At 38.0% G+C, this 133,243-nt stretch overlaps 2 protein-coding genes and 1 long non-coding RNA gene across 10 annotated transcripts; 1 reads left to right on the top strand and 2 right to left on the bottom strand.

The window, feature by feature from the left end:
* Nucleotides 1-14,829: 14,829 nt before the first annotated feature.
* On the bottom strand, nucleotides 14,830-47,127 carry LOC307180926 (hypoxanthine-guanine phosphoribosyltransferase). Its single transcript, XM_079911562.1, has 9 exons — nucleotides 46,726-47,127; nucleotides 37,338-37,444; nucleotides 35,754-35,937; nucleotides 25,344-25,409; nucleotides 22,013-22,030; nucleotides 19,855-19,937; nucleotides 16,263-16,309; nucleotides 16,040-16,116; nucleotides 14,830-15,523 (listed from the first exon to the last, which is right to left on the bottom strand). The coding sequence occupies exons 1-9, from the start codon at nucleotides 46,966-46,968 to the stop codon at nucleotides 15,476-15,478; spliced, it is 873 nt and encodes a 290-aa protein (XP_079767688.1). The 5' UTR covers nucleotides 46,969-47,127; the 3' UTR covers nucleotides 14,830-15,475.
* An 8,368-nt stretch (nucleotides 47,128-55,495) lies between these two features.
* On the top strand, nucleotides 55,496-116,412 carry LOC307179923. 7 transcript variants are annotated; one of them, XR_013825609.1, is made up of 6 exons: nucleotides 55,496-55,625; nucleotides 67,012-67,114; nucleotides 73,255-73,331; nucleotides 77,381-77,503; nucleotides 87,034-87,124; nucleotides 108,954-113,141. It is a non-coding gene; the product is annotated as an uncharacterized lncRNA (long non-coding RNA). The 7 variants fall into 7 exon arrangements; XR_013825610.1 differs by having other exon boundaries at nucleotides 77,260-77,503; XR_013825607.1 differs by lacking the exon at nucleotides 73,255-73,331.
* PHF6 (PHD finger protein 6) lies at nucleotides 67,028-117,266 on the bottom strand. Of its 2 annotated transcripts, XM_079909774.1 has the most exons (11): nucleotides 117,134-117,266; nucleotides 113,017-113,200; nucleotides 112,679-112,780; nucleotides 99,064-99,197; nucleotides 98,754-98,797; nucleotides 80,666-80,832; nucleotides 80,353-80,496; nucleotides 78,878-78,982; nucleotides 76,264-76,397; nucleotides 68,222-68,351; nucleotides 67,028-67,894 (listed from the first exon to the last, which is right to left on the bottom strand). In XM_079909774.1, the coding sequence occupies exons 2-10, from the start codon at nucleotides 113,152-113,154 to the stop codon at nucleotides 68,222-68,224; spliced, it is 1,098 nt and encodes a 365-aa protein (XP_079765900.1). In that variant the 5' UTR covers nucleotides 113,155-113,200; nucleotides 117,134-117,266; the 3' UTR covers nucleotides 67,028-67,894. The 2 variants fall into 2 exon arrangements, with proteins under 2 accessions (XP_079765900.1, XP_079765899.1); XM_079909773.1 differs by lacking the exon at nucleotides 117,134-117,266 and having other exon boundaries at nucleotides 113,017-115,423.
* Between the last annotated feature and the right edge of the window lie 15,977 nt (nucleotides 117,267-133,243).

Here is a 133,243-nt window from a genome sequence, read left to right as displayed (position 1 = left end):
CGGTGGTTAGGACTCGGCGCTTTCACTGCTGAGGGCACGGGTTCGATTCCTGGTCGGGGAACTAAGATCCCACCATACGGGCGGTGCAGCCAAAGATAAAAAAGTTATTGGAGAGTATGAAAACAGCCAAGGATTTGAAGAAAGTCAAGGAGAGAGGGAGAGGGTGAGGAAGAGGGAGAGAGAAAGAGAGAGAGGGAGGAGGCAGAGGCAGTCGATAGAAAATATTTAAAATGTTAAAATCAGGAAAGAGCAGTGTAACCACAGGATTTAATTTGTAAGTCTAATCTCACATAACTTCTTCTTTGATCTATGGGTTATTTAGAAGTGCGGGAATTTTTCTAATATTTGGGAACTTCCTGCCTTCTCTTGGGTTAGTATTTCTTTGTGCTGATGTTATTTCCTCTATTTTCTTCTTAGCTTTACCTCTTTCTGTTAATTTTTAGCAGTTGCTCTAGGGTTATCAATATGCATCCTTAACTTAAAAAGTCTATTGAGAGTCATTATTGTCTCTCTCAGCCTTCATGCCCAAAACATCAAACTTCCAACTTTCCCCTTCTCACCTTACGTGCCACACTTCACAAATCTAATAACCTTACAATGCAATAATTCCATATACCTGCCCTCGTGTTCTTTGTGCAATGGTCATATCTTTCACTTCTACAACTCTTATAAACCCCAGCTCACAGTTTCTACTATTTGTTTCTTTATAGAGTCATCTTTTAAGTAAATAAGAAGAAAGAATAGTCTTTATGCTTTACTCACTTACTTGCCATTTCCAGTGCTCTTCATACCTTCTTGTATATCCAGAAAACAATGATGCTATTTTGATTAATAAATTAATAACTGATTAATTTTTAAAATCCCACCATTGGGTATACGGTTCAAACAAAGACCATACTTTGGAAGTTTTAATCCATCTCAGTAGAACTGTGAAAGGACCTGCTTTAAGTCAGGGCCATCCAGAAACCACAGAGAAGGGAAAAAAAGCGATTTTGATTTTGAAACAGTTACTGTTTTAAAAATAAATAGCTGTTAAGATTACTAATAAAAGTCTGTGTAACAATTGTAATAAGAATTGCCATTTATTGACTACCTACCCCGTGTTGTTGGAAGTGGACCCTCAGTGGGAACTGAAGTTCAGAGAGGTTAAGAACGTTGCTCGGACTCCATGGGTATGGAGGAAGTGGAGGTGAGCACAGAAATCTAATTCTGACTGTAGACACATGTTGATTTTCATAAGCAATAGCCTGGAAATGTGTATGACACACAAAGCTAAGGAAAAAAATGTCATGGTCATTAGGATAAAAAAATACTATGCACTTACGACTGTGTTTGGATATGTCCTACTTTTCCCTAATTTCCACATTTTTTAAAATGAATTTTTATTGGTGTATAGTTGTTTTACAATGTTATTAGTTTCTGCTGTACAGCAAAGTGAATCAGTTATACGTATACATATATCCCCTCTTTTTGGATTTCCTTCCCATTTACATCACACAGCACATTAAGTAGAGTTAAGTAGAGTTCCCTGTGCTATACAGCAGGGGTCCCTAACTCTGGGGCCCGAGGACTGGCAGGAACGTGTCCTGTTAGAAACCAGGCTGCACAGCAGGAGGTGAGCGGCCCAGCAGGAGGTGGGCAGCGGGGGTGGGGGGGAGCGAGCGAAGTTTCATCTGTATTTGCAGCTGCTTCCCGTCGCTCACATTACCACCTGAGCTCCACCTCCCTTCAGCATTATGGTGAGTTGTATAATTATTTCATTATATATTGCAATGTAATAATAATAGAAATAAAGTGCACAATAAATGTAATGTGCTTGCAGGGAGATCAGCTCGGTGCTTTGTGACCACCTAGAGGGGTGGGATAGGGAAGGTGGGAGGGAGATGCAAGAGGGAGGGGATACAGGGATATATGTATATGTATAGCTGATTCACTTTGTTATAAAGCAGAAAGTAACACACCATTGTAAAGCAATTGTACTCCAATAAAGATGTTTAAAAAAATGTAATGTTCTTGAATCAGCCTGAAACCATTCCCCCCGCCCCCATCCCCCCCACCACCACCACCCCTGCCCCGGTCCATGGAAAAATTGTCTTCCACGAAACCGGTCCCTGGTGCCAAAAAGGTTGGGGACCACTGCTATACGGTATGTTCTCATTAGTTATCTATTTTATACATAGTATCAATAGTGTATATGTGTCAATCCCAATCTCCCAATTCCTCCCACCCCATCCCCCCTAATTTCCACATTTTAAAAAATCAGCATTAAAAACCATAGGAGCACAGATTGAGGTTTTCTTCTTGATGTAATCAGAATGATTGAAAAATAATTGAAAAGAGGAAAAAAGTCACAGAGCACTAGCTTCATTTAAAAATTATTTTCTTCTTCCTCTATTTTAGCTACAATAAAAAGTTTCATTTTTCCTGATTATATACATTTAGATATATACATAAAAGTTCAAAAACCAAACAAACAACCTGATTTAAAAATGGGCAAAGGACTTGAATAGACATTTCTCCAAAGAAGATATACAAATAGCTAATAAGCAGATGAAAAGATGCTCAACATCACTAATCATTAGGGAAATGCAAATCAAAACCACAATGTGATGCTACTTCATACCCATGAGGATGGCCATTATCAAGAAAACAGACAATAATAAGTGTTGACAAGGATGTGGAAAGATTGGAACCCTTGTGCATTGTTGGTGGGAATGTAAAATGTTGGAGTCACTGTGTAAAGCAGTATGGCAGTTCTTCAAAAAAGTTAACAGAATATCCAGTAAACAGCAATTCCACTTCTGAATATATACCCAAAAGAATTGAAAGCAGACACAAACAGATATTTGTATACCCATGTTCATAGAAGCCTTATTCACAATAGCCAAAATGTAAAAGCAAACCCAAGTGTACTAATTTGCTAGGGCTGCCATAACAAAATACTACAGACTGGGTAACTTAAATAACAGAAATTAATTTTCTCCGTTTTGGAGGCTGGAAGTCTAAGATCAAGCTGCCAACAGGGTTGGTTTCTCCTGAGACCTCTCTCCTTGGCTTATAGATGGCCGCCTTCTTGCTGTGTCCTCACATAGCCTTTTTGCATTCTTGGTATCTTGGACTAGGGCCCCATCCTTATGACTTTATTAACTTCATTACCACTTCCAAGCCCTATCTCAAATACGGTCACATTAGGGGTTATGGATTTTGGGGGGACACAATTCAGTCCATGGCACCAAATGTCCATCAATGGATAAATGGATAAACAAAAGGTTATATATACATGCAATGGAATATTATTCAGCCTTAAAAAGGAAATACTGACACATGCTACATGGATGAACCTTGCAGACATTATGCTAACAGAAATAAGCGAATCTCAAAAGGACAAATACTGTACGATTCCACTTATATGAACTATCTAGAGGAGTCAAATTCATAGAGACAGAAAGTAAAATGCTGGCTGCCAGGGGCTGGGGGGAGGAGAGACTGGGGAATTATTGTTTAATGGGTACAGAGTTTCAGTTTTGGAAGATGAAAAAGTCCTGGAGATGGATGGTGATGGTTGCACGACAATGTGAATGTGCTTCATGCCACTGAATTCTACACTTAAACATGGTTATCATGGTACATTTTAGGTTGTGTATATATTACCACAATAAAAAAAAGTGCAAGAACTTCCCTGAGGTAATAATCATTAAAACTTGGGGAACTCATCTTTTCATGCATCTTTCTCTACACTTATGTATATACATATTATGTGTTTTTTGTCCTTGTAGAAATCCTATTAAGTTCAAAATATTATCGTGAGAGATTTCAGATGTATAGAGAATCATAATGCAGCTGCCCATGTACCCACCACTCAGTTTTAATAAATTTTAGTATTTTCCCATTCTTGCTTGAGACCTTTTATAAAATTCTTTTATCATGTAATATTCGGTACCTACAATATTATGTGTGTAATGTGCATATAAAATTAAAATGCACACTTGAGAACCCACTACAATACCCAATCTCAGAACTAGGTCCTGTGGATACCTTTGAATCCACCTGTGTCCATCCCCATGTCATCCCCCCATCCCCCTACCTCTTCCTACCTGCATCTCCCCCCCCCCACCCACCCCCAAGAAACACTATCCTGACTTTTGTATTTGTTATTCCCTGCTTAAACAGCTTGTCACATATGTATACAGCTCTATTCTGGCCACCTCTTGCTGCCTGAAAAACTATCTCAGAATTCAGTGACTTAAAGCAGCAAGCATTTAATTGTATCTCATGATTCTATGGGTCAGGAATTCAGGCAGGGTTCAGCTAGGAGATTCTTTATTTCACAGAGCAGATGGGCTGGGCTGGAAGGTCCACATGGGCTCCGCATAAGTTTGGAGCCTTGGTGGGGATGGATGGGTAGAAGGCTGGGTTCAGCTGGGACTGTTTACTGGAGTCTAGCCTCCTGAATAACTGACTCTGGGTAGTCAGACTTCTCCTAGGGTAGCTCAGGACTTTCAGTGTTCCAAGCAAGCCAAACAAAGCTATAAGACTTCTTATGACTTTGTGTAGAAGTCTGGAATGTCACTTCTGCTGTAGTCTACTGCTCAAGCAAGTCTCCAAGGCCAGCCCAGATTCAAGGGGAGGGGAATTTTCTCTGCCTCTTAATAGAAGGATTAGAAAAGAATTTTTGGCCATCTTTATTTTATCACAACAGCCCCTAAACAGTATGTTTTTAGTATTTTTAATGCCAGGTGGTGGCAGGGGCCCTGTACATGTGGAGCATTCCACAGCAAATGTCACCTTCTCAATTAGGCTTATCCTGATACCTTGTTTTACCTCCTTTCTTTTTTTTTTGCCTTGATTTATTTTATTTTTTATACAGCAGGTTCTTATTAGTTATCTATTTTGTACATATGAGTGTATATATGTCAATCCCAATCTCCCTTTTATTATGGAAATTTTCAAACGTATAAAAAGGTACAGTAGGATCATGAACTCCACACAGACCGATCATCCAGCTTCAGTGATTATGCGCTCATGGCCAATCTTGCTGCCACACCCCACCTATTTCCCCCGACTCCAATCAAGCCATTTCCATCCATGAATAACTGAATATGTATTTCTAAAAGACAGGACTCTTTTTAAAACACATAACCACAATATATTATTCCATATTTTAAAAACCACAACAATTCCTTGATATCAATGTATATTCAAGTCTGTTCCAATTTCCAATTGTCTCATAAGTGTCATAAAATGTGTGTGTATTTTAAAGTTTGTTTACTTGAATTGGGATCCAAATAAGGTCCATACATCACTATTGATTGATATATATATATTTTTTTACCAGTCTTTTTCTTTTTTCTTGGCTGCGCTGCACAGCTTGCGGGATCTTAGTTCTCCGACCAGAGATTGAACCCAAGCCCTTGGCAGTGAAAGCGCCGAGTCCTAACCACTTGACCACCAGGGAATCCCTGGTTGATATTTCTTTTTTTTTTATAAATTTATTTATTTTATTTATTTTTGGCTGAATTGGGTCTTCGTTGCTGCGCGTGTGCTTTCTCTAGTTGTGGCGAGTGGGGGCTACTCTTTGCTGCAGTGTGTGGGCTTCTCACTGCAGTGGCTTCTCTTGTTGCAGAGCACGGGCTCTAGGCTCTCTAGTTGTGGTGTGCGGGCTCCGTAGTTGTGGCACACGGGCTTAGTTGCTCCGCGGCATGTGGGATCTTCCTGGACCAAGGATCGAACCCGTGTCCCCTGCGTTGGCAGGCAGATTCTTAACCACTGCGCCACCAGGGAAGTCTCCCTGATTAATATTTCTTTAAGTCTCTTTATCTATAGATTTCTCCTTCATGTCTTTTTTCCTTGCAACGTATTTGTTAAAGAAACCAGGTTGTTTATCCTGTAGACAAACAACTGATAGCATCTTAGACTGAATGAAATACAGGAATATTTTTGGCTTGTCAAACCTAGAAACTTTTCCACGTTCTCCAATTTTTCACTTAACAAGCACAATACTCCACTTTCTTGGCACTTGAGACCACAGAGGTTTTGGTTGCCTCCCCAGCACCAATTTCAGACTTCTTCCTGTTTCATTGAATCTTGATCTTGTTCAACATATTCCAAGGGAAATGAACTATAATCTTAGCTCTAAAAGTGGGCTTGATTGGGCAAAAGGCAATCCCACCCCCAATTTCCAGTTACCGGTTAAGAAATGGGACATTTGAGCCCATTCTGGCTAGTGAGACTTGAGAGATTTTTCACAGCTTTTAAGAGAGTTGCACAGAAAGCCTTTCTTGAGGAAGCCTGCACTCAGATGACTGTTGGCAGCCCCTCTCCTGACCACAAGAAGGCCCGGACTTAGGATGAAGCTGGCACTACGGACAGCAGAGTAGACCAGTGGAAACCCCATGGGTTCTTGGCATCCTAGTGGAGCAGTGGATCAAACTGGTCAGGCCTGAGCTACCTCTGGACTTCCCAGTTATGTAGCCAATAAACCTTATTGTTTAAGCCAGTTTGATCTAGGCAATATGACTGGAAGCCTAGAACACGCTAACTGATACAAAAGCCATTAAGATGACTCCAGTCTGGCTTCCTCTCTGCTGCAACCAAAATAGACTACTCACCATTTCCCACACTCCCCTGCAATTTTTTTCCCTACGCCTCTACCCAAGTAGACCTTTTGTCTGAAACCTTTTCCCCCAGCCTTCTTTCCTCTATATCTACCTGTCCAAAGCTTTCTCATTCTCCCAAGCCCCATTTCAAATATCGCTTCTCCCTGAAGCTTCCCCCAGAATGCCCTCCTGCCTCCCCCTCCCCGTTCTGAGTTTCCTCTTTGAATTTCCTCGCATCAGGTGTGCCCCCTCTTCTAGCACTGAACGAAGACTTGCCTTGCATTAGAATTGCTTGTATACTTGATCCCTCTCCCCTACTAGACTTTAAGCCCCTCAAGGCGGGGGGACAATTTGCATTCACCTCTATCCCCAAAGCACCTAGCACAGAGCCTGAGACACAGGAAGGCCCCATAATAATCTACACTAAGTCCCCTACATACGAACCTTCAAGTTGCAAACTTTCAAAGATGCGAACATGCATTCGCATGTCCAATCACGTAAGTTATTTCACGTGTCTGGTGTACACTGTCACGCGCATGCATCCTCTACAAGTGGTTGTGATTTTGCGTACTTTACTGTACAGTACTGTATAGAGTACAGTAGTACAGTGTCTTTATTTCAAGCCCAGGATGTCTGGAAGCAAGGATAAAAGCAGCGGTGATGTAGCTGGTACTGCTAAGAGGCGCCAGCTGCTGTACTGAACTACTGTACTTTTCAAGGTACTGTAAGATTTAAAATGTTTTTTAAATTTTTTGTTTGTTTTTTATGTATTATTTGCATGAAAAGCATTATAAACCTATTACAGTACAGTACCATATAGCCGATTGTGTTAGTTGGGTACCTAGGCTAACTCTGTTGGACTTGGGAACAAATTGGACTTACGAACGTGCTCTTGGAACAGAACTTATTTGTATGTAGGGGACTTATTGTACTGAGTTGAACAGCAACAATGCGGAATGTGGTTGCTCCTTTAACCTATGTGACCCCAGACAGTTGTTATCTATGAAGGCTTAGTGACCTTTTAAAGAAATTGTTGTGTCTCCAAATTTACAAGTAACGTATGTAAACACATTTTGAAAAAGGGGAGGGCAGATTCAACTGAAGGCAGCATCTTCCCCTAAGTTCCAACCGAAGGCCAGGTGGCCCCTTGTGGACCTTGTTTAACCACACCTGACCAACTAGAGCAAGGGTTGCAATCATTAACGGAATGTCTTCAGAAAGGCGACTTCGGAAGTGATGAGCTTCAGGAAGACCCACACTGAGGAGGGACCAGACAATTTTAAGAAAGGGGTGGTTTGGAGACCTCCCTGGTGGTCCAGTGATTAAGACTCCACACTTCCAATGCAGGGGGTGCAGGTTCGATCCCTGGTCAGGGAGGTAAGATCCCACAAGCTGTGTGGCAGGGAGGGAGGGAGGGAGGAAGGAAGGGAGGGAGGGAAGGAGGGAGGGAGGGAGGGAGGGAGGGAGGGAGGAAGGAAGGAAGGAAGGAAGGAAGGAAGGAAGGAAGGAAGGAAGGAAGGAAGGAAGGAAGGAAGGAAGGAAGGGGTGGTCTGGACACCAGCCCTGGTGTCAGACAGATCCCTGTTTCATACTGGTTATGTTCCAGATAAGTCACCTTGGACAAGTTCCTTCCACTCTCTGGGGGCTCAGCTCCCTCATCTAAGAAAATGGGGGGAATAAGAGTACCTACTACCTCAGGGGGAATGAAGCAATGCGTGAAAAGTGCCTACATGTAGTAAGCGCTCGGTAAACATGCAACTGCCATTAACAACAAGGAGGATGACCCTCACAGGGTGGGAGGGAAAAGCAGTGGAAAGTAGGGGTAACGGGGACAGGACAGCAGGAATGAGGAGGGAACAATCTCTCTCTGAGCAGACTTTTTTGTATAGCTCTGACTCTCATTATGTTTCGCCATAATAAGTAATTACAACTAGGATATGGGAGCCAGGGGCCTACATGAAATATAAACACTAACAAATGAATCAAATTGCTTTACAGGTGAATAACACAAAGTAATTTTGGAAAACAGCATTTTGATTGGCTACTATAAGGCTTACGACAAAGATCTGTCCACAAATACTGGACTCTAGTTAATAAATCTGTTACAGACATATGTAACTACTTTATGATACTAGGGTCAAACAAACTAGTGAATCAAGCCACATTCTCACTGTCAAAGAAAAAATGTTTAAGAATAAGGAAAAGGGGAAGGCTAGGGGATTCCTGTGGTGGGGATGAGAATGGAGACAATAGCCTTATGGAAATAAACATACGGATGTCTCCACTCTCATCCATACCACAGGATTCATTCTAGCCCAGATACAGAAGTAGATATAGATGTGTGTGTACACGGGTTAGTATGCATGCTTATATTTCCTAGCTCTGTCCACCGGGAGGACCTAGAAGCAAAGACACACCAACAGTCATAAGCACACCTAGCACTCAGATCTTTGTTTCTAACACCATTGTCCAATAAAGGAATCCTTGAAGTAATGGCTGATTCCAGAGCGGGGCAGGGCAAACCCAAGGTGAACCCGTAATGTCCTATGGTGCCAGGAAATAGGAAAGTGCTTGAAAAGGGGTGGGGCTAATGGGAAGATGCATGGCAAATGTTCTGGGGGAAACATGTGCAATATAAATGAACCTGAGATTTATGTTCAAAGCTCTCAAATACTGTCATAATGAAAGAAAAAAAAATGTTAGGAAAAGAAGTTCTACTGAAAAGCTACCAAGTTTGAAAGTCACTTCAGTCATGAATCATAACGGGGAAGCTCATTATGAAGCACACTCATGCTGTATAAAGAGAAAACTTGAAACTTAATTTGGCAGTTTTTATCGGTAATGCTTGAAGTTACAAATAATAATGAAAAAACAATTAAAAAATCATTACTCTTTCAAGTGAAGTATCTATAAAATTCACATTTAAAAATGGCAAAGAGCACACACAACCCTTCATGCCAGAAAGTTATTTTGTCTGAAGCTGCCCACAGGATCATAAAATAAGCCGGCAGAAAAACTTGAAGATCACATTAGAGGAACTCTGTAATCATCTTTGAAAATGCTTCCCAGTGCCAGAGGAAGTCAGTTTACATTCTTAAAGATCAGTTATGACCTCGAAAAAGCTCTTTAATGTACAAGTCATTTGGAATTATTACCTTCAATGAGCTTAATATTTTCCTCTATGCTACCGGTGTATTAGTTTCCACATAAGAGGTGGGCGCCAAGGTTAAGTGCCAAAGAACTATGAGCCAGGTTCTGGAATAAGATTGCCTGGGTTCGAATTCCTCATCTGCCACTTCTAGCTGTGTGATCCTGGGCAAATTATGCAACCTCTCCAGGCTTGCATTTCTTCATATGTAAAATTCGGATGATTAAAAAAATCCACTTCACCTCATAGGGGTTATCATAAGGATTCAGAAGTGCTTAGTATGGTTCCATTGCATATGGTGATAATTCAATTAATGATTAATAATAAATAGGGTTTTGGGGTTTTTTGTTTGTTTTGTTCAACCTGAAAATAGGTCTTGCTTCTCATTCTAGGTAATTCAGATACAATTTTTAAATATTTTATTTGCTTTTTAACATTCTGTCATTTATTCAACAAATACTTATCGAGCACTGTAATTTGCCAGGCATTCTCGTAGGTGTCTGGGATATAGCAGTGAACGAGACTGTCCCAGTCCTGCCCTCATGGAGCTGATGGTCTACTAAGGGGAGACAGCTGATAAGTAGAGAAATAAAGGAAAAGCTCCATTTGGCAGGTGCTTGTCAGGGAACAGCTCTGCCATGGACGTCCCCACATAGGCCATGAGGACAAGGTCAACTGCAGTCTGCCCCAAGTCTCAGACGAACGCCCTGTGACCCTCCCAGGAACATGGTAAACAGCCACGTGAGGAGCTGTTGGGAGGCCATTGGTCATCCACCTCCCGATCTTGCGGCGGCTGCCATGAGGCAGTTTCTGGTCCGCCTCCTTGGTTTTCAAAAGGCGTGGGACTTCCAACCTTGCCGCCCCACTGAGGGTACAGCTGCAGGCTATACAGTAACTTAGTTGGAGTATGGAGCCGACTCCTCCACGACAGGGCAATCCACCACTTGTGTCATCTGTCCTCCCTGTTTTGGTATCATCCTGCGGGACTGGGGATGCAACAAGTGGACATAATGCTGATCTTGCCTACGCTGCTAAGTAATAAACTCTGCATCAGCCTTGGGCTTTGTTTCCTCTGCACCTGAATTGATGGCAGAGTTGCAAGTCCAACCTAGCAGCTGTGGCAGTAGTTGCCATTTAGGGACTGCCTGACCACCTGACAGAGCTAAGGACCACAAGGAAACTAAAACAGAGGTAATGTAATGGAGAGTGACTTTGAGGCTGTTAGGGAGAGCAGGGAAGTGTTCACCAAGGTGACACGTGAGCCAGACAGGCTGATCTGGGGGAACTGAGTGATAGGCGGAAGGAACACCACGTGTGAAATGAACTGAGACAGGAGGCAGAGGATAAATGAAGTTAGACCAGCGGGCAGAGGCTAGTTTACACATGGGCTTGCAGGCCTGAGGACAGCTTGAGTTTTCAAGTGTTAAGGAGGCAAGTGATATACAGTTGACCCTTGAACAACACGGGGGTCAGGGGAGTAGTCCAAAATCTGTGTAGAACTTGTTAGTTCCAAGTGCGCAGATTCAACTCACGGCAGAGCATGTAGCGCTGTGGGTATTTATTGTAATATTCAATACATCTGTGTATAAGTGGCCCGCGCAGGTCAACATCATGTTATTCAAGGGTCAACTGTAATCCGATTTATATTTTTTTAAAGATCATCATGCAAAGAAAGAAAGTAAAAACAAAACACACACACAAGAATGAAAAAAAGATGACCCAAACTGCAGTGCAGGGGCTGACCAAGAGGGGCGAGCGCAGAAGTATGGGGCAGCGGTGTCCGAGCACTCTGGTGAAGGATACTTGTGATGCAGCCAGGTGCTTGGAGCAGCGAGGTGGGGAAGAGTAGATTATCCACCCCTGTAGGAGTTTGGATTTTACTCGGAAACTGGGAGCCACAAGAAGGATTTGAGCCCAAGAGTGAGTCAACCTAATATTTTAATTAGGATCACTTAGGCTGCTGCGTTGAGAGACTGTGTGTGTGTCGGTCAGGGGGAAGGGGGACAAGAATGGAAGCTGCTATTGCCATAATCCAAGGAAGAAATGATGACCAATTTGTCCACGGCAGCCTTCCCTCCACGAATTTGGCAACTGAACCTCTGAGATTGTCTCTTCTGTGAAATGTGCTTACAATAGATAAAAATAATGTATATAAAGCACTGTAGCACAGCATCGGACACATGTTAAACCTATTAAATAGTAGGTATTATACTGGCTTTGCCAGTTTTATTCCTGAATCCTCTGCACCCACTTTCAGAACAGGTCCTAGAGGTTCTTGTACCTTTAAAAATGCAAATAAAACCTTATCACTCTCTACTTAAAAACCCTGAAGTTCCTTCCGTCTGTGGAATGCAGAAAATCCACCCTCCTGGTCACCGCCTACCAGGTAGGTGGTCCAGGGTCTGGCCCAGGCCTTCCTCTCCAGTCTCAGGGCCTGCCCCTTTCCTTGCTGGCTGACACTCTGGCCTTCCTTCTCTCCCTCCAACATCTCAGATGGCTTGTCACCATCTCAGTGCCTTTTGCATTTGCTGTTCCTACCATGAGAACTTTCTACTCCAGTGCTTCATGCGGCTGGTTTCTCTCCCATTCAATCGCAGCTCAACCATGAGCTTCCCTGGCCGCCTTATCTAACATATGACACCTACCCCTCATCCTCCAGTCCCCAGCACATTGCTGTTTTAGGTCCTTTACAACCTGCCACTATTGGAAATTATTTTGTTTACTGTCCCTTTCCCCAACTAGAATGAAATCTTCACGAAATCAGGAACCTTGCCCATCTTCCCCAGCACCTAGCACAGAGCGGATGCTCAGTGTATTTCTAGGATCTCAAATGCAGGGAAGGACATTAATTGATTAACTTTCCAAGCTAAAGAATTAAGGCAGTAGCCCAGGTTATCTATAAATCTTTTATACATGGAATTAAAATGGGGACCTAACTATATTTACAGGTATAATACATACAATATTCTAAGCATTCACAAAATGGGAACATATGAAGGGTTTGACACATGAATGTTCCAGGTTGCTAAGGTGTGCTTCTTCTTTAAGCATCAACATTCCCCTGGGTGGTAATACTCCTAAAACAGGGTCCACGTTGTCCTAGCTCCTAAAATCAAGCAAATGAAATTTCATTTTCCTTTCTTATGAACATCCCTATTTTAAGGGGTTGTAATGAAAGAGCAGCCCTGAGGGATTACTGGAGTGTGACATTTATGACCATTTGCGCCAATCCTCAATGACTACACGGCCCCAGAAGGCTACAGCTTTTTTCTTTTGAATACTTTTCCTCCACCTTGACAGACTGCTACCCTACAAATTACTGCTATTCCTGTCAGTATCTCCCCTCCCCTACCTTATAAACGGACTATATCTGATCTGTTGAAAATTGGTTAAAGAAATAAAATTGTTAGAACTGTATGCCCCAAAAGCAGGTTAAGTCAAGTCTGTCTGCACAACATTCTTAAAAGTGTGTGAGCTTCAGCAGGCCTTTCCTTCCTGGCTGTTACCTGGGTTTCTTGCTGGGTTTGTCAACCAGCTAAAACAGAACCACAAACTAAAGAGTCTGCACAAGTCAGAAGGGGAAATAGTTCAGCTTCTTCATGATATTGTACCAACAATCAGACCGATCTTGGTTTAATCCCTGACACTTACTAGCCATGTACCTATCTTCTCGAAACATTCATTTTTCTCAGCAGCGACTTACGTTTATGGAGCACTTGCTAAGCCCCAGGCCGCTGTCGTGTTGCACCTGTACTCTCCCATATAATGAATCCTTACAGTAAGCCTGTGAAGGAGACAGCATTATCCCCATGAATCAGTTGAGAAAACAGGTTCCAAAGTTAAGTAACTCAGTGTCACATAGCTAATAAGCAATGGTCAGGACAGTCTAACCCAGAACTCTTAGCTATTCATTCATTCAACAACCATCATCTGAGCTGCTACCACCTTTGAGGCACTAGGTATACACCTCAGTGAACAAGACAGATAAAAATTCTTGCCCTCCTTTATTTTATACATAGTAGCTTGAACCTCTTAATCTCCTCCCCTTATCATGCCCCTCCTCCCTTCCCTCTATACTACAATGAAATGAAGCAAGTCTTGCCCTCCTTATATGCAGCGTACATTCTAGAGGACATGAAAAGAAGAGACAAACAGTGAGCAACAAATACAAATGTAAATTATACTGCATGTTATTAGATTATACCACTCAAAATTGCCAACTGCCAACTATTTTGACCTACAAAAATGGTAATTTCATACGGTTCGACCTAAGAGAAGGTGGTAAGTGCAACTGAGAAGAGGGTGAGGAGGGTCCGCAGTCGGAGGCGGGGTGCAGTGGTGAGTAGGGTGGCCCGGGAGAGCCCAGTGAGGTGGCGTGCTGAGGAGAGGAAGCGGAGTTACCCTGGATGCCACACTCACACGGGGTAACGCCCACCTCAGCCTCAGAGGGCACCAAGATCAAATGAGATAACAAAAGGGAAAACTTTTTGTAAACTAGGAAGTTCTAGGACTATAGCAAATTATTATTTAGTATCATTTAAAGTTCCCTGTTTTGCTGCTAGGAATTACAGCAGACTTTGTAAGGCATAAATATAGCTGGATGGCCTGCAAGGTTACTAGTTCATACCTTACCTGGAGCAGAGAAGCAATGAAGAGTTTTGGCTTAAAACTTTTCTGCCTGCTCCCAGAAAACAAAAGGTTTTGTTGTTGTTCTTTAGTCGATAGAGTATTCTCTACCCAAAGAAGGTAACCGTGTATGTCTGAAAAACTGTTGAACTGCAGGTGAGGTTGCAATGGAAGCAATTTAACAGAATTCCAAGAGAGAGCCATGTTATTTTAGCATCAGAAAATGTAATAAACTATATATCATGTGTCTAAAATCTGAGGTCTCTGAAGTAGGTAAGAATCTCACTAGCTCCACCAACCCATTCTACCAGATAATCATTATTTGCTCTGCTTGGTAAAGATTACAATTAAACTAGCTACTGAAATTTAACAGACAAGGAAAAGGCAACCAACAGAAAACTACACTAGGTTAATTTGTAGAGAAATAACAGGTATGCATAGTTTCTTTTAAAGAGACAGCCTTTATTTTAAGGATTTTTACATTGAAGACTTCAAAAAGTGGTAGGTTTTTAGAACGTATTGACCTGTATTTAAAAGGAACTGTTGACAAAGATTCTCCAGAAATAATCTGAACAAGCGGGAAAATACAGTTAATACTACTGAAACCTACTAAAATAACTCCAGGACATATGGTTTATCCGACATAACAATACCTCTAAATGCTGTCACTGATATGAAACTGACTGCTTCTTTTCTAAACACACAGTGGTATAATTAACAATATTCAATCACTTCTGTTCTTTCCTGAATATATAAAAATTAAAATACCAATTAAAAAACTAATATATTCTCCTCTTTCAATGTTTCTTACAGATACAATTTCAATATTTTCATTCATTAGTGGTGTGGTTTAAGAGATTTTTCATTCACAAATCAAACAACAATCCATCCAAAGGGAACTGATACTCTATAGGCTCATAGTGCAAATAAAGAGTTAGGGAATGCAGCAACTGACCTTTCTAAAATACAGAACGGATAAAATTCTTAGAAGATACATGCAATAAGCTCTACTAAGCAGCTGGCCACAGAACTAGAACATCTGATAATTTTCCTGGTGACTTCAAGGGGACTCCAGATGTTTCCAAACTCAACTTGAACTCTCATCTTAGGCTTTGTATTTTGCTTTTCCAGTTTCGCTAATGACACAAACATGCTATAAAATAAAAATCCAGAGATTCACATTAGAAAAGTATACTGTGAAGTGAAAGGCGAGAACAGTACTTGGCATGTCTTCTATGAACAGTATTCTGCTGCAGGGGTTTTTACAAAACAAACGGCCTTCCTCATCTTCCTCACCCGCGTTCACAAACGCGTTCTCGGCACTCCTGCTTCCAGAGGAGGTGGTGGGTATTTGAAGGAGAGTGAATTAAAAGACTTAAACTAGTTCATTTCTCGCTTACTTATGATCACATCTATCATCTGAAATAATAATGGGACAGTTACTGTATATTAAACCTGTTCAACTGTTTAGCCAGCAAGATGTGTTACCCTAGCCTGGCCAAGTTACAGCTTTAAGGACGTCTGTACTTGACTACAGCTTTATGTGACTAATGGGAACCATCAGTCTGTTCAAATTATGAGGTGCTGGAAAGAGAAAACAATTCTTCCCTCTTATAAATTTTTATATGGGTTCTGAAAAATGAGAATGAGGAAAAGAAGCATTACTTACATTCAAATCCCTGAAGTATTCATTATAGTCAAGGGCATATCCTACAACAAACTTGTCTGGAATTTCAAATCCAACAACTAAAAAGAATCACATCATTTAGATACAGAAAACATCACTTTCAAATCTAATACGTGCAAACATTCTCTAAAGTGACTCTAAACCATTTCATATAAAACTTGTTGGGTTAAAGCTGGTTAAATGATTGACAAAGTATTTCACTTACAGTCTGGTCTATATCCAACACTTCGCGGGGTCCTTTTCACCAGCAAGCTGTTAATTATAAAATGTGACATGTGACACACGGAGACACTGCAGGGCATTACAAAAGAGAATATTCATGGTTTGCAACACGGTTTCATCTGCAGTTTAGAATACTATGGTCAGTTTTAACAAACCCAAAGAAACACTCTGAAATGGAGAGAGCTAAATCACAGGGCTCCCTGGGCAGGGGCAGCAATGAGTTCACACTATAGATGAGGCCCTCGACTGATCTTCACCTGAAACACGATGGACTGTTCTGAGAGCTGCCCCCTGACTACCCACATGCCCATCAAAGGGCAGCTACTTGGGGAGGATGAACGGGTGGGGAATGCCAACGAGCAAAGATGACAAGTAAAGGCTTTCAGTCCAAAATCCCTGGAAAACAATCCCTAAGCCACAAATGGTGTGGGAGAGGTGAGCATCACCTTTCAAGACTTCTAGTAAATAGCTTACAAAGAGGAATGTTAGCTTAAAAAAGAAGTAGCATGCTAAAGGAGCTAGTATTTGTTTTTGAGAGCAGAAACTGCAGGTAGGATGTGTCAACTCTAACGAAAGCTAATTTCATAATCCAAGTGCTGCCTGCTGAAATTTTTCAGCCATTAAAAAACCTGTAATGGTGCTCTGAAAGCCTTTACATATGATAAGGGCAGTCCCAATAAAACAAGATTTCATAACTTCCTAGATAAGTATATTAAAAGGACTGGAAAGGACCTAAAGTGATTCTCAACCTTCGCTGCACATTGGAATCATGTGGGAACATTAAAAAACTATATAAAACTCAGATACCCAGGCCATACCCCTCACCAATTACATCAGAATCGCTGGGGATGGGACACAGATGTAGGTTATGTTTTGCTTTTTAAACTCTCAGATGATACCAATGTGCAGCCAAAGTTGAGAAGCACTGGCCTAAGCCTTATCCTCCAAGGGATCGTAGTCCAGGCAAGTCCCTTGAGATTCTCCTTCCAGTAATTAGAGGACAAACTTAGACTCGGGTTCCATTTAGAAAGAAAATAACAAACCAATCACAGCAAAACCCCTTCCATCTACCTGAACTCATTCAGGAACAATCCAAAAAAGGTATCATTAAACTCAGTGCAAGCTGTACTAAGAGTTCAGGGGAACTCGGCACCTCATATTCCTATAGATCTCAATGAATTATTTTGAAATAATTGCAGATTCATAGGAAGTAGCCAAGAAAAAAGCACAGGGAGCGCCTGTGTGCCCTCTCTCCAGTTTCCTCCAGTGAACATGTCACATAACTGTAGTAGATTACCACAACCAGGACATGGACATTGGTGGACTGACCTTATCCAAATTTCATCAGCTTTCTGTGCTCATATTTATATGTGTGTAATTCTACGCAATCGTATCACACGTGTGGATTCGTGTAACCACCACCACAATCAGGATACAGAACTTTCCATCACACATGGCTTTCTCTTGCTACCTCTTTATTTATAGTCACAGCCACCCACCACGCCCTAACCCCTGGCAACCACTAATCTGTTCTCCATTTCTATCATTCTGTCACTTTAAGAAGGTTGTATAGGGGCTTCCCTGGTGGCGCAGTGGTTGAGAGTCCCCTGCCGATGCGGGGGACACGGGTTCGTGCCCCGGTCCGGGAAGATCCCACATGCCGCGGAGCGGCTGGGCCCGTGAGCCATGGCCGCTGAGCCTGCGCATCTGGAGCCTGTGCTCTGCAACGGGAGAGGCCACAGCGGTGAGAGGCCCGTGCACCGCAAAAAAAAAAAAAAAAAAAAAAAAAAAGGTTGTATAAATGGGATCATACAGTATTTGCCCTTTTGAGATTGGCACAGTTCCGTTGAGTTCCTCCAGGTCGTGTGCATCAGCAGTTTGTTCCTTTTTAGTGCTGAGTAGGATTCCATGGTAGGGTGGACCACAGTTTGTTTAACCAGTCACCCACCAAAGGACATTTTGGCTCTTTCCAGTTTGGGGCTATTGCAAATGAAGCTGCCATGAACATTCACACATGGGTTTTTGAGCGGATGTAAGTTCTCATTTCTCTGGGAGAAATGCCCAGAGTGCAGCTGCTGGAGTTGTATGGCAGTTACAGGTTTAGTTTCTTAAGAAACTGCCAAACTGTTTTCCAAAGTGGCTGCAGCACTTGACATGCCTGTCAGTTAATGGTTTTTTAATTTTTAATTTAACTTTTAAGTTAAAAAGCTTTCTAGTCATTCTTAACCCTGCTTTGTACTTAATCTTTTTAGGTATAAAGCACAGATACACATACATTGCATAAATAGATACACAATATATCTGTGATATTAAATTTAATGGCAAGGAAGAGATTAGGAAAAGAAGGTTGAGAAACAACCCACTTGGGCCACAGCCCCATCACTAATGACCCTCACACCTCCAGCTACAGGAAGTATCTCTCTCATGAGGCAGTCTATCTCAGTTTCACAGCATACTCCAGGAAAGAGGCACACAAGAATACCTGGAGGAGTATATGCCACAGGGTTGACATTTAAAACCCTGAAAGCATGTAGAGAAATGAGCAAATGCACTGATTGGTCTGCAGGAAACTGCTTAGTGCCCTAGAATGCATCATTTCTACACTCTCATCATGCCTGTCCCAAATCCATTTAAAGTAAAAACTCACTGATGATACACTGGCACCAGCTATCAGAAAAGCCCCAAAGGACAAACTGCTGACACACGACTCAGTAGAAGGCTTACTCTGATTCAAAGATGTTCGACAAATACTTTGATCCTTTAAAAGGGGTTTATAAAAACCAGTTAATCGTTTAGGAAATAAAAGTTAGATCACTATCTGACCCCTACATAAAATTGCAGATTGGTCAAAAATTAAAAAAAAAAAAGGAAAAAAAACCCCAAAACATCCAGGGACGTCACCTGACAAAAAAAATAGTAAGTCATGAACTCTGAGCCAGGTTGCCTGGGTTCAAATTTTACCTCTATAGTGATCCAGCTCTGTGCCTCTGGATAATTCCCTATGCCTTGGTATCCCCATCTGTGAAGTGGGAATAATAGTCTACCTCTGAGTCGTTGGCGAGTGAAACTATAATTAGGGATAAACACAGGTAGAACTAATAAGCCAAACAGCACAGGTAGGACCAGGAAGTGAGGCTGGCTTAGAAGAAAGGAAGCAGATATTGTACATTTTCAACGTGGCTACAAAACAAGATGCATCACACAGGACCATTACATCACTCAATTCCAGGAGCTCAGGATCTCCAGGGCCCACTCCTTCCTACCACCTCCTAACCCGTCTTTGGGATCCTTGGTCTCAGTTTTGCAAAGAGGCCCCAAATCCTCTGCCATGCTACCCAGGACAACTTTGATATCATTATTAGATTGGGGAAAAACCAAAGAGTAATAACATTGGGCAATAAGGTGACTGCACTGAAAGGCTTTAACACACGACAAATTATTTACAAAGGACACTTACTGAGTCTTACTTGAGATTATATTACTTTTTGGAGATAAGAAAATTTACCCTTACAAAGAAGCAATTAATCTTTTTTCAAATGAAGAAAGTATCCTATGTCAAAATGTTATTTACATACCTTGCAACCTTGACCATCTTTGGATTATGCTGCTTGACCAAGGAAAGCAAGGTCTGCATTGTTTTGCCAGTGTCAATTATATCCTTTAAAAAAAGAAAAGACATTTAAATGGTAAATAAAACTATCGTACCTTTAAATTCAGTCATCATATAAACACAAAAAAACAAAATCCCATGTATAACTGGAATAATGCCATTTTTTTTTCGGTGCAGTGATTCTCACAATTCATACTGAGATATTCTGGAATCTGTAAGTCATCTGGCTCTCAGCAAGCAGTAGGAATGCCAGTCCTCAGGGCTGGATTTTATAGGCACCAAGAGATCAATGACAGCTAATTTAAGTATATATATGCAAGTATGTACACACATATTTTATTAGAGAGTTGTGGTGCTGCCCTTCATTATAAAAGATATTAGATTTTTTTTTATAAACTCAAGATCAGGATGCTCCAACTCTCGGATGCAGGTGGTTAAGAGACCACACCAAGAAACACTGCTTTATACCATCTTAGAAGTATCCAAAGTATTAAAGTTTTACCATATAGAATTACTTTACATGAAAGTGAATCTTAGCTATTTAGTCAAAAGTAAGACATTATTCAAAACAAACCTATCTCTAATTGGGAAAACATTTCTTAAACCATAACCCTAATGCTCTTCAATGAAAATATTCTCTACAGATGGTATAAAGCAGCGTTCACAAAGTGGGGCTGTAAGTCATCAGAAACATCAGGGCTGGGGATTTGTGAAAAATGCAGATTTCTGGGCTGTGGTAGACAGAATTCTGTTGGCCCCCAGGACTCCTGCCCCCTGGTGTACACACTCAGAATCATCCCCCACTCCCTGAGTGTGAGTGGGACTTGCGAAATGATGGGGTTGTCAGTAGGTTGTGTTACACAAGACAGCTGTAGCAGCCTGGAGAGAGATTCTGCTGGTTTTGAAGAAGTCAGCTGTCATATGAGAGGGCCATGTGCTAGGACATGAGGACAGCCTAGCAAGAAAATGGGGCCCTCGGTCCTGCAACCACAGGAACTCAGTTCTGCCAACAACCTGAATGAATTTGGAAGAGTACCATGAGTCACAGGTGAGATAGGAACCCCAGCCTTGATTCAGCTTGATGAGAGCTGGGGCAGAGGACCCGGCTACCCTGTATTCGAGTCCTGACACCTGAAAACTGAGATAATCAGTGTGTGTTGTTTTAAGCGGCTTAGTCTGTGGTAATTTGTTAGGCAGCATTACTGCAGACAAAATGAAGCAATCTGAAGTGGAATTAGTGAATCTGTATTTTAAAAAAAGCAACCAGTTCCCAGGGATACTCATGTACACAAACCCTGTGAAAAGAGTGTTATTTGTTTATTTTTTAATCTATGAGCTAAAGTTCCTAAAAACCTTGGTAACAACAAAAAATGAATCAGGGGTTACTGTTGCTCTTAAGCCTTACACCATTTTACATAAAAGAGTAAGAACTCATTCTACCGGTGGGAATATAAAGTACTTTGATGAGTAATTTGGCAACAATAGTAAAATTGAAAACGTACAAATTCGAAAACCCAGTCATTCCACTTCTAAGTGCCTGTATCCAGAGGGAACTCACACACATGCACACAGGACAACGCAAAAGGATGCTCTTAGCAGCCCTGTTGTAGTAAGAAAAATTGGAAGCAAACTCCCTATTTGTAGGGCAATAAATAGGTTGATTTGTACACTGAAATGCTATGAAGGATTTTAAGGTCAACTAACTCTATATGTTTCAACATGAATAACCTCAAAACCAATTTTAAGTGAGAATAACAAGCTGCAAGAGAGAATATATACAGTGTAGCACTATATAAATTATCAAAAAATATATTTTGTATATGGTTATATATATGCAATAGAAGCATAAAAAGCATGGATGGGAATGATATGTGTAACTTTAAAAGGAACAAAAAAATTTCAAGCCAAAAAGAGAGGGGTAAGAAATATGCCAAAATGTTTCCACTATCCGGTAAAAGTAAATTACTAAATATTTCTTAGAAAAAAAACAATCTCACTCCCTTATAACACAAGCCCACCATTAAAACTGATGAAAAGGAATTTCTTTCCCTGGGTTACCTTTAGGACTGTGCATACCAAGTTAGAAAATCATAAACACTATATTAAAAGTATGTAAAACTTACTTCAACAATCAAGACATTCTGGAAGAAAAAGAGAAATGAAAATCAGTACAATGAATCAGACAGTGTTTCCAATTATAATTCAAGTCACATCATAACAAACTCTAAGGATTTATCCAAATTCTTGCTTTAAGCTACTTTACTATATCGAACTCTGATTTAAACAAATGGGCCATCTGTTGGGATTTGGAACTCTTTAATATAAAATTTTCACTGCAATGGAATTTTTAAAAATAAAATTTGACCCATATGTTCATTTTTTAAGAGTTTTCATTACTTAAACGGAGGTCTAATCTTGGGCAAGTCACGAAATTTCTCTGGGCCTCAGTTTCCCATGTGGAAAATGAGGGACTTCAACTAATATGTGTATTCCAACTCTAACATTCAAAACTATAATTTGTACAATAACTCCAAAATCATGCATTTAACTTACCATATGGAATCCAATTCAAAATGCATTTTCTCAGTAGGTTGAAATTGATCTGCATTTTCTGGATGTGTTCATATTCTTGGACTAAACTAAAAGATACCAATGCTTCCTCCCACCATAAACCCTTACCCCAATTTCTACCTCTCAGAATTTTATAGCTGTTAGAACGCTTAGAGAAAATACCATCTAACAATTACCTCCGAGGTAGAGAAGAGTCCTATATCTATTCCTGGGAATGAGGCAGCATTTCACATACTGGTTATAATCATTGTCACAAGAAGATTCATGTTATATTGCTTATTTGTAGTTCTCATTTCTCTATCACATACCTACAAGCATCAGAATTTTAATGTTCTATATACTCTTCTAAGTCAGTGGTTATCAAGGTAGGGCACACAAGATCCACTGGGTTGAAAGAAAAGAACTTTTTTTAAACCTCACCTTATGTAATCTATAATTTTATAACTGCATGCATTTTATAATGTACATTATATTACTACCATAGTTCATATGCAATTTACTCCTTTCCTCATATCACAACTAATTTCTCTCTTTTCAAAAGATATTGTAACCTAAATCTTTAGGAAAATTGAATATACAGTTGATGCTTGAACAACAAGGGGACTAGGGACACTGACCCTCCACACAGTTGAAAATCCACATATAACTTTACAGTCAGCCCTCCATATCCACAGTTCCTCCGTATTCACAGATACAACCAGCCACAGATCGTGTAGTAAGGATTTACTGAAAAAAATTTGGATATAAGTGGACCCACATAGGTCAAACCCATGTTGTTCAAGGGCCAACTGTAATCAATTAATGGACCAAATAATTGTTTCACCACCTACCATGTGGTTCTTTCTCAGCATTTTCTCTAACCCAGCTAGCACATCTGAAGGACATTTTCCCATCAGTGACTTTGGCTCACTGATGCAGCAATTTGCACCATGGGATGGAATTATAGTTTGAAAAGAGCACTGAATTATGAGACAAAGAAACTGGATTCTAGTCTTGCCTATAATACTAAGTAGCTGCAAAACCTTGTCTAAATCATAATCAAAGACTTTTACTACTATGAGGCTGAGAGATTAAATATTTGCCACACAAAATTATAGTATCCAGAGTATGATGTCATTAATGTTTAAAAAATAAAAGAATGAGAATTGCTACCATTACCGAGAGCTTATTTTACATCAAATAGCTACATCCTTACTTAATAAATGAAAAATATGAGGTTCAGAGGTCAAATGACTTGCCTAAAGTCATAAAAATAGTCAAGTGGTAGAGAATAGATTTGAAGAGGGGTTTTCAGGGTCCAAAGCCCATATTCTCAACCATAACTGGAAAAAAGGGGAAAACTATTCATATATATATGTATCTGCACACACACAGTATCCGCCAGAGATAAACTGAAATAGAACGTCTAAATAATCCATAATCTCACCACCAAGAAACAACTTCACCCAACTTCTGCATCTTGTTTTTTTCCCACAATATATGTGCTTACTGTGACTATCATGAAAAGAAAGTTATTTTAGAAGCAGAGACCTTTTAAGATCACAGAGCTATGTAGTGGGACAGAGCCATTAGGTGGGAAAGGCAAGGTCAAATGGAATCACAGAGAGCTTTGAAGGCTAGGTCCCTTCCAGCACTAAAAACTGATTATAGGAGTAAGGGCTTCAAATGACTTCTAAATATGGGCAAAGCACGCTGAAAGGGAAGGAGGATAGGTCTGGCAGGAAGGGAAAAGAGTCAACAGATTATAATTTCTCCTTTGAAGTTTTCAAAAGATGTTGAGGAAGACAACATTAGTTTGGCACGACCCTGATATGGGACCATAGAATTTGACACAAGTGTTGCATGTTAAAGTCGCCTTACAGATACTCAGTGAAGTAAGCTATAAACATTAAAATCTAAAAACCAGAGGAAGAAAAGAGCTTTGGAGCCAGATAGACCTGCATTTAAATTCAAGCTCTACCACTTAACTGGCAGTGTGACTTTGGACAAGTCTTTCAACCTTGCTGAGTCTTAGTCTCCTGATCTGTAAAATGGGGATGATAATATCTACCTCAAGAGGATTCTTGTGAAGCTTTTATGAGATTATGCCTTTATATCTGGCACTGTGTCTATAAGCAAAAAAGTAACTGGCAGCTGCAAAAAAAAAGCATTCCATCATTTATCATTGGTTACTCAAAAATCATTTCAGTGTATCTGAAGAATAATATTGTAAATATTCAGGTATTTTAATAGCTCTATTATCTCAGCGAAATGTCTATGCTGGAAGAATTTTGATGTATTTTAAACTCTTTTTTGGGATTCCTTAAAATAACAGTATGTTATAACATACTAAGTGTTCTAACTACCAGAAACTGTTTTAAGAGCTCTACATGCATTATATCACTCAATCCTCTTAACTCACTGAGATGACTGCCAGTAGCATCATATGGGAGACGAGAGGTTAAATAACCTGCCCAAGATCACATAGCTACGAGGTACTGAGCCAGGCTTTGAATCAAAGCTCTCCAGCTCTAGAACCCACACTTTCAGTCACTACATTATACTGTTTCTCTATCTTTTAAGAAACTATGTGCTGTCTATTTTTAAAAAGAAGACTGTCTTTTCCCCCATATATTCCTTTGAAGGATCCCAAATTAGATTCCCAGAGAAGCATACCAGCAGTACTTGGCAACACAGACTTGACGTTTAATGTTGGATTTTGCTGCCTCTTTGCTATATGACCTAGAGAAAGATATCTAACTTAGGTTGTTTCCAAGGGTTAAATAACCCTTGTTTGAGTGCATAAATAACTATCTAAACTGCCTCTTGGTGATGGATTGAAAGCACAGTGTTACTAATTGACTTGGTATGGAATGTTTTTTTCTTCCCCTTCAAGATACATACCTTTCCAGTTAAAGTTGAGAGATCATCTCCACCAATTACTTTTATGTCACCTGTTGACTGGTCATTCTAGTTAAAAAAAAAAAAGATAAATATATATGTATATCTTTCCATGTATACACACACATTTCAAATTATCAAACGCGAACTAGAAGATTTAAGAAGTTAGCTATCTAATGTCATAGCATTATGATAGTCTAAATGATACAAACTGTAAGAATTATGTCTCTAGAAATGAATGACTAGGTAACTTTCAACTAGAGATTAGTAAAAATTAAGAAGTTCTAATTGGTCATTACTGATTTGATGCTTCTAAGAGTCCTAAAAATGGGGTACACCCATTTTTGAGTGGGCAGTATTACAGAGGCCACCCATCTTCAGTCTCAGTAATTTCTGAACCACGAAAGAAGTTATTAGCATGACAGGTGTCTGGTTCTGGCCCTGGACCATTCCCATGAGTCAATCAAGTTGTAGGGTCTCGTCTATATCACACTTGACTCCAAAGATATTTCCCTCAAAAGTCTAGCTCAGGCCCAGGTCATCTTCAGCACAGTCTGGGAAATCGGGTCTGATCAGTAGTCCTTTAAAGCATACCTCTTAGGCTCCCAGTTTTATGCTATCACAGAATCTAGTAGAAACCCTTAAAAGAGTTTCAAAAGGGAATGCTCCACACCCACTGTAGTTGGTGGTGATAATGATCATAATTTGCTGTGCTGGATTCAAGACAGAAAACTGGAGTGAAAGAGCAGGTGAATGAAACAGCTTAGACTTGCCCTACCAGAGAGCAAACCATACCAAAGCTGTGGCAATTACAATGGTGCTGTACCAGCACAGTAACAGACAAAGAGATCAAGGAACAGAATAGAGCCCAGAAACAGACCCAGAAATATATGAGGATTTAGTATATGATAAAGATGGTATTTCAAGTCAGTAGGAAAAAGATGAATTATTCAATAAATGGTGTTTCATCAACTAGTAATCCATTTGGGAAAAAAATAAAGTATGATCCCTACCTCACAGCATACACAAAAATAAATTCCAGATGGATTAAAATCTAAACGTAAAAAATAAAGCCATAAGCAAACCAGAAGAAAACGTAGAATATTTTCACATTCTCAGAAAGGTAAAAACTTAGGCATGACATGAACCTAAACTGAAAGAAAAGATCTGTAACGAGTATTTCTAGTATACATTGGGCTCCAACAATAAGAATCCAATAGAGAAATGGAGAATGAACACGAGTAGGTAATTCACAGAAAAGAATGTCATAACATATAAAATGATATCTGAGAAACAAATAAACAACATGATTCTACTGTTCACTCATTCACACTGGCAAAACTTAAGTCTGATGATATATATTTTGGCAAGAGTGACAGGAAACAAGCACCCTTGTTGGTGGTGAGAGTATAAATCAGTACACTGTCCTTTGAAAAATATATAGCCATACCTATTAAAATTGTAAACACGCATGCCATTTGCCCCAGCAATCCCACTTCCAGGAATCAAAGCTACAAAAACACAAGTGTGCAAAGGTACATACAAGGATGTTCACTGTATCAACTGTTATAAAAAACAAAAATTGGAGACAACCAGCATGTTTATTAACAGGGAGCTATTTAAATTAAGTTCATCCACACAATGTAATACTGTGGAGCTATTAAAAAGAATCTGATAGGGCTTCCCTGATGGCGCAGTGGTTGGGAGTCCGCCTGCCGATGCAGGGGACGTGGGTTCGTGCCCCACTCTGGGAGGATCCTGCGTGCGGTGGAGCGGCTGGGCCCGTGAGCCGTGGCCGCTAAGCCTGCGTGTCCGGAGCCTGTGCTCCGCGGCGGGAGGCGCCACGGCAATGAGAGGCCCGCGTATCGCAAAAAAAAAAAAAAAAAAAAAAAAAAAAAAAAAAAAGAATCTGATAATCTATACACACTGACATGAACAATGGTAACTAAAAACACCAAGTTACAGAGCGATGTGTTGCCTACGGAACCATTTCTGTTCAGCATTTTTAAAAAGTTTCTAACTGCAATTACCTCTGAGTAGTGAGAAGGGATAAGAAGACTTTCTACTTTTATATATAGGCATACCTCAGATATTTTGGGTTTGGTTGCAGATCATCACAATAAAGTGAGTGTCACAATACAGCAAGTCACAGGAATTTTTTGGTTTCCCAGTGGACATAAAAGTTATGTTTGCACTGTACTGTAGTCTATTAAGTGTGCAACAGCATTATGTCTAAAAAAACAATGTACAATACCTTAATTTAAAAATACTTTATTGCTAAAAAATGCTATTGTTTATATGTGTAATCTAAAAAAATGGTTCAAACAAACCTACTTACAAAACAGAAATAGAGTTACAGATGTAGAAAACAAACATGGTTACCAGGGGGAAAGGGGCGGGGATAAATTGGGAGATTGGGATTGACATACACACACTACTATATATAAAATAGATAACTAATAAGGACCTACTGTATGGCACAAAGAACTCTACTCAATATTCTGTAATAGCCTATATGGGAAAAGAATCTAAAAAAGAGTGGATATATGTATATGTAGGACTGATTCTCTTTGTTGTACAGCAAAAACTAACGCAACATTGTAAATCAACTATACTCCAATAAAAATTAATTTAAAAATAAAATAAAATAGTGACGTCAAATACTGTGGAGGATGCAGAGAAACTGGATCACTTATACTTTGTTTATGTGAATGTAGAATGGTACAGCCACTCTGGAAAACATTTCAGCAGTTTCTTTAAAAATAAAACATGAAACTATGGTAAAACCCCACCCCACCCCAAATAAATAAATAAATAGATAAAAAATAAAAATGCTAACCATCGGGCTTCCCTGGTGGCGCAGTGGTTGAGAGTCCGCCTGCCGATGCAGGGGACACGGGTTCGTGCCCCGGTCCGGGAAGATCCCACATGCCGCGGAGCTGTTGGGCCCGTAAGCCATGGCCGCTGAGCCTGTGCGCCCGGCGCCTGTGCTCCGCAACGGGAGAGGCCACAACAGTGAGAGGCCCGCGTACCGCAAAAACAAAAAAAAACAAAAAACAAAAAAAATGCTAACCATCATGTGAGCCTTCAGTGAGTCTTAATCTTTTTGTAATGGTAACATCAAAGATCACTAATCACAGATCACCATAACAAATATAATAATAATGAAAAAGTTTGACCTATTGCGAGAATTACCAAAATGTGACACAGAGACATAAAGAGAGCAAGTGCTGCTGGAAAAATGGCATCAATAGACTTGCTTGACCCAAAACTGCCACAAACCTTCAATTTATAAAAAATGCAGTATCTGCAAAGCACAATAAAGTGAAGTGCAATAGGGACTCCCCTGGTGGTCCAGTGGTTAAGAATCCATCTTGCCATGCAGAGGACACCTAGTTCGATCCCTGGTTGGGGAGCTAAGTTCCCACATGCCGCAGGGCAACTAAGCCCGTGTGCCACAACTACAGAGCCCATGCAGTGTGAAAGATCCTGCATGCCACAACTAAGACCTGACACAGCCAAAAAATAAATATTAAAAAAAATTACTTAAAAAAACGTGAAGCGCAATAAAACGTGGTGCGCCTGTACTTCTAATTTTGTCATACACTTCTATATATGTGTCCGTATTTTATGGAGTGTTATTTTTGAAAATCACAAATGGGCCAACAGTATACAGTGTTGCAAACTAAACGTAAGATACGTAAGTATGACTACCAGTATCAAAAAACTCTTGCATATTACTTCTCATCTTAAGGAAATTTCGGACACCTCTTATTCTAACTAACTTAAAACCTAGAGTTTCAAAGACAGAGAATTAATAGCAAAAAAAAACCAAAAAGAAACAACTGTATGAAACCTGAAGCTTTCAATGAGAGCGAATCACAGTAGTAAACGATTTACACAGTAAATCAAGTTAAATAGCGACATCTTCTGTATAAATTTGGTATTACAGTCGACTTCAATTGACCCTTTTTTACAGAGAAAAGGAGTAAAGATCTGAGAACTGAAAAGTATGGAAAAAACCCTGTGATCCAAAGGCGATGGTGATAGGGTAAGAGACAAGAGAACTCCAAGCACGCAAGACACTGCTGCTGCACTAGATCTAAAACTCCATATTTCCGTTCGCCCCAAGGGTTTTAGCTTCGAGGTTCCTTTTTCTGGAAACACAGCCACCTTTTAAATGAAGGGTAATACAGAAGATTCAGTTAAGAAAAATGTTACAGTCCACTGTGCTAGAATACAGGTATAAGTGCCCAAATTGCATACAAATGGCACCCATGAATCAATTACCCCACCAGAGGATTTTCCCTTGCTCCCTCCCTTCCTGTCTATGACAAGCTTCCCACTGTATCCCTGCTGCATTTCATTACTGAGTGACTCTTATGTGCTTCATCTTTAAGGAGATGATGGGACTGGCATGGGAGAGCCCGATATGTCCTTAACTCAGAATGTCACTGTCAACTACATAAAATCCCCAGAGAAGCTCTTTGGGTCTACCAAATACATACCCTCCGTGTCTGTGTTTCCATTTTATCTACCTTTTCTCGAGTCTACGTAAAAAAGAGAGAAAGGAAATAGGAAGGAACTTTCTTATTTGTCTATCCCTAAAAATTTTGCAAACCTCCAGGTAGCAACAGGAACTGAAGCTTGGTATAGGAAAAGAGGAGAGAAAGCTGTGTGAAAACACGTTAATGAGTGGGCTGCAAAAGAACGGCTTGGAACAAACAGGTTGAGACCATAAGAAGAGAATGCAGAGAGGTTAATCACCAAAACTGGGCTCCCAAGAGGGTGAGACTAGGAGTATTACTGACGTAGGAAGTCCAGCCTTAGCACTTAGTGGCTTAGCGATATGTGCCTTCCTTTTTGCAGTGAACTTCAGATCATTCTTTAGGACCCTAGAATGGAGTTATGGGGAAACAACTGTTCCTTCTACATCCAGCTAGGTCCCAAGTCCACCACACTCAATCATATTTTCTCTTCACGTCATAATTTCAACCATCCTCTGTGTCCTTTAACTGGTCTCCTGTACCCTGATCAAATATCAACAAAAGTGAGAATATTAGAATCATGAACTTTTAGAGGTAGACTGCACCTCAGATGAAAAACGGCAGATATCCAATTTTCTAAAAATATATGCAGAAAATAGTAAGTCTGGAAGGATATATGCCCAGGTAATAAGTCAATTTATTTACCTGTTATTTTAAACTTAAAATGTTGCTTTAAAGGAAAAAGAAGCTATTATCAGTTTTAAAAATGATGCTGATGAAGCAGGGCCCTTATAGATCATCTAATCCTGCACTATCCAATATAATAACCACTAACCACATTATTTAAAATTAAATAAAACTAAAAATTCAGGGACTTCCCTGGGGGTCCAGTGGTTACGAATCCGCTTCCACTGCAGAGGGCACGGGTTCAAGCCCTGGTCAGGAAACTAAGATTCAACATGCCGTGCAGTGTGACCCCCCAAAAAAAATCAGAGCCTCTGTTGCATGAGATATATTTCACAGCCTCACAGTCACATGTGGCTAGTGGCTCCGTACTAGACAACACAGACACAGAACATTTCCATCATCACAGAAAGTTCTGTTGGTCAGCATTGCTCTACACACATCAAAGATATCATTTAGTACAACAGGGTACCAGAAAAGATTGAAGTGTTAGTGCTGATATTTAATATCTAGTATTTTCAAGTACACTGTTTTCAAACCTTCAGAAGTTATTGCAACCTGTCTTCTTGTTTTTCATTCCATGTCTGGTTTGGGACTAGGATCTGATAAACATGTTCTATAGAACCACTCTTCATGGCCTAAAAGATAGTACCTTGCATACAACAGGTGGTAATATGTTTGCTGAGTGAATTAATCAATTTCCTTAATTTTAAAAAATTTGTTTATTTATTTATTTATTTATTTATGGCTGTGTTGGGTCTTCGTTGCTGTGCGCGGGCTTTCTCTAGTTGTGGTGAGCAGGGGCTACTCTTCGTTGTGGTGCACGGGCCTCTCATTGTGTGGCTTCTCTTGTTGCAGAGCACGGGCTCTAGGCACACGGGCTTCAGTAGTTGTGGCACGCAGGCTTAGTAGTTGTGGCTCGCGGGCTCTAGAGCACAGGCTCGGTAGTTGTGGCCCATGGGCTTAGTTGCTCCACGGCATGTGGGATCTTTCCAGACCAGGGCTCGAACCCATGTCTCCTGCATTGGCAGGTGGATCCTTAACCACTGCGCCACCAGGAAACTCCCTCCTTAATTTTTTTTAAAAATAGAAGGTGTGGTTTCATGGGGCCAAACCTGACCAGTACCTTCATGTTCTACTAATCAGGGTGCTTACATAAAACCTAAGTTGTCCGACAAGGACTACATCACAGTGAAAATCCACAGGCAAGAGTTAGAAAGTATACTTTTGACTCTAGTTCTGTTAGTGTTTCCTTATACCATGGACAGTACACATCCCCATTCCTGCCAATTTAAACTGAACAAATTCTTTTCTCCATGCACGTCTATGGTCTTAGTTCAATAAGCAGGAGAAAGGCATAAATCACTTCACTTTCTTTATATAAATAGATAGATTTACAGAAGATAAGCTTTAGACTATCTAGTGTCAACATCAAAGTGGTACGTTTACATTTAACTTCAACTGTTCTGGAGAAAAAAGCATACCTTAAAGCCATTAACTAAATACATACAGAGAAAAGTGTCAGACCAAAAGCTACTGACCTCTTCTTAGACGAGACACTTTAAGAAACTACTCCAATATTTTCTGCATTTTTCTTCAACAAGCTCACTCAAAAAGTCAGTTTCTTACAAATAACAAATTGCTATAAAGTAATTTGTACCTGTGACATACTAAACAGATAGCCTAATCAAGCTACTAATCAAGTGACTTCCAAGATTAAGACTGAAACTTATAGCTTTCTGAACCTTGACCCTAACTGAGGAAAAATCCCATAACTGGCAAAATGAATTGTTTGCATGCAAAACTTCTGAAGAAATAATAGGAAGCCCATATTAGAGGATCCAAGTCAGTTAAAAGTTTTCCCAAATAAGACTCTCAGTTCTGCACAGAATTAAAGGCCTGTGTTCAAATTGAAGACCTGTATGATCCTGGGCAAGTCACTTAATCCCTCTGCCCCTCATTGTTCTCAAATGTACATGGAGATAATAATTCATAACTCAAAAGTTTTCTGCAAGATTTAAAATCCTAAGAAGAGGGACTTGCCTGGTGGTGCAGTAGTTAAGACTCTACACTCCCAATGCAGGGGGCCTGGGTTCGATCCCTGGACCAGGAACTAGATCCCACATGCATGCTGCAACTAAGGAGCCCGCCTGCTGCAACTAAAACCCGACACAACCAAATAAATAAATAAATAAATATTTTTAAAATAATAATAATGAAAAATAAATAAAATAAAATTCTAAGAAGAATTTCATTTTAACGTAAGCCATTTAGTCTGGACACACCATAAATCAGGTTAATTTCTCCTTTGCTTAGGGCCCACAAAAAATATTCCCACAAAAAATTTACTTGTTGGACAACTTTCCCTCTCGAGACTTCCTCATTTTTTTTTTAAATTAAACTATTTTAGTAAAAAAAAAAATTCACTGCAAAATTGAACTCACAACAGAGAAAATACATTTGCACACTTATCAACTGTGTCTTTTTTTAATATCACAGAGCCTTAGGGATAGAAAAGTCATTGAATATATAGTACTACATTTTATTGTTCTAAGATGTACATTCACATTTTAATACCCCTGAAACTGACATATTACAATCAACAGCAACTTACAACAATAACTGACAGCGTCTTCTTTCTTAGCAGTACAAAAAATAGTGGTAAATCTTAAAATCAGTGCTAAGATTTAATGAAACATGGTATTTGGAATCCCCAGGCAATCTGTCAACTAGGCACTAAGCAAATAAAATTCTGCCTAGCTACTCTAAGTATGTAAACTATAATGTGAGTGTATATGCACAGAGAGAAAATTCTTCAAAATATTAGAAATAAAAGTGGTAGTGGAATTTAGGGTGACTTAATTCCTTTATAACTTTCCATGGTTGTATGTTCTTTATAATAAACATGTATTTTTTAATCGGAAAAATACAATTTTCATTCTGAAGAAAAACTAGATGGGGTGTGTTAATATTATTATGGCTCTTTATATATTCTGGGAACATTTAATAGTTCATGGAGCATTTCTTTAGGATAAGTACAGAACAGTTAATGTTTAATTCACTGTTTCAAACTGGTCAAGATCAACATGTAAAACTGCATTAACATCAATGTTACTGATGCTGCAATTTTAAATTCCCATTTTATGATTATATCAAATTAAATTGCCTGTTTTTTTATAGGCACATGTGAATATCTTCCACAACAAGCTGATGAATTATTAAATAGGGTAGAAATGTTACTTCAAATCAACAGAAAGTATATGGTTTTCCTAATTTCTATTGTTTAGTAGTAAATCTACACAGAATTTCACATAAAACAGAACAGATATTTTTTTCTCTATGTGAAAATTTACCTAAATGTTTGCTTTAATCATGTTGAATGTTCCAACGCTTTTTATCAGTTGAGGAGTTCAGCTTAACAATCCTCTAACATCTGAAACTAATAGGAAAAAAACTAGGACTTCCCTGGTGGTCCACTGATTAAGACTCCAAGCTTCCACTGCAGGGGGCACAGGTTCGATCCCTGGTTGGGGAACTAAGATCCTGCATGCCACGCAGCGTGGCCAAAAACAAACAAACAAAAAAATAAAAATAAAAAACAACAAACAGGAAAAAAACTAAAAGTAGAAAATGGAATTAAAATGTCAAAGTGTTTCTACCGCTTCAAAATTGCTCTATAACTATAAAATACTCTTAAAAATATTAAACTCCTCTCAGTTTTTTAATGAGCTTTCTTTTCAAAGAAAGAACATTCTGCACAAGTCCCCAGAGCAATGAAGTATAAGTCATAAAGTAACAAAATTGATTTTTATGTGCACATGTGGGGGGCGGGGGGGCGGTGCTTAAGAAGACCAAACAGAGAAATCAAGCCCTGGACTGTAAGCCCATGTTTTGCCTCTAAGCAACAACATATTAAAGCCTGGGCAGCTATACTGCCTAGAATTAAATCTTAGTGTAAATCAGCAAAATAAATAACTTCTGTTGAGTAAAAATCCAAATTTTGTATTTAAGCAAGTCTTTAATTCAAGTGAGACTCTGACACGTTAAAAGGAGCTTATGAGTATGAAGTAATGTCATGATATATGAGCACAAAGGGTTTTAACAGGATAGGGAAAATGTCTATGATAATGCTTAAATGGCTGTCCAATCACCCACAGGACTGATGAAAATGGAGAAAAGGTCAAAGACTTGGGTCAAATAGATGATTAACGAAGAGAATGGAGGCTGAAAGTTAAATGTAGATAAGTGGTCTTATGCTCAATGAAAATGTAAACATAAGCCAAGTTTCTACAAAGATGCACTACAATACTGACTCATGAAAGAGCAAAGATCAGACATTTATTCTAATCCTTGAAGAAGCTAGGAAAAATCCTATTTTTAAGGAAAGGAGTAACTCTCAGGAACTACAATGACAACATACAACCAGAAAAAAAGCAACAGTATGAAGTAATAAAAATCAAACATTCACACGATCAAAGAAATTGTGGATGATGAAATTCACGAGTAAAGATGACTTGGATTTTGATTCACCACAAAGTGTCAATATTCTGAAGCATTTGAGATTGTGTGACACAGACAAAGCGACTGTGACTCAAAAGTGGTCTTTTCAATGTGCTAATGCTCTCGCTCCATACGCACTTTCTAAGAGACAACTGTTGACCCACCTTATTACTCACACCTAACTCCAAATACGACTCCCCCTCAAGTCAATCTAGCTCCAGAGAGGACATCTGCCACCAGTAAGTACAGTCAAAAGAGTATATCCCCCAAGTCCCAAGAGCAATTCCGAAAACGGGTTTTTCAAAATCCAAAACAAAACAAAACAAAAGTAAACCAAAGAACCTTTAAAATAAGTATAGGCGACTAGTTTGAAAAAGACAATATTTACTTGGATATACAGTACTAGGGAATATATTAGAAAATCTCACTCTAACCAAGTAAAATGAACATGTAAGTATAGTTTGCAGAGCTTCAAAAACATACAGGAAAACCTACAGTTGCCATGGGTTTTTTTGTTTTGTTTTGTTTTTATTTCAGCAAAACATAGTCCTTCACATCAAATTAATGTTAATTTGAATTCATATGGTTTTGTTTTTATCTATTATGCAGATCAATTTTGGTTCTTTAGTTGTATAAGTTATAAGCTAATGGAATTTATATATAACCAGCTAAAGCTCATACATATAGGATACATATAATAAAAATGCCACGTTTATTTTAAACATGCATTAAATATACTTACACAGTAGCTCTTCAGTCTGATAAAATCTACAGTCATAGGTATAGATCTATCACTATTTCTGTTCAGTGCTTTGATGTAATCCAGCAGGTCAGCAAAGAATTTATAGCCCCCCTTGAGCACACAGAGGGCCACGATGTGATGGCCTCCCATCTCCTTCATCACATCTCGAGCCAGCCGTTCAGTCCTACAGAAATAAAATCAAGAATTTAATAGAAATTAAATTATATTATAAAAGGAACATTTAAACTTTACAACAAACATCCCTTAAAGATTAAACTTCGAATTCCCTGGCAGTCCAGTCGTTAGGACTCGGCACTTTCAGTGCCGTGGCCCTAGGTTCGATCCCTGGTCTGGGAAACTCAGATCCCCTCAGCCAAGCATTAAAAAAAAAAAAAAAGAAAAAGATTAAACTTCAACAAAACACATCCTTTGCCCCCATGAAGTATAATATCCTTGCTCATAAAGTGAAGATAAAAATTTCAAAAACCTTCCAAATCCAAGTGTACTGTTACATCTATCATAAATTTTAAAAACGCAAATTAAAATAAGATACAATTTTCACCTATCAAACCAGCAAATTCCAATAATACAATATTAGAAGAGATTGTAAGGAAAGAGCACTCTCATATACCATTGGGAGTATAAATTAATATAAACTTTTTGGAGGATAATTTGGCAGTATCAAAACATTCAATAAACACCTTCCCCTTGTCACAAAATTTCCCCGTGGATAAATTTGAGCAACTGCCCAAACATCTATAAAACGATGTTCCCTTCTAGTATGATCTGCAAAAGCAAAATAATGGAGACATCTTGCACCTAATCAATAAGGAACTGGTTATATCAATTATGGTACAGCCAGAAAATGGAATGCCATGCAACCTTTAAAATATATGAGATAGTTCTGGATGTATTAATATGAAAAAATGCCCAATAAATTTTAGACCTATATGATAGTAATACCCATGTGTTAAAATATATAGTATATGTACATGGCCAATGTATAGGGAGGAAATGTGTACAGCAGGCTGAGAGAACTTCACTCTTCTTGTTTAAGCCTCTATAGTTAGAATATTTTAGAATTCTAGAATATAGCTATATTAGAATAGAGTTATAATATTGATATTATAATTTTAAAATAAAAAACAACAGCCAGACACACAAGGCAAGCATTTAAATAACAAGTAAAGTTTTTCACTGCAATTCATTTAACAGGAAATTTTCAAGCTAGACGTGCATAATCATCAAAATCTGACCTTGTCTTCCCGTGATTCAGCCCCAGTCCATTACCCTGTTCAGGGTTGAGAAATCAGACTTTGTGCCTAGAGTTCATTCTTCCAATCTCCCTTCAATATTTACTTTATTCTACTCCCTACAGATTCCCAGTATACTATGACTTATACTGGGTAATTAGTAAGCTCTCCCTTCCTCCCTTTTTTGTCAAGAGGGCTTTTAAAACAGAAAGCATCTATTATGTGACAAGCTGGTCTAGTTCATGTTCAAACATCAACTACTTAAAACAGTTGCTGCCACTTGAAATTAATATAAGAAAAAAACAAAATTTCAATTTAAGATCGTACTAACCTGTCCATAATTAGTCCATGAGGAATAAACACCTTTTCCAAATCCTCAGCATAATGATTAGGTATACAAAATAAATCTAGGTCATAACCTGGTTCATCATCACTAATCTGAAAGAGAAATATGGCTGTTTTCAGTGAGAGCATTTCATGATACAAACACTTGATTGGATTTAGACGTTTAGAACCCTTAGCCTATCACAGAAATTTAGGTATGATATCAAGAACTTTCTGTAATTTTGTAGGTATGATAATGAATTACAGTTATATAAGAAATCAACCACATGTTTTAGAGATGAATAGTTAAGATTACAGAAGTAAAATGACATGAAATTTTCTTTAGTTCAGCAGAGTAAAAGAAAAACTTTAAAGAGCTAAGACAAATGTGGCAAAATCTTGACAATATTATAAACGCGTGATGAGTATATGGGGATCCATTATATTATTCTCCCGACTTTTGCAAATGTTTGAAAATTTAGTAAAAAATGCTTAATACAGTATAGTCTAGCAAGTTAAAATATTACAGTGAGCAAGAAAAACTGCTGTTCCCCACCTCAAACCCAAAGAGTCTCTCTCATCTCACAGTAGGAAAAAAAAATCACCAAAAAAGCTAAGTGATTCCTTAAAAATCCAAACTTCTAGAAGTCTGAGATTGTTATAATCAACTCATGAGGTGCCTTCATAATAGATACTCTAAGATTGTTTGAGTAGGACCACATATTGGTCGTCTTGATATGTCCAGTCCTTATAATGCAAAATGTTTAATAACACTGATGATGAGGGACCTGTGGTGGTAAAATGTACTATGATTACAGTTTTATAATTATATAATGGGCCTATAAACACAGAAAAATATAACAAAATCATAAAAAACTTTTGTCTTGCGGAGGGGAGTTACAGCGATTTTATTTAACTCTTTATACTATATATCCCAAATTTTCTTCAGTGAGTACATATTGCTTTTTAAAAATATCAAGTCTTTCTTATAAATTATTTGTGGTAGTATGTGTTTTTATATACATATGTGAAAAGTATGGGGAAATTTTATGATATATTAAAACCAAATCTACAAACAAAAAAATTTTAATACAAAAAGTTAAAAAAAGAGGAGAGAGAGGGAGAGAGGAAGAAAGAAAGGGTGGGTATGGAAGAATATACCAAACAATAGTCAACTGTAAGAAGTGGGGACCTGCCACTTTCTACACTTTGACTTCTTTTTTTTTCCCCACTGCCAATTTCACTTTTTAAAAAAATTATAGTTGATTTATAATTCCCACTCAGCATTATATTTAAAGCTTATTCAAAGACACAAACCACAATTATAATACTGTCTCACATGACATTCAAGACTAAGTATCTTCCAAATCACATTCAAGAAGCTGATGACATGAACTCTGGCAGTTTGCAAGAAATACTGGTCAAACCATAATTAAATCTCACTGCATCAGTTAATATCTATTGAGTACCTCCTCCTTCAGTCAGCACTGTATTAGGTGCTTAAGGACAAGTAGCTTGGTTTTCAATAAATTTCTAAAATATATACTTAAGATACATTTATTATTCACAGAATTGATAATTATATTCTAAGAAATTTGAGGTTCACATCATCTCTCTTTCAGTCTCAAGAGCTCTGAGTTTTCCAGACTTCGGTGGAATTTCAAGTACCGTCATGTCAGACTGGTAGTAGCTGTGCACCGCTTCTGCTTGGAGCACGTGGCCAGGAGCCTGGCAGTGACTCAGGCAGGTGGACTGGGACATGCCCACAGGTAAGCTCCAGCAGCACATAGTGCACAGGCACTCGCTCGGCACGAGGTGTGAAGTCAATATTGATTTGTTTTTTTAAAAACATGTATTACTTTCATATGCAGGAAAAAAATCCTATTTTGAGGGGCAAAAGATTATGCCAGGTCCTCTAAGGTGAAGTACTAATGTATCTGCTAAACATTGTCATCAGGCTTATTTCAGAAGACATTTACTATAAAAAGAATGGGAGTATGGAGGTTCCTTAAAAAAACTAAAATAGAGCTATCATACAACCCAGCAATCCCACTACTGGGCATATACCCTGAGAAAACCATAATTCAAAAAGAGTCATGTACCACAATGTTCACTGCAGCTCTATTTACAATAGCCAGGACATGGAAGCAACTTAAGTGTGCATCGACAGATGAACGGATAAAGAAGATGTGGCACATATATACAATGGAATATTACTCAGCCATAAAAGAAATGAAATTGAGTTATTTGTAGTGAGGTGGATGGACCTAGAGACTGTCATACAGAGTAAAGTAAGCCAGAAAGAGAAAGACAAATACCGTATACTAACACATATATATGGAATCTAAAAAAAAAAAATGGTTCTGAACCTAAGGGCAGGACAGGAATAAAGACACAAATGTAGAGAATGGACTTGAGGACACGGGTGGGGGAAGGGTAAGCTGGGACGAAGTGAGAGAGTGGCATGGACATATCTACACTACCAAATGTAAAATAGATAGCTAGTGGGAAGCAGCCGCATAGCACAGGGAGATCAGCTCGGTACTTTGCGACCACCTAGAGGGGTGGGATGGGGGGGTGGGAGGGAGGCGCAAGAGGGAGGAGATATGGGGATATATGTATACGTATAGCTGATTCACTTTGTTATAAAGCAGAAACTAACACACTACTGTAAAGCAATTATACTCCAATAAAGATGTTAAAAAAAAAGAATGGGACTAGGACATTTCTGTCATCTACAAGAGTATTTCAAGCAAGCATTACTTTTATAATGCTTCATAACAAGCAAGCATTACTTTTCTAAATTTTACAAACTGAAATTTAGTTAAAAGTTCTGGGAAAAGAAGAGCTAGACCTTGCTAGATGCTACAAGAGGACAAACATTGATATCAGGCTCATCAGAACAGATCTGCTATTACCTGACAAGAATGAAAACGTACCATTTCATAGTGCTTTTAAAGTCAAGATCCGGAGCACCAAAATGGCTTCCCTGAGACTTACTCACCCCTTCCTCCCAGTTACTCACTGCTTCTGCCGTAAGCATAAACCAGGACCCACCCAGGACTCTTTGAAACATGCAACACTTATAAAGCCTACTGGTTCTGTGAAAATGGCTCAGTGCCTGGCTATGGGTTTTGCAGGCAGCCTAAGAACTTCAAGAGTCTTGTTTGTCTCAATCAAAGCCAATGTGAATTCTGCCCAGAGTTCATCCCAAACATGCAGTTTAACACAGACAGACCAGCACAGATGTACCCCCCCCAAATAGGAATTCTCTCTCTGTCAACACGCCAAATTAATTTCCAATTCAGGGACTTCCCTGGCGGTCCAGTGGTTAGGACTCTGCGCTTTCACTGCTGAGGGCCCCGGTTGGGGAACTAAGATTCCACAAGCTGTGTAGCGTGGCAAAAAAATGTTTTTTAATTAAAAAAATTCTTTTTTCCAATTCAAAAGGTTTTATTTTCAATCAATACTATTAGATTTACATATCACATTCAGTGTAAAAGGGTTGATATGTTATTTCAAGATTAAAAAAACATGTCAATATAACTCTTCCCAAAAGGCAAAAATAAGAATTCATAAAACCTGTATCACTTGAGGTACTTTAGGCATAAGTTCACAACTTTGTTATAATTCACTATAAATACATGGGGTGTATTTATGGGGGTCCTAATTTAAGAAACATATGATTTGGCCATGCATAGATAATTGTCAGAACTGGGCAAGGACTACATGAGGGTTCATTATACTAATGTGTGTACCTGTGTATGTTTCAAATAAAGTTAAACAGGAAGCAATTTATTTAAATGATAACAAGGCACCAACATCACTTTTTCTCAATTTTACATTAATGAAAAATCCAAGTTTTAAAAATTCATATTTAATGTTCAAATATGTATTAGAATAGTAATTTTTAAATGGTGAGGACCTTATTCAGGACCTGTAATTCTTATCACCAACACTCACTCAAATATTTATTGAGTACCTACTATGTTGTACATACTAGAGAGGATTAGATAAATTTGACACAACTACCCTCAAAGAGCTTACAGTGTAGTAGAAGATATGACATATACATGAAAAACCATAAGACAGTGTGAAACTATTTTAAAAATACAGAAAAAGTATTATGGGAGTTTAGGAGGGTACTCAAACTCTCAGAAGCCTTGCTTGCACCTAGACCACTGACAATAAGAAATAACAGAAGATATAATTCAATAGACAGGAATTTGTTTTAATCATCCCAAGCACCAAAGCTTCATATTAAACAGGGCTAATAATCTCAATCTCTAGAAGAGCTAGAGAGAAATATACTTGGTGGCCTTTAATCTTATCAGCCCTTATTTGTTCCATCTGATATTGGTTAATATCTGGTATTAATTAACCCCATCTAACATGGATTAGTTAACAATCCAGTGGGTACTCTGATAGGAAGGGATTGCAATATGTTTAATTATATAAAAATGCATCCAGCACCCACCTTGATTAAGGTACTATGCAATAGATTTTGTAGGGGGATACAAAGATGATTATAAATTTAGAGCCTTCAAAGAGCATATAATCTAATGGAAAAGACATATACACATATAACTAACTATACAGCACATTAAAGCTTATAATCTGTACCAAATCTAACTTCAGAAGCCCACAAACGTGTGATTATCAAAAGCGGTTATACACACTAAAGATAAACATGGAACCCAAGGTCAGCCAGCACCAATGACTCCCTCCTAAAGCAATATCAAGCTTAAAGTAGTCAATATATTCTGTTGCCTAGGATATAAACTGAGTAAATTAGACTGGTATGTCTCTGATACTGAATTAGCACAGCCTTCTAAATCAACTAGGCAATAGCAATGCCCAACTTTGTATATGAGTATAAATCACATCTGTTTTATTATTTGTGACTTGGTGTTGCGTGTCTAAGCACGTGGTTATTACCAACACCTTCTAAAAGAACTGCATTAGTCTGCCACAACAAAATACTGTAGACCGGGTGGCTTAAGCAACAGTAATTTATTCCCCACAGTTCTTCAGGCTGGGAAGTCCAAGACCAAGGGGCCAGCAAAGTAGGTTTCATTCTGACGTCTCTTCTCTTGGCTTGTAGGCAGCCATCTTCTCCTAGCTATCTGTGTGCTGAGCGCTGGGGCTGGAAACTCTCCGGTGTCTTTCTTAAAAGACCAGGGCCCCACCCTCATGACCGTACCTAATCCTAATTACCTTCCAAAGGCCCCATCTCCAAATACCATCACATTGGGGGTTAGAGCTTCAACATATGAACTTAACATAAAATGGCTAAAGATCGCAAAGAAGGTCCTGGATGGCTTTGGGGAGGGCCCAACCCCAAAATATTTGGGGGAGAGCCCTGGAGGGGCTGGAAGTGGTAAACAAATGAAATGTGGTTTCTCTGCAGATCCACTCTGATTTCCAGTTCAGCCAGAAATGGCCAAAGGATAGGTTATTAATAGCTCTCAGTTACTTACCATTTACCCAGACAGTTCAGAAATCTGACTGCATCTCCTCAGAGCTTTAAAACATAGCTCTCAAATTCTAGCCTATCTGTAATATACTTGTTAATGGTAAAATCTACAAGGCACTTTTATTAATATGAAAGATTATTGAAAATGTAACATTACTATCTTTTGTCTATTTGCTATCATAAATTACCAAAATAATTTTATTTTTCAGTAAAACTGAAGCCACAAATTCTTAATAATTATGTGTCACATCGATAATAATGGTTTCCATACATGAAAAATTTTGTGGTTTACACATGTCTAATTACAGAGATATACTATCTAAAATTACAGTAAGCATGGAAATTAACTCGAGCTAAGACAACACATGCAACATCAATTCATCATCTGTGAGCAGGATTGCTTAAGCCTGTTTGTGGTCAAAAAATGACAATGTTCCTGGGTCCAAACAAGACTAAATGGAAGTGAGGAAGCGAGTCTTTAAAAATATGAATTAAAAGATGTACAGTAATAGATAAAATACATTTTATTTTATTCCTAGTAACCAACAATAATTCCAAGCTTCTAGAATAGGCAGAAATGGCTAGGTGGCATATTTTTACCTTTTATATTCAGACACTTTAAAATTCTCAGAAAAACCCAAAGCAGATGTGTCATCCCCTTGGGATAATTTGTAATAACTCAGGATATCATAAGACCAAAATTATGAACTACTGATGCATTTATCCCTAAATGTGAAAAGAATTAAAAGGTTTACAAGAATCTAAGGGTTACAAGAATTAAAATCAGCATTCTATTCAACTCAGGGATAAATTATTACCTGCTTCTACGTAAGCGGGCCCATAACTACTATCTAATACTATCATCTTTCCTTTCCAGTGTGCACAGTGGAATAACAGGCATGTTAATTCTGGGCAAAACATAAATGTCTATCAATTATCAGAAGCACAGTGCTGAAGATAGTAGTTTCATAGCAATCTGAAGTGTTTGTTTGAATTCTTATTAGTAGCAAGTTATTCTAAATGTTTGTTAGTAATTTGGTAGCCACTGGTGGAAAATAACAATCCAGTCTCAATATTAACGATGGTGGTTGACACTTTTATAGCATATAAATCTTATCAATGCACACAATATACAATTACAGATAGGAAGAAGAGCACACTAGCACATCTTTATCATCTCTTCACAGGGGAAAAGAATGACATGGCCCAGTTACTGCCTAGTGAACTACAGAAACCTAAAAGAGAACTTCAAGACCCCTCTTCTCTGCTGATCTGGTTGGTCCTTTTGTCTTTTTCCTACCTCCTGCCTATGGACTTTCTGTGACACCTAGATACAAAAAATGGACAGAAAACAATTAAGATGAATCTACAGTATGCATGTCACGTTAATCAATTTGTAGAATGAAACCCCCAAACTCAACTGCTCCATTTTTTGGTGGTCACCAAGAATAATTTTGGTCTACATTGTCAGTCTAAACCCTGATAACAATGACAGGGTTGTGGACCAAAAAAATGCACTATTTTATCAATTCTGTGAAAATTATTAGCCGGGTAAGATTTAAGTCCAGTTAATAAGGGTTACATTTCTAGCACTACCATCCTGAAATTTAGAAGATATTTTATCCACATAATGTGTATCTGATGTTTCACAATAACTTGCAAACATTCAGAAGCTTGTTCTTTGTTCAAGTGTGTCCAAGTTTACCCTGGAAGTTTAGAGAGATAGTTACAAGTAGCATGGGTCATATCAGGCAGATCTGCAGGTCAATTTCATCTAAGTGATACTGGGCAAGTTATCAATAGCTCACCAATCTGTGCCTCCAAGGTCATACTAGTGTTTATCTCTCTCCCTCCTATTATGTATCTTTAGGGCAGTTATATTAGATAATGTTGCAAAATATTTACTTCAATGCCTAAAGCATAGTAAGTACTAAATAAATATCTACTACTGTCACTATGAACCTAAAAGTGGAGAGGTTAAGAGCAGACTCTGGGGCCAGATAGCTTAGATTCAAATCCTAGTATTGCTGGGTAATCTTGGGAAAGTTACTTAACCTCTCTGAGCCACATAAATTTTTTAAATAAATATCAAACCAGTTAATATGTGTAAAGGGCTTAGTAACCAGCATACAGTAAGCACTATTTAAGTGTCCGTCACTGCTAACATGAAGACAATTTCTGGGAAGGAAATTAAAAAAGGAACAGGAATTTGCAAACCGAAAACACAATCAATATCTTGATGCTCAAACAAAACTAACAGCCAGGTCTAGCAAAAATAATTCACTATATGCTGGTGCAGCCATTGGACCCCAAAGCTTAAAAGCATCTAACTTCCTCAGCAACTGAATAAAAACAGTTGAGTACCTACTATTAGCATAACATTTAAGTGTATGGGCCCTCCTTGAGAGAGACCTAGGTTTGAGTCTGAGCTCCTCTTAATAACTGTGTGACACTGGGTATGTTACGTTAAGAGGTTAAGTTACTTAACCTCTCACTGAGGCTTCAAGGATTCCTCATCTGTAAAACGATAATCATACTTTTGTTAGAGGGTTGTTTTGAGGACTAAACAGGACTATGTAGGTAAACACATCGATAGATATTATTACTATTCCCAGTCAGGAACCACGCAAAGGTTGTTCATTCACAAAGACCGGCTATCCTTTCAATAACACCATGAGGTAGTTAGCACCTCAGTTATACATAAGACACTTAAATCCAGAAAGGTAGTTACCCAAGGCTACACTGCTAGTAAATAACCCACGCAAGCAGGATCCCAGGCCAGACTCCATTAAGAGCACTACTCTTTACCTTAAGTCACAATGCCTAATATGAACTAGAACCCTTCCCTTTTTAGGGCTCAAGTGGTTAATTATTTAATGTATTCATCCAACAGACCATCACTGAGAATTTCTTGCATGCCAGGCACTGTACTACGCGCTGGGGTTACAGCGGTGCTTCCTGCCCTTATAAAGTTTATGTTTTTGTGGGAGAGACAATCAACAGGTAATAAGGTAACTGCTAAAATAATAATAATAATAGTAATAATGCAGGCTAAGGCATTTAACTATTGAGAGAGGGTTGGCTATTTTAGCAAGCGTGATCAAAACGGGAGGGTAAGGGGAGGGAGCAGCTGGGCTTGTTCGAGAAACAAGGAAAAGAACCAATGAGGCTGGAGACAGGATACCAAAGACGGATTACGGTGCCAATGCCCTTGAAGGTAGGGACCAGATTCGCATTTTTTGTCCCCTGCAGCATCAAAGAGCATAGGATCCGGATTCAAGCAGATCTGATTACGAGGCCTGGCTACCTCTGGGCCGTGGGAAAGCTACCTAATATCGGCTAACTACTTTCTACGTGTGTAAAAAGGTAGGCATGGTTACCGCTGCCAAGGCTGCCGTGAGGATGCAATGAGGCAATGCGCATTCCCACAAATAATCATTACAATGTCTGCAAAACTAGATTAAAATACCAGTCCCCGCATGCCTCCCATGTGGTCGTTTCCGTGCTCCTGGTCCCTCTCATGGAGCTGCCCCGAGGACCTCACCCACACACCGCAAATCGACAGGGAAGAGCCCCTCCTAAGAAAGCTCCCACCCTCACCCCGCCAGATCATTCCCGAACTGGCCCACGGCCCCTCCCCATAGCACGCTCGCAAGCGGCACATGTCAACCAAAACGCCATTTCCACCCTCTCCTCCCACACGCAGCCCTCCTTCCCGGGGCTCTCCTGAGGCGGCCACCCCCACCTCACCGTTCCATCCCCCCAACCGCCCGGGTGTGACGCGCGGCCGAACCCAGGAGGCTGCGGCCGCCCCCGCCCCCCGGCCCCGGGCCACGCCGACCCGAGCCCGCACTGCGGCCCCGCGTCTCAGGGAACGGCCGCCGCCGCCGCCACGGGCCTGGCGGGCCAGGCTGCTCACCACGACGCTGGGGCTGCGAGTCGCCATAACGGAGCCGGCTGGTGCGCGGGCTGAGGGCAGTCTGAGGAGGAGGAAGCCGGTGGCGGGGCCGAGAAGAAGGCGGAGGCGCGGCAGGAGGCGGCGCCGCGCGGGAAAGCAGAGTAGTCCGCCCGAGCGCTCCTCGCCGCCGCCGCCGCCGCCGCCGCCGCTAAGGGCTGAGGCGCAGCAGGCCCCGCCCCCGCTCCGCCCCGAGGCCCCGCCCATAACGGCCGCGCGCTCCCCGCGCCCCTCCGTGGGAGCCTGCGGCTTTCCACGCTCCCGAGGTGGCCGTGGGAATTTTCTTCCCAAAGAAGCGGAGACTCCCGCGCAGCCTCTCTTCCTCTTTCCCTCAGTCTCCCATCCAGAAGGCTCCCAAATTCCCAGACCTGCCACCGCCCTCCTTTCTTCCCAGTGGCCCTAAACTGGGCGCCGGCTCTTCAGGTTCCTTGGACTGCATTGCGGCTTCCATTTTTCCTGACTCGTAGCCGGATTCTAACAAAAATCTTTAACTGGATATAAGAGTTGAGACCTAGAGCCCTAGAGTCAGCCCGATAAGGGTACAAATGTGAGGGGAACCCTTAACTGTTCTGTGACCTTGTGCGAATCAGGCTCACTGAGCCTCTCTTTTTCGTCTCAGTAAAATGGGGATATTATTAACAAGGATCGTTGAGGATTAAAGAAGATGATGTGTACGTATATGGTGTGTGCATATGTATATCTATCTATCTATCTATCTATATATGGTACAGCACTTAGGACAGTGCACAATCAGTAAATGGGAACTATCACCTTTGCTGATCTATATTCTTTGCCACCACAATTCCCGATACGGAAATGGGTGAAAAAATCTTCCCCGACTCTCCAATAGGTCGAGTAAGCAAATAAGAGTTGTTCCATTCCTAACGTGCTCATCTGTGTAGCTCCAGCACCCACCCACCACAGTGCCCAGCACAAAGTTGGTGGCCTCCATGAAGGCCACTGAGGGAAATGTGATGGTAGGTGACTTGTGAAACGGGGTAAGTCATTGAACTCGGAGCTTCAGTCTCTTTCTCTAAAAAATAGTGCTGCTATGAACTTTTTTGTTTTTTTACGTATCTTTTGGTGAACATGAGTGCATTTCCATTGGGTATATAGACTTTGAAGTTCGTATTAGCACATTTTTATTACTTATTCTTTTAACAATCATTGTTTCACTGGGAAATTAATTCAGAGAACTTTCGGTTATACATTTGGCCCCTGACACAAATGGACTCAGCCACCCACACTGGTTTCTAAATTAGATACCAACACTTCAGAACCCTTCCAGCTTGCTTCTGGCTTGCAGTTTCTTTCTCCAGCCCCTATGGTACCACATACTCCTGTATTTTAACAGAGATTTGAAATAAATGGTGAAAGCCCAGTTGACTTTAAAGACAAAGAAACAGTCATTATTTCAACCCTGTCATTCTAGGTGACAACTTGGAGCTTTTACTTGTGTTTAAAATTTAAAACAGCAAACAAAGTGCAGTCTACAAGACATAATCCTTTTGTTTGGTAAGTGAAAATCTGGTTAATGTATGAAATATTTTACTGAATTTGGACAATGTATTTAAAATTGAAATGTATTCTTTTAAATTTTTAATTGTTTCAAAACTAAAGATGAAATCAAGAAAATAATGGTTTTTACTATTACAGAAAATAATTTTGTCAGACAAAATAATTTTCTCGTATAATTTTGTCATTCTGGGTGTCAAATATGCTATGTATGCCACCGATCTTTACTAGAATATCTGCATGAAGGAAGAAATAAGGAAAGCATGGGTATAACCCAAGATTCCCCTGCCCCACTCCTGACTTTCCAGAACAGTTTTGTAATCCACTTATGTGGACATAATGAGGAATTATTTCTGTACCACAACCAATTCTGAGTATATTTCTGCTCCACACATTACCATGGTGCTGTGGTCCACCAAAACTTGTATTTCTATTAAAAAAAATTATCACTGCAACAATACTTATCCTAGGGCTTCCCTGGTGGTGCCGTGGTTAAGAATCCACCTGCCAATGCAGGGGACACAGGTTTGATCCCTGATCCGGGAAGATCCCACATGCCACAGAGCAGCTAAGCCCGTGCACCACAACTACTGAGCCTGCGCTCTAGAGCCCATGAGCCACAACTACTGAAGCCTGTGCACCTAGAGCCCGTGCTCCACAAGGAGAAGCCACTGCAATGAGAAGCCCGCACGCCGCAACAAAGAGTAGCCCCCACTCACTGCAACTAGAGAAGGCCCGTGTACAGCAGTGAAGACCCAATGCAGCCAAAAATAAAAATAAATAAATTTATTAAAAAATACTTATCCTAAATGTTGAATTTTCAAACTGAATTTACAATAGCTTTCTCAATGTCAGATGTTTCGCCTTCATCAGAATAAATTCCCATTAGCTTTACTTTGATTCCATGAATTGGATGACAAATTGAACCATTACTGGAATTAACCAATGTGATGGTTAATTTTTATGTTTCAACTTGGCTTGGCCATGGTGCCCAGATATTTGGTCAAACATTATTCTGGATGTTTCTGTGAAGGTGTTTTTTTGGATGAGATTAACATTTAAATCAGTGGACTCTGAGTAAAGCAGATTACGTTCCCTAATGTGGGTAGGCCTCATCCAATCATCTGAAGCCCTGAATAGAACAAAGGCTGACCTCCCCTGCAGGCAAGAAGGAATTCTGCTGCCTTTTTGGACTGGAACTGCACCTCTTCCCTGTGTCCAGCCTGTTGGCCTTCTCCATCAGATTTTGGACTCGCCAGGTCTCCACAACCGTGTGTGCCAATTCCTTAAAATCTCTCTCTCTCTCTCTCCCACACACACACACACACACATACCCTGTTAGTTCTGTTTCTCTGGAGAACCCTGACTAATATAATTGATTTTCAATTTGAATCATCTCACAATATCAATATAAAACTGACATCATTTAACTGTGAAGTTCTCCTGCAAATAGAGCTACTTATTAAAAGGTATTGTTTCACTTTTCATCATGTACAAGGAAACCTGAAATCAAAAATGAGTAAATGAATTTTGAAGAAGTTATTTGATCTAAAAAAAGTCATTCACGAGCAATATGAAGATACCCTCTCTGCAGCTGCATCTTGTTAAATCACCTTTGCTGCACGGCCTTCTTAAAATAACTACAAACCTTTGAGGTAGATGATGATGCTGTCTCTGTAGACATGTCTTCTGGTTTTCATGTAGTCAGTGATAATAACTATCAAAAATGTTTTGTTCATGTTACACATTCATGATCAATTTTCTGGAATAACAAATTTGGTATTTTTTTATCAGTTATGCACTTTAGTTTTTTGAACCCATGCTGAAAGGGTGGACTGCAAATTTAAAAAAAATGAGGGTTGTAGATTTGCAACATATAATAAATGACATAACCATTGTACCAAGAGCATTCAGATTACTCGCTGTATTACGTTCTATGGCAGGACATATTTCTGCCTCTATTTCCTGAATGTATTTTACATACACATAAATATGTAATTCCCTGTGTCCACTGGCCTACTGACTGGTGGCCTAGCAGCTTCTTGTAACTTGCAGGTTTTGGCACGGGCACACCCAGCTGGCACACCCAGTGTCCAGCAAGGGGCACAGTGGTGAATACTGCCCCCCCCAATCCCTACCCAGGACAAGAATGAGTCGGTTGTCTTTAACTCCTAGTGTCAGTGCACTTGCTTTGTTATCAGTGAACACCCAGCACACTGTCCTTGAGAGGGAGCTGTTAGTTACCTTGTATTTGGAAAAACTTAGGAAAAGGGAGAAGAGTTATCACTGGTTGTTGTTTAGGTTTAACTCTCTGTTAAAGTGAGAATTTGGTTCTCTGTACATGCATCTCACAAGCTAGTAGATGAGACCAAGGCAGAAGCTGGAATTAAAAAGTGGTGATGCAACAGACCCATCCTGGCTTATTTCAATTCAACTATTAATACACTTCGTGTGAAAATGAAAAATCTGGGACAAATGCTAAACTGGACAAGATGCCGGGATAACACATAAGCTGGGAATGTTTTGGGCAAACTGGAATGTATATACCTACAATGTATATACCTACAATGGTATAGGGCCAGCTGGGGGATGCTTTCCAATGCTGCTGATGGCAGCTCTTCAACTGAAGTCCTCCAATCTCTGAGAGTTTTCTCCCTCTCCAGTTCACTTTGGCCACCTGCCTAACGTTAAGCATGCTTCAGATCCACGGGAGACCTCCAATTCCACGGTCTATCACCCTGTTCTCGGCTTCCCTTACATCCCTGACTTCCCAGTTCAGTTTGCATCCCACATGAACCACTCTCTCACCACTGCCAGAAGTCCTTTGTGCCCTTCTAATTCTGCTCTGCCACAATGGCAAAGCCACATCCTGGATCAACCTACAGCCTGTTTTGTCTACCCGTTGGACTGTGGAGGGCTGTAGGAGAAAACCCCGCAACCATGCGGGTTGGTTCCTCTACAGATTCACGGTCTCAAACCTCAACTGGGCCCTAAACACCCCTCCACAATCCTTCACAAGTGCTTGGTCAGCTCCCGGCCTTGTTCCCCTCAGTAATGCTCTTAACATTCATCCCTATTCAACCCCATCAAATTCACTCTAGAATGAAGACTCAACCCATTAACTTATGAAGAGAGGGAAGGAATCAGGCCTGAATCACATCAGTTCCTTCCACCCGCATCTACACTGCTTCTTCCCCTTTATCCTCCAGGCCCAGAGGTGATGAGTCTCTCCATATTTGCTCTATCTACTTTCTCACTTCCCATCTCCCCTCAACAAACTTTCATTGTCTTCTGCATCCACCATTGGACTGAAACAGCTTTGACAAAGAACACCAGTGACTGCTATCTTGCCAAATCCGATGGACACTATCTTTGGCCTTGTATAACTGTCCTTCACATTGCATTTGATACTATTTATCACTTTGTTCTTGAATGTCTCTGCCATCTCTTTGGCTTCCGGAACACCACCTTCCTGATTCTCCTGCTGCCCTATTTCTTCTTGCTTTCTCTCTCAAAGTTTCCAATATACCCTTCCCCAGTGTTAACATCCAATACAACCACACCCAGTACAATGATCAAAATCAGGAAACTCACATTGCTACAACAGTGTTAACTAATCTAGAACCCTTATTTAAATTTCACCAATTGTCTCGTTACTGTCCCTTTCCTGGACCACGCTGAATCCAGGAATGCATGTTGCATATCCTTAAGTCTCCATCATTCTGGAACAGTTCCTCACTCTTTGTGATCTTGACTTTTTTTTTTAATTGGAGTATAGTTGCTTTACAATGTTGTGTTAGTTTCTACTGTACAGCAAAGTGAATCAACTATGCATATACATATATCCCCTCTTTTTTGGATTTCCTTCCCCTTTAGGTCACCGCAAACCATTGAGTAGAGTTCCCTGTGCTATACAGTAGATTCTCATTAGTTATCTATTTTATACATAGTATCAATAGTGTATATATGATCTTGACAATTTTGAAGGGCACTGGTGAGTTATTATTCTGTACAATTTCCCTCAATTTGGGTTTGTCCAATGGTACGGCCTCATTAAATTTCAGGCATTCCATTTTGGGTCAGAAATACAGCAGCTGTGATGGTGTGTCCTTCACAGTGCTTCGTATTTGGAGGCATATGCTACCAATCTGTCCCATTACTGATGTTCATTTGGATCACTCAGTTAAGGCAGTGTCTGCCAGGTTTCTTCACTATAAGATACTATTTTCCCCTTTGTAACTAATAAAGGTTATGAGGAATGATACTAAGACTATGTAAATATTGTTCCTCATCAAACTTTCACCAATTTTAGCATCCACTGATGATTCTTGCCTGAAGTAATTATTACTGGGGTGTATGTCAAATGTTGATTTTCCTATTAACATCATTCCTTCTTAGTTTATTAGCTGAAATGCTATTATAATGGAGAGCGTTCCCTTCTCCCCAGTCATTATTTATTAAATTATTTATATCGTCATGGACTCACGGGTTCCAATTTTATCTTATAGGTAATGATCCATTAATAGCATTACTTTGTTGCCCAAATTGCCCAAGATTTGGCTGTTGGGAGTCCCTCTATGTTGGCTCCTGTGTCTTGATATTTCCCCACCATTCTTTGAGCACTTTTTTTTTTTTTTTGCCGCGCCATGCAGCATGCGGGATCCTTAGTTCCCCCAACCAGGGGATCAAACCCGTGCCCCCTGCATTGGGAGCATGGAGTCTTAACCACTGGACTGCCAGGGAAGTCCTGGCCACTTTCTTAATTTCTGGCACCGCATGATATTCTAGGCTCATCTTGTACTTTCCCTGCCCTAGCCTTGGAATCAGCCATTTCCCCCAAAAGCCCTGGTTCCTTTCATTGGAGAGTGGCGTTAGAAACCAAGCTCTGGGCACTAGGTTATAATTTAAATCATGATGATAAAAACCAAGAGTCTTATAATAAGCTTTTAAAGAGTAATTTATATTTATTTATTTGTTTGTTTGTTTTGGCCATGCCACGCGGCTCGCAGGGTCTTAGTTCCCCGACCTGTGATTGAATCCAGGCCCTCGGCAGTGAAAGCGTGGAGTCCTAACCACTGGACCTCCAGGGAAGTCCCAAGAGTAATTATATTTTAACAACTAAGGTTTAAAATGTAATGCCATCTATCAGTATTTAGTATGTGTATGTATACTTAAATTTGTATATTGAAATACGTACATTTTGAGGTATGTTAAATTCTTTTTTGAAAAGGGAACCTTATATAAAATAGAATTAGTAGCTCACAAAAATAAAAAGGACTACACATTAAGTACACAGTTTGTTCTCAAGGTGAGGCAATAAAAGAATTACTTTAAAAAAATTTATTTATTTGGCTGCACCAGGTCTTTAGTTGTGGCATGTGGGATCTAGTTCCCTGACCAGGGATCAAACCCAGGCCCCCTGCATTGGGAGCATGGAGTCTTAACCACTGGACCACCAGGGAAGTCCCAAAAATTACTTTCTAAATGAAGGCAGGGTTGTTGCCTCACCCAACATAAATCTGTACTCTTAAAAGGCCGACCTTCATGCTTATGTGCTGCATTTGAGTGTTTCTGCTATAGACAATTGTAGAAAAATCAGCAAATAAGACAGAAAGAATAATAAAGGGTTCCTTACTTCTAGAGAAGTTAAAATCCGTAAGGTTATGTTACCTGCTATAGTGGTTTTCAGAAAGCACTGTTGCTCCGGTTATTAATACAGCTAAGGCTGTGGCTTCTTGGGGTTCTCAGGTTATGTGTATGCTGACATGACATCTCTTTCTAATGTTGCTCTTTTCCAGGACGGGGCCCAAAATTCAGAATACTAAAATGAACAGGGTATTTTACACCAAACCATCTTTAGCACCCTCCTAGGTGGCTGCTAGCACCAAAGGCTTACTCCCTCATCTGCTGACCCGTGGTATCAGGATGGAGGGGTGTGTGTTAGAAATAATTAGGTATAATAGATATGCTTCATATATTTTTAACGAGCTCAACAGTAAACTGTCTTATATAGTTCAGGCTTCCAACACAGGGAAAGTTTTAAGTCAAAGACAGAAGCTCAGGTTACTTTAGGTTAATTTTGTATAGGCCAAATACTACTATAGGAAATTGGGTACCTTTTCAAGCTGGGTAGTAACAAGGTGACAGATAAATTGACTTCTAAAGAAGATTTTATGGCTGAGTTTAAAATAGCTCTGTTGTTTGAAAGTGATTATATAGCACACACTGTACTGGGACAGATTTTAACACCCTGAAGGTTTATCAAGGCCTTCTCTGTTCATAATATGTTTTTGCCTCAGGGTTATCATACACTAAGTTAATAAAAAGTTACAAGTAGGTCCATTCACTTGCGTACAATTCTCTAATAAGGCATTCCATTTCCCCCCATTCTGATACTTTTGGTTACTCTAAAAAATGAAACAGAACCATTCCATCTTTCAGCACTTGGTTTCTGCTCTCCCTTCACACTTACTTAAAGGGCCCTGCTATAAATTCGATAGAGCTGTGCCATCTGATAGAGCAGCCACTAACCACACGTGGCTATTTAAATCTAAGTTTAAGTGAATTAAAATTAAATAAAGTAAAACACTTGGTTCCTCAGTCCTACTTAGCCACATTTCAAATGTTCAGCGGCCAGACACAGAACATTTCTACCACTGTAGAAAGTTCTGTAGGACAGCTCTGGGCTAGAGAGTCTTCTGGAAGGAATGGTAAAGAACAGTCTCAGAGCCTCGGGAGGAAGGAAGCAGGCTTTTCAGTGTAAGCTGATACTGCTACCAGGTGCATAAAACTGACAGACTGTTCCAGTGCACCTAAGACTCAGGATTCCCAGGACTATTTTGGTGCAGAGGCAGATGACTTCACAAAAGTAGACGACTACTCCAAGTGGAAATCGAAACAGGACTGAGTAAAACTGATGAGAAATCTAGTTGCGGTTGTCTTAGAATCTTATCAGAATTGCTTTTAATGCTCTATTTTCCGACAGGCATAGACAAAGGCCCCATTCTTTCTTTTCTGCTCCACTTCTAACCCTCAGTTTAGCAGGCTGTGTCAATGTCCTTGGAATGAATACATTTGCTTAAAAATTCACTATCAGTGGACTTGCAACTGAAACTTAAATTTCGAAAAGAAAAGCATAACTCTTTCCCTGACTGATACGTTATTTCAATTCTCTGATTTGTGGAGGGGGCGCTCTTAAAGAAAAACTCACAAGGGAGGAATCGAAGCAGGAGAGGGAGAGAGGTGAGCAAGGACACAGAGCCCTGGACTGACCCGCTGCAGCAGTCCTGCCTTCAGGCCCGGGGGACAAGGATTTTGTATCCTGGAATCATTGACTACCTTGGAAGAGGGTGAGTGTAGCCTCCCAGGCTCCCATCAGGCAAGGGCAAGAAACCAGAGGTCCCAGGTGTAAGGTGCACTCGAAGCTAATGTGGGATGGGGGCACAGCTGGTAAAGGGACCTGGCCAGGGCACCAACAGCAACTACCACATCTGGAGGAAAGAGTATAAACTGTATTTGGATCAGGTGGCCTAGAGAGGACCCCTCTCCTTTCCCATTCAGGAATCAGGGAATTGGGAATCAGGGTGATTCGCAACCTTTTCTACTGAAGTACACCCAAAATAGGGGAAATTGGTCTTTTGAGCTGTTTTCACCCTTTAGCTGGTCCACAGGCTATGCGAAATAACTACCAGTGGAAATGACGAATCATGGGATTTTCTTTGGAAACACCTTCCTAATACAGGAAACTAGTTTAAAGGAATAGTATCAGCATGGATAAAAAATAATGCTAATAATGACTTTGTTACTACATAATTAAGACTATGCCTAATTTCCACCATTTATTAGAAATTTAGAAAGCAATTGACTAGGCAACAAATTCATTGTTGCCTAATCAACTGCTTTTTAAATAACTCATTTTCACTGGCAGCTATTTCATAATAATTTGCTTAGCCGAATCCAGGTAAAATTCTGCAATTTACATGAATATATAAAACTGTTTCTACTCAACTTTGTGTGTGGACTTTTAAAGGCATGCTATCCGACAAATGTTTGTAATAATTATTTAGCAATTGTATTTTGTCCGTATTATTTTGATCGTATATCCTAATAAAGTGTGTTTGGAGAGTTTAAATTAGCATTAAACTAGATTAATAAGCATCTGATTTTATACAGTCTACCAGAATTGCCTGTAATATATACCTGTATAACATATAATATAGAGATAATTATATATAAAGTGAATTATGACCTTTAAGATGATTTCAAACAAAACCTCAAGAACTTCTGTTTGCTTCTCCCTCCTCAAATCTGTGGAAATTTAGATGAGAATAACAAACACTTAGCACTTACCACTGGAGAAACTTAAACACTGGAGGGGTTCAATAATAGTACTGTGATTGTTATTTCTTAAAAGTCTTTGTTTTTTAGAGAAATATATATATATTTCTGTGGGAGAGGAACAGGTAGGGGTATATATGAAACAAGATTGGAAGTTAGTTAATAATTGTTGAAACTGGCTAATGTGTTCACAGTAAAAACTTTCTGCAGGGCATTTAGTAATATGAATTAATGGACTTTAAAAAATGTGCACAGAACTTTGACTTGGGAATTTGTTTAGAAATTTATCTTAAGGAGATAATCAGACAAGGGCAGAAAGCTATATGTTTAAGAATGTTCATCTCAGCATTATTTTTAAATATTTGTTACTTTGTATCCTATAAGAAAAAAAGAAATGTTACTTCAACAAAATGAAAAAGGAATCTAAGATAGATGAAGAAATGAGATACAAAGCATAACAGTGGCAGCTGAAGGGTGAAAACAGCTCAAAAGACCAAGTTCCTCTATTTTGGGTGTACTTCAGTAGAAAAGGTTGGGAATCACCCTGATTCCCAATTCCCTGATTCCTGCATGGGAAAGGAGAGGGCTCCTCTCTAGGCCACCTGATCCGAATACAGTTTATACTCTTTCCTCCAGATGTGGTTCCCTAGTGAAATATCCTGATGGCTCACCAAGGCTTACTCCTATTTCCTTCTTCAGGCTCCCTTAACAAGAGCTGCTGTTTCTGCTGGTGTGTTTAACTTAACTTAGAAAAAAAATTCAAAATTACAGATAAGTTACAAGAATAATACAAAGAACTCCTGTATATCCTTCACCAAGATTTACCAACTTATGACATTTTACCCTATTTGCTTTATGTCTTTTTATACATACACATACATACACACACCCACATTAGTTTTTTGAACCAGTTAAAATGCAGACATGACACACCTTTACTCCTAAGCATTTCAGTATGTATTTTCTAAGAACAAGGATATTCTTATATAACAACAATGATCACAAACAGGAAATTAACATTGATACAGTATCATCTAATATTCAGTCCATATTTACATTTAGTTAAAAGTCCCCAAAATGTCCTTCATAGCACGAATTCTTTTTCTGAACCAGGATCCAACTCAGGATCGCACGTTACTTTTAGTTGTCATGTCTCTTTGGTCACATTTAACTTGGAACAGTTCCTCTGCCTTTGTTTTTCAAGACGTTGACTTTTTTGAAGAGTATGGGCCAGCTGTTCTGTAGAACATTCTTCAATCTGGAGTTCTCTGCTGTTTCTTCATGATTAGATCAGCACTGTTTGCACTAGCAAAATAATGGCCACAAAAAAACCTGCAAACAACTTAACTGTCTGATGATAGGGAAATGGTTAAATAAGCTGTGATACAGCCACAAAATGTACTATTATGCAACCAGTAAGAATGATAGAGTGTATTTACTGACCTGTGAAGAAATTTCCAAGTTTTAAATGAAAATAGCAGAATACAACTCAGTAGGTATAATATGAGCCCATTTTATATGATTACATATATGCATAGAAACATTGAAGATTTTACAAAAAATATAATGGTGACCTATGGTCCACAAGATTATGAGGGATTAAAAAAATTTTTTTCAGTTATCTGTATTTTCTAAATTAGGTACGATGAGCGTCAGGTCATCTGTGAATAGTGAAAATACTTTTTAAAAACTTTAAAAAGTAATGGGATAGCTTCACTTTTATATCTGAAGGATCACTGTGTGGAAAGGGAATAGCTATTACTTTTCTGTACTGTTATCTACCATGAATCGGCTGATTTCACTTAAAATAACTTTATCTTATTTGCTCTTTAAGACAACCCAGTGGTTTAAGGGATATATATATATATATATATATATATATAACAGGGATACTATTTTGACAGATGGGGTGCGGCTGAGGCTGAGAGAAGGGGAGGTTACCTTGCTCAGAGTTACCACTTACTAGTGGTAAAACTAGGACTCAAACCCAGGTCTTCAGACCATAAAGCTCTTAATTTATCCACCTCCCTCTGCTCCTGTGTGGCCCCTTTTCAGGTGTCTGCTGCCTGATTCTACCTGCATAACAGGCTTAGAATTTTTACAGTTCCCCAGCTTTTGTCTCACCATTGTACCTCTGGTGATTTTCATAGGTTTTATAAGTAGGCAAATACCTTAACTTTGATTTTTTCTACTAAACAAGAATTATATATGTGTATCTATGAACATAAATGCATTTTGCTTTCTGATGTGCTTCAAGCTTTGAGTTGCCTTTACCACGTGGCATTTTTCACAAGCAAGTTGGCTAATCAACTTCATTACCTCTTGATACCCATGGCCTCAACATCTTCCTTCTCTCAACTTTCCCTTCTACCCTTTTACCTCCCAGGTGCCTACAGTTCACCCCACTCTGTATGTGTAGGTCCTTTGCCAAGGAAAGACCAGATTGTGATTTTGCATAGCTACCTATTAAATCTCTGCTAGCGGGGAGGGGCTAGGTAGATAGTCCATGTACAGTCCCAACCACTGGAAGGCCCTTTCAATCTTGCTCCTGTCACCTTATGAGTTACTCTTATCTTTGGGTCATCTGCAAAAGCAGGCTGGCAGAGAACCATATGATGGTGCTTGGACTGTCAGGGACATTAAACAGAGTCAAGAAGTCAAGTAAGGTAAGAACTCAAAAGCGCCCGCTGGCTTTAGCAACAGTCACTGGTGAACTCTGCTCGAGTGGTTTTAATGTAGTTGAGAGAAATGGAGACGTATAGACAGAAGCGAGTACAGTGCGCTAAGGAATGGATAATAAAGATATGTAAGTGGAGACATCAAGTGGGGACTTGACTTTCAAGAAAATTATATGAGAAGAGGAAAGAAATAGGGTAAAACTAGAAGGGAGCACAGGAACAAGGGACGGTGGATTAGGGGACGGAGATCTTCAGTTTGGGTTCCCTCCTTTAATCCTCACAGGTCTATGCATGGAGTAGTATTTTCACCTGCATTTAAAAGATGAGATAATGGAGGTACAGAGAGAGTCAGCAACCTAGTCAAGGTTACATGGGATCTGAGCCAAGGCCACCAAAATCTAGAGTCCATACGTAAGTAAAAAGGATTGCAGACTGATATGGAGAATTTGAGACTAAACACCAAAATTTTGGTGGCATCGGTCTGCATTGTGATGTCCTCTAGCAGGTCATCTTCCCCAGATGTAAGACTGGGGTGAACTCTAGGCAGAGGGGAGACAAAAAGGTGGAAGAGAATTACAAGAAGTGGGAAGTTGAGGCCAGTGGTGTCAAAGGGTAATGGAGGTGATTAACCATCTTATCCAAACTGAGTAGTTAAGGAAGCAAGACCAAAAACTGCCCAATAAAGAAAACGAAGGAACTAAGAGTCTGGTGAACACGGGCACAGAGTGGAAGAAGTTAGGAATCTCGGCAAAAAGTTAAAAAGAAAAACATACAAACGAAACCCAGTAGAATCCAAACTAGTTAATCAGCAGTAAGAATAGAGAGGATGGATCCAAAAGACAGAATGACAGATTCTAAGGAAGTAGATGTGGAAATCAAAGTAGATGAACTGTAGCACTATCAGGACAACTTGGTTTGAGACTCATGCTTGAGTAGCCAGCAGATTGAGTAAAAATGTCCAGGAGAATAGCACAGAGTCTCATTTGAGACTCAGCATGGAGCTTCAGCGGGTGGAGCAGACTGTGGGTAGGGACTGGAACTCATCAGCAGAACACACAGGTGACAGCTGGAGCAGTACACTGTGGTGACAAGCGAGAACAGTACAAGAGGGCAAAGACCAGGACACCATGGAACACTTAGATCAGGGTAGGGAAAAGAGTCAGGAAAGGACTGGTCTCGAAGGGGTGGTATAGATCATGGAAATTAAGGTAAGAGAGTTTCCAGGAGGGCATCAAAGGAAAAAAAGAATAAAGATATGAATGTTCTAAATGTTTTGTGTCAATCTTTCTAGGAAGTGGCCTACAAATAGTTGGCTGCATTTCCAAGTTTCATGGAATGGAGTGACCTCAGTTATTAAATGCAGTAAACGCTACCTAAATCTCCTACCTTGCCTCTTTCCCAGGGAGAAAGAAAACCTGTCAAGTCTTTTCCCTAAGCGACATACATTTTCCTTAACCCCTCTTCCTGTACCCCCACCCCCAGCATACTGGATAGCTGCCCTAGGCTGTTTGGGCACATGGGATGAGCTGAAATGTTTAAGAACAACTCTTCTAAGGGAGGTCCGGAAAGACTGTTGTATTTGAGGATAATGCCAAAATTCCAGCTCTCTGATCTGCAAACTTTCAGACACTGCTTATCTTTTGTGCTTGCTCTCTAACCAAGAACATATGAGACCAGGGTCCAAAGAATTATTGCTTCCTGGTAATACTAAATCAATACTAAATATAGAACATAAGCCTATTGGGCTTAAGGGTCAGGAACATTTGAAAATAAGCCTTTGTGTTAAGTTGTATGGCTAACCTCTGAAGTGAAAGTAACACCAGTCTCCATGATTGCTGCAGTTCAAAGTTACAGAAAGAACTCTCTAGTGTAGTCATCCTGTTTTGTCACCCCTCCTTAAAGACTTAATTATTTTATAAGCATATAAAAAAAGGGGGGGAAGGAAACATGACCAAAGGTCAGGTTATTGGTAAAATACTTAAAAATTATTTTTGTAATATTATACATCTGACTTAAATCTTTTTAAGTAAAATAGTTGTTTGGCTAATGTCATAAATACCCAGTTAGCACAAAATGTGACTTTGAGAATTAGAAAAAAACTAACGGCATCATACGGCATCAATTCATCCTGACTACATTCAATTTATTCTTTATTTAGGAACTTTCTTGATAACCAAATATTCATGTTATTTTTACTCTTATTTCTTACTTTATTTTCAGACATGCAGGTAACTAACTGTTGCTTGAAATTCTTAAATGAAAAAAACAATTTTCTAGCAAATAAGTTAAAAGCATGATATAAATATCAAGTCAATTTTTCTAGTTAGTCTTAGATTTTATTCATACAAGGACAAAACAACTAGTTGAAAAGGTCAAGTGATTCTATCTTATTTTTACATAATTGACCAGTTGTTGGAGTCATGATTTGGGGAGTAGGAACCATCACGACAGATAAAGGTCATAGGAATTCTTCAACAAAACAGTACACAACCCCTTCAAGTACACTAAACTGAGCCATATTCGACCCTGGACACAAAGAGAAGCAGATCCATCTGGCAACAATGAACAGCTACGAGCAAGCTGTTACTGTTCAGAAAGCAGAAGGAAGGAAAATGATTCACCAATTACTACTGTTAATAATACATACAAAACAAAACCTTTTGACTTAATCTTTTCACAAATGAAATATAGTGTCCATTTTCCCGAAGATAATTCATATTCCACTTTGAGATACAGTCTATCTGGTCTTTACAACAAAATCAAAACCCCATAGAATTTTCTGTAGAGCATGTATGGTTTTATTTTTTTTTTAAAAAAGGTACCACACCTCTTTTCATTAAAAAGCACTTCTTTGGAGTAGCAGAGCAAGGAAGCTTAATCCCTACAGGTGGACTTTTAAATTGGTACCAATTTTCTGGAGGGCAATTTTTATCCAAACTCTAAATGTACATGCCCTTTACGTAGCAGTTCCACTTCTGGAAATTTAGCCTAAGAAATTACTTGCTTAAGGACATGAAGGTGCACGTGAGACTGGACAGAACCATACCCTACAATGCCATGGAGCCGCTAAACAGCATGTGAGAAATCTAGTTGTGCTGACACCTTGTGATGTTGTTCAAGCGAAAAAGACAAGGTGCAGAACTGTAGGTACAGCATGAGCCTATTTATGCTAAAAAAAAAAAGCGCGTCTAAGTTATATCTGTACACAGGCATTTGGCAGAATACACATCAAATACTGGGGAGTAGGCTTGTGGAAAAGGGGGGGATTCTCACATTTTGCTTGATATATCTTATATTTTAATTTTGTACAATGACTACATATTTTTTTAATTGAGGTAAAGTTCACCTAACATAAAATTCACCTTTTTGTTTTTGGCTGTGCCGTGTGGCATGCAGTGGAAGCGCGGAGCCTTAACCACTGGACCACCAGGCAATTCCCTAAAATTCACCCTTTTAAAGCATATAATTTGTGGTTTTTAGTATAGTCACAAAGTTATATAACCATCACCACTATCTAATTTTCATCACCCCCAAAAGAAATTCCATGCCAGTTACTCTCATCCTCCCCTCCCCCCAGCTCCTGGCACCCACTAAACTGCATTCTGTCTCTTATGAATCTGCCTCTTCTGGACATTTCATATAAATGGAATCCTACAATATGTGACACTTTGTGCTGCCTTCTTAGCCCCTTCTTAGCTAGCTTCATCCAGGCTGTAGCATGTATCAGTACTTCATTTCTTTTTATGGGTATATATATTACTTTTATAAATAAAAAAATCTGTTGGTGGGGTGGTGGTGGTGGGATGAATTGGGAAATTGGGATTGACATGTATACACTAATATGTATAAAATAGATAACTGATGAGAACCTGCTGTATAAAAAATAAAATAAAATTCAAAAGAAATCTGTAAATAGCTGTGATTTTAAAGCTACTCAAACAGAAAAACCTTACCCTTTTGTACAAATGACTTTGTAGAAACTCAACAGTCTAAATCCAATGTCCACATTAAAGTACAGTTTATTTCTATCTCCCTGCTCCTAACACTCCCTTGAATATCTACTCTCTCAGGTTCCATTTAAAAGGTTGCCCTTCATTCACACAGCAGATCTAGTTAGCTCTTTGCCCAGCTGTACCTTCCCTATCTCCCCACTGCTACCCTCACCCCCAACATAAAAACACATTTATAGCCTATAGAGGTATAGGCAAAGGTAGAATTTGGATGTTTATGGATCTGCTATCTTTTGACAAAGACCCAGGTCTGGTTGACTAACTTCAGTACACTGACCACATGGAGAACACGTCTGCTACAGTTAACAAGGTAAAATACTATCATTAACTTTCATCATAACTGGTATTTTATAGCTTTCATCTTCTGAAGAAAAATCAAGAATGCACCTTTGCCTTGTCCTTAATGTCCCAGTTACCTCATTATCTGAACACGGCAAAATTATGTAACACTGGTTGATACATAAAGCAGCACTGTCTCAGGGACTGGGTTTTCCCTTAAAAACATGGACTGGCCATTTGCTGGCCATAGAATTTTCGTAGGAAATTCTAGCACGTTTATGCTTTGGAATGATCATCAGCAATTGCTGATGACTGCAGCTGAGAAAAGAAAACAAACAAAAAACACCCCAACCCCAGCTGTCAACAGTTTCAATTAGGTAAAGAAAACCACATAATTCTCTTTATAATTTTATGGGGTAATTAAAATGAAACTAAGTAATGGATTTTCAACACACACACACACACACACACACACACACACACACACACACACTTGCCAAGCATGTGTGTAGCAGTTGCAATAAAGCACACTCTCCTATGGTTCCAGCATTAATCAGAACCTCTTACTTGATTTCTTTTTCCTTTTGAGTAGGAATGCAGGAACACAGGTTAGGAATTGTATGTATGGAATGAGCAAATTCTACCAATTAAAACTTTGATTTCTGCCCTGGATAGGACCATCTCAATACATGAGCACTACTGCTAGAAGTAAGCTGTCCAGAGTAAAGGGAGTACATTTAAATCTTTAAGGTGGAATCCCTTTATGACAAGGATATTATCCTGCACCCTTATTAGCAAGCAGATAAATTGTACTACGAGTTTTGGTTTATTTTTAAAATCACCTTCTAACTAGGTTCCAGAGGACCCGATTTAAGTTGTAGGTATCTTTATCATGGAATGATAAAAGAACCAAAATGTAATGCAGTTCTATCATACTTTTGAAAGAGTGCTGATTCTCTCCCTGATAAAGCCTTATGTGTGAAACTTTGAACTAAACTCAAATTCACATTTTTCTCTCTCATACTTGTTTAACGACAAATTTATTAAACAAACTAGGTATTTCACCTTGAAATAAAAGCAAGACTAAAAGGAACACAGTACTATTGCTGTTACAAATAAGCTTCATCATACCCTTGCACAAAAAAGACATAAATACGAACATGAAAGTCATAACTCATTTATTGAATGAATAGTATATGCAAGAATACCAATAAAAGGAAACTAATACTACAAACTACAATTCTGAAAATAAAGCCAATATAACAGGAACAAAATATACATAACATGAGAGGAATGTTTGATTTTGACCCATAATGCATTCCTTATCTTTACAATTAACCTAAATGTCTGTTAGAACAAAACTGTATACCTTGGTCTAACTTTAGTGCTTTTTAAAAAAGCAACAACATTCTAGAACACTTTTCTTTTGCTTTGAGATATTTGAGTCACACATTTGTTCAAGTACATAGATTCTGATTCAACAGTAGATCTACATATCTTGTTATTCTCTTAATATCTTGAGTAGCATGTACTCCTGAGCAAGTACTATCTGAAATTCTAAAATGGATGATCCTTGAAATAAAATGTATTTCATTTGTGGGTATTTAATAAACTGAGATGAAAGTAAAACTCACCCCTCCCATCCCCCCTCCCCCCAGGAACAAAGAGCTCTTATTAAAGTATAGAAACTCAAGTCTATCCTTCTACTCTAAAGAACATTTCTTACTAACATTTCTGGTAAGGCAATAAATGCTCCAGAATAATCTTCAATATACGCTTGCAAAGATTACACTGTTTAATATTGATAACGAAAACAAAACAAAAAAGGGAAAAAAAAGGAGAAAAGAAAAGACGCTTCAAAATTTCAAGCTAAAATACGCATAAAAGACAGTCATGGCAGTATTTTTTGAAATGATGTAAATGTTATATACTTATCAAATAATGTCATGCTTATTAAAACTACAGTTAAGGACTTAGGAGATGAACGGTAAATACACTGCTGAGGTCCATTTTTCTAAATAGTCATACCACGATGTAATTACTACCCAGAAGATGATGATGCTACTTGGGAACATAAGTACTGTACAATTTTTACATTGTAAGGCACTTTTACTCAGCATGTGACGAAAACATGGATAGAGAATCAAAATATTGGAGGTTTACAACCAAAGGTGATTTTTCATGTGACTTCAATTTACATTTCAATTTTTAATGAAAGACTATTTAGCCAATCACACCACAGTGAGAAAAATAGGTAGCCAGCCACTTATCTAGCCAACCAAATGGTAAAGTGCTATTCTGGTTGCTAGTGGCAGAGAAAGGGTTGAAGAAACCCATACAAAGTCATACAGTTTATTACATAACAAATCCATTAACTGACAGCTATTGTATTTGAAGTCCATTACATGATTATTGACTGGCCATTATTACCCCCGGCACCTTCCATTTTTCCTAAAAACATCATTACAGTAGTTGTCCAAAAATGAAGGTGCTCTATTATTCCATGGGTAAGTCTATGGCACACAATGTAAAAATGATCTAGACACAGTGATTCAAAGATTTAAAATAATGGGTTTCAAGCTGCTGTAGGGAAATAAAGTACAGATCCTTTGGGAAAAGTCACATAGCTTGGTAAACAAACATCTAGATCTGTCGTTGCACTTCAAGTCATGGTGAATTTTGAAAATTCATCACATACACACACAAAAAATCCAATGGTATATTTAGAGCAAAAGGAGAAAAACATATAGGGCAATCCACTACTAAAGCTAGTTTCCTTCTAAAAATAATAAAAGATGGTTAAAATAAAGCAGTCATCGAGTCCCTTGATTTAAGTAAATGTGTGAATACACACTTGACAAATGTGACTTTAAGGGACTAGCAGTTAAAAAAAATCAGTCGTTAAGCACAGTGTAATTTTCCACCTGTTACATTTTTAAAATGCTTTTCCATAAGCTGCAGAATATCTCAATGTACAGTCAAGTTAACATGTTATTTCTTGTTGGCTAATTTGCTTTAATGTGGTAGGTTAACTAATAATTCAGAAATCAGAATCCCTACCCTTGATATTGAGGTGCTATGGTAATATTCGGCAGAACACAACTAAAATTTTTTGGTTTTGCCATAAAGAAATATATAAATGTGCTTCAGCAGGTAAGTGGAAGAAAATATCACTAGCTAGAAATGCCAGTGTGAAAATCCTTTCTAAAAAGCTGGGTTCTTAGGCTTTGAGGAACAATTCAGATGATCAATAAAACACCACTGAACCCTACCAGAAGAAAAATAGGACACAGAATCCTATTTTATAGATAAGCAAAGCAATTAATGAAAACATTAAAAATATTAAATAAAGTTTCTAAAATAGTGGTCACAAAATTAAAAATAAATACTGCTTTATGCAAAGACTGTTTTTTTTTTTTTTACTTCTACAGCACATGAGATCTCCTTACATACTTTGGGCCAATATATGAAGTGTTCCACAACAACACGGCACTTGAGAGGAACGGGTTTCAGACACGGTGGCTAAAGTCCTTAGTAAGTGGTAACCCTTTAAAGGTTAAAGAGGCTTAATTTGCTGTTGCCAAATGTTAGTTTAAACTTGAAAGGATCCAATCATTTTGCTAGAAGCTCTTTGTATGACATGAAAAGAGAAGAGGGTTACTGTCAAGAGAATTTTGCCGTAAGCACTGGAGCTCAGAGCTTATAATCAATCACCAGTTGCCTGAGTCCATGCTGGTCAGTGAGAACAACTTTAACAGGAACCAAATGAAAAGCTTTAGCACACTTCTTGGAAGAGATTTTTAGCATGTGCTGTCGAAGCCAAGAGAAAAAGAAGGTTCTCTTCATTTCTCGCCTCCATTACTTGAGTGCGGAAAAAAAATTCATAAATTCCCATGTGCTGCCACCAGAGGCGTGTTTGCACTGTAAAGTGAAATTTGCTTATGCTTTCCCTTGAGTATGAATCCACTAAACAAACTTAGACACTCTAAACAGTAGAACTTTGTTCAGTCCAGAAATATAGCTTACTTCATTTCAATGTCTGCTTTAACTGTTGACACTATACACAGGGTTAATAGTGTTTCAATTGCTTCCCAGAAACTGCAAACTACAGCTACGTAATATCAACATGTCAAACTCTGCCATCTAGTGAAGGCTCATAAAACAAACAAGATGTTTTTAGGCAGTTCAATGAAGGATCTAAGAGTTGGGCAGTAAAAAGTTACAAACCCTTTTTGATTTTAGAAAACAGTGAAAAAAGAATAGTAGTTATGGATGTCTTATTCATTCCCAGTTTTCTAACTCTGTCCCATGAACCTGTTTAAAAGATGATAAAAAAATGTAAAATATGATGCTTGAGGGGAACACAATAATATAATGTTATTGAGGAGCAAGAATATCTTATTGGTTTGACATTACAACTACATTTATTGATAAAGTGGATAGCTTGTGTTTATTATTACAAAATCAGCTAGTTAAAAGAAAAAAACTATGCAAGCCTACACATCCTCAGCATTCTAGTAACATGCTTAACTAAACATAATAGCATTAAAAAAATCATACTGCACATTATTACCTCAATACGTATTTATCAGTGTGTATACTGTATCCTGACAACAGAGCCAATATAATTAACTTTCATACCTAGTTTCCATTAAGTTGCTGCTGAGTTAGTTGTTGCTGATCAATTTCTACTTTTCCCCGGCTTTTACTCTCTCGTTCCTCATCTTCTTCATCTCTCTCATCATTTCCACTATGATTTTTACAATATAGTCTACAATGATGAAAGATAAAAATCTCAAAATGTTTTGTCATTGTTGATGAGAATATATTTATGTCATTAGTGGATGAGGTCCATGCCCATTTAAAATCTGGGTTTCCTCATCCACACTAAAAAAACACCCCACAATTAGCTATAGGTCCATCTCTGTCTAAAAGATAGAAAGGAAAGCACTCTATTAATGAAATAATAAAAGTTCGTCTGAAATAAAACCACATATGTCCAAATATAAGGCAATTCCTCACTTTGCCCAATGAGATTAAAAAAAGTTCTTGGCCAACATGAAAATATCAACTTTTAGGTATATATATGAAATAATGATATTCTATAATGGTTCATATACATAATTTCAAAGCACATTTTAGGAAATAATATAAATAGTATACATGCTGCTGCTTTCTGCTCACATTTCATGAAACAATTTTACTCAAACTCCTCAAGTACCTTTTCATCATTAGTGTCCTGGCCTTTACTAGAACACCTTTATGAGTCACCTAACTGTTTTCCAGGTACTGCATTTAGCTATGTTTCTCATGATGTAGACTGGCTCCTTTAATTTCTTTTTTTCCCCATGACACTGACCTTCTGGGAAGAGTCAGACCATATGCCTCGTCAACTACACCACATTTTGGATTTATCTAACTGTGGTAATGTTTTTGTTTTGGTTTGGTTTTTAAGAGTCTTTTTTACAGTTTTTTTTTTTTTCATTTTTTGGCCGCTCTGCACAGCTTGTGGGATCTTAGTTCCCTGACCAGGGACTGAACCCAGGCCACGGCAGCGGAAGCGCCGAGTCCTAACCACTAGACCGCCAGGGAAGTCCCTGTGAATGTTTTATTTGGTTTTCTCTCACCCTTTATTTCCTGTAAACTAGAAACAAGGTCTAAGGCCTTGGTTAAGTTTAGGTTCAACTTTCCTTTGTTAGTCCAGGATACTTTGTAGGTAATCCTGCATACCTCAGGATGCATGTAATTTCAGAATGTCCTGCTATGAGTGTGCTGTTTTCACTTGCTTTAAGGTGGTAGAAACGGCCAGATTTCTCTATCGTAAGGGTAAGTATTCCCTCTTTGAAATTAACAAACCACCTCTGGAGGGATACTTTGACATCATGCTGTTCCGACAACCATTTACTTGGGTATATACTTGAAATTCATTGTTTTTAATGAAAATAGCAATGCAGGTGATTTTGAACAAAGGTTTAGGCCACTTTACTGTATATACATCACTATATTTTTTATAGTTAAATACCCCTACAATAATCAAAGAAGGGTGGGAGCTGATCTGAGCTCAGTTTTAGGTCAATTATACACAAGATGACAAGATGGAACAATGCTTAGAAAATGTTCAGTGGATGCCCTCTTGTGGTCAGCAAGGGATAAAAGATGATCACAGGAATTCATCTGCCACAAATGGTATAAGACTAGGTTTAACATGAAAAGTTTCTAACAAGTGAGTAGAATAAACGGCAGGGGTGGGGCTGGGGGGGCAGCAATAACAACTGACTTCTGACCTAGTTTTGCTCATCATTTTTTATTCTTAAAACATTTTCAAAGAACTATGGAGAATTTCTACTCTTCAAACGCTGCATGTTAGGAATCACTTTAAATCATGAGTTCAATCATGAGTTCAAATATCAAATATCACTTCTATATAGTGCACCTATGAAGTATCTTCCCCCAAATATAACCTGAATCTAATTAAGCCTTTGAGCCAACTTATAAATTACAGGATATACAGAGGGGTAGAGAAATGAGGTAAATGACATCAGGAAAATGCAAATTGATAAATCTAGAATATGGGACTTTTACAGGACAACTTATCAGGGTTCCTTAACAGGTAGAAGGAAAAGGCAAGGGTGGAGTGGGGACTGCTCTATATTGAGAGAGACTTAAGAGACATCCATTAAATGCAATGTAAGGACCTTGCATGTATTGAGGTTTGAACAAATCAAGTCTAAAAAGACATCTTCAAGACAATTGGGGAAATGCCAAAGTGAACCAGGTATAAGATGATACTAAGAATTTACTGTTAATTTTATAAGATGTGATGATAGCATAGTGATATTGAAGTATGTAAGGATAAAATGACAAGAGATCTGGGATTCTGCTTTAACATACCTCAGAAAGAAAAAAAATGTAGATGAAACAACCGTGGCAATAAGTTGGTACCTGCTGAGACTGGGGTTGTTATACTCTTCTATTTTTGTGGGCTTTTAGAAATTTTTATAACAGAGTTTTATCTAAAAGGATGAGCCCTTTCTTGTTAGAACAAATTTTAATCTTTTTATCGGATTATTTTTCACTCAAGGACTATTTCCCATAGGCCTATTATGTGTCTTTCACCAGTCTGGACACCAAGGCCGCAGGTGCTGACCAGTGAAACAAGATCTCTGCTGTCACAGAACTTACTGTTTTATGGTGGGAGGCTGACATTTTAGAAAAATACATATTTAAATAGCTTAGAAATACAATAAAGACAATAAAACAGGATAAACAGATCACTATATAATCTTCCCTCGCCTTTTTAATATGAATATATTCAGGATCCAGAAAAGGCTGGTAAAGAAAGAAAGCAAGTCACATGTAGGAGGGAAGGAAGCCACTTCATTCAGAAATATTCCTCCTTGCATTTCCTTTCATTTGTCCATTCTTCTCTCCCCAAACTGCCTGCTTACGGACTCATTTGAACTCCATGGTCTCTATGAAAAAATCTGGAATCCACTTCTAAGCAGATTTAAGAAACAAATTTCAATGTGAAAAAGTAAAAAGAGCATTTCAAATCATCATGGATCCCAGTCCAAATACTTTTGTTTAGAAATGATCACTGCAACATGGTTTTCTAACAGCTAAAAAATAAAAGCCATCTAAATGTCTAAAAAGAGAACTGATTAAACAAACTAATACACCCATACACTGGAATACTATGCAACCATTAAAATGGTGATGTACAACTGTTTAACGTCACAGAAAAAAAATGCCTCTACTAAAGATATAGTAAGTGGAAAACAGGTTATAAAAGAGTATATATAAGAAAGTTTTGTTTTTATAAATATACACATATACACAATCACACAAATGTCTAGAAGAAAATATTCCAAAAGATTTAAAGTTATTATCTCTGGTGGTAGAATTAAAGTTGACATTTAGTTTTATTTTTCTTATCTACATTTTCCATCTTTTCCTGAAATGAAAACGGATAACTATTGTGAAAATACCTAAATAAAGTTAAAATGTAAACACAATAATTCTCCACATATCTAATTCTAAACATTTTAAATGGGTCTGTTATTTTAAAATATTATTGGCTACTTTTAAAAATAATGGATTGCTCATGAACCATATAAAGGAGAATATAAAATTGCCTCTTCTCCACCCCTATGCAACGAATGAGAGATGACAACTATTAAGTTTGCTGACTATGCTCCTAGAAAATTTTCTATGTATAAAAAACATACACAAATCTTGTACGTGTGTGTACACACGTACTTTTTATATGCTAAAATAGAATTATGTAACTTTTTCCCCTGACTCAATCACTGAAATGCCTCTCCACAACTCTACACATGGGTCTACTTTATTCTTTAATTTCTGCATAGTATTCCACTAGATACATCTATGTACTAAAATTTATTTACTAAATCTCCTGATAGAATTCTGATTTGATTTTCTTTCTTTCCTTCTTTCTCTCTCCCCTTCCTTCCTTCCTTCCTCCCTTCCTCCCTTCCTTCCTTTCTCTCTTTCTCCCTCCCTCCCTCCCTCCCTCTCTCTCTCTTTCTTTCTTTGCTATTGTGGGTGAAAAGTTAAAAATCTTTTCCCATTCCACATGAGAATTTCACCTTTGGTTAACTCTTTAGCTCTCTTCCTCTAGCAACTTAACAAAAATTAGTGTGTCAACTATTTTACTAAGCTATGTTACCCCCCCAGTTGGTAGACTGTACCTGGACTGGGAAAAATATGCATATTCTGATAAGAAGTCTTATCTTTGGTCCTCTTTCAGTGTGGTGTAACCTGAAAATTATCTATGCCTATATGACTGTATTGTTAAGAGGTGCTGACTCCAATGGGGTATGAGGCTTTTCCCCAATGTGGATCATATCTTATTGGACCTGAGCTGTACTGCTACAATGACTGCTGCAAGGACTCTCAGAGAAGACGAATATTTGATGCCACCCTGCTGGCAAGCTGTAGTTCTTGTCTATATTCTTCCTGAGTAGACTGATGCCATCTGGGGTAATCTTGTCAGTTTGAAGTATAGTTGAGTCTAAGAAGATGCCCTAGTGGGTGTTGCCACTATCACTAACGATAATGCAATGACACTTCTTGCACATACATCTCTGCACTGTTGTCTGCTCAATCCCTACAAGCACACTAGTAGCAAAAGATATATACTATTTTAAGGTTTTCATCTCCAATAATAAATTGCTCTCCTAAAAAATTGTACCAATTTATTATATTCAACCTTAACATGGAATAAGAATGCCTGTGTCTCAAAAACCTAGCTAACAGTAGATAGTCTAAATCCTATTCATCTTTGCCAAAATTGGTAAGATCTTGTTTTAATTTGCATTTGATTCATTACTAATAAGGTTGAACAGTTTTTCATGTGCTTAAAACCCATGGCTATTTCTTCTATAAACTGCCTGTTCACGTCCTTTACCCATTTTTTAAACTGGGTTGTGTTTTTCATAATGATTTGGAGTTCTCTTTAGGTAGTCTAATTTTAATGTAGTCAAATAAAAGTTCTGAGTTCCCTATCATGCTTAGAAAGGCCGCCTATACTCAAGATTGTTTTCTTTTCTTTTTCTTTGTTTTTAAATTTTTATTGGAGTATAGTTAACTTACAATGTTGTGTTAGTTTCAGGTGTACAGCAAAGTGAATCAGTGATTCTTTTCCCATATAGGTTATTAGAGAATATTGAGTAGAGTTCCCTGGGTCAAGACCGTTTTCTAAATGGAGAGCCAACTGTATAGATATCAGGTACTGAATTAATCCATTGTCTCCACATATATAAAATGCTACCACAATTATTTATAAGATTCCAACAAAGACACGGATCTGTCTTCTGTGATCTTCTGTGATCTATCTTATGTGATACTGTTTTAATTACTATATGATTGGCTTTGATATCTAACAGGGGATTTCTCCTCTCAATTGCATTAAAAATTTTCTTGGCTTCATGTGCTATACTAGTTGGCTACCCCACTATCTATCCCCCACCACCCTCCATAGTACTAAACCATATTTTGTTTGGGTAGCAATGTGTCCACTAAGAGTATATTTCCCAGCCTCCTTTGGACATATGACTAAATTCTGGCAAATGAGATGCTGAGCAGAAGCATGTATGGAACTTCTAGGAAGGCTGATTAAAGCCTGACTCAGCTGGAGCAACAGCTACTTTGTCCTTCCATCTTCCTTTGCCCTTGCTTCCTCCTGCTTCCTATGGAAGGAAGCCCAAGGAGGAGACAGCAGAAAGACGCTAATGGAGGCCAACGATAACACTGAAAAGCTGCCTACCACATCTGCACTGCTTTCCTCTGGACGTCTTTTAGGGGAGAAACAAACTTCTATCTTGTTTAAGCTTCTATTTCTTTTCCTGTTATATAAGGTAACAATCATTACTAATAGACAATAATACCACATTTACTTTTTTAGATAAAACTCAAAAAGTTGGATTTCATTAAAATTGTATTAAGTATATAGATTAATTTGGGGAGAATAGGTATCTTTCAAAGTTGAGCCTATCAAGGAACATAATATATTTCGTCATTCATTGGGGTCCTATGTAAAATGCTATTTTTAAAAAAGGTTCACCATTGGTGTATGTGTATGCACGTGTGTGTCTGTGTGTGTGTGTGTGTGTGTGTGTGTGTGTGTGTGGTGGGATAGACATTTTTCCTTTACATTTCCTAAGTAGTTATTACTGGAATTGTTTTTAAGAATTCATCTCATATTCAGCAGCCTTACTGAGCTCTTATAAGTTTTAATAAATTCAGAGCTGATTTCTTTGGATTTTCTTGGTAGACAGTAATATCAATAATATTGACAATTGTATTTTTCTCCTTCACAACATTTACTATACATTTTCCTTCCTTTTCTCATTGCACAGGCTTAACCCTCCAGAAAAAGAGTGAAAGTTAACGTTGGCAGTTGGCACCCTTGTCTTGTTCCTGATCTGAATGAAAGTGTATTGATATAGTGGCTCTCAATTAGAGATGAACCTGAGAATCACCTGCAGAGTCATCAAAATACATGGTTTGGGCCTCAACCCACTGAATTTAAATCTGAGGGTAGGGCCTAGGCATGAACATTTCTAAAGAGGGCCGTATCCACCTCCAGGCGATTCTGAGGCTCAGCTCTGGCTAAGAACCATGGTCCATTTACTTTAACACTAAATAAGCTGTTTGCCGTTTTTGTCTCTCCTAACACTCTATTAAGACTCCTAGCTTACCACCAAGAGCACTCTTGCTACCTTACTTTAAAATTCAGAAATGGATGTTGAATGGTATCAAATGTCTTTTCACTATCCACTAGGATTTTTCTTTATTAATTGTAACAGGTCACATTTATATATTTCCTAATTTTGAATAATCTTTAAATTGTTAGACTACAGCCCTGGATTTGATTTTCTAATATTTTATTTCAGATTTTGGTACATATATTTATAAAAGTTAAGACTGGTCTCTAGTTTTAAAATTTTTGTTGTTAAATGCTGTCTTTGTTAGGTTTGGTGTCACAGCTATGCACGTGTTACAGAATGAACCAAGAAGTTTTCCATTTTTTGCTATGTGCTGGACGTCTTTAAATAACATTGGAATTATCTGTTCCTTCGAGGCTTGATAGAACTCACTTGAAAAACATGTGCCTTTATTATTAAGCGAAGTTTGGCCAATTTTATAATACAGCATTAGCACCTCACGCAATCACCCAAATGACTTGGTGACTGCTTACGCAAACTGCTTTGTCCACGGAATAGGAGACCCTGAGTCACTGGTTTATTGCACGCTGGGAATGTGAGAGCGAGGAAGTGCTTTACAACTTGCAAAGGCAAACCAAATAAATATTCAGGGATCTCTACCAACTTATTCTCCATTCGATTAAACAAAGGGAACCACTGTAGATTCACATTGATAACACTAGCCCAACGCAGCACTGGTAAGTGGAGGCCCATAAAAAGGAGGGTAACATGTAATCCCAAATCTCCAAACCTTACTCTTTCATCAGTCTTCCAAGTGTATCTTTTCAACTTCTGCCTTCACAACTATATCCTATTCTAAGTTACCCACAATTCTCACCTGGACCCTCAGCAGTAGCCTCCTACCACCCACCCCCTCATTTGCACCCTTGTTTCTCTCCCATCTTAGGGCCTTGCACACGCTGTTCTCTCTGCCTAGAACGCCTTCCCAATGCCCACATTCATTTCGCCCTTCATATCTCTGCTCAAGCACTATTTCCTTAAGGAAATTCCCAAACACTCCCCCACTACAGACTAGTAGGTTAGCTCCTCCTTGTTACATGCTGTCACAGCGCTTTGTAACATCTTTTACAGCACTTACGAAGTTTATGATTGTATATTTATGTGACCATTTAATTGATATATCTCTCTCCCACTAGACTGTAAGCTTTCATGAGGACACTGTCTCTGTCTGTTTTGATCACTATTGTATGCCCAGCTCCTAGCACAGTACCTGGCACACAGGAAGCATAAAAATACTGATTGAATGAATGCTAATCCAGGGATGTGTAGGCAGAGGAAAATGTCAATTGCAGTACTCATTTCTTATACAGAGTCCTTAGTATTCTACACTTGGCTAAACACCACCTAAGAAGAGTGAGCAAGTAAACTAATGTCATCTATTTAAGGGCAGTTACTTACTGACAAGTTTAGGAAAATGGACAATTGTTCTCTTACTTGTAAATTCCTCGTGACATATTTTCAATGTATTTAGCTTTGTCTTGTACTCCACAGTGGTAATGGTAAGTCTTAACACAGGCTTTTATTTCACATCCAATAGTAGCACCGGGCTGACTGCAAAGTGTACATTTCTGTTTAAGGGAAGAGAAAGAATAATCATAAGCAGTATTTCAAAGTTTATGCAATCTTATTTCTTCTATTTTAGCTATTTCAGCCAAACAGTCCACGTTACAAAGAAAACAGGCAGTTTTTCTATTGAAAAAGAGTGCACTGAACTTACTGTATAGCATATGTATTAAATAACACTGCAATTTAAATCATACTTTGATAGACTTCCTAATATGTAGTCACCCCTGATGTTTCCATTATTTAACTCTACTAACCATCAGAGAGCTGACATCTAAACATAAAGGGAACACTCCTTAATACTGCCAAACACACACACAAAAATATATTCTGTATTTTAGTGGTTGGCTTCTTTTTCTCCCTGAGATCAGTTCCTTTCCTATTATGGCTGGGGGGAAGGATGAGAAGATTCTCAGAGAGGGATTGCTACCAAGTAGGCAAAAGGGCAGAAACAGACTAAAGGGGCTGACATCTTTTTAAGACTTAAGGTGATTGTTGGAAGAAGGGTTTCATAGTCAGAGAAGTTTGAGAAATGCTAGTTTTCAACAGATTACTTGATTGTAGAACTTCTGACAGCCTTCCTCCAGGAAGGAGGGTATAGTAAACAGTTCCCAAGTTTACTGAACTCCAGATGCCCTTTTAACTTTGGAGCAGTGGGAGAGCATCCCGATGGACTGACTTCCTTTGGAGCACACTTGGGGAAATGCTAGGTTAGTGTTGACACTAAGATTCAACAGTGCAGAGGTAAATAAGTTGATCAAGAGAATGTGAATTGTTATCCTAGTCACCTATTTGACTTTAGCTGTATGACACAACATTGTGCTACATACGATGAAGTGATTTTTTTCCCCTTTATTTTTTTTTTAGTACTCCACATTCTGTTTTAAAGGAGTTTCATTTTTAGAAGAGTAATCAAAGTATCAGAAAACTGAACTGGGTTTAAATGGAACAACTGACATCAAAAATCTTTATACCTTCAAAAATGCAGTTCCACAAAGAAAAAGTCATTTCTTATGGATTCAGACAAAGATCAACAATGCCTGAAACCACCAGATGAAAGATCGAAGGGGAGCTTCACAACGGAGGGATCAACTCACCACCTGAATCCAAGGTCAGACATTATGACTTGTCTGATGTGATAAAATATGGATGATATAGTCCCACCTGTGAAGTGTTCTTACCCCCCAAAATGTTGAAAATGAATCTAATCAAGCTTTACATCTAACTTCCACTTTAAAAGAAAATCTGGCGGATAGAGGGACAAGTTAAATAGCATTGTGAAAAAGCAAACAGACAAATAAAACATGTGGGATATTCTACAGGACAATTAATTTGTTTTCTTCAACATGTCAATGGCATACAACAAAACAAAAACAGAGACAACAAAGACAGGGAGGAGGGAGTGCCCTAGATTACTTAAGGGAAATATAACAACCAAATGTAATATGTGAACCTCCTCTGATTCACACAAACCAACTTTAAAAAGATAGTTTTGATACAATTGGGGAAATACGAACTAGGTATTAAATAACACTGAAGACTCATTGTTAATTTATAAGGTGTAATGACATTGTGGTTAGGTAAGAAAATGTCCAACTTTTAAGAGATACATACTGAAATATGTAGAGGTGAAATGATATGAAGTCTCAGCTCTGCTTTAAAATACTTCAAGCAACAAGAATAAAAGGCATAGATGAAACGAGTGCCGCAAATTCTTGATAACTGATGAGTCAAGGTGATGGATAGACGTGTGTTACTAGTCTTTCTAATTTTGATGTTTGAAAATTTTCACAATAAAAAAATTTTTAAATAGTCATTTCTAGAGACAACTGCTGTCTTAAAGAAAAGATTCTGCATTCCAATGACATTTTATAATATTCACAGACTGTAAAGGAGTAAGTCATCAAATAAAGATGCCATTATTTCTTAAAGCTATTTATTAGTAATTCAGTATGTTTAAAAACATGAGACTTAGGCACATTTTATAAAGGAAACTTTAAAGCTATGATAAACATATTAAAAGATATAACTATGTATGTGAACTTTAACTAAACAGAAGGCTCTGAAAAAATCTCCTTTTATTTAAAAAAAAAGAATGAATAACAACAAGGGGGGATTCTCAATGTTCTATTGGGGTCATGGAATTTTTCTTTAAGCGAGCTTAAACAATTGAACATTTTAAACTTAATGAGGTGTGTCATGTTCACATCTTCATTTATTTTACTAAAAGACTCTCAGATACCCTGAAGTATAAATCTCAGTATAATTGTCTTAGGTAATGAAGTTACATAGAAAGAGGAATAACTTTCAGTAACATCAGCATCCTTTATTATATTACAAATAAGTCAAATATATACTTCACTTTAACATATGAACTACTTTATATTAAATTTTTTGATGACTGGATAAATTTGAGATGTGTTCTAAATTTAAAGCACAAAGTCAGAAGAGTAATGTTGCATAGCATAAACATAAAAGCACAGACCATTCTTTTTCCTCGCTTAATCTCCTGAAGTACAGTTTTAATATCAAAATCTCCAAATTCTGCTCTTGATGTTGTTGTGAGCTGGACTGTGCCAGAAGAAAATAACTAGAAAAGAAAAATGCAGGAACATTTAATACTCAGAATCCTTGTGAGAAAAAGATTAAACAACTTAAGAACACTTACGTTACATTATTTTAATATCCTGAGAAAGATGACTTTTCTTTAATAATAATCAAGTACTGACTCAAATATTTTTTAATCTATTCACGTCTGATTAAAATATAACCCAAAATAAGGACAATGGAATAAAACTAAGGTTGCCAGTGTGGAGCCAAGATTAAATGCTTCATTTAACAAGGAGAGTTCAGCAGTGTCACCCTGTCATCTCAACTATTTTACATTTCCACAGTTTCAAAAATAGTTTAAAATGACAAATTTCCATCATAGATGCAGATGAGAATCAACCTAGAGATTTTTTTTCAAACTAGACATGTTTGGGATCTACTCCAAGGGTACATATTATGGAAAAAGCTCCCCAGGTAAATTTGATATGCATCTCTGGTTAAGAACCTCTGATATGAATAATATAATTTAAAAAAAAAATTTTTTTTGGCCATGCCATGTGGCTTGTGGGATCTTAGTTCCCCGACCAGGAATTGAACCCGGGCCCTTGGCAGTGAGAGCGTGGACTCCTAACCACTGGACTGCCATGGAATTCCCTAAATAATATAATTTTTTAAAACCTAGTCATAAATGGGATGAGTAATTCAATACAATCTAGTTCAAAAATGTTTACATATGCTATATGTCAGACCTGGATCTAAGGATGCAAAGATAAGATATAGTTCTTACCCTCAAGGGATTTAAGAGTCTATTAGGGAAAAGAGGTTCATAAATGAATAACTGCAATATAGTATATGAAGTGCAATAAGAAAGACTTTTACGAGGTTATAGTGGAGGCCAAACATAGCTTCCAAGACAAGTTTATAAAGCTGAAATTTTTACAGTTATGAAATCATTAATTATGGATTATCTGGAACATAGTAACTATACTTAGGATTACTTTAAATCGCACTAAATCATAAAGGCTATATTTTTTAAAATCTAGAGTTTATGAAGATTTGGGCTTATAGAACTTCCAGTTATAAAATAAATAAGTCATGGGGATATAATGTACAGCATAGGAAACAGAGTCAATAATCTTGTAATAACTTTGTATGGTGACAGATGGTAAGTAGTCTTATCGTGGCGATCATTTTGTAATGTATAAAAATATCGAATCACTATGTTGTATACCTGAAACCAATATAATATTGTAAGTCAATTATACTTTTAAAAAAAGATTTGAGATTATAGGATACACTATTCATAATTCTAAAACACTAATGCTGGGGAGGAAAGTTCTATATTTGGTTACTAGCTAAATGCTTTTCCAAAACTTGTGTTTAAAAGCACATAAAAAGAACCATACTTACCATGCACTTATAATGTGCAGCTGCCTTCTTGGCATTAAATATATGCAGTTTTCCTCTTGCTTCATTTTCTTCCTCCCCTACATGACAAAATCCACATTTAGGCCTGGTGTCACTAGGGCTGCTTCTGTGTGGAGACCTATCTCTCTGCAAATGTAAAAGAAAATGAAAACCTTGAAAAAAAATCCATGAAAATATGCTATCAGTACCTCAAGCTTAGTTAACACTTCAAATGATTAACTTTACCGATCAACACAGTTCAGATGAAATATTCATGGTGCAACAAAAAGAAAGAATCCAACATTTTTCTACTTACATAGGAACTACTCTCCATTTCATCTGTTCCATGGGAGGATGTGGACCTGGTATCTTCCGACAGTCCTTTAAAATTAGTTTTTCGCGGCCTTCCTTTGCGACTTTTCTTTTTACTTTTAGGTGATGAGGGCTCCAGTTCATGTTCATTAAAACTTTCTTCTAGATCAGCTGCTTAAAAATGAATAAAAGCTTTACATGGACCAATCTTAAAATGAGCATTAGTTCATGGGTCCTTAGAACATATGTTTCTCCTTAGAATAAAATCACCTCAAGATATGGGGAGAAATGATCTGTGGTATGTTTGATATAGTGGCCTAACATTTCATATAAATGCAACAAAAATGAAATACAAAGAAATAGTTTTACTATAATAACTGTAAAATTAATTATTTCCATCAAAGTTATAATTCTATGAAAATGAGTTTTGTGATCTTAACTGTGCACATAATTCAATAAACATTTCTAAACTCTAATAAGGGAATTTTTTAGAATTAGATCTTGTATAATTTTTTTTTTACCATAGGTTTCAAAGAGTTTTACCTCACACTGTTGGTGAAATCAGAACAATTACCCAGAAAATAAACTTGCTATAACTTGGAAAGCTAAATGAAAATAAAGTAGGTGTATCTGTGCTGTCCAATATAGTAGCCACTGGCAACATGTGGCTTTTTAAAATTTAAGTCATTTATAATTAAATGAAATTAGGGCTTCCCTGGTGGCACAGTGGTTGAGAGTCCGCCTGCCGAGGCAGGGGACATGGGTTCGTGCCCTGATCCGGGAAGATCCCACATGCCGCGGAGCGGCTGGGCCTGTGAGCCATGGCCGCTGAGCCTGCGCGTCCGGAGCCTGTGCTCCGCAACGGGAGAGGCCACGACAGTGAGAGGCCCCCGTACCGCAAAAAAAAAAAAAAAAAAAATTAAACCTTCAGTTTCTCAGTCACACTGACCACATTTCACGTGTTTATTAGTCACATGTGGCAAGCTGAGTCTCTACTGGACATCACAGATATAGAATGTTTCTATCATTACAGACAAGTTCTATTGTACAGCACTGCTCTAGATAGCTCTTTAAACTATCATGAAAATCAAAAGATCAAATTCACCAAGGAACATATCTACAAATGAACTAACCAATTGATCAAGTAATTAAACAAATATTAAGTATAAAAGGAATTTCTAACATAAGTGGTAGAAAAGCTATGGTGCAGGTTGTCTGTGTATACGTTAATGGATTAAACAAAATTTATGGAGAAGTTTTAGAACTGTGCTTCCCAGTAATTTGAAAAGTATTTCTACCATTAATAGAGGTGCTTCATTCAGTTATTCACTAAAAATATTTATTGAGGGCCTACTGTATATAAGACAATGTACTTAGTGTTCAAAAAGGTATAAAAATCAAATATTCACTTGTCTTAGTGTCAAACTATAGAAAGTTTTAGGCATAGTTCTAATACCTACATTGTTTTTTCTTTTACCATAAATTATCGACTATAATTCCACGGACTAATTTCTTCCATGAGAAAGCATATCAACTCCTCTTCTCAGATGCTGATCTTTCCTAATAAATACTTTAAAGGGTTTTTTCCTAAGCAATAAAAGCACATTCATTATGATAAGAAAAGGGTAATTTAATCAGTATATTTGAATATATAAACTCTAAGAACTGAGAGCATTAGACCATTTGCAAAACAGTTAATAAAAATTTATATCAATGTAACTTCACCTAACTATGGTAGGATTTAAGGGAAGAAAGGGGGGGGAAGGTAAAAGTGGATAGTGTTTTATAGGCAATAGGACAAATTCATGTGAATAACTCTCCCTGTGAAGACAGACAAGTCAATTAAAGATAATTCTGATCTTAACACTATAGCAAATTTCACATCAGAACACGCCACCTACTTTAAACATTCAATCTGACAATTTTTAAGACACAGAATTTCATTAAAGCTATTAGAATTACTTGCATGTGCCAAAAATTAAAATGAAAAATCATAACCAAATGTTCCAATCATCCTGATATATATTACAGCATATATATGATATACATAATATTCTGTTATTTACAATGAAAACAAATAATCACTAACACTATAATAACACTACATTGTTAAACACCTATAAAGAAATTACTTAACTGATTCCATTATCAGGCCAACATGGCTAGTTTTCCAGATGGCGTATTTGTCTGTCCTAAACATGGAATCGTTCAGTATAAAATTTTAGGGGACTTTACCAGCAATAGTAAAAAAAAAAAAAAAAAAAAAAATCACAAAAGATTGACAGATTTAATTATATTAGACTTTTAAACTTCTGAAAGTAAAAAAAAAGTGATAAAATTAGAAGGCAAACAAACTGGAAGAATATCTGCTGTACTTATGACAAAGGATTAGTATCTTTATGATCTGATAAGCTCATAAAAGATTAAGACCTCAACAGAAAAATGGGTGAACCGTATGATCAAATAATTCGTAGAACATAAGTAGTTAAATATACTTTTAGGGACTTCCCTGGTGGCACAGTGGTTAAGAATCCCCCTGCCAATGCAGGGGACACGGGTTCAATCCCTGGTCCAGGAAGATCCCACATGCCGCGGAGCAACTAAGCCTGTGCGCCATAACTACTGAGGCTGCACCCTAGAGCCTGTGAGCCACAACTACGGAGCCCACGTGCTGCAACTACTGAGGCCCACGCGTCTAGAGCCCATGCTCTGCAACAAGAGAAGCCACCGCAATGAGAAGCCTGCGCACCGCAATGAAGAGTAGCCCCCGCTCGCCGCAACTAGAGAAAGCCCGCGCACAGCAACAAAGACCCAACACAGCCAAAGTAAACTTTAAAATAAATAAATAAATACACTTTTAGAAAATTTGATGTCTCTAAGTCAAAGAAGTGTAAATTAAGTGATACACCATTTTCACCTATCAAAATAGCAGTCTTTAAGTAGTTGTAAAAAACTTCAATAAACCCAACAAAAAATGTGTTAGAAATACAAATATAAAAGAAGCCCCACAAAAATGTTGAGATAAGCCATGCTTCTGGATGAATAGGATCAACATTAGAATGGTATCAGTTCTTGCTAACCTAATTTAATGAAACGCTGATAAAACAGAATTGAAAGTTGATTCCACAGTTTTCTAGAAGAGTAAATATATAATACACAAGACTATCTTTTTTAAAAAAAGGTATCAAAATATACCATAAAGCAACAGTAGTTAAAACACTGGCATAGGAATAGACACATGTCAGAAGAGAAAGCCAGGTTGAAAAGAGACCCACATGCATATGGGAAATCAGAGTATGATAATGGTAGCATTTCAAATGAGTGGGGGAGAGACATAATGGCACAACTGGGTACCCATTTTCTAAAAATTCAGATTCCTTTTCTCATACTATATGAAAAAATTAGAGATGGATCCAAAAAATCTAATAAAATAACAAACCAGAAATGTAACAGAAGAAAATGGAAGAGATTATTTTTTTTATAATCTTGGGGTTAGGACACCTAAGAAGCCATTTAGTGGCAGGGAATTAATATCTGTATTTTACAGACAGCACTTCAAATCAATTTTAAAAAGACAAACCTTGAAAGAAAAACGTGCAAAGGATAGGACTGACAATTCACAGAAGAAATATAAATGACTGAAAAAACATGGGCAGAAGCACAACCTTACTAATTACAAGAGAAATGGAAATTAAATGAGATAATCAGATTCGTAAAAATTATAAGACTGATAATATCCAGCACAGTTGTAGGGAACTGGACACTCTCATACACTGTTGGTACATGTGACAGTACTGATTCCCAATGTTAAATGCACAGAGTCTCTCCTGGCATCCCCATTTCTAGGACTTTATCCTATAGAATCACTTGCATAAGTACATAAGCACATACGTATGAGGAAGATCAATGCAGTTTTATTCCTATTTCACATAAAAAATAAATATAACTGATTTTTATTAAGAGAAATCCTTAAATAAACTATGGTTCTATTTATTCTATGGGATGTAACACAACTGTTAAAAAGAATGAGGTTGATCTGTATGCACAGAGAAGGGTGTCTGATACATCACAGAATGAAAAAAACAAGTTGCATAACATTATCTATGTATACTATGATGCCATTGTATTACAAATAGCGAGCATATGCATATATATGTAAGATTGTACGTATGTAAGAAAGGTTCTAGGAAGATTTACAAACTGTTAGTAGTAGGAACTCTACTACTACTGAGAGTGTGATTTTGGGGTGAAGAGAGGGCTTTCTGAATTACTTTTATAGTACTTTTGTACTATTTTAATTTTTTTAACAATGGGCTATGTACTACGTTTGTATTTAAAAGAATTTATAACATCCAGTGTGGTGAAAGGAAGGGGTAAAGTCAGCCACTGCTGACGGGAATATAATCTAGCACAATCTTTCTAGAAAGTAATATGGCAATGCATATTGAGAACCTTAAAAAGATTAAACCCTTTGACCCAGTGATTTTATTTTTGGGAATTTATCCTAGAAAATATTTGAAAATTATTTGCACATGAAAATGTGAGTATGAAGCTAGTCACAGCACCTTTGTTTAAATTTTTCATGGTTACTTATTGTTTATTTTTCCAATTCAAAACTGTGAAAGTGTTTTAACATTCTTAAAAGTTATTTTTAATAATAATTATAAAGAACTATCTGCATAAAAGTAGGGAAAATCTTCCTTTCCACCTTCCAATTCCATCTGCTCTGCACTCCCAGCTGGTACCCTAGCTTCCTTGCTTCCCTTTCTTCATACTCACTCCCTTCCTCTCAAGGTACCGTTAACTTAACGCTTCTTTTCTCAATCTCAAGGGTAGAGAGCCTGGTTTTGAATCCTGGATCTGTCACAGACTGTGTGTCCTTGGACCTGAGACCTACCTCAGAGGGTTCTTGAATTAAATGAGTTAGTTCCTGTAAAGTACTTAATCTAGAACAGGGCCTGGCACATAAGACACTCTCAATAAATGTCAGCTATTATTTTCTATGCATTTGCAAATCCGTTTTAAAAGCATATACAAACAAATGGCATTCTAAGCATACTATTCTGCATCTTGCCCTTTTCCATTTAATATGTAAATGCAAATACCCAAAATATAAGAGCTAACATTAGAGCTTTTTGAGTTTTGACTATACAGGATGTGCTATGCAGTTTACATGCATTATCTTATTCAACCTCAAAACAGCCCCATGAGGTTGTATCAGTCACCATCCCCATCCTCCGTTTTATAGATAAGTAAATTCAGAAAAGTTAAATAATTTTGCCTAAGATCATAAAGCTAGGGAGTAGCAGAGTTGGGACAAACACATGTCAGTGAGTCACTACTATATGCTTTGGAAGTAGTAATACCCACTATCATGGAAATAAACATCTTCATATGCTCCTGCAAGTTAGAAAAAGGATAGCTATACATATGCTTATGTATGCATCGCTCTGGAAGGACACAAAAGAAACTGACAGTAGGTGTTGCTTTTAGCAAAAAAAATTTGGAAACTGAGATACAAGGACAAGGATGAGAGGAAAGCTTACTTACAGTCTACACTCTTTTGTATTGCTGATTTTTGTACAATGTTCATATACCTATTCAAACAAAAGAATATGGGAGAAAATAAAACCCTACCCTTGTATTCACAACTACAATTTCTAAAAATCCAGACTTGATAAGGTAGGTAGCAAAATAAGGTTGTCCTCCTTTCCTGTGCCACCAAGTGTCCCCCACCTTTATGAGTACAGATGTCCATGTCACCTTAGAATGGCCAGGCCCTTCTCTGTTACCCTTCTGATTGCCCCTATGCGACAGGGGGGTGACCAACTTACCAGGAAACCAACTCTCCCCTCCTCCTAGTATTGTATAAGCCCTATCTGTCCCTTTACCAATTCTCTTCTCCCTCCTAATCAATGTTTTCCTCATCTTATATCTTCCTGGTTTAAGCCCCATTTCCTTCCTTCTCCTAAATTCTCACATCACTTAACAGTATGAAGTAGAAAGGACCCCTGGACAGAAAGTCTGAAGTCTGCCACTTTCTAGGCCTTAACTTGGTGAAGTTACTTAACACTCGCAAGTCTCCTGGTATATCAAATGGGACTAATAAGAACACCTTCCTGAAAAGGCTGCTTTAAGAAAATGTTTGAGAAAAGCACTTTATAAACTATGAAATTCTATTCAATTGTTAATTATTACTTGTCATACCTTGTGTAGATTTTAAGCTCTTTGTCCACAAGGGGCTTCTTTTCTAAACTCCCAATGTGCCTACACCCAGCAGGCACTCAATAACATTTGTCGGAATGTTTTTTAAGAAAAAGGCCAAGCATTCAAGTTGGGGTAAGCATTACCACATCTGCTTTGAATCTTTAGGGCAGCTACAAAAGCAAGACTGGAGGTCATCTGCCCTGCCGTCTCCAATGGGAACGTGGTGAGCACTTGCTCTGCATGCCCCTGGTCACAGGTAAACTCTGCTTTTCCAGTAAAGTTATCAGAAAAATGATTTCTTTTAGGCATATGCATATACATATATAAATATGTAACATACATAAATATATTATTCTTAATTAAGTGTGCCAAAATGAAATAGGATAGCTGGGATTGAATTTAAAATAATCCAGGTGGAGGAAGTGGGTAAGGGTATAGATGAAACAAGACTGGCCAGGAGCTGACGGTTACTAAAGCTGGGTGATGGGGCTTTTTTTTTTTTTATGCTCTCCTCATGTCCCTACATTTTTTTAAATTTCTTAATTTTATTTTTTTATACAGCAGGTCCTTATTAGTCATCAATTTTATACACATCAGTGTATATATGTCAATCCCAATCGCTCAGTTCATCACACCACCACCACCACCACCCCGCCGCTTTCCCCCCTTGGTGTCCATACGTTTGTTCTCTACATCTGTGTCTATTTCTGCCCTGCAAACTGGTTCATCTGTACCACTTTTCTAGGTTCCACATATATGCGTTAATATACGATATTAGCTTTTCTCTTTCTGACTTACTTTACTCTGTATGAGTCTATAGATGCATCCATGTCTCAACAAATGACCCAATTTCGTTCCTTTTTATGGCTGAGTAATATTCCATTGTATATATGTACCACATCTTCTTTATCCAATTGTCTGTCAATGGGCACTTAGGTTGCTTCCATGACCTGGCTATTGTAAATACAGCTGCAATGAACATTGTGGTACATGACTCTTTTTGAATTATGGTTTTCTCAGGGTATATGCCCAGGAGTGGGATTGCTGGGTCATATGGTAGTTCTATTTTTAGTTTTTTAAGGAACCTCCATACAGTTCTCCATAGTGGCTGTATCAATTTACATTCCCACCAACAGTGAAAGAGGGTTCCCTTTTCTCCACACCCTCTCCAGCATTTGTTGTTTGTAGATTTTCTGATGAAGCCCATTCTAACTGGAGTGAGGTGATACCTCATTGTACTTTTGATTGGCATTTCTCTAATAATTAGTGATGTTGAGCAGCTTTTCGTGCGCTTCTTGGCCATCTGTATATCTTCTTTGGAGAAATGTCTATTTAGGTCTTCTGCCCATTTTTCGATTGGGTTGTTTGTTTTTTTAATATTGAGCTGCATGAGCTGTTTATGTATTTTGGAGATTAATCCTTTGTCCATTGATTCATTTGCAAATATTTTCCCCCATTCTGAGGGTTGTCTGTTTGTCTTGTTTGTAGTTTCCTTTGCTTTGCAAAAGAATCTACGTTTCATTAGGTCCCATTTATTTATTTTTGTTTTTATTTCCATTATTCTAGGAGGTGGATCAAAAAAGACCTTGCTGTGACTTACGTCAAAGAGTGTTCTTCCTATGTTTTCCTCTAAGAGTTTTAGAGTGTCCAGTCTTACATTTAGGTCTCTCCTCTATTTTGAGTTGATTTTTGTGTATGGTGTTAGGGAGTGTTCTAATTTCATTCTTTTACATGTAGATGTCCAGTTTTCCCAGCACCACTTATTAAAGAGGCTGTCTTTTCTTCATTGTATATCCTTGTCTGCTTTGTCATAGATTAGTTGACCATAGGTGCGTGGGTTTATCTCTGGGCTTTCTATCCTGTTCCATTGATCTATGTTTCTGTTTTTGTGCCAGTACCATATTGTCTTGATTACTGTAGCTTTGTAGTATAGTCTGAAGTCAGAGCGTCTGATTCCTCCAGCTCCGTTTTTTTCCCTCAAGACTGCTTTGGCTATTCGGGGTCTTTTGTGTCTCCATACAAATTTTAAGATTTTTTGTTCTAGTTGCGTAAAAAATGCCATTGGTAATTTGATAGGGATTGCACTGAATCTGTAGATTGCTTTGGGTAGTATAGTCATTTTCACAATATTGATTCTTCCAATCCAAGAACATGGTATATCTCTCCATCTCTTTGTATCATCTTTAATTTCTTTCATCAGTGTCTTATAGTTTTCTGCATACAGGTCTTTTGTCTCCCTAGGTAGGTTTATTCCTAGGTATTTTATTCTTTTTGTTGCAATGGTAAATGGGAGTGTTTCCTTAATTTCTTTCAGATTTTTCATCCTTAGTGTATAGGAATGCAAGAGATTTCTGTGCATTAATCTTATATCCTGCAACTTTACCAAATTCATTGATTAGCTCTAGTAGTTTTCTGGTGGCATCTTTAAGATACTCTATGTATAGTATCATGACATCTGCAAACGCTGACAGTTTTACTTCTTCTTTTCCAATTTGTATTCCTTTTATTTCTTTTTCTTCTCTGATTGCCGTGGCAAGGACTTCCAAAACCATGTTGAATAACAGTGGTGAGAGTGGACGTCCTTGTCCTGTTCCTGATCTTAGAGGAAATGGTTTCAGTTTTTCACCATTGAGAATGATGTTTGCTGTGGGTTTGTCGTATATGGCCTTTATTATGTTGAGGTAGGTTCCCTCTGTGCCCACTTTCTGGAGAGTTTTTATCATAAATGGGTGTTGAATTTTGTCGAAAGCTTTTTCTGCATCTATTGAGGTGATCATATGGTTTTTCTGCTTCAATTTGTTAATATGGTGTATCACGTTGATTGATTTGCATATACTGAAGAATCCTTGCATCCCTGGGATAAATCCCACTTGATCACGGTGTATGAACCTTTTAATGTGTTGTTGGATTCTGTTTGCTAGTATTTTGTTGAGGATTTTTGCATCTATATTCATCAGTGATATTGGTCTGTAATTTTCTTCTTTTGTAGTATCTGTCTGGTTTTGGTATCAGGGTGATGGTGGCCTCATAGAATGAGTTTGGGAGTGTTCCTTCTTCTGCAATTTTTTGGAAGAGTTTGAGAAGGATGGGTGTTATCTCTTCTCTAAATGTTTGATAGAATTCACCTGTGAAGCCATCTGGTCCGGGACTTTTGTTGGAAGATTTTTAATCACAGTTTCAATTTCATTACTTTTGATTGGTCTGTTCGTATTTTCTATTTCTTCCTGGTTCAGTCTTGGAAGGTTAAACCTTTCTAAGAATTTGTCCATTTCTTCCAGTTTGTCCATTTGATTGGCACAGAGTTGCTTGTAGTAGTCTCTTAGGATGCTTTGTATTTCTGCAGTGTCTGTTGTAACTTCTCCTTTTTCATTTCTAATTTTATTGATTTGAGTCCTCTCCCTCTTCTTCTTGACGAGTCTGGCTAATGGTTTATCAATATTGTTTATCTTCTCAAAGAACCAGCTTTTACTTTTATTTATTTATTTTTTTATGGTACGTGGGCCTCTCACTGTTGTGGCCTCTCCCGTTGCAGAGCACAGGCTCTGGATGCACAGGCTCAGCGGCCATGGCTCACAGGCCTAGCTGCTCCGCAGCATGTGGGATCTTCCCAGACCGGGGCACGAACCCGTGTCCCCTGCATTGGCAGGTGGACTCTCAACCACTGCGCCACCAGGGAAGCCCTCAAAGAACCAGTTTTTATTTTTACTAATCTTTGCTATTGTTTTCTTTGTTTCTATTTCATTTATTTCTGCTCTGATCTTTATGGTTTCTTTTCTTCTACTAACTTTGGGTTTTGTTTGTTCTTCTTTCTCTAGTTCCTTTAGGTGTAAGGTTAGATTGTTTGAGATTTTTCTTGTTTCTTGAAGTAGGCTTGTATAGCTATAAACTTCCCTCTTAGAACTGCTTTTGCTGCATCCCATAGGTTTTGGATCGTCGTGTTTTCATTGTCATTTGTCTCCAGGTATTTTCTGATTTCCTCTTTGATTCCTTCAGTGATCTCTTGGTTATTTAGTAACGTATTGTTTACCCTCCATGTGTTTGTGTTTTTTACGTTTTTTTCCCCGTAATTCATTTCTAATCTCATAGCACTGTGGTCAGAAGAGATGCTTGGTATGATTTCAATTTTCTTAAATTTACTGAGGCTTGATTTGTGACCCAAGATGTGATCTATCCTGGAGAATGTTCCATGCGCACTTGAGAAAAAAGTGTAATCTGCTGTTTTTGGATGGAATGTCCAGTAAATATCAATTAAATCTATCTGGTCTATTGTGTCATTTAAAGCTTGTGTTTCCTTATTAATTTTCTGTTTGGATGATCTGTCCATTTGTGTAAGTGAGGTATTAGAGTCCCCCACTATTACTGTGCTACTGTCGTTTTCCTCTTTTATAGCTGTTAGCAGTTGCCTTATGTATTGAGGTGCTCCTATGTTGGGTGCATATATATTTATAATTGTTATATCTTCTTCTTGGATTGATCACTTGATAATTATGTAGTGTCCTTCCTTGTCTCTTGTAACATTCTTTAAAATCTATTTTATCTGATATGAGTATTGCTACTCTAGCTTTCTTTTGATTTCCACTTGCATGGAATATCTTTTTCCATCCCCTCACTTTCAGTCTGTATGTGTCCCTAGGTCTGAAGGGGGTCTCTTGTAGACAGCATATAGATGGGTCTTGTTTTTGTATCCATTCAGCGAGCCTGTGTCTTTTGGTCGGAGCATTTAATCCATTCATGTTTAAGGTAATTATCGATATGTATGTTCCTATGACCATTTTCTTAATTGTTTTGGGTCTGTTTTTGTAGGTCCTTTTCTTCTCTTGTGTTTCTCACTTAGAGAAGTTCCTTTAGCATTTGTTGTAGAGCTGGTTTGGTGGTACTGAATTCTCTTAGCTTTTGCTTGTCTGTAAAGCTTTTGATTTCTCCATCGAATCTGAATGAGGTCCTTGCCGGGTAGAGTAACCTTGGTTGTAGGTTCTTCCCTTTCATCACTTTAAGTATATCATGCCACTCCCTTCTGGCTTGTAGAGTTTCTGCTGAGAAATCAGCTGTTAACCTTATGGGAGTCCCCTTGTATGTTATCTGTCGTTTTTCCCTTTTTGCTTTCAATGATTTTTCTTTGCCTTTAATTTTTGCCAATTTGATTACTATGTGTCTCAGTGTGTTACTCCTTGGGTTTATCCTGCATGGGACTCTGCGCTTCCTGGACTTGGGTGGCTATTTCCTTTCCCATGTTAGGGAAGTTTTCTACTATAATCTCTTCAAATATTTTCTCGGGTCCTTTCTCTCTCTCTTCTCCTTCTGGGACCCCTATAATGCAAGTGTTGTTGCATTTAATGTTGTCCCAGAGGTCTCTTAGGCTGTTTTCATTTCTTTTCATTCTTTTTTCTTTATTCTGTTGCACAGCAGTGAATTCCACCATTCTGTCTTCCAGGTCACTTATCTGTTCTTCTGCCTCAGTTATTCTGCTACTGACTCCTTCTAGTGTAGTTTTCATTTCAGTTATTGTATTGTTCATCTCTGTTTGTTTGTTCTTTAATTTTTCTAGGTCTTTGTTAAACATTTCTTGCATCTTCTCGATCTCTGCCTCCATTCTTTTTCCGAGGTCCTGGATCATCTTCACTATCATTATTCTGAATTCTTTTTCTAGAAGGTTGCCTATCTCCACTTCATTTAGTTGTTTTTCTGGGGTCTTATCTTTTCCTTCATCCGGTACATAGCCCTCTGACTTTTCATCTTGTCTATCTTTCTGTGAATTGGGATTTTTTTTTCAAACATACTTTTGCGTATGTTTCAAACTTCCTATAATGAAAGTTTATAAAGTGTGCTAAAACAAAGATGAGTGTAAATAATGCCTAGCACAGCACTTTGCACATGGGTAGTCAACAAATCTGGTGAATCAAAGAAAGAAAATGGAGTCAATTCTAGCAAAGAGCACAGTATGAATACACTACTAAAATTTTCCGAGTTAAATCACACAGTTTAAATTCTATTATCTTCCAAGGAAGAGCACATGAAAAGATGAGTGGTAAGAGAAGTAGGTAGAGTTTTCAAGGAATAATGGTTACAACCATAATGATACAGAATGTAGTATTTACTGAGCAACTTACTATGTGCCAGGCACATTGCTAAGAGCTTCACATGCATCATTTCATTTAATTCTTACAATAATCCTACAGGTGGGTTTTTTTTAATCCCCATTTTACAGATGCAGTATTAAGGTTCTAAGAGATACTAAATAACTTGCCCAAGATCATGTGACTAGTAAGTGGCAGAGTTAAGATTCAAATATACATCTGCATTCAAAGCCCATATTCAACCAGTGTACAAAACTGCCTTTCCAGTACTTAATAAATCTATTCAATGCACCTAAATTAAAAAGGTTTTTAAACACTTTGATACCATATTAAAATCTCCCTAAACTTCCACTTAATAAAAGTAATGTAGATTGGAAACTGCAGCATAATCTAGAGAAAAAGAACAAGGGAAAGAAAATATTAAGGGAGTATTAAACCAGGCAAAGGCTTGAATCTACATAAATGACAACACACTTTCAACATACTTCCAATATAACTATTTCCTGAAACATAAACTGAGATATGATTTGACAAACACCTCTAATAAAGCTCCCAAATTGTCCATCAGGGGCTCCACCAAGTCCCTGATTTGTTTACACTGTCTCAGAACACCTGGGATTTTATGGTCACTGTAATTGTGGCACTTATCACTAATTTCAGACTTATAAAAATCTGTAAAAAGAAATTCCTATATACCCTTCACCCAAATGTTAATATCTTACCATATATACGTTATCATTCATTCTCTCTATCCATATACCTTTTTCTGAAAGGTTAAAGAGTAAGATACAAACATGATGCCCCTTTATCTCTAAGTACTTCCATGTATCACCACTGTATTTTAATCAGTTAGTCACATATCTGCTGCTAAATTCTGTAACTCCCCCCAGAGTGAAACCCTGTTTTATTAATTCATCTTTCTCTACTGACACCCAGCACAAGAGAAGCTACAGGACAAGAAGTGTCACCCCAGAACAAGTGACACGTTAAATACCATTCTTAGTTTCAAGCCAAAGAAAATGAATAAGTTACAAACATTTCTCGAGTACCCATCCCATGCAAAACATTCTATATTGGGTAATTTAAGAAGTATAATAAACCACAAGTTTGGCTCCTTACAATTAAGAATTTAAACTGAGCTGAGGTTATGTTTGTGATGATGATTTACATTCTACACATTCTTGCTGTGAATATCTAACACCCAGCATCTACTCTAGATACTGTTTTCTATCTCTTCACAGATTACTTTGCTCCATATAAATTATTTAATGCAAAGACCGTAATACCCTTAATGAAAATGATTTTAAAAGAACCACCATTCATTTGTAATCACAGTTCCTTATAAGTAGTCATATGTTTAGTGATGACAAATTATCATATTAAAGTACTTCTACAAAATACAGACTGGCATCTGTTACAAGCTAAAGCTATTTGCTATTGCGAACATTTGACATTTTTGAAATATTGCTTTAAAAAAAAGGTAAAAGGGCTTCCCTGGTGGCACAGTGGTTAAGAATCCGCCTGCCAATGCAGGGGACATGGGTTCGAGCCCTGGTCCGGGAAGATCCCACATGCTGCAGAGCAACTAAGCCCGTAAGCCACAACTACTGAGCCTGCGCGCCACAACTACTGAAGCCCGTGCGCCTAGAGCCCGTGCTCTGCAACAAGAGAAGCCACAGCCATGAGAAGCCGGCACACCACAATGAAGAGTAGCCCCCGCTCACCTCAACTAGAGAAAGCCCGCGCGCAGCAATGAAGACCCAACACAGCCAAAAATAAATAAATAAAATAAATTAAGTTATTAAAAAAAAGGTAAAGGATATACCTATTATCTAAACACAGGCCAACGGGGGGGGAGAACATAAGATGTAGGATTTAATTCTGGCTATTCCTGTCCATTTCTAACATATAGGAGGGCACTACACCATTTTAAGCACTCAATCACCACATGTGGCTAGTGGCTACCATATTGGACAGTGCAAATATAGAACATTTCCATCGTCACAGAAAATTCTGCTAGACAGCATTGTTGAGCCATTAATTCTCCATTCCCTTGTAAAAAGCCCTGCACCTTTGAGGTCCATGTCATTCAACTAAACCACTGCTTCCCAAATTAATATGCATACAAACCACCTGGGATCTTGTTTAAATTCCTATTAAGTAGGTCAGGGGTGGGGCTTCAGATCAGGCATTTCTAACAACTCCCAGATGACGTCCATTCTGCTGGTCCACAGACTATGCTACCTTCTTCCTCTCCTTCTTGCTAATAATTGTCAACTTCCAATCATTCCACTCACACATCACTTTCTTTAGCACACAGCTCACAGCCCTCTTCTCCATCCTGACCCCTGCCCATCATGCTGGGTGATTTCACTATCCACATGGACAATCCAAGCAACACCCAGCCATTCAGTTCCTTAGACTTCACTGATGTCCTCCATCAACCACCTAATCCCTATAATCATACCCAGATACCTCATAGTCACCTAAAAGGATTCTACCTCTGAAATCACTATATCATACTTTGGAACCACAGATGATTGCTTTCCCAAGTACTTTCATTCTCATTGTTCTTCAATCTTACCAGGACCTCCAGTCTATTAATTCCTTTCAGTTTCTTTACTCTCGCAAATATTCTAAACTCCCTTATCCCTTTACTCTTATGTTGAACCCACTTGGAAAAATTCCGATTCTGAATGAACCAACTAGATACTTTCTCTATTCTACACCCAGGATCCTGTACTGCTGTAGGAAATGTCACACAACCTGACTGATGGCATCACTTTATAAATTCACGGTTACCAACCTCAACTGGTCCAATTCAGTCCAGAAACTTTACATTTCTCTAGGCAAACTTCCTCCCCTGGTCTTCACAACTATTCTTTCAAAACAACTTCTCTCTCCTTCAACTTCCAACCCTCACCCCTCCCCCTACATTCTCCCTCACAGAGAAAACAGACCTGATAGGAACCACTTATCCTCTTCCTTCTCTCCTATTACAGTGGAAAGGACCTCCTTATCACAGGACAATTGTTCCACTTGTGCACTGAATCCTCCTTCTTGTACCTTCAATCTCTTCTCGTTCATTGGATCCTTTCTTGTAAGCATTAACAACTAATCCCCCCCCCACCAAAAAAAAAGGCCAACGAAGTGAAAGAAACCAATCTGAAAAGGCTACATACTGTATGATTCCAACTATATGACATTCTGGAAAAGGCAAAAGTATGGAGATGGTAAAGAGATTCTCAAATTTAATATTTCAAAGCACAGTTCATGTTATATCAAGCTAACATGACAGACTGAATTACATAGTATTTATCGTTTTGAGTATTAGCAAAGTAGGTACTGAGCCACAAATGGCAAAAACGATCAAGAAATCGCCAAAGGTATCAATTCCTCTTTGCTGTATAGATTAGTGCCATACAATTCTCAAAGACAGTCCCTGAAATACAATCCTATAAACCCCCAACATAAATTACAATCATAAAGTAGCATATATGTTTCCCATTAGAATAATGAAATAATTGGAAGTTCTGTTTCTGACAAAGCACTCAATATCTAATAAATTCAAGCTAGATGAATGTGATAAAAGTCAAAATTCAATAAACAGAAACTCTGTCATACTTTTAAACTGTAATATTATCCTTTCAAGTTCTACAAGATGAGTATAAACATACTACGTGTGTCAATAATACAGGGAACCCAAATGTGCTACCAAACTATACACTGAACCCAAAATTCAAATCAATCGTATCACAAATTTGAATTGTAGTATTCCTGCCAGCTATATTGAAAGAAAAGTCCTCTTGGGACTTCCCTGGCAGTCCAGTGGTTAAGATTTCACCTTCCAATGCAGGGGATGCAGGTTTGATCCCTGGTCGGGGAACTAAGATCCCACATTCCTCAGGGCCAAAAAACCAAAAGAGAAAACAGAAGCAATATGGTAAAAAATTCAATAAAGACTTTAAAAATGGTCCACATGAAAAAATCTTAAAAAAAACGGAAAGCCCTCCTGAAAAGCATGAATTTAGATCTTCCTCATTAAAAAGTTTCTCAAAGCAAAAAGGTGGTCAAAATTATTTTTATGTAGTCTGCACTGACTTATCTCTACCACTAGATGGTACTATCAGCCTCAGAAACTGAGGAAATAAAAGGGGAGATGACTATATTAATCATTGTTGCCACCCTCAAATATCCTGCCCCAGTATGCTGACACACTTGTATTCGTCAGATTATTAAGTCTCAATCCTTGCCTTTTCATATATGCTCACTACAATTGTGAAGAGAATCAAATAAATCCGCTGTTAAAACCTGAAGCAATGAAAGGTGGGAAAGCTTACTCTTAACCTTTCACGAAAGGTTTTTCAATTCAATTACAGAATTAAGTGAGAAAAAACTGAAGGAAAACACTATAAAGTTTATCAGTTGTACTTTATCACCTCAAAAACATTCTGTTCTTATTATTTGTCCAATATGTTTACCTTAATGACAAGTTTTTGCTAAACACTGAATTTTTAACCAGCACTTCTAAAGTATTTAGACCAATCTGGTCCTGAAGGGGAAACAATACTATTTTGTATTATAAAACCAAGATCTAAGAGATCAAAAAAGGGCCACAAATTTTAATATGCTAACACTGATAACTAGGTAAGTCTTTATAAAAGCAACAACTTCCTAAAACAACAGGCTCAAACCATTCTTAATTCTAAGCAACACGTTCTCAGAAGCTAACAAAAACTTTAAAGATCTCTAATCTAAATGGAAGGATAGAACAATCTCAAATTAAATCTAAGCCTTTTTATATTGCTAGTAAAAGTATCAAAACCATCTGTTTGAAAAGGTTTGAAACAAGTCAGAATTCAATTTGAGAACTTTCCCATATCTTTTAAAGACCAACTACAGCTTGGCTAACTATACATGAACATGACTATCCTGGTTTTGTATAAATTTAAGTGGAAATAAACTATAAAACAATTTTAAAACTTTGTATTTTAAAAGTGATTACCTCTTATGAACATGTCTGTATTAAGAAAAAGAAGTACTACAATGTGAATAAAAATTTAACAGAAAGCCTGTTTATCACAAAATGCACTAGTATCCCCAGTTCACGTTTTCTTTATCTGACAGTAGCAAGGTTTCTAATTATTACCTTTACAATCTACTAACATACTTACCTGAACACAGAAATCTGTAACCACTAGCATCATTTCCCCCTAAAGATAAATACATTCTCAACATACTCTTCATAAGAATTTTGGGGTAAAAGTTTTCTTAAAAATTCAGATCTTTTTCACTATGTACATTAGTTTATTTGAATGCTTCTCTCTCTTTTTTCCCCCTCATAATGGTTCATTCATAACTTGAATAATTTTTATAGGGCTTAAACTTAAAAGCGAACAGAACGTGTTCTCTATACTTAAATATCTTAGTTATAAATCTTAATAATAGGAATAAAAAGGGAATTAATTTACAGATATAATAAAACTGCTCTCAAAAGGCTTTGAATCTCTGTAGGAACTGGGTTAAGCATTCTATTTTTTTTAATTGACGTATAGATGATTTACAATGTTGTGAAAAATATGGAACGCTTCACGAATTTGCGTGTCATCCTTGCACAGGGGCCATGCTAATCTTCTCTGTATCGTTCCAATATTAGTATATGTGCTACTGAAGAAAGCACCCGAATGCTTTTAATTCTTCAAAATGTATTCAATATTGAGATATGTCTTGTGGTAAAAGTCAATACAGTATAATTCACTCATATTTTACTCAAATTTCCTCTTGAAATTGAAAAGTGGCTGAATAACGTACCTTCAGAGTTATGTGCAGTTTTCTTGTGTTTTCGGCAATAAACCCTACAAAAAATGAAGAAATTAAAAGTAAACAAACCAAATTCATTTTTCAAATTAAGAATGAGCAGTACACTTCACCCCATTCACAAGCTGGATTCCAAAAACCTTATCATTAAACTTTCTATGCCATTTCTCTAAGCATTAAATTCCCTACCAAAAACACCCTTTACGATGATGATGAAATGCTTTGAAATGGGAACAAATTTTTACAAAGGCCTAAAGAAAGTATGACTGTTTTAAAAAAACTAAAAGAGAAGTTAAATAATTACATGTAAATTCCTTGTGAAGGTTTCTCTCGTATCTGAGCTTTATCATGCAATGCACAGTGGTAGTGGTATGTCCTGTGACATGTTTTCACATCACAACCAATTGTAGCTCCAGGACAATGGCACAAAGAACACATCTACAGGAAAACAATAAAATAATATTATTAGTGTGTGATTTTGCTATGGCTATGAAATCAGGTTAGAGGCATATCAAATCTCTGTCAAGGAAAACAAATTGGTTATTGAAAAGTTCTGTAACTAATAATGCTACTTTTCTTGTTTTCTCACCTAGAAATAATTCAAATCAAATTCTACTGGGAGTATTTTTTCCCATGTTAAACTATGACAAAATTAATGGAATATTATTAATATCTATTGGTTCATTGTGGTTAAGAGAAAATCTGAAATGTTGCAAATCAGGAATGTAAGCTGTAGACCTTTTCACAATCCAGATCTTCCTGGAAATGAGTAACTGGAGAAAATGGCTCATTCCAGAAAAAATTTTCTTTCACATTTCCACCTATCAATGAGAATTTTTAGAAAAAAACTCACATACTATTTGGGAACCTGGTAAAATCAATTTCAAGTGAGGGAAGGAGAGAAGATAAAAGAATTAGGTAGATTTTCAAATACCTCGAGCCCTAAAAATATTTTGTGATGTCAAATTGATTGTGAAAACATGCTCATCTATTTTAATTTAATCTGTTACTTACCTCTCACATTATGAAGTCGAGGAAGTAGATAAAACAGATTCTTTCAAGATATTTTAATATACCTTACCTTCTGACTTTATTGGATAATTCATACTGTTTAACTAGCTCATGTCTAAATTTAGAAACAAATTCTTTAAGAAAAGTACATAACAATGACTGTTAGTGGTTTTGATTAACATATCATAGTATACGGTACTGAGTGGACTTTTAATCAGGCTGTCTCCTAAGCTATAAATGCCATGCAAAAATAAATTCACAGTAAGGTAAATCTTAAAATCTGTTCATTTGTTTCTTTGTTGTTAGATGCCTCATTTGGAACTGTTCTCCTTCCTCTTGATTAATTTTAACATAAAGAACATCCTAATTTTTGCATTACTTGGCTCCTAAGCAATTTTAGTGTACCAAGAGGCTAATGTAAATTCTAATAAATTGCCTTACATTTCTCTAAGCAAGTCAAACACTCAACCTCTCATTCAAGCTATCATTTAAAAAAGACTCCTATGTAAGTCAGAAACAAACATTCTCAATACAGGTACTTCCCAGAAAACATGATGGCCAGTGCCCATTATTAATGCGAAAGAAATACACCACTTCCTTAAATAAATATAGAAACTTCAAAGCAATACTGTAAAAAGAAACACTGTGCCAAATTATCAAGCAGGGAAAGCTGTTAAATGCTTTTGGGTGGCTTATAAATTCTTGAGGAGGTGGAGCATTTGTACTACAACTTATTTATGAGGTTCTACTATTTTAGTAAATTATACTTCTAATCAAAAAAATCATAGACTTACAGAAATTGTGGAAAACACGAAAGAGCACAACGAAAATTAAAAGATCACTCATACTCACCAAGTGTAGACACCATTACAGTGTTGCTATGCTTACGTGAAAGTATTTTTCTATGTAATTTTGTACATACTGTCACTTGGTTTTTAACTTAATAAATTGAACATTACCATTACTTCATTAAGAACTGTACTGCAAGTAGCTCATTTTGAAATTACATCGAAAATGTGTTTGCATGGGTACATTCTGAAAAAAATTATTGAGTTCAATGAGCAAGCAAAAATAAAAGGAGAGGTACTGTTAAAAATCCTGTAGAGGCTCGGCACTGGCAAACACAGTGAGATGGGCACTCTCAGATACTGCTGGAAATTGGTATACTCTCTGGACAGCAACTTGCCTTATTTATCTTAGAACTTATTAAAAGTTTATACTCTCTGATCCAGTAATTTTCCTTGAATTAATCTAGTCTACAAAATAAATCATACTTAAACGATTTATATGCAATCATTTTCACTGCAAAGTTGGAATAGCCCAAAATGTAAAACCACCTGTGGAAAACAACCACTGAAAAATGTTTAAATAAATTACGGTACAATCATATGTAGGAATGTTCTTTACTCTTTTCAAAAACATTTTAATGGCATGGGAAAAGGTTTATGTATAACATTAAGTGAAAAAATAAAGCAGGATGCAGAGTTAGGTATGCTAATTATGTTTACAACATATACTCTGAAAATAGGTGGAAGTAAACATAGCAAAATGCTGAGTGACTATCTGTGTGTGATTGGTTTTCTTCTTCATCATTTCGTATATTTTCTGATTTTTCTACAAAGGGGAAATTACAAAAAATTATTTAAAAACCATTGGAAATACTCTAGCAAATGATTTCAATACCCATCTCTCAGTTTACTGAGAATAAGAAGGAAACCAAATGCCCAAAATATATCAAAATGTGTTTTGGCTGGTTATAGATTCAAATCTGCCCAAAGTATAACCAGTTAACTACAGCAACTCAGAACAAATAAAAATTTTTTAAGTGAGAAAAAGCTTATTCTCATTTTTGTCAGTTTATCTCAAGGAAGAAAAGAAAGAGGAAGATATCCCAATAAAAATGTTTTCAGAGAGTGGAAGATTCTTCTCAAGGCTAGGAGTAGGAATTTTTCTTAATTAGAATTCACAGGATCTATTTTATGCAGCATTCATACACAAGCAGGTATTTCTGCTTGTATAAGAAATTCTGGCAAAGTACTAAGAAAATACCAAAAAAGTGTCCATAATAAAACTAAATATAAAATGTATATCTGCTTGCGTACCTATGAATACAGAATGGGAACACTACTGTGTTCAAGACATCACTACTATATTGCAACACCTGAAATAATTCTTTTTACTTGAACGCTTATGGGACTTAAGATAGAGTATTCATTTTGGCTATTACCATTTTACTTCCTTGTATGACTAATTTATCTTTATAAATGTATAGACTTTATCCATCAAGTGCTTCTAGAACGAGTTTTTTGGAAGACAAACACTGTGACTTACCATGTAGTACTCAATTATCGAGAATGAGAAGGAAACCAAATGCCCAAAATATATCAAAACGTGTTTTGGCTGGTTATAAATTCAAATCTGCCCAAAGTATAACCAGTTAACTACAGAAACTCAGGTTACTCTGTTATTGAAGATTTTAATATCATATGGCATATCTTTTTCTCATTCACGTTTCTAATACCTGCAGACTTGACATAATTATCTTAAAATACATCTAAAAATATTTTAAAAGTCTGATTTGGAAAGGTGAAATTGCGAACAATCCAATTGAAGGGACACAGAATGAGCAGAGAGAATCAAGAAGAGATAAAAAGAAAATTAAAGAAGTTGAGAAAATAGATAGGTGGCTAGTATACTTTTCTTTAAAAAAAAAAGTATTATGGAAAATAAAACAAAGAGGACTTCTATTGAAAAAAAAGTAGAATAATAGGAAAACGGGCCCCCCCCGACACAGCAAGGCACCAGTTGGTTGGACCTGAGTGATGTTATCCTGTATTCCTCTTTACACAAAACATTTATTTGCCCTCCAATCTGTCACAGGCCCTACTGGGCCCTCAGCAGAACGAGTGTCATGCTTGCACTGTAGCCAGGTTGCTCTCCATGTGGGCAAATCAAAGTTAATCTGACAGGAACACATTTCTCAAGGACAGTGGCGGACTTCCTCTTCCCTGAAAAAAGGTCTGTCCCACATATCAAATATTCTGTTGAAGGCCAACTTCCTGTCTTCAATATAGGTATAAATGTCAATTCTCAGCTTATCCTGCCTATACCCTGATTTCAAGTTCTTTAAATAGAGGTGAAAATTTCTTTGTTGTTAATGATTTTTCTTTTACTTTTATTCCTCTATTCAGTTTGCTACCTAGTAGACCTAATAAATTTCAATAATCCATTACTTCTTCCAAAATGGGGAGATTAGAAAAAGAGACTCTTATAGATGTTTACATATCATACTATCTTTTTAAAAAATGTTAATAAAAATTATATATATTTAGGATGTATACGTTTTAATATACATATACATAGTGAAATGATTACTAGAGTTGAGCTAATTAACATATCCATCTCTTCATATAATTGCCATTTTTTTAGTGCATGTGGTACAAGCACCAGAAATCCACTCTCAACAAATGTCCACGATACCATAGGGTATTATTAACTACGGTCATCATGCTGTACAGGAGATCTCTAGACTTATTTATCCTACATAACTGCAACTTTGTACCTTTTGACAAACATCTCCCATTTCCCCCACCCCTCCTGCCCCTGGTAACCAGGGTTCTACTGTCTGTGAAGCTTTACTATGTTAAGATTAAGTTGTGCCACACAAGCAGAGTCTCAAGGAGCTGATCCACAGACGAAAGAGGAACTAAGTCACGCATGAGAGGAGACAAACGGAACTGAAAGGACTATGACTTAGCTAAAGTCCCGCTGAAGACAGAGGCTGGGACATACCTGCTCCTCAGTCAACTGAAATAGGCCAGGACTGAAATTCACTTTGCAAAAGGAAGAAGTCTTAAGTTAATAAAAGGAAAAATACTGCTTTCTTAGTTGCTATGGGGGAAGCTCAGGGAAAACTCAACTAAGACCACAGACAGAGACAAGGCAAAACAAATGAGATTGCCAACTTCTAGGACAGGCAGAAAGAGAAGGCTCTTGGGGAAAAGCTCTAAGTCTTAGCTTGCTCAGCTTAACTGCTGTATATCTACTATGCATGTCAGTAACTGACCACCAGTGTATAAATATAAATTCTCACAGCCAAGTACTTACTACTCTCAAGATACCTGCTGCAAGAAAACTGCTACAAATGTACAGAGAATGAAAGAGGTTTCAAAAAAAAAAGTCTGTAGGAAAAAAAAACAAAAGCAAAACAAAGAAAAATCAGAGGGACTTCCCTGGTGGTCCAGTGGTTAAGACTTCGCCTTCCAATGCAGAGGGTGCGGATTCCATCCCCGGTTGGGGAGCTAAGATCCCACATGCCTCGGAGCCAAAAACATAAAACAGAAGCAATATTGTAGCAAATTCAATAGACTTTAAAAATGGTCCAGGTCAAAAAATCTTTTTAAAAAAAGCACTTGGGAGTTGGGAATAGTGTACCTAGGATATTTTCACAGGAGAAACGAGACAAAAATAAAGTGAGAGTAGTTCACCTTACACTGGTGTTTGTTATTCTGTGTTATTTTTAATAACAGAAAACACTACCTCCGGTTAAAACTAGAATGGAGGACAGTGCGGTTGGGGCAAGTTTTCAGAGCTGCCTAAAAAATGCTCCTAACTCCAGGTTCATTACTTTATATAGAGTAATACCTCACATATCCAACACAGTCAGAAAACAGAGTAACCTCTGAATTATCTGGTTAGCAGATGCTGTCCACTTGATTTGTTAAAAACCCCTAAAAAAAAATTACCATTGCCCGGAAAGGTGGAACATGAACTCATAACTGTTTCTGGTTTATCCTACAGCTACAATTAAAAAATATATATATACAGCATTTTGAAGAAGGTCTCAAAAAATACAAACTTAATAAAATATTCTTAATAAGGGTTATATAATAAAATAATTAGGTCTAAGTAGAAAGCTAGAAAGCAAAAATGAAATCTGAAAGCTGTCAAAGTCACTGAAAAGTGATTTGATAGATTAGGACCTTAAATTCCAAGTGCTTCTAAAAAACAGGGCTACTGAAAAGCACTTGTTTTTTACTAAAGTAATAGATAATTCTAAGCAGTTACTGAATAAATAATTTCAGAAGTCTCTTGGAAATCAGAGGGCAAGTAAGCCTGTCAAGCTCTTACTTAACCTAGTCTCCTGACCTAGCTCTCAATATCACATACTCCAACTCCATCCAACTTTATGAATCATCATTATGAGGAATATAAAATTATCTTATCGGAGCTTTTGAAGTTTGTTTTATTCATCTGAAAGATTCAGAGTTTTTCTGAGCTCAGATCTTTTTGTTTAAGCTCTTCTAAGATGTAGGTCTTTGAGGCTGAGGGTACTCTGGAGTGCCACGCTGCTTACTATACTTAATCTGTGAAGAACACCAACTACAATCCATGCTCAAATAAGTAGCAAGACGTCCCCCCAAAACCAGACATAGATTATTTTATGCTACTGGTTTGGGTTCTCGTCCATTAGCACAAATAAGCGAGAAGTGATTATATAATGACATAAATTTACAGTATTCTCAATTACAAAGAAGTATCAATATTCAATGAAGGCAAAGGAAAAAAATTTGTGAAGTTTTTAAAAATTAATTTATTCAGTAATAGTCAAAGACCTGATTTTCTTCATCATTAGATCTGAAGTTTCTCTTTGGCCTCACATTCATTCTCCTTAATCACCTCCAAAGTAAAACAAAGTTCATTTTATATAAACGACACGTAAAGTATCTGCGCACATTTAAATTAATCTGCATGCCATGATGAGCTTTCAAAAAATTCACATTTATACGAATACATTCATGACGCATGTACACTTAGTTACACAGATGACAACGAAGCCAGTGAACAAATGTTCAGGAAAAAATTTACCTGTTTTTCCCCCAAAATACTGTAAGGCAAGGATCCTGCAAGCCCAATTCGGCCCATCACCTGTTTTCACAAATAAAGTTTTACTGGCACACAGACATGTTCACTTCTTTGTGTATAGTCTGTGACCGCACTGAAACAATATGGCTAGCAAAGCCTTAAATATTTATTATCTGATCCTTTACACAAAGTGTCCCAACCCCTGTCCTAAGGCAATGGTCCGTAACGGAAAGTGTTCATCAAAAATCACTTGGGAATCTTTTTCAGAAAATACCTATCTGCAACCCACCCACACCCCTTTCTGGTTTAATAGTTGGTTAAGTACCAGTGCTCTAAGGATTTGGTAGCACCATTAATTACCTGGCATCTTCTGCTTCTTTGTATGTAGTAAGCAGTGGTTGCGTTCTATACACTTTGGGTGCTCCATTTTACCCTTACTGAATGCCAAATAAGCCACACACACTCTACTTTAAATAGCACTGGCATTTAATATTCATTTAATACTTGTCAAAAGTACTTCCTCCTCCTTGAAACTCTTCCCCCTTTGAGTTCTACAGCATCATTTTCCCAGTGGAACACACTTCAAATGTCACTTTCTATGAAGTCTTTTGACTTCTCAGGTAAAATTAATTATGGTCCTCTCTCCCAGCTCCCCTGTGGCATTCTTTACATACTTCTAAGGCTAAAGTACATTTATTCATGATTGCATACAAAGTGTCTAGCATTGTGCTTGGTACAAAGTAGGCACCCAATTAAGTATCTGATAAATGGACAGACAGATGATTTCTAGAATCTAGATGGAGGCCTTGACGAATACAATGCCTGAGGAAAACAACAAAAATTTAACACCCTACTGGTAGAGTGAAGGTTGAAGAAACATGAAAACGCCCTTGTTTGAGGCATACACAGCTCTCCACCATCCTGAACAAATAACCAACCTGATTTTTCCCTCTAGATTTCTCTCCTTCCCCTTCAAACTGCTAGAGCTGCAAACAACACTAAAACACTGATTAACCAAAACACAGGAATTTTATGCTTATACTATTACTTCCGTGGTCAATTTACACCTAGCCCATTATTTAAGCTTCACACTATCATCCAATTGAAGCCCTTCCCTCCTTCAAATTCAGCCAACAGTTAATGAGTGCCCACTTACTAGAGTATAACTGAGCACAAATGATACGCCAAGCATCATGCTAAGTGTTTTCCATGCATTTCCCCCACTTAATCCTATGCTGGGCAAAGAAAATACAGTCTGCTCTCCCAGAGTTCACAACACAGTGGAGAAGCATGGCTTGCGCACGTGTAACAAGTACAATGCATATTGTTAAACTCTATGACAGAGGTGAAGGTTGAGTTAGACTCAAAAACAGACAGAAGTTCTGAGAGGCAGCTAGGAGATGAATAACATCTGTACATGCACAGATATGGGGACAAGCAGAGGATACTTGGGAAACCGAGAGGAGAGGGGATGACATTAGGAATGGAAAAAGTGGGTTAAGGTACGACTTCTGAAGGGCAGATATTATTTTGTAGGCAGTAAGGAATAAGTAAAGGTTTGGAGTCAGGAAGTGAGTGATACTAGGTTATAAAAGTAGAGATCAAGTAAATACCAGCAGTATGTTGGAAGGATGGGAAGAGGAAGACTGGATACAGTAAGTAAGGGTCGCAGTAAGAAAGACAAGAGGGCTGAGACATCCCAGAAGTAGAATCGATGTGACTGATGTGGAAGAAGGAAGAACTGAAGGTAAATGATTCAGAAAGAGAATCTGGTTTCAGGGTAGGGAGATGAAAAATACTGGTTGAGTTTAAGATGCCTGCAGGACATCTATGTATAGCAGACAAATATGCTGCCATTATTATACTTCATTCTCCACAATGACTACTGTGTATCACCTGTCTCCTGAAAAATCTTGCTTTACCCCTCCTATCTAAGTTGAAATTCCTGTCTAATGTTTGAAGACCCTGTAATCATCCCACCTTTCTCAATTCTAATCCATTACTGCCAGTCTCAATGACCCATTCTGTTATAGTTAACCTATTTCATGGACTCATCCTTTTTTTTTTTAAACTTACCATCTCTAGGAAGTAGTCTTAACCACCTAAATTGGCAAGATCCCTCCCGCACAGAATAAAAAGGTGTATCTATAAATTGTCATGTATGCAGATTCATGGCATGCCCAATATCTAGATCATGAACTCTCAAAATGAGACACCCTGTTTGGGGTGCCAAGCACTCTACTGGTACTGAGTAAATAAACTAAACACTATGTAAAATTTGTCTTTTTATTTTCAGAGGCTACAAAAAGTATCTTGAGGGCAATAGAGACTTGGCATATTCTTACATAGTATGTATGTAGGATTTTTGTCCCCAAAACAATGCTATTAACAGAATATATTAATAGGAGTCTGATTATGTCCTAAATTCAGTACTATTTCCATCTTTATTAGAAAACTTCTAAGCTCTAATCATTACATTTTTTAAAATGTGATTTTTGGTTAGGTAGCTTAAAAGGCAGTCTAGTATAATCTAGAGAGTAAGAGTTCTGGCTTTGGAGATTAAGAGTTCTGGCTTTGGAGTTAACTGGCCCTGGATTCAAATTCCAGCTCTGCCACTTACTAGCTATATGACCATAGTCAGGTTACTTCTCTGAGCCTCAGTTTCCTAATCTGTAAAGTGAGAATGAATACCTTCCTATCTCACAATATGACTGTAAGGATTAAAAAGGTTCATGTATTTAAAGTACTTAGCCCAGTTCCTAGCACATATTAAGTGTTCAATAAATGTTAGCTATTTCTGCTACTGAAAAAAGCAGGAAAAATGTTCAAAGGACTTCTTAAGACATGTGAGTAAAATTTAGTTTGAAAAAGGGAAAGTTTAGGAATGACCTGAGGATAGTCATCAAGTTTATGAAGGACTTTTCATTTTTAATATAGAAAAAACCAAATATTTCCTTTAATGGAAAGAGGCAGACCTAGAATAAATGACTCTAACTTAAGTGAGATACTTGAGTTATACAGGAGGATGAATTTCGCAACTGTGAAGAGTGTTATATAATACTCGTCCTGTTTCAGGTTGCTTGGGTAGAATCACAATTTCTTGATATATTTAAAATAAGATAGACAAAAAAATCTATGTTACATGGCTTTTAGGTAATCTTGCCTAAGGGGAAGGAAAGTGAACTAAATGGCCTCTCAACTCCTTCTGTTCCTAGAGTCTGTGATATATGTGACATAGGTACCAATTTTAACAGTAACTATCTGATGTGGATACTCTTTTTCTTTTCTTTTCCTTTTTTTTTTTTGGTGGGATCTTAGTTCCCTGACCAGGGATTGAACCCTGGTCCCAGCAGTGAAAGTGCCGAGTCCTAACCACTGGACTGCCAGGGAATTCCCCCGATGTAGATACTCTTAATGATCTCACCACCTAGTTTCATCCAGCAAGAGTATGTTCTTCAAATATACTCAAGTGTCTCCTTAAACAAATGAAAACGGCAACGATAACTCATAATCTTACTTGGAAATTTGCATTTCTTGGCTAGATGGCTGGAGAATAAGCGTAGATGGTACAGATGTGGTGTCTCCACATATGAATTCAAGAGGAACTAGAAACCATTCTGGAAAAAAAAATCTGTCTTAATTGCAAAAACAGAGTCTCAAATTATAAAAACCTTAGTAGGCTGGCAAATGTCTCCTGGTCCATCTTGGTGCTTAAAGGTGATGTAAAAGAGATGAATATGTTTGTGTGGAATGGCTTTCCTCCCTGATCCTTCTGGCTGACATGAAAATCTTGGAAAATGGCCTATGGCAGCAAGAACACACTTGCCACCCATACCTCCTGCTCTACTGTGAATTCCCATCCTCTCAAGACTCTGACCCATCTGGCCGCCTATATACTTTCACCTCAAACCCCAGACTCTTCTCTTTATACTTTTCTTTGGGGCAAGTGAGAACCTCTGGAGCCAGCACGAGATACAGACTGGAACCTGTCTTAAAAGCACCCATGGACCAGCACTCCTATTTTTCATTATTTTCAACGGGAATTCATGACCCACTTTTCACCTAAAATCTAGATGAACAGGAGCCAGGGCAGACTCACAGGATAAAATGCCTTAAAAAGTCAATTATGGAAACTGATTATCTAGTTTACACGTAGCTTACCTACTTACATGAAACTCTTCACTTTTTTTCTCCCTTTCTATTTGATTTATGGCCCTTTTATTGCTTATACAAATCTACAAAGGGAAAAGTAAATAAGAAAACCAAAATCTGGAATTTTGGTTACTTGATAGTATTTCACGTAAAAATGATGTAATGGAAGGGACAAAACTAAAGGTTAAAAGGTGACTTAAAAATTATTTCAAAATTAAACATACAAATGCTACTCCAGTCCTAGCCCCTATGTAAATTATTTAAATTCTGACATTTTAAGAGAAGGAAAGGGAGCAAAATTATATACCTGGCTCAAAAGTTCTCTCCTTCTGCCACTATTCCGCAATGCTGGATGCCCACAGCCTCAAAATGGCTATAAAACACCTTTCCTAAGGGAATTCCCTGGTGGTCCACTAGCTAAAACTCCATGCTTTCACTGCCAAGGGCGCAGGTTCAATCCCTGGTCGGGGAACTAAGATCCCACGAGTCATGCGGCACAGCCAAAAAAGAAAACAAAAAAGAAAAAACCCACACCTTTCCTAAGGTAACTCTTTATATCTCTTATAGCACTCTTTAGTTATGCAACATCACTGTTTAGTAAGCAGTGATACAGCATTATCCGTTTACTGTTGGTGACTTGTCCTAAGTTATATAATGTGTCAGTGGCAGTTATTTAAAAACAGGCCTCATGAATTCCCAGCCCAGCATCCTTTTCATTAGCCTACAACAATATTAGCAGGATCTTATTATTACTTACGAACAATAACTACAACAGGGGCTACCATTTATCAAGTCTTAACCATGTACCAGGTACCATGCTAAATCCTGTATCGTCTCTTTTTTGATTCTCACAATATCCCTGGAAGGCAAGTACTACCGTTATCTCCTTTTGGCAGGCGAAGAAAACATGGTGTAGAGAAGTAAATCAACTTGCCCAGGGTCACCCAGCTAGTTAGTTACTAAAGCTTGTGGTCTTAACCTCCAATACTGTTCTACTCCCTAGATCAAGGAACAAGCTTAGTTATTTATAACTCACTACACTTGGGCAAAAAAATTAACTCCCTACACCATACCATTAAAAATTAATCAAAACCATTTATAATAGTGAAATCTGTACAAAGTTCTGATGCTTTCTGCACAAACAGGTACAAATAAATTAAATCTCCATTGAATTCAGCAATACTGCCAGATGTATGCTGCTGCTTCATATAAAACTAGGCACTGCATTTGTTAATAACACAGTAACATCAGGGACCAAACCTGCTCCTGTTCTGACTAGAGCAGCCATGTCAAATAACAAAAATGCTAACAAGTCAGGATGTAGATGCATTTTCCAGGAATATTCATAATGCCAAGGAATAAATAATGGGGTGATAAGGGTTACAGTACAACTAGCTTCAAGTAAATAGTATTCTTTCTTTGTACCCAAAGTTGTTTTTAAGGACTAGGAAATAAAAACATAACTGCTCTGGTTCTCAAAACTCAGCAAGCCACAGTAACATGAAGAAATCTAAAACCACCAAATTAAAAAAAAAAAACGCATTTTTAAAAAAATGCAGCATTCTATTGCTATCTACAGTTTTGAGGGTGGGGAATATAAACATTTTCACAGTTAAGGTCTCACTACAACAAAAACTGTCTGACCTCTGAATTCCCATTTGTGCCAATACTGATTCTAGGGTTTGAGACTATTTATCCTTAAAACAAATCTCAAATGTTATCTTTGAACATCTTCGTATTGCTTTTCTCTTTTTTTTTCAACTAATACTAGAAAACTGACTACTTTTCAAAATAGATTATTCCTGACATCAAAATGATAGCCCCCGGGCTTCCCTGGTGGCACAGTGGTTGAGAGTCCGCCTGCCGATGCAGGGGACACGGGTTTGTGTCCCGGTCTGGGAAGATCCCACATGCCGCGGAGCGGCTGGGCCCATGAGCCATGGCCACTGAGCTTGCGTGTCCGGAGCCTGTGCTCCGCAACGGGAGAGGCCACAACTGTGAGAGGCCCACGTACCGCAAAAAAAAAAAAAAAAAAAAAAAAAATGATAGCCCCCCCCTTTCCCATTAGATTCTTTACGAAATATGAGATTACTTAGTGCCTAGGAACATAGATATATGTTCTGCCAAACCCATCTTTAAAATAATGAAACACTTGATAGTGGAGCTACTGAAGGTACATTTACAGATGTAATTTCAATAAAGAGCTCAGAGGAGAAAAATAACCAAATGAGAAGACACTGTCTCAATGTAAACCATAATGTATTAAATAGCAACAGAGACGACACTGCCTCTCCAAAAGAGCAATACAGTATCTTGCCAAACTGGTTACTTGGTAGTGAAGACAACTGTAGGAACATTACACTTAGCACAGCTTCAGAAAAACTGTAAGATTCACCAAAAGTTATCCAAAGTCAGAAATGCTGTGTTGTATAGCTGAACCATGGTAAAATACGTTGTGCAGCAACTACTAACATTTTCCTGTTGAAAGGGTTCTGTCATCTTCATTTGTAATGATCACAATTACTTTATTAATGGAAAATGAAAACATTTCAGAATTTTAATTATCAAAATATACGTGAATGAAGACTTTAATACATGAAATATTCAAATTAAGCAAACTGCTTGTTTTGTAAGTCAACATGGCCTCCAAGAAGATTTTAATTCTTTTTGAAAAGAAAAAAAATGAATATACATATTGATTCACTCCTTTTTCACTGATTGACAAATAAGTTAAACCTAGCCTTGCAATTTGCTGATTTGGGGAAAAAAATAAGACTGCAATTTAAAAAATTACACTCAGTTAATAACACGATACACTCTAAAATAAGCAATTTCCTCCTTAATGAGCTTAAAGTAAGTTTTATTCTCAAGAGGCAGAAATACCAACTTACCAGCTTCGTGCCTCTTTTAATTTCCTTTTGGACATCTTCAATAGAAAATCCACCAAGACTTTCGTTATCAGAGTGTGATGATACCAAAGCAGATGAAAAGAGCTATAAATTACATTTAAAAAAAATTAAGGTTCATATATAAAGAAATTACAGTGAAACAGTGAATAAGATGCTAAATTTAAAAGGAAATATTCAAGTAAAAATGGCATAGCATTAGGGAGAAACCATTTCTTAGAAGTTTAACTGGTTTTGCTGTTTTGTTTTGTTTAGTAATCAGGAATATTCATTATTAAGATTCTCATGGTTTCAGATCTCTTGGTTGCTGCGGGCATACTTACCATGCACTTATGGTGTGCTGCCACCTTCTGGTTTTCAGATATTAGTAACTGTCCACATTCCTTGTCTCTATTTGACTTACAAAAGCCACATTTGCGCTGTCTTGTAGGCCCTTTTTTCTGTTCAACTGAGCTTGACATGATTTTTAAATTGCCTTTAGAATGCCACTTTATGTCTCAAGAAATGCTACAGAGAATAAGAAGGGCAACAAAATGGTTAATTTTGTTTTAAAAATCAGTTTACACAGTAATATAAATTGCTTAATATTTGACCTAGGTCTTAATATATGCATTTAAAAATAGCTATTTAGTATAGACAAATTAATATTCAAACCTCTGTAATTTTAAAAAATGTACAGCATATGCATAAAGATAAGTTAATGAAGTACTGAGAAAAATCAAACTGCTCTCAAATTAAGGGACATGTGAAATAATTAGAACTATTTCTGCATGGATACATAAAACACGAACAGTGTATGATATTAAAGTAGTCATCTGCTGACATAATTAATGAAAAACATTTTTCATGTATAGCTAGCTAGGTGCCCCTTCAAGGAGACAAAGAATTATACATCTAAGAGCAGAGCAAAAACTAATAAGAGAACTACACAATATCCAGGGTGAACAGAATTCTATAACTGCACAACTCCTTAAAGCTCACATATTGATAATCCAACAAATGAGAAATGAATTTACATAACCATGACTTTGGAACACTTATTTTTAAAAGTTGAATTATTTTCAAGTTTAAAAAAACCATGTATACATCTTTATTAGTTTTTGCTATTGTATTCCTTTTGCAAGTAAGGAAAACATTCAGCTTTACACCAGTCTATTCAAAAACGCAGACTTTAGGAACCAATCATTTATAAAAACAACTGTATTACCTGACTGAGAGTTACTCCAAAAATATGCTTATTAAAGTTACAAACTGACAGTCGTGTTCTAAATGTAGTAACTTTCATACCTTAATTAGTAATACTGTATAAAGAAAGGAAAATTTTTCTGAATGAGCCTTAAATTTAGTCAAATTATAACTATAGGTAGTATAGTCAAACAAAAAAAGGGAAGAAAAGCTCTAACATGGAAGGTTTCAGATTTAGATCATCAATCTCAACATGGATTCTTCAGAAGACTATAAACAAATGTAGAATCAGTTATTTGAATTGTGGAGGTTTCCCAAATCAACATAACTAAGCAGTTCAGGACCCAGGTTACCACAACACACATTACAGTCAATAAAATCTCAAATTTTTGTGTTAACATTTACTAAATTCTTTCCATTCCTCCATACATTTGAACATTTTCAAAATATGTTGAAAAAATGGACTCACTAACACTACACTGTTTCTTTCTGAGAAGCACTTGCTCACCAACAAGAACAGGAGCAGTTGGAAGCCAGCAAGGTGGTAGCTGCAAACCATTCAGTGCTTTACAATGTAACAATGCAAATACTTAAAACTGAACACGAAGTCACAAAGAAACAGGTCTTCTCAGCAATTTACATCTAGGTTTTTCTCTTTAATGAAACTTCAAAGGCCCTGACAGTCTCTGCATTGATGGGTTTAACAAACTCTTAAGGCTATTTACAATTTTAAATACTTCACTCTTCCAAATGGCATCGGATACTTTACAACAGTACTGTATTCATAGCACTGGCTATAAACCGTGAAACTGATTGAAAACAGGCAGCAAATACTTTTAGGATTAAAGAAAAAAAAAAGAACATAACAGAGAAACAAAAGAAACAAAAGGGGAAGTGTGTTTGCATTTGCTCAGGCAAATATGTGTTCAGTTGCTTTATCAAGAATGTAGCTGCCAACATCTTTAGAATTAAATATGCAAAACATCAAAATTCATAAATAGCTCCAGAATTTGCTACTTGAGTTCTAAATTAGCTTTCTTTACTACTGTGCAATGAACAGTAAGCACTCTGAAAGCACTGTAATGTATTCAGCATTTCTCCTGGTCATCCTTGGCCAGCTGAAAGGATGGCACATTATGAATCCAATCTATACAGACGTCTTAATGTGTAATTTCTGTACAACCTTAGCATAAGCTATAAAAACAGCTTAAGACAAAGTAAATTCCTAGATTAGAACATCACTTTTTATTCTTAAAATTAATTCTGAAAATGGTGTCCCCAAAATTCTACCCATATTGAATCCTGCCTCTTTCCATTTATAAACAGGTAAATTTCTCATCCTAATTTTGAGAACCTACTTTTCTAGGTATCAAAGACCCCAAAATCTAAAAGAGAAAAAAAGGTACACTTTATTTTGCATTCAAAAATACTCTAGTGTATTTTTCCTGTAATCAGTTTAAATATAATTTGTAAAGTGAACAGAAACGCACATAAAAGTGCACCAAACCAATTAAAAACTTTCCCCAACGTGCAATGAGTAAATGGATTTTTCCACTAAAATTCAAATAATGCATCTGTGCATATCTTGCTAATTTTTTTTACAGCCTCCTTGTAAAACATGAAGGGGAGAACATCATGGAAACAATGACTCCTAGTAAAAATGTCTTCATCATAAAAATGCAGATTTTTATCTAATGCTGTCACATTTGTGGTCTCTACTTGAGGAGAATAAGGGCATTCCAAGGACCAATATTAAGGGGTTCATAATGATCCATACAGTATATGGCATTTTAATTTTAGTCTAAAAGATTTTTCAGGGCATGCGGAGATCAAACTTTGATGCTTCCACCCAACAATGAAACCTTTTCCTTAAAAGAAACATAGCATTATGGATAATGTTATAAAGCAGAAATAAAGAGGCAAAGATAACAGCGTGAGAAACATAATTTACATGTCCGAAAAAATATAAAAACCCGATTAGTTAGGCTGAAGCAATCAGTGCACTTCAGATTTTCCAAGATGCTTTAAAGCACCAAGGTGGAAATAACCTGAAACATCAAGGAGAGCATTCAAGAACCAACTCGAGAGCTCATTCAGTGTCTGATATCTGAAAGACCATTTTCACGGAAAAACAAAACAAAACAAAAACTGCAGTTCCGGAAGATCAAACAATTCCACACGCAAGGAAGTTGAAATATACAGATCAAAATATATAAACGATCCAAGAAGCAGTATTTCTGTCAGGAAAGTTACACTGGAGAGAAATAAACGAATAAGAGATGAACCGGAAGGGCACCTGAATTTGGTTGCACGATATTATTACATGCTTCGCACTGCTTTTTGCGGTTATTCAAAAGGAAACTAAAGGAATTTTCCAGTTGTTTCAAACCCAAGGGTAGAGAAAGAATTTGAACTGTATGAATAAGACCTGATATTACGTAGTAAGCCGATAAAAAGAAAAGGTTTTTCGAAATTAAAGGATTTTTCAACTTCCACGCAGAATATCGAAACGAAGAAATTTCAAAAGAATGCCGTGCTGCTCGTCCATATAATAAAGGATGGTACACATAACGTACCGGAGCCTCTCCGTTATTTATTCCTCAATACACACTAGACTCCAAGATCTCCCTCTAATCAAGCGCTAGATAAACTCGCAAAACTATCTTCCAATAAAGCACTTTAGCAGGTTCCTTTCGGTCGTAAAGTCAGGGTCCCCTAATTGTCCTTTTCCAATCCTCCTGGATCCAGGAAAATATCACCCTACCACTTTCTTTAACCCTCCTCCCGCCAGGAGTTCGTCCTCTAATAGTCTTCGTTTCCTATCTCAGTTTCACCCCTAATTCCCCCCACCCCGGAGTTTTTCCTCATTCCGTAAGGTTACCCTTCTTGCCATCCTAACAATTCTTCCTCTCACTCTTCCCAAACTGGGAGTCTCCCTCCTTCCCAAATATGTCCTAAGCGATGGCAAAGGCTAAAAATTCCCGGTATTTTGTCCTCCTTAAATGTTGCGCCCCCTCCCCCGAAGTCTAGGCTTAAGCCTAACCTCTCCCTTGGCTCCTCCGAAGCACTTTTCTCAGCAGCCTCTCTGCCAAGCGCCTTCAATGAGCGGCGCTTCTGGGGTCCCTGACAATAAAGCGAGACCACCAAGAGTCCCCCTTAACAACGGGCAGGGGCGGCGGCCTGGCCACCGCCATCCTCCTTGTCTTCTCCCGCCGGGCAGAGAATGGGGGGCCCCAAGGTACCGTGGGGACTCACCGGCGGGGCCCAGAGGCGAACGGCAGGGGAGAAGCGCCAATGAGGGGAAAGAGAAAGAACTCGGTCTTGGTTCTCCGGCAGCGCCTGGGAGCGGGGTTCTGTCGCCGGAGGTTGTTTCCTTTCATTCGAGAACAGACGGGCTCGCGGAGCGCCCTTACGTCGCCCCCCTCGCACGCAACGACTCACATAGCGTTAATACGTCTCGAGCGCGCCGCGGGCCCTGATTGGCTGCAGCGAGGAGGCAGCTGAAGCCGTAGAGCCACAACGCATGTGCAGAAGCCACCCCCGGTACGGATCGGGGCGGCAGGCCCCGCCTCCTGCTCGCGCGCGTACCTTCTATTCTCCGGTCCGCCGCTCAGCCAAGTGTTTGGGGGCAGGATCCGAGGAGATAGAGAAAGAGATTCAAAGATATCGCTGTGGGTTGGGCGGAGAAGGGGCTGGGTTGGGACTAGAAACCGTTGGCCAGAGGCCCCGGGTAACCAGTTTTCAACAGTGATTCAAGTGGGTAGGCCTTATCCCTTGCACTTGTTCACCGAGGCCTTTTCATATCCATTATTTCATTGTACTCTCGTGGCATCCCTTTGAGGTCCCCCGTTCTCTCGTTTTACTGCCAGGAAAGACTGAGAAGCTCGTAGTGGAGTCAGTCTGCCTGGATTTCAATCTTTGGGCGAATAATTTTTCATCTCCGTGCCTTAAATTTGTGTCTTTAAAATGGGGATAAAAATAGTATCTCACGGGTTTATTGTGAGGAAGAAATGAGATAATGCCAGTAAACCGTGTATTAGCGTCCCTGGCGTATAACAGGCCCTGTATAAATTCTGAGATTTTTCATAATCAGAAAAGATAAGTGATTTTCTTCATATTTCACACAAGTAAACCTGACACCTAAACTGAGCGCTTTCCTCTGATGTATGAAGCCAGATTGTGTGGGTTTGAATCTCAGCTCCCCCACTTCTAGCTCTATGACCTTGAGCACGTTGCATTACCTCTGTCCCTCAGTTTCAGCACATCCAAAATGGAGATCACAGTGGTGTCCATCTCATAGGATTGTTAAGAGAAATGAGTTAATATATGTAAATCACATAGAATAACGCTTGGGCACATAGTATGCCCTATGTAAGGGTCAGCTTTTGTTATTTTCTACTGGGCTCACAGACTGCTAGCCAGTGGTTTAAAAGAAAAGAAAAGAAGTTCCTAACAAACCAATGAAATTTTAAAGATGCCCTTCAAGTAGCTATTTTTCCTGTAAAAAAAAAAAGGGGGCGGGGGAAAGCAGTGGATTTTCATTGTTTTGATCCACTGCTGTTTCTATGCTGCTTCATCATTCTTTTTATTTTTAACTGCAATGACAACATTAAATTGTAATCCTCAAGGGAACAGTAACCATGTTTGATGTAACCTTGTATCCCATACGAACAGGTACCTAATAAGGGTGGATAAAGCAGCACCCTTAGCCCTTTCACCCAGGCCCTGTACCCTTGAAAGGGAGTGGCTGGAAATTTACATAAGAAGATCCAGAATGTGTATTCCAAATATTCACAGTGTGTTTGAAAACAGGTCCTCCCCCCAGGCCCAGCATCATTTTCCACCAACTTTACACACTTACTGATGTCAGGATGAGACTGAAGATTGTGTAACTGACAAAATTTAGTGCCTGTGCAGTATGTCATCTTTTTAGATTTCTTCACAAATCCCCATATTTTACTCTCTTTTATTCATTCTCTCATCCATGCATTCCTTCTAACAAAATTTGATTGAATAAACATCTGCACAGCTGCTAAGTTCCAAACACAAGAGAGACATAGATCAACTCAATCCCTGACCTTGAGCTCATGGTCTAAAAAGGGAGACAGACAAGCAAACAAACACAGTATGATGTGATAAATGCTATATTAGGTGTGTGCCTGGTACAGACATCCTCTATTATGTACAAAGCACTATGCTAAGGTACAATGCAACAGTGAATAAGACACAGCCTTTGCCCTCAACTATTTACAGTCTAACAAGGAAAAGACAAATAGCTACTATAGAGGATGGACTGCAGCACGTGCATTTGCGGTGGAAAGGAAGTGCAGGGAGAGTTCAGGAGAGGAAGAGATCAGTGACTCCAGTTAGTTTCAGGTCCCAGGTCTGGTAGCCAGTTCCAGTTAGCATGACTGATACATGCAGCCTGTTATTTCAAGGGCTACAGAAAGGAGTCAGATTGTGATAACGTGCTCTTAACAATGCCTGAGGATAGAGCATTGGATCTCTTCATCTCTTATTGATTCACCAGCACACTTCCACCAACACTCTTCCTTTTCCTTTCACTTTTTGCTTCAGGCCCTAGATCCTGCTTTTTTTTGTACCTCACTCTCAGCAAAGTCTTTAACTTCCTGACTTATTTAGAGTAGGGCCATCTGAGCTAAGCTACTTTATCTTGTACACCCATCCTCTCTGGCTTCCTTCAAGATTCAGAGAGAGAATTGTCCTTTCTGCTTTTTAAAGCTAAAGCTGTGGCTTTAATCACATCTTTTCTGTGCTCTGGAGGAACTGATTCCCTACTTATTTTCTGCTCCAGCAGCATCAATTGCCCTGCTCTCATTTACCTTCAGTGCTAGACTCTACCTTCACTGCCAGACTGTGTTCTTTCCCTCCCATTGCTCTCCCATCACTCATTCGGCAGACATTTGCAGATATTTTCTGTATGCCAGGTATTATGCCAGACATTGGACATTTGAAAAGGAGTAAGACACGGCTCCTGCCTTCAAGGAATTCTCAGTCTAATGAGAAAGAAAAACAGGTATTTCTAATGAGAAAGAAAAACAGAATTTCAGTGCAATAGGTGAAATGCTATAATAGAATTACATACGGCAAAGTTTGGTGGACTCTGTCCAGTGGAGCAGGAAATACATCCCTGGGGAGGAAATGTTTTGAGTTGGGTCTTAAAAGACAGGTCCAGATCCAGAAAAATCTGGATCCCATCTTCACAACTTTTCTCCGTCTTCATTCTTGACGTCTCTGTTACATTTGACACTTTAGGCCATTTACTTGTTCTGAAACTTTCACCTTCCTTGTCTTGTAACATGGACTCTGACTCTGGCTCCCTGGCTGCTATTTCAGTCTCTTTTGTATGTTTCTCTTCTTCTCTTTTTAAATGTAGGCTTCTCCCTAGACAGAGTCCTAGACCCCCACCCCCTTCCAGTCCAGCCAGTCTTAAACTTTGGAAGTTTGTTAAAAATGCAGATTCTTTGGCACCTGGAGGATTCTGAAGGTTTGGGTCCAGGAATCTGCCTTCTTAAACTGCCCAGATAATCTGATGCCAATCTGTTGAGGACCACACATTAAGAAACTTCCCTCATTCTTTTTTTGTAGAATTGATACAGTCTCTTGACTTTCACTACCCTGTAAACAACCATTTAGCAACTGCATCTGCTCTGGTTAGATTAGCCCTGTCCTTGAGTTCAAATCACTATGTCTAGTACAAGCAAGTTCATCCTATCCAGCAACTAAAAAGTAATTTTTTCCCCATCTTCAGTGTTTTTGTGTAAGATACCGCTAGCATTTCTGCTCCTGCCTAAACCAAAGGCTAAATTCAGGTAGTGCCTAAATTCACTCCCTTCTAGCTGTAATCAACACCAGTGGATTATGCATTCATTCATTAAGTACCTATTGATCACCTACTATGTGTTAGATAAATATGGACATGGTCCATTTGGGTGTAGTGGGGGAGAAAGACCTTAATCAATTAATCACATAAACCACTGTAAAATTATGACAACTTTTGCACGATTGGTTCAGAAGGAAGCAAATGTCACTTACATGGAACTGAAGTCTACTTGTGTTTTGTATGTTGGATACATTTTATATTTTTTATTCTTTATTTTTAAAGTTGATGGATTAAGTATATTAAATGTTTCTGTGAAAAACGATAGAATGCTATATATTTGTGTGAGATGCTGCATAAGAGTCAGAAGACCTGGGTTTGAATTTCTGGCCTGCCACTAACTAGCAGAGTTACCTCGGGTTATTCATTTGACTTCTCTGAGCCTTTGTTTATACATCAGTCAAATGAGATTACTGTTACTTGCAAAGCTGTTATGGAGCACAAGGACAGATAATGACGTACATTAAAGTTCTTGCCCCAATAAATATGAAGGACAATTATTATTATTCTTTGTATCCTTTAACTGCCATATCATCTGTTTGGTCTACCTGCTAATGTAGGCTACCAGCATTTGGTGCCTATGCTCTTCTACTTAGGTTGTTTTTTCTAAGTTTTTTAAAAAATTAATTTATTTTATTTTAGGCTGCATTGCGTCTTCGTTGCTGTGCGCAGGTTTTCTCTAGTTGCAGCGAGCGGGGGCTACTCTTCAATGCAGTGCGCAGGCTTCTCATTACGGTGGCTTCTCTTGTTGTGAAAGCACGGGCTCTAGGCGTGTGGGCTTCAATAGTTGCAGCACAGGGGCTCAGTAGCTGTGGCTCGTGGGGTCTAGAGCACAGGCTCAGTAGTTGTGGCGCATGGGATTATTTGCTCTGCGGCATGTGGGATCTTGCCGGACCAGGGCTTGAACCCGTGTCCCCTGCATTGGCAGGCAGATTCTTAACCACTGCGCCACCAGGGAAGTCCCTCTACTTAGTTTTTGTTTTTTTTGGCCACCCTACGGAGCTACCCTTGTACCTAAGTGAGGAGATGGGGACCTCGGGAGACTTTGTGTTGATGTCTTTCCCTAGTTTAGCAATTTGAAGCTGGGTGTGGAGAATGGACAATGGAAAAGAGTAGAAAATGGAGAATGGGAAAGAGACTGTAATGAAGAACAGGGAGAAGTGGAATTGGAATGGAATGACATCATCTCAAGAGTTTGTTAATAATACAGCAGCCCAAGCCCCCCACCCCAGTAATTCTGGCATAGATATGAAATGGGGCCCAGCTACTATATTTTTAGCAAGCTCCCCAGGTAAGACTGTTATAGACACGAAAGTTTGAGAACCACTGACCTATAGCCTTCAAGCTGAAAACAAGAAAAAAAAAAAACTTTTCACTTGGGCATGTCATCAGTTTCATCTGAGTGCCCAAGAGACTTCATTCTGATAAATATCATTCTTAGAAATAGTTGTTAGTGAGGACATGTGAGGTCACATCCTTATAATTGACTTTGCCATTGGGTCCCAGGTAATCTTGAGCATCTTTGTTCCTTGGCCCTATTTTTGCTGTTGGTTAAATAACATGATCAGACAAGTCTACACTAATCTCACATATAATAATAATAAGTCTAAAAACTAGAGGAATTATATATGAATAAGATTTGTGGGGAGCTAATATTCACAATGAGATACAGTCTGTGCCAGGAGACAAAAACCAAATGGCCTGGACAAAAATCCGAGTTTCAGGTTAACTTCTCAGTTACTTCAGCCTTAGTTTCCTCATCTGTAAACTGAGGATGACGGAAGTACCTGTCTCAAGGATTTTTTTTTTGAGGATTGCTTGAGATAATCCACATGCAGCATCTGGCACAGTTCCTGGCCCACAGAGCTCAATAACCATTAGCTACAAGAGCTAGCTTTATGGGCAGCTATATGGAGTGTTCTACTTAAGAGTAGCTATAGCTGTCTCCAGGTTTTCCGATAAGTGGAATAGGGAGACAAAAGGCCTTTGTTTCTTTATTTCTGCTGTTCTTGCTTCCTACAACTCCTCTGACAGCTTTCTTCGACTTGCTAGGACCTAGCAGCCTTCAAAACCTGGTTCAGGTGTCAGCCCTTCACTTCCTGGAAGCTTTAATTACCCTTTGATTGGGTGAAGCTCCCCTCCTCTGCTCCCATAGCATCCTGGCCAGACCTCGATCTCATCATTTACCACATTATATTGAAATTATATGTACTTCTGTCTTTCCCACTAGACAGTGAGCTCTTTGGGAGGAGAGACCATGTCCTAATCCTTTTTCTACCCTTTCGCACCTAGCATAGTGCTTGTCCCATAAATGTTGGACATGCCAGGAACATGCCAGGGAGCCAGTGGTTACTGCTGTTGGGAGACGTTTTCCTGTCTGAGACTGCTGTCTTGTATTCTGGGCCTTGGCTCCTACAACTCTCTGTTGCACTTAGAATCATTTAATGCAATTTAGCAATTAATTACACACTGTATACACTATGTTATTCTCTAATTGCTTCATATGTTAATCTACCACTTACTTCCTCTTCCCTCGGGCATTAAGAGAAGAAATGGCTATAAATGGAAAGTGGATGATCTAGCTATAAGCCACACCCAGTTGTCCATCAAGTCTGCTTATTGAATGCCCAGGGTATCATGGATGCTACTATTAATCACCAGACGTGAATGCTAATGAAAAAGTAGCATAGGGCTTCCCTGGTGGCGCAGTGGTTGAGAGTCTGCCTGCCGATGCAGGGGACGCGGGTTCGTGCCCCGGTCCGGGAAGATCCCACATGCCGCGGAGCGGCTGGGCCCGTGAGCCATGGCCGTTGGGCCTGCGCGTCTGGAGCCTGTGCTCCGCAGCGGGAGAAAAAAGAAAAAGTAGCATAATTTACCACAAGTGCCTAGAACATTTAGACACTCGGTGTTTGTTAAATGAATGAGTGATTTAGTGAAAAACAGTAGTGAACTTGATTAGACAGAAATCAGGAGCCCTGGCTTCTAATCAGATCTCTATCGCTTCATGTTGAACTTGAAATGTCACTTCATCTTTCTGGGACACACTTTCAGGTTCTAAAAAACATGATGAAATCAGACTAGATTATCTTTAAGATCTCTTCCAATTTTAATATGCAATTCTTCCTACCAATAGTTAGAAGACTCCTCAGGAGTCAACAAGGTAGGTATCTCTTATATTCTCCGTAGCACCTAGCACAGTGCTGAAAACACAAGAGGACATGAGAAATACTTAAAGTCACAACCTTCACCAAAATTTAAAAAAAGCACAACCAATGGATACCAAGTATGCCATGAACATGCCTCGTCTCTAAAAATGGGACCTAAAAGAAAAGTAGGAGAAAACCTGGAAACTTCTTCTAATTGTTGCATTGCAAAATCATTAAAACGTTTATGATTTGAAATCCTAACTTAGGCTCCAGTTGACAATCAAGTGATTTCCTTTCTTTAATCCAAGGAAAAACTTAAGCACATGCAGAGTACAATTGCAGCTTGATCTTAGACCCTGTTCTCTCTCTTCCTTGGTAATCATTCACACCCACCACTTTATTTACCACCCACTGGGACTGACAAAACATTCATTTAGCTCTCTAGTCAACATTTCTCCTCTGAATTCTAGGGCCATATATCCAACTGCCTATTTGAAATTGCTTAGTCACCTCAAAAGCATCTCAAACTCAGTATGTCTGAAACAGAACTGGTGATCTTCTCCCTATAAACCTGGTCCACTGTTTGCTAACTCACTGACTGGCACCTCTATCCACCCAGTTCTTTAGGCCATAGATCAAGGAGTCATCCTTGACACCACCCTCTATTTCACTCCCCCCACTCATCTGTACTCTAACAGTAATCGTGGCAATTTTGACTCCTAATTATCTCTAAAATCAGCCTACTATTCATTATCTCCACTGTCTCTACCATCTCCTACCTGGACCACTCTACCAGTTTACTGACTTGGCTATCTGATTTAAGTTTCCCTCTTCCAATTTAATCTCCAGCACTCCTGCAGGTGTCATTAATTCATTTATTCATCAAAAAATATTTATTGAAAAAAAGAAAAAAAAATTTATTGAGTGCCTACGAATGATGTGCGAAGCACCAGAGATATAACAGTGGTCAAAACAAGCAAAAATCCCCATTGTCATGGAGTTTACAGTTTAGTAAAAGAGAGGCACACTAAAAATAATATGTAGTATACATAGTATGAGAGATTTATTTCCAGCATGATAAATTAAGAAAGTTAACACATCTTCTCCCCCCAAAAGCAACTATAAAGCTGGACAGGGGCTTCCCTGGTGGCGCAGTGGTTGAGAGTCCGCCTGCCGATGCAGGGGACACGGGTTCGTGCCCCGGTCCGGGAAGATCCCACTTGCCGCGGAGCGGCTGAGCCGGTGAGCCATGGCCGCTGAGCCTGCGCGTCCGGAGCCTGTGCTCCGCAACGGGAGAGGCCACAGCAGTGAGAGGCCCGCGTACTGCAAAAAAAAAAAAAAAAGCTGGACAAAACTGACAGAAACAGCCCTTCCAGTGTTCTGGAAGGCTACCAAAGACATAATAGGGGGACCAATTATCCTGATTTCCTTGGTACTGTCCCAGTTTTAGCACTGAAAGTCCTGCATCCCAGGAAACTCTTCCCCAGTATGCAAAAAATCAATTTTCAGCAATGGTTGCTCATGTTTGAGGGAAAGGTACCAAACCCATACTGTGGCTCCAAAAGCAGGGGCTGAAAGCAATGCTATTTTCAGTGTCCAATGGCATCGATTATCTATCCGTAGTCACCGTTGCTGACCACTGATGTTGGCAGCCATGATCCGCTGTTCACAATAGCCCATCATTCATTGTTGTATCACTCAGAGGAATGCAACTTTGTTTGTAATTTACATGTATTTCAGTCATGATTTGTAACATTCTGTCTTTGACTTTGCCTGTGGATTAACTGTTGCAATTTGTATGGAGATAGTGGTACTTTAATTTTTAACATTATGAGCATTGTGCTCTGAGTGGTCAGATAAAGAAAATGAATACAATCACAATACCAACTCCAGCTTGACCCAGAAATCACCCAAAAAGAAAACTAAATAAATGACTATGTTATTTTGATGACAGATAGAAGGGCACATACAACTGGCTTAGGGAGGTGAACAACCAAAACAGAACATAACTGCGCAATAAACTGAAAAGAATTTGGGACTGGGCATGGCAGAGAACAGAATGTGTAAGCATATATGGAGATTGAATATCACAAGTGAAGTATAAGACAGATAAGTGCTTATAAATCAATTAGATGCTTTGGGTCTTCCAGAAAGACATTAATGTTCAGCTGAAATTGGTGGCCACTGATTTACCCTAGATACACCATACCAACAAACATGCATTATTCTATCTTTCTCTTCATTGCTCTTTGAATAAAGTTACGTTTCCTCATTCCAAGATAGCAACTAAAATGTCCTGTGGGTGAACAAAAGGGGAAATTTTGGTACAAGATGGGTTGGCCCCTAGCAGTATGGAGTTGATTTTGTCAGATCTTACCAAGAATCATGCTTTCTACAGTAAATCAAATGATGTGTCAAATCATGGCAACTGAAAAATGTTCCTCCTAGCTTTTAGATACTTTGATTTAAAAAGGAGAATTTCAAATCATCTTCTTGATTTCTTTTAAGATCATAGTGAAGCTGCAAAAAATATAAAACTAAAGATTGTTGCTATCTTATCAACTTTGCTCATCGTTCTGCATATTCAGTAGACAGTGCCAATGTAAATTTTGGAAATCAGATGGCTTTAGAACTCAAAATAAAATGTCACCCAGTAAAGGGCAGTCAAATTAAACAGTGCTTCCTCAATTTCTTATGAAAACTCTAACTTATTTGGAATCCAATTTTGATTTCACAATTTCAAGTCACCTCTGTACTTTTTTTCCCCGAGAACACTTTTCCTGAGAAAAAAAGGGTTAAGTTTTGATGACATCCAGAATCCTTTATGATGAGTAAAAATTATGGGCATTTTAAGCATGGATAAGCCTATACAATGAATTTATAGGTGCAAAGGACCTGATTGCAAACAGCTAGTCTAACAAAGGTATCTTGAAGATAACAAAGTGAATGAATGTACATTTTTGGAGAGCTGGAAACTAATTCCTGCAAGTCTAGAAATCTGATGTTTCTACTTAGTAAAATCTACGTATTCTGTGCTCAACACTTTTGTTGAGAAGATATTTTAGCTCTTACATTTAACTTTTTGATCAATTTTTAGTTAATTTTTGCATGTGGTGGGAGGTAGGGTTTCAACTTTATCCTTTTGCACATGGATATCCAGTTGTCCCAGCACCGTTTGTTGGAAACACCATTCTTTCCCGATTGAATGGTCTTGGCACCCTGTTGACAATCAGTTGACCATAAATGTAAGAGTTTATTTCTGGACTTTCAGTGCTCTTCCATTGATCACACTGTCTTGATTATTATAGCTTTGCAGAAAGTTTTGAAATTAGGAAATGTGAATCCTCCAAATTTGTTCTTCCTTTGCAAGGTCGTTTTGGCTATTCTGGGTCCTTTGAAGTTACAGATGAATTTTAGGATCAGCTTATCAAATTCTGCAACAAAACCAGCTGGGTTCTTGATAAAGGATTGAGTTGAATCTGTAGGTCAGTTTGGAAAGTATTGCCGTCTTTGCAATATTAAGTCTTCCAATCATGAATGTGGGATGATTTTTTTTGAAAGTGTTCAAATTTATTTAAATATTTCATTAAGCAGATTTTTAGGGATGATTTTTAATATTTTAGGTTTTTAATTTCTTTCATCAGTATTTTGTAGTTTTCAGTGTACAAGTCAGCACATCTTTTGTTAAATTTATTCCTAAGTAAATTTATTCCTATTTCTTCTTGATACCATTGTAAATGGAATCATTTTTTTAAATTGAAGTATAGTTGATTTACAATGTTGTGTTAATTTCTGCTGTACAGCAAAGTGATTCGGTCATACGTATATATACATTCTTCTTTATATTTTTTTATTATGGTTTATCACAGGATATTGAATATATTTCCCTGTGCTATACAGTAGGACCTTGTTGTTTATCCATTCTATATATAATAGTTTGCATCTGCTGGAATCATTTTCTTAATTTCATTTTCAATTTGTTCATTGCTAGTGTATAGAAATACAAGTGATTTTTGTATTTTGGTCCTGTGTCCATGACCTTGCTGAACTCATTTATTATATCTAGTAGGTTTTTAGTGTATTCCTTAGGATTTGCTATATACAGGATCATGTTATCTGCAAATAGAGATAATATTATTTACTTTTTCATTTCCAATCTGGATGCCTTTTTTTTTTTTTTCTTGCCAAAGCCCTAGTTAGAACCACCAGTACAATGTTGATAGAAGAGACGTTGTTTAGGGATAAAAACTTGCAACTAGTAGGTAAATAAATCCTGGAAATCTAATACACAGTGTAGTGAATATAGACAACAATATTGTATTATGATTATCAAACTTGCAAAGAGACTAGATCTTAATTATTCCCACCACAAAAAAAGAAATGATAATTATATGATGTGATGGAGGTGCTAACTATCCCTACAATGAGAATCATATTACAATATATAAATGTATCAAAACAAAACGTTGTATACCTTAAATTCACACAATGTTATATGTCAAAAATATTTCAATAAAAAATGTTGAATACAAGTGACTAGAGCAGACATCCATGTTTCACTCCTGATCTTAGGGAAAAACTTTCACCATTAAATATAATGTTAGTTGTGGGTTTTTTCAAAGACGTCCTTCATCAGGTTGAGAAAGTTTCCTTCAATTCTTAGTTTATGGAGCATTTTTATCATTAAGGGATGGTGAATTTCGTCAAATACTTTTTCTGCATCTATTGAGATGATCATGTGAGCTTTGTCCTTTATTCTATTTATATGGTGCATTACATTAATTGATTTTTGGTTGTTAAAACATCCTTGGAATCCTGGGATGAATCCCACTTGGTCATGGTGTATAATTAATTTTATATGTTGCTGGATTCAGTTTGCCAGTATTTGGTTGAGGATTTTTGTTTCTGTTTTCATAAGATATATTGGTCTTTAGCTTTCTTTACTGGCTATGTTTTTGTCTGATTTTGGTGGCAAAGTAATACTGGCCTCATAAAATGAGTTAGGAAGTGTTCCCTCCTCTTCTAGTTTTTAGAAGAGTTTATGAAAAAGTGCTATTAATTCTTCTTTAAATATTTGGTAGAATTCACCAGTAAAGTCTTTAAATCCTTAGTTTTGTTTTGTTTTGTTTTTTTCCTTGTGGGTAGTTTTAAAATTACTAATTCAGTCTCTCTGCTTATTATAGTTCTATTCATAATTTTCTATTTCCTTTTCTGTCAGGTATGGTAGTTTGTGTCTCTCTAGCAATTTGTTCATTTTGTCTGTTAACTAATTTGTTATATAGTTGTTCATAGTATACATTTATAATCCTTTTTATTTCTGCAAGGTTGGTAGTAATGTCCTCTATTTCATTCCTGTTTTTAGTAAATTGAGTCTTCTCTTTTTTTTCCTGGTTAATCTAGTTAAATGTTTTTTCAATTTTCTTGAACTTTTCAAAGAACCAACTTTTTGTTTCATTAATTTTCTCTATTCTTTTCCTATTCTCTACTTTATTAATTTCTACTCTAATCTTTATTATTTCCTTCTAATTGGTTTGGGTTTAGTTCTTTTGTCTTAAGTTTCTTAAGATGGAAAGGTAGGTTATTGATTTGAATCTTTCTTCTTTTTTAATGTAGGTGTTTACAGCTATACATTTCCCTGTAAACACTACTTTAGTTGGATCCCATAAATTTTGTTTGTTGTGCCTACAGTTTCATTTATCTCAAAATATTCTGTAATCACTCTTGTGATTTCTTTGGCTCATTGTTTATTTAGGAATATGTTGTTTAATTTCCACATGTTTGTGAGTTTCCCAGTATTTTTATGTTATTAATTTCTAATTTTACTCCACTGTCATCAGATAACATTGTATGGTTTCAATTCTTTTAAATGTATTGAGGCTTATGATATTGCCTAATATATAGTCTATCCTGAAAAATGTCCCATGTGCACTTGAGAAGAATGTATATTCTGCTTTTATTTTGTGGAGATAGATAGATAGATAGATAGATATACATATATATCTGTATATAGCAATACATATATATCTATTAGTTCTAGTTGGTTTATAGTGTTATTTAACACTTCTATTTCCTATATGCACTCCTATGTTTACTGCAGCATTATTTACGATAGCCAAGATATAGAAGCAACCTAAGTGCCCATCAATAGATGAATGGATAAAGAAGATATATACAATGGAATACTACTCAGCCATAAAAAAGAATGAAATCTTGCCATTTGTGACAACATGAAGGGACTTAGAAGGTATTATGCTAAATCAAATAAGTCAGAGAAAGACAAATACTGTATGATTTCACTTATATGTGGAATCTAAAAAACAAAACCAATGAACAAACATAACAAAACAGAAATAGAGATACGGATGCAGAGGACAAACAGGTGGTTTCCAGAGGAGATGGGGGTGGGGGGAGGAGAGGAATAGGTGAGGGAGATTGAGAGGTACAAACTTCCAGTTGCAAAATAAATGAGTCACAGGGATGAAATGTACAGTGTGGAGAATATATGCAATAATAATGCCATACCTTTGTATGGTGACAGATGATAACTTGACTTATCATGCTGATCATTTTGTTTTGTTTTGTTTTGTTTTTTTTGCGGTACATGGGCCTCTCACTGTTGTGGCCTCTCCCGTCGCGGAGCACAGGCTCCGGACACGCAGGCTCAGCGGCCATGGCTCACGGGCCCAGCAGCTCCGCGGCATGTGGGATCCTCCCGGACCGGGGCACGAACCCGTGTCCCCCGCATCGGCAGGCGGACCCCCAACCACTGCACCACCAGGGAAGCCCCATGCTGATCATTTTGAAATGTATAGAAATATCAAATCAGTAGGTTGTGTAGCAAGAACTAGCGTAGTGTTGTAGGTCAATTATACTTCAAAAACAAACCAACTCATAGAAAAAGAGATCAGATTTGTGGTTACCCGAGACAAGGGGTAGGGGGAAGAGGAATTGGATGAAGGTGGTCAAAAGGTACAAACTTGCAGTTATAAGATAAACAAGTACTAGTGATGTAATGTAAAACATGATCAATAGAATTAACATTGCTATATGTTATATATGAAAGCTGTTGAGAGAGTAAATCCTAAGAGTTCTGATCACAAGGAAAAAGCATTGTTTTTCTATTTCCTTAATTCTTCTATCTCTATGAGACGATGGATGTTCACTAAACTTACTGTGGTCATCATTTCATGACGTATGTAAGTCAAATCATTATGCTGTACACTTTAAACCTATACAGTGAGAAATGTCAATTATATCTCAATAAAACTGGAAGAAAAAAAGACTATTTCCTTTTCATCTTCTGCATGGTTTTTCTATCCATTATCAGAAGTGAAGTATTGAAATCTTCAATTATTATTGTTGAATTGTCTAATTTCTTGTTTCACTTATGGCAGTTTTTGCTTCATGTATTTTGGGACTCTGTAGTAGGTGTATATGTTTATACTTCATATATTATTTTTTTAAAATTTTATTTATCTTTGGCTTCGTTGGGTCTTTGTTGCTGCGCACGGGCTTTCTCTAGTTGCGGCGAGCAGGGGCTACTCTTCATTGCAGTGCGTGGGCATCTCTTTGCGGTGGCTTCTCCTGTTGCGGAGCACAGGCTCTAGGCATGCGGGCTTCAGTAGTTGTGGCTCACGGCCTCTAGAGCGCAGGCTCAGTAGTTGTGGGGCACAGGCTTAGTTGTTCCGCAGCATGTGGGATCTTCCAGGACCAGGGCTTGAACCCGTGTCCCCTGCATTGGCAGGCGGATTCTTAACCACTGTGCCACCAGGGAAACCCTTCATACATGATCTTGATGGAGTGACTCTTTTATCAATATAAAATGTCCTTCTTTGTGTCTAGTGATGATTTTGTCTTGGTGTCTACTTTGTCTGATATTAGTATAGCCACTCCAGCTTTCTTATGGTTGCTACTTGCATGATGTATCTTTTTCCATCCTTTGACTTTTATCGTATTTGCATCGTTAAATCCAAAGTGTGACTCCTCTAGTAGACAGCATATAGTAGGATCTTGTTTTCTTTTCTCAAGACTGACATTCTCTGCCTTTTGATTGGCTTGTTTAATCCATTCACTTTTGATTTTATTATTGATATAGTTGGACTTTCATTGATATTTCCGGTTTTGTTTACTATATACGTTTGACCTTTGAACAACATGGGTTTGAACTGTGTGTGTCCACTTATACATGGATTTTTTTTCAATAAATGCATATACTACAGTACTACACAATCCCTGGTTGGTTGAATCCGCCGATGCAGAACTGTGGATACAGAGGAACTGCACATATGGAGGGCTGACTATAAATTATACTCGGATTTTCGACCGCAGAGGTGGGGGAGTTGACGCCCCATGTTGTTCAAGGGTCAACTGCAACCTCATGCCTTTTATACTCCTCTATTCTTCCTTACTGCTTTCTTTTGCATTAAGTATTTCCTAGTGTAACAATTTCATACTTTTAATGATTTTTTTATTCTGCTTTTAAAGTTGCTTTCTTAGTGGTTGCTCTAGGGCTTCTCATATACATCTGAACTTACCAGAATCTACTTTACATTTATACTAACTTAACTCCAGCAACATATAGAAGTATTATACTCCTATATGGCTCCGTTCCTTCTTCCCCATTTTGTGCTATTATTGTTATACATATCACATCTATATATGTTACAAACCCAAACATGCAATGTTACAATTATTACTTTATATAATTTTATGTGTAGTATAGAAGCTGAGAAAAGAAAAGAGACAGGGACTACCCTGGTGGTCCAGTGGTTAAGACTCTGCGCTCCCAATGCAGGGGTCCCGGGTTTGATCCCTGGTCAGGGAACTAGATCCCACATGCCGCAGCTAAGAGCCTGCATGATGCAACTAAAAAAAGATCCTAAAAGAAGATCCAACATGTGACAACTAAGACCAGGCACAGCCAAATTAATTAATTAATATTTTAAAAAGAAAAGAGACAAAGTATATATTTATAGAGTTTGCTACATTTACCTTCTTATTTGCTGTTTCTAGTCCTCTTCATCTGTGCTGTGGATTTGAGTAGCCATCTGGTATCATTTCCTAACCCCAATACAACTTGCCTCCGCCCACCTCCTTTGTGCTGTTATTGTCAAATGTATTACGTTTTTACATGTTACAGGCACAACAATACAATCATACACATATTGCTTAATACAGTTGCTCTTTAAATTAATGAAGAGAAGAAAGGAGATGAAATATGGATTTGTACTGTCTTTTATAGTTACTTAATTACCTTTACTAGGGCTCTTTTTTTTTTTCATGTAGATTCAGATTACCTTCTGGGGTCACTTGCTTTCA

This window comes from Stenella coeruleoalba (genome assembly GCF_951394435.1).
Source record: "Stenella coeruleoalba genome assembly, chromosome: X".
NCBI classification, from domain to species: domain Eukaryota; kingdom Metazoa; phylum Chordata; class Mammalia; order Artiodactyla; family Delphinidae; genus Stenella; species Stenella coeruleoalba.
The sequence above is the reverse complement of the archived record's forward strand: the minus strand, read 5'-3'. Positions and strand labels throughout refer to the sequence as shown.

Coding starts and splice junctions, on each gene's coding strand:
- PHF6 (XM_079909774.1), bottom strand. CDS start 113,154: ATGTCAAGCTCAGTTGAACAGAAAAAAGGGCCTACAAGACAGCGCAAA. Junction 112,781..113,016: donor CAGCACACCATAAGTGCATG/GTAAGTATGCCC, acceptor TGTAATTTATAG/CTCTTTTCATCTGCTTTGGT. Junction 80,497..80,665: donor AAATGGAGAGTAGTTCCTAT/GTAAGTAGAAAA, acceptor TTACATTTGCAG/AGAGATAGGTCTCCACACAG.
- LOC307180926 (XM_079911562.1), bottom strand. CDS start 46,968: ATGGGCGGGGCCTCGGGGCGGAGCGGGGGCGGGGCCTGCTGCGCCTCA. Junction 16,117..16,262: donor TGTTGGATATAGACCAGACT/GTAAGTGAAATA, acceptor GATTCTTTTTAG/TTGTTGGATTTGAAATTCCA. Junction 15,524..16,039: donor AATACTTCAGGGATTTGAAT/GTAAGTAATGCT, acceptor TTTATTTTATAG/CATGTTTGTGTCATTAGCGA.